The sequence below is a fragment of the Phaseolus vulgaris genome, chromosome 1, assembly GCF_000499845.2.
Source record: "Phaseolus vulgaris cultivar G19833 chromosome 1, P. vulgaris v2.0, whole genome shotgun sequence".
Classification (NCBI taxonomy): Eukaryota; Viridiplantae; Streptophyta; class Magnoliopsida; order Fabales; family Fabaceae; genus Phaseolus; species Phaseolus vulgaris.
The window spans coordinates 44,707,363-44,851,541 of NC_023759.2; the positions used below are offsets into that span (position 1 = coordinate 44,707,363).

General features: G+C 30.8%; 14 protein-coding genes across 18 annotated transcripts; 4 read left to right on the forward strand and 10 right to left on the reverse strand.

Annotated features, from left to right (window-relative positions):
- Positions 1 to 4,043: 4,043 nt before the first annotated feature.
- Positions 4,044 to 12,921, reverse strand: LOC137816214 (ABC transporter G family member 34-like). Its single transcript, XM_068619292.1, has 20 exons — positions 12,566 to 12,921; positions 12,281 to 12,401; positions 11,195 to 11,283; positions 10,920 to 11,004; positions 10,522 to 10,812; positions 9,451 to 9,541; positions 8,357 to 9,257; positions 8,055 to 8,215; positions 7,784 to 7,887; positions 7,487 to 7,652; positions 7,348 to 7,401; positions 6,975 to 7,102; positions 6,339 to 6,671; positions 5,950 to 6,240; positions 5,750 to 5,833; positions 5,479 to 5,612; positions 5,167 to 5,394; positions 4,853 to 5,024; positions 4,498 to 4,752; positions 4,044 to 4,380 (listed from the first exon to the last, which is right to left on the reverse strand). Exons 1-20 carry the CDS (start codon positions 12,919 to 12,921, stop codon positions 4,111 to 4,113), a joined length of 4,314 nt encoding a protein of 1,437 aa, XP_068475393.1. The 3' UTR covers positions 4,044 to 4,110.
- Positions 12,922 to 17,150: 4,229 nt separating this feature from the next.
- Positions 17,151 to 24,898, reverse strand: LOC137814549 (ABC transporter G family member 39-like). The gene is made up of 20 exons (XM_068617351.1): positions 24,278 to 24,898; positions 24,084 to 24,204; positions 23,823 to 23,911; positions 23,462 to 23,546; positions 23,071 to 23,361; positions 22,889 to 22,979; positions 21,699 to 22,599; positions 21,422 to 21,582; positions 21,180 to 21,283; positions 20,912 to 21,077; positions 20,742 to 20,822; positions 20,323 to 20,459; positions 19,670 to 20,002; positions 19,279 to 19,569; positions 19,107 to 19,190; positions 18,834 to 18,967; positions 18,502 to 18,729; positions 18,245 to 18,416; positions 17,780 to 18,034; positions 17,151 to 17,687 (listed from the first exon to the last, which is right to left on the reverse strand). Exons 1-20 carry the CDS (start codon positions 24,640 to 24,642, stop codon positions 17,418 to 17,420), a joined length of 4,359 nt encoding a protein of 1,452 aa, XP_068473452.1. The 5' UTR covers positions 24,643 to 24,898; the 3' UTR covers positions 17,151 to 17,417.
- A 5,645-nt stretch (positions 24,899 to 30,543) lies between these two features.
- LOC137814550 (BTB/POZ domain-containing protein FBL11) lies at positions 30,544 to 42,911 on the reverse strand. 3 transcript variants are annotated; one of them, XM_068617354.1, is made up of 19 exons: positions 42,597 to 42,911; positions 42,435 to 42,485; positions 42,199 to 42,319; positions 41,913 to 42,054; positions 41,729 to 41,778; positions 40,106 to 40,194; positions 39,921 to 40,026; positions 38,071 to 38,107; positions 37,817 to 37,968; positions 35,805 to 36,366; positions 35,429 to 35,707; positions 34,702 to 34,847; positions 33,763 to 34,110; positions 33,116 to 33,359; positions 32,689 to 32,744; positions 32,004 to 32,084; positions 31,497 to 31,541; positions 31,332 to 31,400; positions 30,544 to 30,971 (listed from the first exon to the last, which is right to left on the reverse strand). In XM_068617354.1, the coding sequence occupies exons 1-19, from the start codon at positions 42,776 to 42,778 to the stop codon at positions 30,909 to 30,911; spliced, it is 2,823 nt and encodes a 940-aa protein (XP_068473455.1). In that variant the 5' UTR covers positions 42,779 to 42,911; the 3' UTR covers positions 30,544 to 30,908. The 3 variants fall into 3 exon arrangements, with proteins under 3 accessions (XP_068473455.1, XP_068473454.1, XP_068473453.1); XM_068617353.1 differs by having other exon boundaries at positions 30,544 to 30,983; XM_068617352.1 differs by having other exon boundaries at positions 30,544 to 31,059.
- A 1,439-nt stretch (positions 42,912 to 44,350) lies between these two features.
- On the reverse strand, positions 44,351 to 49,609 carry LOC137814551 (serine/threonine-protein kinase KIPK2). 2 transcript variants are annotated; one of them, XM_068617355.1, is made up of 3 exons: positions 49,193 to 49,609; positions 46,288 to 48,296; positions 44,351 to 45,321 (listed from the first exon to the last, which is right to left on the reverse strand). In XM_068617355.1, exons 2-3 carry the CDS (start codon positions 48,060 to 48,062, stop codon positions 44,478 to 44,480), a joined length of 2,619 nt encoding a protein of 872 aa, XP_068473456.1. In that variant the 5' UTR covers positions 48,063 to 48,296; positions 49,193 to 49,609; the 3' UTR covers positions 44,351 to 44,477. The 2 variants fall into 2 exon arrangements, with proteins under 2 accessions (XP_068473456.1, XP_068473457.1); XM_068617356.1 differs by having other exon boundaries at positions 46,288 to 48,299; positions 49,193 to 49,607.
- Positions 49,610 to 58,456: 8,847 nt separating this feature from the next.
- Positions 58,457 to 59,374, reverse strand: LOC137814552 (large ribosomal subunit protein P2y-like). The gene is made up of 3 exons (XM_068617357.1): positions 59,164 to 59,374; positions 58,844 to 59,070; positions 58,457 to 58,674 (listed from the first exon to the last, which is right to left on the reverse strand). The coding sequence occupies exons 1-3, from the start codon at positions 59,249 to 59,251 to the stop codon at positions 58,648 to 58,650; spliced, it is 342 nt and encodes a 113-aa protein (XP_068473458.1). The 5' UTR covers positions 59,252 to 59,374; the 3' UTR covers positions 58,457 to 58,647.
- Positions 59,375 to 62,125: 2,751 nt separating this feature from the next.
- On the forward strand, positions 62,126 to 66,642 carry LOC137814553 (uncharacterized). Its single transcript, XM_068617358.1, has 6 exons — positions 62,126 to 62,538; positions 63,410 to 63,637; positions 63,710 to 63,787; positions 65,007 to 65,072; positions 65,277 to 65,342; positions 65,443 to 66,642. The coding sequence occupies exons 1-6, from the start codon at positions 62,266 to 62,268 to the stop codon at positions 66,241 to 66,243; spliced, it is 1,512 nt and encodes a 503-aa protein (XP_068473459.1). The 5' UTR covers positions 62,126 to 62,265; the 3' UTR covers positions 66,244 to 66,642.
- Positions 66,643 to 67,699: 1,057 nt separating this feature from the next.
- On the reverse strand, positions 67,700 to 71,707 carry LOC137814554 (subtilisin-like protease SBT4.15). The gene is made up of 11 exons (XM_068617359.1): positions 71,327 to 71,707; positions 71,145 to 71,236; positions 70,961 to 71,058; positions 70,733 to 70,876; positions 70,558 to 70,663; positions 69,727 to 70,237; positions 69,323 to 69,423; positions 68,988 to 69,215; positions 68,780 to 68,888; positions 68,492 to 68,705; positions 67,700 to 68,399 (listed from the first exon to the last, which is right to left on the reverse strand). Exons 1-11 carry the CDS (start codon positions 71,432 to 71,434, stop codon positions 67,852 to 67,854), a joined length of 2,259 nt encoding a protein of 752 aa, XP_068473460.1. The 5' UTR covers positions 71,435 to 71,707; the 3' UTR covers positions 67,700 to 67,851.
- Positions 71,708 to 83,485: 11,778 nt separating this feature from the next.
- On the reverse strand, positions 83,486 to 85,467 carry LOC137814555 (cytochrome P450 94C1-like). Its single transcript, XM_068617360.1, has one exon. It carries the CDS (start codon positions 85,273 to 85,275, stop codon positions 83,692 to 83,694), a length of 1,584 nt encoding a protein of 527 aa, XP_068473461.1. The 5' UTR covers positions 85,276 to 85,467; the 3' UTR covers positions 83,486 to 83,691.
- A 7,861-nt stretch (positions 85,468 to 93,328) lies between these two features.
- On the reverse strand, positions 93,329 to 96,606 carry LOC137814556 (GDSL esterase/lipase At5g03610-like). Its single transcript, XM_068617361.1, has 4 exons — positions 96,405 to 96,606; positions 96,102 to 96,326; positions 94,621 to 94,889; positions 93,329 to 94,090 (listed from the first exon to the last, which is right to left on the reverse strand). Exons 1-4 carry the CDS (start codon positions 96,463 to 96,465, stop codon positions 93,575 to 93,577), a joined length of 1,071 nt encoding a protein of 356 aa, XP_068473462.1. The 5' UTR covers positions 96,466 to 96,606; the 3' UTR covers positions 93,329 to 93,574.
- Positions 96,607 to 100,716: 4,110 nt separating this feature from the next.
- On the reverse strand, positions 100,717 to 103,791 carry LOC137814557 (uridine nucleosidase 1). The gene is made up of 9 exons (XM_068617362.1): positions 103,454 to 103,791; positions 103,005 to 103,120; positions 102,649 to 102,708; positions 102,321 to 102,503; positions 102,112 to 102,216; positions 101,599 to 101,695; positions 101,387 to 101,494; positions 101,153 to 101,288; positions 100,717 to 101,063 (listed from the first exon to the last, which is right to left on the reverse strand). Exons 1-9 carry the CDS (start codon positions 103,542 to 103,544, stop codon positions 100,955 to 100,957), a joined length of 1,005 nt encoding a protein of 334 aa, XP_068473463.1. The 5' UTR covers positions 103,545 to 103,791; the 3' UTR covers positions 100,717 to 100,954.
- Positions 103,792 to 118,613: 14,822 nt separating this feature from the next.
- Positions 118,614 to 119,903, forward strand: LOC137814560 (zinc finger A20 and AN1 domain-containing stress-associated protein 4-like). 2 transcript variants are annotated; one of them, XM_068617364.1, is made up of 2 exons: positions 118,614 to 118,824; positions 119,102 to 119,903. In XM_068617364.1, exon 2 carries the CDS (start codon positions 119,126 to 119,128, stop codon positions 119,612 to 119,614), a length of 489 nt encoding a protein of 162 aa, XP_068473465.1. In that variant the 5' UTR covers positions 118,614 to 118,824; positions 119,102 to 119,125; the 3' UTR covers positions 119,615 to 119,903. The 2 variants fall into 2 exon arrangements, with proteins under 2 accessions (XP_068473465.1, XP_068473466.1); XM_068617365.1 differs by having other exon boundaries at positions 118,690 to 118,824; positions 119,118 to 119,903.
- A 237-nt stretch (positions 119,904 to 120,140) lies between these two features.
- Positions 120,141 to 123,764, reverse strand: LOC137814558 (purple acid phosphatase 22-like). Its single transcript, XM_068617363.1, has 5 exons — positions 123,479 to 123,764; positions 123,096 to 123,387; positions 120,860 to 121,428; positions 120,683 to 120,771; positions 120,141 to 120,604 (listed from the first exon to the last, which is right to left on the reverse strand). Exons 1-5 carry the CDS (start codon positions 123,647 to 123,649, stop codon positions 120,394 to 120,396), a joined length of 1,332 nt encoding a protein of 443 aa, XP_068473464.1. The 5' UTR covers positions 123,650 to 123,764; the 3' UTR covers positions 120,141 to 120,393.
- Positions 123,765 to 129,704: 5,940 nt separating this feature from the next.
- LOC137814561 (probable purple acid phosphatase 20) lies at positions 129,705 to 133,550 on the forward strand. Its single transcript, XM_068617366.1, has 5 exons — positions 129,705 to 129,992; positions 132,002 to 132,296; positions 132,381 to 132,955; positions 133,042 to 133,130; positions 133,263 to 133,550. Exons 1-5 carry the CDS (start codon positions 129,846 to 129,848, stop codon positions 133,444 to 133,446), a joined length of 1,290 nt encoding a protein of 429 aa, XP_068473467.1. The 5' UTR covers positions 129,705 to 129,845; the 3' UTR covers positions 133,447 to 133,550.
- A 4,032-nt stretch (positions 133,551 to 137,582) lies between these two features.
- LOC137814562 (uncharacterized) lies at positions 137,583 to 138,634 on the forward strand. The gene has a single exon (XM_068617368.1). It carries the CDS (start codon positions 137,758 to 137,760, stop codon positions 138,502 to 138,504), a length of 747 nt encoding a protein of 248 aa, XP_068473469.1. The 5' UTR covers positions 137,583 to 137,757; the 3' UTR covers positions 138,505 to 138,634.
- The last annotated feature ends 5,545 nt before the right edge of the window (positions 138,635 to 144,179 follow it).

Sequence of the window (144,179 nt, forward strand, 5' to 3'; positions counted from 1 at the left end):
AAAACAAAAAATTATTATCTTGCTTAAAAGTGAACATGACATTCTTTAAGCATATACGAGAGTGTTTAACTTAATGCAAGATAACATAAGTATTAAGGGGATTGTGAAGCGTTGTTTGTTTGGAAAAACAAGAAAATCTCAGTGACTTGGAATTTTTTTTTTTATTCATTAGTGCAAAAAAGCTCTTAGACAACCATTTTTAAAACTCTTAATTGACGGTTTTAAACCGCATTCTATAAGCACGTCGTCTATACTTTTGACTTATAGACGACGACTCACAATCGTAGTCTATAAGACACATATAGACTACAATTATTTTGACTAATCTTAGTTTATACCCTTCTTTAGGCTCTTTATTAATTTTTCATTACTCCCATAATAGACTATGGTTGTTGTCAAAATCGTAGTTTATTTGACACTATAGACTATAATTGTTGTCAACAACCGTAGTTTATTATGATTTTTTTAATTCAATTTATTTTATATGTTTCCTCATCTTAAGTAACATGTTCATTTAACAAACCCAACCAAATACAAATTTCAGACAAATACACAATATTTCAAACAATCAAATTATATTTATTATATATATAAAGTATATACATACACCAATATATATTCCTACTCCTATCTATATTAGTTAATTTCCTATACATTAGAAGCATGCTATATTACGTAAACCAATATACTATTCATTAGTTATCTATAAAACCTAATGAAGTATGTGGTCCAAAAATTCCTCACATAGTCCATTGCTTCCGGATGTAATAGTTGAGCATCCATAAAATACTATAATACAAAAATAAGTTCAAATTAGTGTTAAAGTACATGTACTTTATTATAACGAATAATTTAAATATTATTACATGTTCCCAACTAGTGTTAATGTCAACCATGTTAACTTTTGACAATTTGCATTGTATCGACTTTTGAGTATGATATATGCACGTCATGCATTGATTAATAGAAATTACTTGTTACTAGACGTTTAAGTTTTATATGTAGGTAAGTTGATAATGTAGTTATCCTTCAACTATTTGCTTGAGATATGTGGGTAACTTCTTGTGTATGAACAAAACCACACATTAGTGGTATCATTATCACTTAATAATATACAATTCTAACTTTACAAATATAACTAATAGTCTAACTAATTAATAATTTAAACCTAACAATTCCAATTTAACATACTCATGAAAAAATAATATAAATTAATAATAACAACAAAAACATATAAAATAACATGAAAAAATAACTACAAAAACAAAAGTAAAAAATATTTAAGAATAAAAAAAACTTTATTAACCTAGTGGTGGTGGACAACGGCGGCACGGAGGAGATGGGTGGAAGAGACCAAAAACGCAATCAAGAATGCGTCCCTGAACAGTGGAGAACTTGAAAACAACAAATGTGAGCAATGGAGTATGAAAACTTAAAACCAATGAAGCAATGGAGGAAGAACTTATAAAGAGTAATGAAACAAAGACGACAACACATGCAGGGAAGGCAAGGTGCAGGGAAGCGTGAGGAGAACAAAAGTTAAAGCGTAAATTGAGGCACACCCAAAGTAAGGTAAAAAAAACATATAGACAATGATTCTTACAAATAACCGTTGTTTATGTTGAAATTTAAAAACATATACTATTGTTATCATAAAACCGCAGTCAATATCGAACTCATAGACAACTATTCATGTAAAATTGTAGTCTATGTCAAGCTCATAGGCAACTATCCTTGAAAGGAACCATAGTCTATGTTTTAGTCAAGATTATATATGTTGGTTGTATTATGGACCAACATCTATACATTCACTATAATCACAAAAATATCACCACATTTTAATATACGATGTTTTATTATGAAACAACATTGTAAGATTACTATTGGTGGGTTGCGGTTGGATCAGAGCTTGCTTCAGAGTTTTGTGGCTATTCTAAATTGTAAAGTGATGGTAACTCCTTTTGTTTATTTAGGGTTGCCGATAGGAGGGTGTCACAAACGGGGTGCGTTTTGGAGCAGGGTGATAGAGAGAGTTCAGGGTAAATTGTCAAGATGGAGAGGCAAGTGTCTGTCGTTGGTTGGGAGGATTTGCTTGTTAAAATCAGTTCTCTCCTCAATCCCGTTATTTGTTTATGTCATTGTTTAAGTTACCTTCTGTGGTGACAGAGAAGTTAGTTCGAATACAAAGGAGTTTCCTTTGGGGATGGGGTTCAGATGGTAGGAAGATCGCTTGGGCCTTTTGGAAAAAGGTTTGTGAGCCTCGTGACTATGGGGGTCTAGGTATTATTGACCTAAGGTTGTTTAATTTGGCTCTATTAGGTAAGTGGATCTGGAGATTGGGTACGGATAAAGGTGGTATGTGGAAAGAGATCCTCGCTTCTAAGTACGGTGGGTGGAGAAGCTTGAGAGAGGAAGGTAAAGTTGGTAGGGGCTCTCTTTGGTGGAAAGATTTGAAGGAGGTGTGAGCTTCAGAGGGTTGGGGAAGAAGTTTTGAAGATGGGTTTGAGTGGGAAGTTGGTGAGGGGAGGGCTATCCTTTTTTGGGAGGACAGTTGGTTGAGTTGTGGAGCGTTGAAGAGTGTTTTCCCGAGAATTTTCTCTCTTAGTGTGACAAAAGGTGCAAAGGTGGCTGAACTAGGGAATTGGATTGATGGTGTTTGGGTGTGGCACTTTGAATGGCGTAGACCATTTTTTGAATGGGAGAAACCTCTGGTGGAGCAGTTCTTTCAGTTACTACAAGGGGCGAAGTTGGAATCGGGGAAGGCAGATTGCTGGATTTGGAAGGCAGGGGGATTTCATACTTTTATGGTTAACTCAACCTATTTTTAGGTTAGGAATGATAGAGTTGGGGAGGTTTCTCCAGTTTACAGTAAGTTGTGGAGGTGCAAAGCTTTGCCTTCCGCTTTGGTCACTGCTTGGAGGGTGATGGAGAATAAGATTGCTACTAGGGTAAATTTGGAAAGGCGAGGGGTGGTGGTAGAGAATCTGGTGTGTGGTTTGTGTGGGAAGGTGGAAGAGTCGTCCAGTCATCTGTTTTCCGTCTGCGAGTTTACCTGGCGGGTGTGGTATCTTTGTTTTGAGTGGCTTGGAGTGTCGTTTGTTATTCACAAGGACCCTTTGGTAAACTTCCAACAATTCAGGTTGTGTTCGGCTTCTGATGTGGTTAATGACGTTTGGGGAGCGATTTGGGTTGGTGTTGTGAGTGGAATTTGGAGACATAGGAACTTGATGACCTTCGACAGGGGCGTGGTAGATGCGCTCGAGGTATTTGCACTGGTACAGGTAAATGTTTGGTTTTGGATTTTTGCAAAGTCCTATTGTAATTCCTTTACGTACCCCAATTGGATTTTGAACCCAGTGGATTGTATGAGGCTGGTTGTTTAATGCTTTCTTGAGTTGGTTTAGTTGTTCCTTATTTAAGTTGGAAGGTGTTTCTTGGTTGGAGGTTGGTAAAGCGCTAGCTCTTTATGTATAAGGGTTGAACCACCCCTGAAATGATTCCCATTTATTTATTTTTTATTGCTGATAAAAAAAAAGATTGACATCAAATAAAGTTTGCACTAGTGATTTCTAATAACTTCTACAATAAATAAACTATAATTGTTTGTTGTTATTGAATATCATCAGTATCAAATTACTCTTCATTTCTATTTATCTACAAACTAGATTTGATTTTCTTAACGGTCTTTTCAAACCACAATTTTTTATTTTTTATTCGAAATTTGTAAAAAATTATCAAAATGAAATGTAATCTTATATAACAATTTAAATGGTTTATTGAAAATTTAAGATATAACTTACTTATTGAAAGATGATTCCTCATTATAAATTTTAATATAATATAATTTATATATTAAAAAATATACATCTATTATCAATTTTAATTATGCAAATGTTAAATCATAAAAGAGGTACACACGTGTAGGCACATTTTAATATTTCTAACATCAAATTTTACAACTTTATTGTTTAAATATTTCAAAGATAATTATTTCTATATAATTTTTTTATGCTATACGAAAACTAGCCTAAACTTCTATACAATATAGTTTTGAATGACATAATCAAAACTAAGGGGAGATATAAGAGGATCTCATCTCATCTCATCTCATCATCGTTTTTGGAAGTTAAGGAATTTGATGCCATAGGCAAAAACAAACAAGAAAAGAAGAACCCAGCCTAGGTGAACAATAACGACCACTGGCAGAAAGTGATACTCATAACCGAAGGTTTCCTTAATCAGTTCCTTCACCATCATGTTTTTAGCTCCTGGAATTTCCACTTCTGCATTATCATCACCAAGTTGAGAGGTAACAATGCCATACAGTGTCCAAGCATTAGGAGTAAGCCAATAGTACCATCTCCACCATACAGGAATTTGCTGCAACATTTAGGAGAAACATAAGTTACCATATACGTGTTAAAAAAAAGAACAAACCTGGTTTCCAACATTATACTATACTATGAATTAATATACCAAAATAGTAACTAATCGTACCGTCCTAGGAATGATAAAGCCACAGAAGGTGTTCCAGACGGTCAAGAAGAAGGAATTGCAAATGGATGCAATTTGGAAACTCGGGGTTAGGGAAACAATCATCATCCCATATAGTGTGTAGTAGATCAAACAAATGAATATGAAGTAGTAGAATGAAAAAAATTTCGTCGCCTTCCATTCAAACCCCATCATGGAGTAGATTATGACACAGAAGACTGTTGTTTGAATAGCATTATAAATTCCCTCCACTGCCACCTACGCAATCAGTTAGCGCAATAGGATATATAAGAAATCTATGAAGGGAATCTGTGTCCCACAAAGATACATAAACTTACTAACAAAAAACAATTTCTACCTGACTAACTGCATAGGTCAATGTTGAATACATCCCTGCTGCTCTTTCACGATACAATACAGTTCTTTCTATGTCAAGAATTGGCTGTACTCCCATAGTGTTCGAGGTTCCAAGGAACATCACAGCAGCATACATGGCTCCTAGAAGATCCCATATATCTTGTTGCTTTTTGCTGCTCGTCAAATTAGTTTAGTTAGCAACATAAATAGTCAATGAATTTCAAATTCAATTTAACTTTCCAAGATCATAACAAAGCCTTCTATTTAATGATTATAGGCAAATAGAATGAGTATATAAATTATTAATTAACTTACATATTTTTGGCTTTATTCAAGAAGATTAGACCAAAGATTATCCCAATGAGTATTGTGAAGACGAATCGAGGGCCATTGTAGGAAGGATTTCTCCAATAAGACCAGTACTGTTTCCAAAAACAAGCCTTGCACTGCACAGAGAATGATTGGGAATATTTGGTCGGGAAGTGCAAGTCATTGGAATTTGGTGATGGAGTACTGAGTTCTTTGATAAGCTCTTGATTATCTCTGTAAAAAGTAAAAAGGATAAAAAGTTATTATTCGTAATGCTAGAATTATCGAAACTAGTAAAAAATCATAGGAAAAATTTACCGGTAAAGAGTCGAGTTAACGTAAATATCCGCAAAATCTATTCCAAGTTGAGCTTCATATGAGGGAGTGCTAATCTCAAGCATCCATGTTGCAGGATTATAGCCATCCTTGATTTTTGGAACCCCTGGAATAGCCTACAGCAAAATATTCATTTATATATATAAGTAAAGAAAATATTGCCACTGAAATTATAAGCTGCTCACTCAGAATAAAGCAAACAAAGTATTGATATCATAGCTCTATTAAAATGACAGACAAAAAAATTCCATACTTCAAAGTATTCAATGAGCTGCTGTGAATAGTGACCAAGAGGTCCAGCATAGATAACTTTCCCTCCTCTTTTCAACAACAGTAACTGCAGTGACGAAGAGATCAAATTTGAACATTAAATGCAGTACAAAGAAACAATAAACTAAAGAAATAATAATGCATTTTCCATATTAACTCTAGTAGTTTCCTATACCAATTTACCTCATCAAAAGCTTCAAAAATGTCTATGCTTGGTTGATGAATTGTGCACACAACGGTTCTGCCAGTGTCCACTGTGTTTCTCACAGTTCGCATAACAATAGCAGCGGCTCTAGCATCAAGGCCAGATGTTGGTTCATCCATAAAGATAATCGAAGGGTTGGCAACCAATTCTACCGCAATAGTAAGCCTCTTCCTTTGTTCAGTTGATAGACCGTTTACGCCTGGAAGCCCCACAAGTGCATCTTTGATTGATTTAAGCTCAATCAACTCCATAATTTCTTCAACAAACATCTGTATCACCATACAAAATTAAAAAAATATTAGCCTTACAATTTACTAAATTCATAATGGCCAAGAAAATATTACAATTTAAGTTTGTCCCCACACACCTTTCTCGTTTGTGCATTTACATCTGATGGAAGGCGAAGCCATGCTGAAAATAATAGTGATTCATATACAGTAACATTGGGAGAATGAATGTCATTCTGTTCACAGTAGCCACTGACACGAGCAAATGTTGCTTGGTTCTTTGGGTAACCTGAGATGCTAATACTTCCTTCGATGTATCCACCTGTTTTTCTTCCAGCTAATACGTCCATAAGGGTTGTCTTCCCAGCACCACTAACACCCATAAGGGCTGTCAATACACCTGGTCTAAAAGCACCGCTGGCATCATGCAGTAGTTGAAGTCTATCTTCATCGATTCCTTGACTTTTCATTTCCTGATAAACATAAAACAAAACCAGAAGTTCTCAATAACGTTCACAGGAGGCTTTAAGTTCTAACTTTCTACGGAAACATAGAAACCATTTTGGTAAACATATATATACAATGGCATTGAACAAAGGTATGATCCTAGTGAATTTAAAGTGATGGTAAGAAGAACACTCCATGTATGTTTAAAATCTTAAAACATAGTTCACGTACACCACATTTTCAGTTTAATTGTTTTGGGAAGTATGGGGGAAGAATTAATCACATGAAAGTGATATTACAATATTATTTGAAGGTATTCATTGACTTACAGCAGGCATGTCTACGTAGTAGTCCACATTATTGAATGCAAGTGAAAGAGGTTGAAACGGCATGACCATTCCTGTACTTCTTTCTCGGCGAGAAGCATTTCTTACTGCCATGTCTATGCCTTGACCTCCTGTTCATCAGAAGGACAGAGTATTGAATAATAGCATCAATCATAAGTTTGAATTGCCTGAGAATAACAATCCATTATTCTTTTCAAAAACGGATGCAATGTCATGAAAAAAATTATAAAACTAAAACTATTTAACTAGAATAGTGCGACTAAAAACTTGAATGAAAATGAAATACAATATGCAAGAATGAAACCCCGACAATTTTTAAGTAGCAATGAAATGCACTTGAATGAGCAAGAAATACCTTCCTTCTTCCTGTCATCTTCATCCGTGATGAATGCTTTTGAATCACCAATAGCTGAAATTTTGTTTAATTAAAATGGTTCAGTAGTGTTGAAAACTCCATTCATTTATAGTCTATTAAATCTAGAGATATATCTTACCATTCAAATAAGTCAATGCAGCAATGGCGAGAAGGTTGAAAAGAAGAACAAACCCAAACAAAGCTCCAATGCATATCCAGAACCAGTAATCTTCTGTGTAAAATCCTTTAGACTTGAGAAGTACTTTTCCAACGGTAGGTGCATCAATTCTAGAGTCTGTATTTGGCTGAAAATAAAATAAAAAATTGACAACGCTTGGAGTTAATGGAGTTTATTTAGACTCTGCATTTGTTTTGTATTTGAACGTATGCAACATGGGCAATAAAAAATAAGATTGAGAAAAAAAGCATTTCTTACTTTACTCCATCTTTCATCCAAAAATTCATTTACTACTAAGGCATTCTGACCATAACTCAGAGGAGAAACATAGTAACCCCATTTCAACCATGGTTTGATATTATCTGCAGGCATAAAAGAAATTTTGCTGAAATAAGTGCTCGTTTAAACCATGTAACAGTAAAAGATGAATATTAAACAAAACAATTCAATCTCAATGTCATTTTTTCTTTTACGTTTCCTTGAACTAGCATATATCTAAAAGATTAAGAAATGAATGATGATGTCTCACTTTTTGAGACAACAAATCCTCCAAGCGCAAAGATTATTTGATATATCAAACCACTCAGTATAGCAGCACCAACATTTGTTCTACCAATTGCACCAATGAGCCGGAATAGAGAGATGGACATTTGATGGATGCCAAACAATGCCAATAATTGTTTGAAAAATCTGGGGAAACAGAATGATTAGTGAGTTTTAGAATTTTCATTCTAGACTGAAAAATCCATAATTGTCAAAAATCCAAACATAAAAAGTAGTTTGAAAAATAATGGTGAAAGCAGGAAAAGGATGGAAGCAAAGCCACAGGACCTGCTAGCTGAGGGAGCAAATCCAATTGGATAGTATGTTAGAACAATCCATACTGCTGATTCCACAACGGAAATGGGGATCCTGAGAACCCATATAGGTAAGGCAAACGCCCATGCAGGGTAGAACATGAAATCCCTTTGTTTGTAAAAAACAGGAAGCCTGGCAACAATCATGGCTTGTTCTGTGAACCCATTGAACAACATGTTCACTAGAGAAAAAAACAGTGCTCCAAAGAACTTTCCCCCGTCTTCAACAGTGCCCACTGGCATTTTAACTCTAAGAAACACAGTAGAGCCTATAATAGATAATACAATTAACTGTATTATCCTATATACGTAGACAAACTTGTCGCGTTTCATAAGCAACCATTCTCTTGAGAAACATGCCTTCAGCAGTTCCCAACTTGATATACCATACTTGTCTTTAACTAAGGCAGCACGATGAGTTTGGTTCTTATCATAAGGAACCTTAAGCTCTGCTGCAACCTTCTCTCCTATGTGAAACGAATGGAAAGCCTCTGCAAATTGAGGAACTGAAACATATCTGTAAGGTTCATCTCTTCTACACCAATACTGCTGCTGATCGTTCTTAGATGTTACTTCTTGTAGAAAGTCAGCAACTCCCTTTCTTGGAGGACATTGGAAACCCATGTTTTGAAAGAACTCAAGCACATTTTGACGTGGACCTTGGTACACAATCTGACCTTCTGAAAGTAGAATAATGTCATCAAACAGTTCATATGTCTCTGGTGGTGGTTGAAGAAGAGATATGACCATGGTTTCATCCATTATATGAACAATTTGGCTCATGAACTTGCATATCTGAAACGTGGTGGAACTGTCCAGTCCTGTTGATATTTCATCCATAAAAAGTGCCTTTGCCGGTCCTACCAGCATCTCCCCTACACTCAGTTACAACTGGAGCAGTAAGATTCTAAGCCATTGGAAGAGAAATGTTGTTAACAACACTATTTTGTTTAACACTAATAGGACTAAATCATTTTTAACTTAATAATTTTTATGTATTTTACTCTAAGCATATGATAATGAATTGTTTTATTCTTTTGTGAAAAATAAGTATGCGATGTAATTGACCTGTTGTGACACGCTTTCTTTGTCCACCTGAGATGCCCCTGCTCATGTTATTACCAACCACGGTTTCAGCACAGATATCCAATCCAAGTATCTGTTAAAGCACCAGAGAAGTATGTGTAAATAAAAGAATTAAATATATCATTTTTGTTCTTTCAAATGACTTTTGTTATTTGTTTTAGTTCTTACAAAACTTTATTCATATTTTTTATCAATAGAAGCTAAACAAAAAAAAATTTATAAGATTAAATACAATTAAAGGTTTCGACTGATAATTATTAGTTATTTATCTGACAACCTACTTTGGATTTCAATTCTTATTATCAAATACCCATATCTGTGTGCTTGTTTTCTTTCCCTTCATTTTAATCATGTTTTTTTATGTCTAAGATGTGTGTGAACTAAAATTAATTTTTTTTAAAAATAATACTGGATCATCCTTGAAATACTACACATTTATTTATTTATTTATAAAAAAATTCAAACTAGAGAAAATTAACAAAATCGATTTTATATTAAAGAACTAGAAAATTAAGTCAAATTTAAGAAATTAAAAATATATATTTAAGTTTACTTATTAAATTTTCCTTTCTTTATTATAAAACACATTTGAGAATAAATTGTTGATTTTTTATAATAAAATATTTTAAAATTTAAATATTCTATATTTATATTACTTGTTTATTCATATTAAATATTAAAAATATTTATATTTTATTTTAATGAATAGTGAGTACAGAGAACTTTAAAGATCATTAATAATAAAGGTCAATTTGGTTCGTTAGTAACATTCTTTTTACAATATAACTAAACTAAATTAATTATTTTATTTATTTTTATGATTACGTTAGAGTACGGAATAGCTTACATAAATTTGTCGCCAATGAATTTAATATAAATATAATTTTATTCAAACTAAAGAGAGTTATTATTATATAAATATTTTTTAGTTTTAAAGAACCCATATTAAAATATTACTTTTATTAATAAGTAACTTATAAAACCACTCTCATTAAATATAGTATTTGAAGTAGTTTTTTATAATAAAGAGAAGTGGGCAACAAAATTACAAACCTTAAGAACATAATCTGTTTGCAAATTGGTTTTTTGACCAGATATGACTGTAGCCTTCATAAATGCATCAATGTCAGCATCAGGTTTGATTCCTTTTTGTTTCTCCCTTCTCAGAAGTTCTTCCAACATTTCATACCTCGTCCCTACACCTAGACAACGTCCTGTAAAATCTAATGTCTCTCTCACTGTCATTTCTCCATAGTGAACATCATTCTGACTAATGTAGGCACAAGTTTTCTTAGACACAAATTCGTTAAGTTCATGCCCACAATAACTTACTTTCCCACCAACCTGATCATCATAATATAAATTTGCAGTGAAAAAAACAATAAGAGTGAAGAAATTATTTAAGTAAATTGACTGAACCAGACAAAAAAATATGAAACCAGAGAGTGAACCTTTAAATCCTGGTCAAGTTTCCCTGCAAGTGCTAGAAGTAATGTTGTTTTTCCTGCACCTGGAGGACCTAGAAGTAGGGTCATCCTGATGTATTACCAGGTTAAATTAAATAAGAATAAGTCTTAAATATCATTAAATAAATAAATAAATGAAAGATCTACTTTGCCAATCAATGATTGTAACATTCATAAATAGAAAATATTCATCCTTCTTTAAAAACTGGGAAACTAATAATATTTCTGGTTAATATATTCTTACTAAATTATTAATGTACCTTGATGGTTTGACAATTCCACTAACATCTTTAAGAATATTAATTCTTCTCTTCTTCGAAGATGCAAGGCCAACCAATCCAAGAATCGTCTATCAATAAAATCCAAAATAAATATTATAAAAAAAATTCATAAAATCAAATTTAACCAAATCTGAAGCATGTCATAAAATATATGGTTAAAGTCATTCTAATATAAAAGATTCTATAGCAGGTCAGAAAAGGAAAAAAAAAAGAAAGTAATTTTTGTAAACAAAAATTATAGAAGGTAATTCATATAAGTATCATAACTATGATTTGGAGAGAAAAAAAAATGTTTCTTCCAATATTTTAGCTGTAGATTTTAGAGAAACAAATGGAACTAAAGGGAATCTAAAGATAAGTTAACAAATAAAGTCAATTTGGAGAGAAGAGAGATCAGTATACGAAATAACATTTGTATTTTGTGTGAGGAGAAATAGGAAACAAGGTTCTATCTTTTTTGCACTTTGTAGAGTTGCTTGACTGGTGTGGTTTATGTGTTATGAATGGATGGGGTTGGCGTCGACAGATCATTGGGAACCAAAAAGATATTTTATAAATTTTAAGTTGATTGGACTCAGTGAAATTGGTAATTAGATTTGAAGATGTGTGTGGATACCAGTGGTAAACGAAATGTGGAAGTATAATAACAAGATCATTCTTAAAAATGGTAGGATAAACCATATTGAAATTTTCACAATTGAAGGTTTGGTCATAGGAGACTTCCAAGGTTCGTCTTGCAAGTTTCTCGTATTCTGACTGATGCCTTGAGTCACTGATATGCATGAAATCTATCAAAAAAATTTAGGTGAACAAGCATAAAGTGAATTTAGATGAGTTGTAAGGTATGTTCATAGATATGTAGTTAGTTGAAATAGTTTTTCTATTAATTTTATTTTGGAAGTCTTAACTTGTCATGATTATACTACTCTCATCTGATTTAAAATTCCATCTTTAATATATTTTATATATAAAGTCATAAGATGACTTATTGTATAAGTATTGAGATATCATAAAATATCTTTATTATTTATTCGTTTTTTTAATAAAAAAATAACTATAAAGTACCTCAAAACTATTGAGAGTAACATTAAGCAGAGTAGGAAGTGATCTAGTTCCAACATGAACATTTCCCTCCACTGATACATTCTCGAATCTGATTTCAATTTTTGGAATTATAATCCCCACCCTGTATCATAAGAATTGTCAACAAAGTCAGAGAAAAAAAATTACCACTTAATGACAACATCAATAACATAATAGCAACACAGCATTAACAATGGAAGCTGCAACAACAAAAAGAATATTAACATACTAATAAATAATACGATGATAATGACAGATAAAAATCACCTGTTAATTCTATCTCTAAGTTTACGAAGAAATTTCTCATTGTCATCATCAACAAATTTGAGTACTCTCTCCAATAGGTGCTTTTTGTCTTGCAACCTAAGATCAGCCACATCAACATGGCAATGTACAACCTTTCCATTATCAAGCACTACGCTCAACATCCCTTTTCTTATGCGTTCTAGCGTAGGTAAACGCTGCATCTCCGCCCATTTCAGATCCTCCTCACTGTCTTCTTCCTTGCTCCGTCCACTCCTTAACAAAGATGGCGTCCAACCAAGTTCGAAACCCAACGAAGGCCAGCTATGGCGATATTTTTTTTCCATGACAGAATCATCACTCACAGATATGGATGCCATTGATTTCCAAGAATGATAAATGAAGGAATGATAAGAGTGCTATATATATAAATGTGAGTGTTAAATGCAAGATTGAGAAATGAGAGGTTGGTGAAGTGATGTGGAAAAGAGAAGAAACTGTGTGCTCAGTATAGCTATGCATGTGTCAGATAGGAATAGTTATGAACTTATGATGAGAAATGTTGACCGTTCTTTGAATTCTAACATTGACAGCTTCAATCTTCCTCTGGTCAAAATACCAATCCCTAATATTAAATGAAAAAGTTCTTTAAAATGTCATCTTTTTGGTATAAAACATAGTATGTAATTAACTTTGTACTTAATATATATGCCATAAACTAGAATAAAAACTCTAGAAACATTGACCATTTTTCAATGTGACTCAATCACAAATCAACATGAAAGATTTTAATTTTGTAATATGAATTTTAAAATCTTAACAAAATAATTAGTTTTTTTATTAATTGAACATGTGATTATTAAACTTTTGTAACAAAAACTAAAAGTTTTACCTTTCCACTACTTGAGAGTGTTCAAATTTGTTATTAAATATCGATTGTTGTTTTTAAATATTAAGAGTGTTAATCTGGAATTGTTCATCTGAATATATAATAATTATAATAACAAAAATTAGATGATTAACTATGTTTCGTTTGAACATAATAAAAAAAATTATCAGTAAAAAATATATTATATTAAACGGATGTCTAAGCCGTGTACAAAAATTTGTCTGTACAAAAAAGTTTAATAGAATATAGAGCTACCCAGCTACATATGCAAATAATAATAGGTTTTAATATGTTCCAAATTAGATTAAATGCTAGCATTTTTAATTTTCGAAATCAATGTTTTTTACGATCATCGACGATTTAGAAAAATACGTGATAACACAGTTAACCTTATTTAAATTCAGATTAAATAAAATTATATTCAAACAGGGAATTGGTGTAAATTACCACTCAATAAAAAAAAGTTGTCAGTAAAATATAATTAACAATATTTCAGTGGGTTTAATCTGTTCAATATTCATAATTTTAAAAATTTAGGTAAATTCCTTATAAATTAGAAGAAAGACAACATTAGAATAATTTAACAAGGTTGATAAGTTTAGATATCACCTTACAATTTATCATTTACAATCAAAAGTATAATTATTTCAAATTACATAATATATTACTATTATTATATAAAATAAATAAAGCAAAACAGTTTTTCAGCCTATTCTCTCACTCAGATTCTACATAATTATTTCCATACATTCATATCTTCTCATTTTTTTTATTTTCTTATCTATTACAGATAAAGATGTTTATTAATCTAGTTAAGTTACTTATGGTGTGATTTATAGATGAATACGTAGGATTGTGAGGATTGTTTTTTATAAGGTTTAAATTATCCTAAAGTGATTACAATAATTCTTTGTTGATAAAAGAAAAATTATATGGGTGTAATAAAAAAAAAACTTATGCATACCTCAATTAATAACATTGCCTACTTTTTTTTATCAATGTGTTGATCTATACTTTCACTTCAATTGATAACTGTCTACAATTGTTTATTAAATTCATCAATACCTTCACAATAACTTTTTATCAAACTTTTATTGTCAATTGCATATATTAAACTGCATTTAAGAAAAGATGTAAAGACTCTATTTTTTTTAATAAAATGTGATTTTTGAAACAAATAGTTTTTAGAATTTCATTAAGTATATTCAACTTGAAAACACATGTTTTTAGTTAAAATAGTATCGTTACCACTTTCTCTTCTGGTTTCTAAATTATTAATTTATACGTATACACTTATTTTTATTAATTACTTCTAATAAACTAATCATAATAAATCTTCATATTCTAATTTATTTATATTATACAATATTATGAATTAATTATTATAATTCTATTTCATTATATATAACTTCTTTTTTAAATGGCACAGTTCACCGTAAGTAAAATATAATATTAATAATTAATTCATAATTTCTTTGCACTAATTTAACTAATGTTGTCATTGATTTGTTTCATCGTTTGCATAATATATATATATATATATATATATATATATATATATATATATATATATATTTTGCATAACTTAATATTTTTTTATTAAATAATATTTTCTTAATCAGTTAGATTAAAAAATAATTTCATGATTATGTTTTCATTATATGCATTAAAATCAATCTGCTAAAAGACAAATCTTTCATTATTTTGTTATTATTGTTCAACATAAATAACTATAATAATATAACATTAAAGTTAAGTTTGAAAAAAAAAACCTTTAAAGAAATTAATCACATAACATTTAACAAAATGACATTATATATATTATTTATTTATGTTTTAGATATTATTTCGATCTTTTCATTCTTCTCATGCACATATTTTCCGTGTATTCTTTCTCTCGGTTCTCACTCTCCCTTCTCTGTACCTTCATCTATTCTAATCTTATCTTTTTCAGATCCGATTATATACCTTGCACTAGATGAGAGTTAAAAATCATTTTCAACCAAACATTTTTTCAATTAAAACCTCTAAGTGTTGAGTGATTTTCTTGAAATGAAAATCTGAGAATAAAGAGTTATAGGTAAAGAAAATTAACTTAAATTATCTTTATTGATGAATTTGGAATAAGGTCGGTTTCGTTGTGAGGATTTAGTAGAATAATGCTTGTGTTTTATGTTGATTCCTAAAATATTTTTAATTGAAGGTGCTGATAAAAAGGTGTATAATGCTTCTTTTGTTTGTTCAACTTGATAATCCATGCATTTTGTACATACTTGTATAAAAATAAATGTATACTTAACATTTGTAACTAAAAAGAATTATATGAGATGCAAACAAACTTTACAACACAATTAGAATACTTAAATTTATATAACATGTTATCAAAATATAAGATAGTCATCCAACATTACTCTTCCAAATTCTAATAAGATTGGCAAAAAAAAAAAAAAATTAGTCAAGTTTGCCTAAAATTTTCCCAATTCAATTAAAAAAAATCTTGACCAACTTTTGATGAAAAAATAACACCGTTCTTGTCTATTAAAAATAATTCCTACATTGACAAAAAAATATTAATCATAATGGACATTACAAAGAACTAATGGATATTTGTCCAAAAATAGCTTCACCCACTAACACAACTTGACTATAACATCTACTAAAAATAAACATATCTACAATATCAAAAACATAATCTTAATAATGTAAAAAAAAAATCATATTATTGTTAATAATTTTTTTTGACTTTGATCGATTGAAAAATAGTTGTATCAACATTGACATAGAGAATTAGGCAATTAACTTGACTTATGTTGACCCAAATAACTCTAAATGATTTTGACCGAAAAACAATCCTATTGACCTAACGAGAAAATAATCTCAATTGATATAACATAGTAGAAAAACAATATTGATGTTGACCAAAAAACCTAACTAACATCAGACTACATCGTTAGACAATAATATTGAATTACATTAATGATAAAATAACTTTAGTAATGTTGATAAAAAAAATTATGATTCATTTTCTTCTTAAAGAAACATTCATGAACATTATTAAAAACAATGTCGAATTGATGACACCTTAAAGTCAATTGAGTTAACAATATCTTAGTCTAAACCAAGTCAACAAAATACTAACATTATTAAAAGTTGATAACACCAATGTCAATTGAGTCAACAAAATACTAACAAAATACATCAAGAAAATAGTATGATTAGAAGATATATGAATTTGAAAGTATAAAAATAATCAAATTTTTAATTCTTAGATAAAATTTGAAATTTCTTATTTTTTAGAAATCAAGTTCCTCTCATAAAATTATAATTTATTTTAAAAAATATTAAAAATATTAAAAAAAAATTATAAAATATTTTAGATTTTAAAAAATATTTACCTCCAAGTCATTATCGTTACAAGAAAGTTTACACAAATAGGCACTTGCAAGCTACCTCATCTTGGCCAAAATACATATATGAACTTTATATCTAAAGCTTTCGAATTAAGAGTTAGTAAAATTAAATTATGAAAAAAAAACAAATAAGTAAACCTCCACAAAACAAAAGTATTTGATCCCAATTACTGAATGATTAATTAATAGTGTAAGGAAATGCAAAGATTGTGCAAGAACGAATTGTTATATTAATTGAAGGAAGCATACGTTGCTAGAGCCATGATAATTTAACTGATGTTGTTGAAACCAACAAATTGAATTATAGTCCTTTAAAGCAAAATAAAATAACTTATGTATAACAATGGCAAGGATCAAATTTACAATGATGAATAAAAGTGAAACAAATTCTCCTCGAAATCATGCATGCCTTGTAGGCTTTTCACATGTTATTTTAAAGGTTTGTGACTTCTATTCAGTATTCTCACAGGTAAAACTACTCTGATTTTAAACTACTTCAACACCTATTTTAAACTACTATACCAATAAATGTTAGAAAATTGACACTGGATCCTAAACTGATATCACTTTGCTGAGGCTACCTCTTTTGGAAATTAAGAAATTTGATGCCATAGGCAAAAACGAATAAGAAGAGGATGACCCAGCCTACATGAACAGCAGCAACAACTGGAAGGAAGTCATACTCAAAACCAAAGTTTTGTTTCAGGAATTCCTTCAGTTGCATGGTTCCATTACCTGGTATCTCCAATTCTACATTTCTGTCACCTAGTTGTGAGGTAATAAGGCCATACAGTGTCCATGAAACAGGAGAAGCCCAATAATACCATCTCCACCAAATAGGAATTTGCTGTGTAACATTTAGGAGAAACAAAATTAGCTTTGTATGGAAAAGGAGTGTCATTTACCATGAATTTCATATCAAAATGACAAATCACTTACCATCCTAGGAATGATAAAGCCAGAGAACAAGTTCCAGAAACTCAAGAAGAAGGACATACAAATGGCAGCCACTTGGTGACCCGGTGTTAGTGCTACAATCATCATCCCATACAATGTGAAGTACATGAAGCTCATGAATATGTAGTAGTAGAACCAAAAGAAGCTTGTTGCCTTCCAATCAAACCCAATCGTTGAGAAAAGCATAAGAGCGTAAATGGCTGTTTGAATTGCATTATAAATTGCCTCTATTGCCACCTGCATAATCAATGAAGTGTCTTTAGTTTGAATATATTTTCTTTCCTTTCCATTGGAAGGAAGCCCTTGCCTATGGAAATTGTCATATGAAGATTTGTCATCTCCAAAACAGCATAAGCTAGCTTCAATAACTAAAAAAAATTCGATTTACTAGTTTTTTGTGAAATTTATAAAAGGGTGTCTATATGCCGCTCTATCTTTGCTTTGTACCTGCCCAAATGCATATGGCAATGCAGAGTACATCCCTGCTGCTCTTTCACGATAGAAGATCGTTCTTTCAATGGCTACAACTGGTTGTACTGATGAAGCATTCATGGCTCCCATAAAGAATACAGCCGCGTACATGGCTCCCAAAAGATTCCCCAAATCTTGTTGTTTATGGCTGCCATCAAAATTTGTTAAAGAAGTGTCAAAATGGAATAGTAACTTGAAATGCAAATTTTAGTGTGAAAGGCTTGTTAACATACGTTTTATGGGCTTTATTCCAGAAAATGGCACCGAACATTATTCCCTCGACTATTGTCATGAGGAATCGGACAACATTATACTGAGGATATCTCCAGTAGGACCAATATTGTTTCCAGAAGTTAGCTTTGCACTGAACAAAAAACGATTGGGAGTACTTGGTTGGAAAGTATAAGTCCTTGGAATCTGGTGATGGAGTACTGAGCTCCTGAATAAGCTCCTCGTTCCTCCTGAAGAAAAGTACAGAGAAAACAAATAATTACAAAGACAGAATTATTGTAGCATAAATCAAACAGTAAAAAAGGTAAGATAACTAAAGCATGAAAAATCATACCGGTAAAGGGTAGACTTAGCATAAATCTCTGCAAAATCTACCTCAAGATTAGCCTCAACTAAAGTAGAGCTGATATCAAGCATCCACGTGGCAGGATTATAACCATTCTTGATTTTTGGAACCCCTGGGACAGCCTGAAATATATGCACAGTAGATACACTTATATGAAACTTTTTCTGATTAAAATAGAACTAGCCAGTGCTGCAAAAAGTATGAAGCTAGCTAAGTTCGATCTCAAAGACACTATACGCATAGAAATGATGCAATACTCACTTCAAAATATTCTACTAGCTTATGTGAGTGGCGACCAAGAGGTCCGGCATAGATAACCTGTCCTCCTCTTTTCATCAACAAAAGCTACAGTAACAAAATAAACAAAGCTATATGTAATAATCTTCCAAAGAAATAACATAGACACTCTATAGTCTATACAGTCCACACTCACCTCATCAAAAGCTTCAAAAATGTCTATACTTGGTTGATGAATTGTGCACACAACGGTTCTCCCTGTGTCTACTGTATTTCTCACAGTTCGCATAACAATAGCAGCAGCTCTGGCGTCAAGGCCAGATGTTGGTTCATCCATGAAGATAATTGAAGGGTTGGAAACCAGTTCTACAGCAATGGTAAGCCTTTTCCTTTGTTCTGTTGATAGACCATCCACTCCTGGAAGACCCACAAGTGCATCTCTGATTGGGTTAAGCTCAACCAATTCCATAACTTCTTCAACAAACATCTGTCACCAAACAAAATCGAACTTAAAAATATTAGCATTAAAGTTTACTAAATTCATAATGGCCGAGAAAATATAATTTTTTAGTTTATCCCCCACACACCTTTCGTGTTTGTTCATTTACATCTGAAGAGAGGCGAAGCCATGCTGAAAATATGAGTGATTCATATACAGTAACATGTGGAGAATGAATATCATTCTGTTCACAATAACCACTGACACGAGCAAATGTTGATTGGTTCTTTGGGTAACCTGAGATGCTAATATTTCCTTCGATGTATCCACCTGTTTTTCTTCCGGCTAATACATCCATAAGGGTTGTCTTCCCGGCACCACTAACACCCACAAGTGCTGTCAATATGCCTGGTCTAAAAATACCACTAACATCTTGTAGTAGTTGAAGTCGATCACTTTTGATTCCTCGACTCTTCATTTCCTGATTAATAACAGAAGATTTACTAGGAAGAAAAATGAACAGGTTTGAATTAAATTCAACTATTTCTAACAATTTTGATAAACATATAAAAGCATTCATTTTATAAGAACAATTAACATGACATAAGATTTGAAAAATAGATTTTATATTTAATCTGTCATGAATTCAAGAAAGCTAAGCTATTTATGAATTCAAAGTGTTGGTAACGTGATTGAGTGATGTTACATGACCAAAAAGATATGGACATCTACAAGATGGAAATTTTTTGTTATCATAGCATGTACGGAAGTGAAAGCACTTTCTAGAATTCGGTGACTTACTGCAGGCATATCTACGTAGTAGCTAATATGGTCGAATGCGAGTGAAAGAGGTTGGAAAGGTAGAACCATTCCTCTTCTTGGTTCTTGGTTCGAAGAAGTAGCAATTTCTGAAGAACTTTCCATTGCCATGCCTGTACCTGCTATTTCAAAAATAGAATAGCGCCGCCAAAGGAAAGGTGTCACTGAATTGCACGAGAACAACTTGCAACTACAATTTTCAAAATATGTCACAGCAAAATGAAGAAAAGAATCGTAATGAAAAACTAACATAACTATTGCAACTAAACTAGTGTGAACGTGTTTCTGAATTAAAATTAAACCTTCTCCTTATTAGTCTACAACCTACATTTTTCTAAAATAACAATAAGATGCACTTGGAATCACCAATAAATAAAGGAAAAGTAGAAAGGTTTGAGAACCTTCAATATGCTGTCTAGAGGATGACTTTGTATTCTTTTCGTCACCTTCATCCAAATTGACTCCTTTTGAATCTCTAAAAGCTGAAATTTTGGTTGGCATTAAAGGTATTTATCATAGGTGCAAAGTTTACGGAATTAAAGACTTTGGAAATCAAAAGGATATGACTTACTATCCAAATAAGTTAAAGAAAGAATGAATAAGATGTTGAAGATAATAGAAAACCCCAGCAAGGCTCCAATGCAGATCCAAAACCAATATTCTTCTGTATAGAAGCCTCTAGATTTCAGAAGCGCCTTTCCAACTGTAGGTTCATTAATTCTAGAGTCTGTATTTGGCTGTAAAAGATAAAGAAAAATGATGTTCATAGAATAGAAGTAACTAACGCCTGAAACAAATTCATCTTGATGTCTGCAAGTATGAGAAAATTGAATTCTTACTTTACTCCATCTTTCATCTAGGAATTCATTCATTACTATGGCATTCTGACCATACATCATAGGAGATAAATAATAGCCCCATATCATCCATGGCTCAATGTCATCTACAAACATCAAAAGAAACCAGGTTGCAATAGTTTGAACTAAAAAAGAATAATACAAAAAGCTTAACACATATGACCTTATTAAAGCTTCACTAAACTAGAAGATCTATCCAAAATTAAGAAGTGTCAACGACTTACTTCTGGCAATAACAAAACCTCCAAGCACAAATATCAATTGCAGGGCCAAGGTACCCAGTGTATTAGCAACAACTAGTGTTCTACCAGCTGCGGCAAGAAACCGAAATAGAGAGAGAGCCATCTGATGAATGCAAAAAAATGCCATGAATTGTCGGAAAAATCTGATGAAACAAAGGGAAAAGTGTGGATTAAGAAATTTTTATCATTCTAGTTTAGAGAAATTGAAAAATTGGTTAAGTTGCTTTCCAATGCCAAATTGCAAACTCGTGTTAATTACCTGCTAGCAGAAGGAGCAAATCCAATTGTGTAATATGTAACGATAATCCATATCCCTGATTCCAAAATGGACAGAGGGATCTTGAGAAGCCAAATAGGCAAACCAAATGCCCATGCAGGGTAGAACTTGAAATCCCTTTGTTTGTAAAAGACAGGAAGCTTAAAAACAGTCATAGATAGTTCTGCCATCCCATTAAACATCACGTTTACTAGACTAAAGAATAATGCTCCATAGAATTTTTGTCCATCTTGAACTGTTCCAACTGGCATTTCTGTTTTAAGGAACATAGTAAATGTAATAACAGCCATGATTGTTATCTGTGATGTCTTGAATATATAAACAAAAGCACTGCGCTTCATAAGTAGCCATTCTCTTGAAAAGCATGCCTTCAATAGCTCCCAGTTTGTTATACCATATTTGTCTTTCACTAAGGCAGCAGGGTGGGCTCGGCTCTTATCGTAAGGAACCCCAAGCTCAGTAGCAAGTTTCTCTCCTATGTCAAAGGAACTAAAAGCTTGTACAAATTCAGGAACGGAAACATATCTGTAAGGTTCATCTTTTCTTGACCAATATTGTTGCTGGTCTTTCTTGGATGTCACTTCTTGTAAAAAATCAGCAATTCCTTTTCGCTCAGGACACTTGAAACCCGTGTGTTCAAAGAACTCTAGCACATTGTCACGTGGACCTTGGTACACTATTTGACCTTCTGAAAGTAGGATAATGTCATCAAAGAGTTCAAAGGTCTCGGGTGCTGGTTGTAGAAGAGAAATCACCATGGTTACATCCATTATATGAACCATTTGCCTCATGAACTTGCATATCTGGAAGGTGGTGGAACTATCTAATCCTGTTGATATTTCATCCATAAATAGTGCCTTTGCTGGTCCTACCAGCATCTCCCCTGCATCCATTTACAATTAAAATAGATATTATAAACTAATAGATAGTTACAAATGCTTATTTAGAAATCATCATTTGAAAAGACTGAAGGTTGTTAAAAGAATACGTATCACAAGCAACCAGCCCCTTAGTAAGTACTTAGTTATTATTATTTGAAAAACATATATATTTTTAAGGAATGAATCTCTAGCATACAATACGAATTAGTTTTAAAATGTTAATAATATAATATGATGTGTGAGATTAAAACTTTGTTTTATTGGTTGTGCATCTACTAACAAAAAGTTAACCTGTTGTTACTCGCTTCTTCTGTCCACCAGATATGCCTCTTCTCATATCATCTCCAACCATAATGTCAGCACAAATATCCAACCCAAGTATCTGTCAGAATATAATAGATGACAGCTTACATACAAGCGGATAAAATAAAATCACATGGGTAATATTTATAATTTAAAGTGGAGACACCAACCTTGAGAACATAATCTGTTACCAAATTGGTTTTTTGACCTGATAATGCTATAGCCTTCATGAATGCGTCAATCTCAGGGTCTGGTTTTATTCCTGCTTCTCTCTCCCTTCTTGAGAGTTCCACCAACGCTTCATACCTTGTGCCAATACCTAGACAACGTCCTGAAAAATCTAATGTCTCCCTCACTGTCATTTCTCCATAGTGAATGTCGTGTTGACTAATATATGCACAGGTTTTTTGTGGAACAAATTCATTTAGCTCATGCCCACAGTAAGTGATTCTCCCAGACACCTGAAAACATCTCAACATAAAACTCACTTAGTATTAAACAAAAATACACATGATATAATGAGGAGATATAATTGAAGTAAACAGAAAAATGAGAACAAACCCTTAAATCACGATCAAGTTTCCCTGCAAGTGCCAAAAGCAATGATGTTTTTCCAGAACTTGGAGGTCCCAAAAGAAGAGTCATCCTTAGATAAGCACCAAATAAAATAAGTCAAAATGATAAAAAAAAATCATAAAATTGTCTAATGCAACTGGGAGTCAACTAATGAAAGAATTCATAAAAGAAATTTTCCCCTTTGTAGAACTTGGCTTTCCAGAGAAAAATACAGCACAATCAAGATCAATCCATCTTTGAAACTAAATTTGGATTTTTGAGTATATTCAACAAAAATCATTAGAATTCTAAGAACTTCTGAAAACATTTTTCGTTGTTATTCTGGTGAAACTTTTGATGGGACTACCTTGACGGTTTAACGATCCCACTAACATCTTTAAGAATCTGAATTTCCCTCTTCCTGGACGGTGCAAGGTGAAATAATCCCAGAACACTCTGCGGTGTATAAACAAGAAATCAGACAAAGCCTTGATTAGTACAGTAGCAGTAGCCATAGCACTCTCGAATTTAACTAAAAATCACATATATGCACTGAAATCCAATGCAGAAATCAGCTTGCTTCTGAATCTGAGAACAAAATTTTTCAATTAGAATAACAAACAAGTACCTCAAAAGCATTGAGAGTAACATTAAGCAGGGAAGGGAGAGCTCTACTCCCAACATGCACATCACCCTCCACAGATAAATTCTCGCACCGAACTTCAATCTTCGGAATTTCAATCCCCACTCTACAATAAAACAAACACAAATCAGGTCAGAAAATAATGATAGCTACATAGAATAGAAACATTAACCACGTACCTGTCGACTCTATCTCTAAGTCTGCGTAGAAATTTCTCATTATCTTCCTCAACAATCTTGAGTATGCTGTCCATCAAGAGCTTCCTGTCGGGTAAGCAAAGGTTGGAAACATCGACTTCATCAAGCACCACGTGTCCATCGTCGAGCACGTGCTTGAGCACCCCTTTTCTCATCCGTTCAAAAGTTGGCAAGCGTTCTATGGCGGCCCATTTGAGCTCTTCCTCTTCATCCTCGTGCGTGTGGCGACCACTCACGTTAAACACGTCGGGCGTCGCCGTCCACGCCTCCCTGAAGCTGGACGTCGTCCAGCTCCGGCGACTGCTGGCCGATACCGCCAAATCATCCCCCGCAAGTGCCGATGCCATTCGTTAAAACTGTATCTATCTGACTGGTTCTTGTTATGAAACGTAACAGTATAGAAATAGAAATTTAGGTGTATGTCTGTATCATCTGGAGCATGCAGTTGGTTGTTTGTGGAGTTAGGAAGAAGAAGAAAGTGGTGGAAAGTTTGAGTGTTGAGAGAAAGCTTGCGTATATATAGAAGGTGGGTGCTCAGATATTTACGTCACAGTGGAACCATTTACTCACAACTCACAACTTTGATTCGCATGCTCTGTGGACAAGTGTCTCTTTCAATCAATTACTTTCTACTTCTGTTGTTTTTGTTTGCCACTTGAGGTTCAAAACTGTTAAAAATGTTACAGTTTTCATGAAGACAATTATAAAGAAAAATTATAGTTTGACATTAAGATATTCTCACTTTACCCATATTGTTATAATAGGAAAAGATTTCTTTAACAAGTCAAACCACACTACCCACAGTAAAATAATAAGGAAAAGATTTCTTCCAAACCACTCACACACAGAAAAACCACAGCACCCATATACTTCACACCACATTATAATCATATAATGATCTTTAAAATTAAAAATAAATTAAATATTTTATTTATTTATGAAGTGAATGTATTTTTATGTTTAATATGGTTATAATATAAAAATATTATAATTAAAATAATAATATATTAAATTGTAAAATGAGAGTAATATTTTTAAAAATGTTTATTATATTTTATAAAAGAACCATAATACATTCACAATCTTTTTTTTTCTACACTAATTCTACAACTTCCAATATTATTGTTTTAATAATTTTGTATATTATTTAATTATAAACTTATTTTTTATTATATTTTCCTTTTTTTTAAACGGATACATCAAGGATGGTATATAAATCTCTGAGTTATCAAAGTATAATTTTGTATAAATTTTCTTTATAGAAAAATAATAATATATTTTCACCATTTAATACCAATAAAATTATTATTTATTATAATATAATATTTTATTTAGAAAAACTGTTGTTGAATGGCTAATAAAATTATTATTTTATTATAATAAAATATTTTATTTAAAACAAGGAAATTATTAAATAAAAGTAAAAAAAAATTATTAAATAAAAATTAAATAGAGAAAGAAACAATTAATCATTGAGTATTTATATTTAAAGTAATTTTTATTATAAATAAATAATTTATAAATTAGTATGTATTTAATTAGGTTGACCAGCTTTAAAATTTAAATAAATGATATTTAAAACTTGAATAACTAATTAAATATTAATTTAAAAATATTTATTAATAAAAATAATTATTTTAGATAAAAATAATTATTTTAGATAAAAAGAATTATTTTAGTTACTAGTATCTAATTTAATTTTAATTTTTTTTTAATTATTTTTATTTAATGATTTTTTTTTAAAAGAATATTTATTTAATAATTTATTTTATATAAAACTATTGTTCAGTGGTTTTTTTTATTAATGGAGTGGAAAATAAACTTTATTCTTTATAAATGATGTAACGCGGTATATAAATAATATTGTGACAGTTCATTCTCCTGATTTTATGTAACAAGTCTGACCTAGGGATCCTTTCTTTTTAAAGCCTCGTGGCACATCACCAATGAACCCCAAACATGTTTACATATTTAACGGTATATTAACGTAATTTGTATTTATATTTTTTTTTATAAAAAAAAAGTGTGTTGGAGATGTCACATTCATTGTATATAAATGAATAAATCTTAATTTCATTAATTTTATAGAGTTGAGTTAGATTTAAAGTTAATTTTTTTTTCTTTTATTTCTTTTATGATTTCTTCAAAAGGAAAATATATTATGTCTTTCTAATTGTTTTTTTTTTTCATTAGAACAATCAGTGCTGGATTAACTGAGTGAATTATTATAATTATTATAAGTGCTTAAAAGCTAAATTAGATTTAAATTATTAAAATTGCGTGTGTTTGCTTAACATGGCTTAATGCATGTGTCCCTGAAGAAAATATTATTGTTTTGAGAAGAGTTTGAAGTGAATTCACCTGCTCCCTCACTCACAGCCTGTATTACCTCACCATTCACCATTAACAATTAATTATTAGTTAAGATTATATTAATTATTAGTTAAGATTATATTAATTATTAGTTAAGAGGATATACGTTAGCAGTATTTAATTTATTTGTAATGTGACAATAGCAAGCATGGTATCTTCACAAGATATTCCCTCACATTGCATTATATAATACATATTTTAGATTTATAAAGATGCCAATCTCATCTTTCCCAGATTCTGCAAGCAGCTAGCGTTTGTTATACATGCAGGATGTAAGAAGATTGCCCTATTTTACGTTATCCAAACGCTGTAATATATGGTGTATATATAAATTATTTTCATATAAAGTCATCATTCAAATTGTGTACATCAGATATCTGTGTATAAAAATAAGAAATGAGATCTCATTTATATTTTGATGTTTATTAAAAATTATGGTTAAATAGGTTTTTCTTTCATCCACTTTAAAATTGATTTCTTTTTTAATCCAAACTTTAGATCTTCTAAACTTATAGTTAGCAAACTATTGAAATGAAATTATTGAAATGGAATGTATTTTTATAAATAAAAAAATCATCAATATTAAAAATATTTATGTCAGTGATAAGTTAACATGAAATATTTTAACATTTTAATCCACACTACGGAAAAAAGTTAAAAACTCGTTAAATAGTTTCTTTATTACATAAACTCAAAAGATTTAAAATTTAAACTAAGAATCAAAATTAATATATTTAACCTTAAAAATTATATCTTCTCTTTTACATTAAAATTTAAATTAAGACAAAGTTACACCCGTTAATAAAATTTAGGATTTAAAATTTAGAATTTAGATAATATTGAAATCAAAATTTGGAGTACATGAACAGAATAGTAGAAAAATATGAATTATGTTAGTGATAACCCAAACTCTTGTGTTTTCCACCTTTGATGTATCCTGGTATTATTCGATCCTTAAATCTTAAATACTTTAACTGATGTTGCTAAATTTGATAAAGATTTGGAAAATGCAAGACTTTTGATGCTTTATTTAATGCGATGTAGTTGTTGCTTTCCTTTATTTAGAAGCGTTTGTCCAAAGTTATTCCCGATGCAGACAAATGGTACATATAGAACATATATAGTGAAGCACATGGTAAGTGTTTTTCTTTTCCTTCATTTAGTTGGAACCAAATATTTAAAACGCAAAAATGTCAAAGTTCACCATCATCTATCTTCAACAAAAGATTCCATCCCCTGCATATTTTACCATATGCACAAACGTTTTCCATCAAGTCTATATAATACATTTATAAATGTCTATTGGAGAAATGAGAACTATTACTATCTATTGTGGAGATATAAAATGGACACTTCCTAATCCAAAAAATATATCCATTATTGATAATAAGATTATAATATTTGTTTTTCATATCTATTTGGGTAACATCTAATCTCTAACTATGGTGGATATCAATTTTCTCATTTACTCTATATGTTGCTCTTCTAATTTGTTTGCATTTATGTTTCTCAGAAATTCTCTTTATATAAAGAAAGAGAGAGAAACTTCTTCATAATGAGATAATTAATGTTTGTTACATTTTCAAGATACTTTAAAAAGACTATCATTAACTTTCTAGGTTGAACACACAGTCTTCAAGAAAAATATAATTTCAAGACTTTGAAATATTCATAATTAAATATATTTAATGTCATGGTCTTCCATTAATTAATCCATTAATTAATGAGAGATTCCCAACATGTGAAGTACTTTATGATAATTCCAAATTCATAATTTTCTTTCTAGAACACAAACACAATTCACTCATCGGTCAAACACTCAAATACAAAATAAGGAAAAATAATTAATTTAAAGAAAAAAGAATATAAAGAAAGATACAACAAAGTAACAAGAATTATACAAAAACAATTTAATGTTATTTGACTGAAAATCTAGTCTATCTGTACAAACAAAAAATCATTATATATGAATAAATTTAATATTATAATATTAAATTTTTCTCAAGTTTTATGATAAACCAGTAACTCTATCGTCTTATAATTTTCAACTAAAAATGTTTCTCTTAAAAACTAACCGTGTACATAGTGATTCAGTTACAATAAACATAATCACCAAAAATTACTGAAAATTTCCAAAAAAAAAATAGATAATACAAAATTAAATCTTCCAAGTTTTTTATATTAAGAAAGGTTAATTCATTAGGCAATTTTAATATTGATAAGACAATAATAAACTAATATACAATCTCAAATCAAATGGGTAGACGATCTAGAAAACAAACTTATTTTATCTAAATCAAGTTTTCAGGGTCTTTTCTAAAAAAATCTCTCGGAGAAAGATGTCTTTTATGGGAGGTTGGACTAGAGAAGTTAGGAACTGAAAATCAGGCATGCAAGTTTATTTTGGGAAGAGAAACAAATCCCGGAGCTAGATTTTATTTGCTGGTTTTGGGTTTTTGGGCTCCTTAAAGAAACATTAATTTTAAATGTCACTTGCACCTCAAAGAATTCGCGTTAATCTCTCCACGGTGGAACCTGGGATGTGGTAATAATAATGATGAGATTTCATCTTAAACTAATATTAGATGAATTAGAAGCTCTAACGTCATGTTGGATTTCATTCTAAAATTAAAATTAATTAGTAAAATTGTCTAAAAGATATATAAGTAGCATTTAATAATTGAGATAGAAGTGATAAGACTTCCCAACAATAAATAAGAGTTGTAAAATAAATAATTTTTTTTTTTAAAACCATATAAAAAATTTAAGTATTTTGTTGGCTCAACTGATAATTTAATACTTTGATTTACAATAAAATTATAGACTTAGTCAAATTATGTAAATAAAATGTTAAGTGACTTAAGATATTTATGTTACCATAAATAACTTTTATTAAACACTTACTTTTAAAATGAGTCAAATTTTACATGTTAAAATAATAATTTTAATTTTCTTTTCTCTTTTATCAAACCCGTAGGTTATGCAAAGAGACAGAAACTTACTAAATAATCGATTTGAAATACAAACTTCTTAAGTATTACATTTTGTGGACAGCCCATACACCTACATCTACTTTACTTGATGACAATTTCTTCCTGCACCATATCAATTCTAACTTGCACCCTATATTTTTTAAAATTTTCAAAATTATCCTTATTCCGAATTTTAAAATTCAGAATAGTAAATATAATTAAAAAATTAAAAATGCAGAATAAAAATTTCCAAAATTCAAAATGTGTTTCGAATATATAAATCTAGAATATTTCTGGATAAAAGGTTGTGGAAGTAATTTTTATTTACACCTTTTTTATTTAAGGTTATTTTTTTATTTTAGAGGAATATTTTTATCATTTTCAATAAGAGATTACGTGCATGTTGGAACTGATATGGTGCAGGGAGCATTTGCCCTACTTGATAATAAATAATAATGATTTTTTCTTTCAACACCTCAATAATTACTAACTGCAACCAATAATAGAAGAAGAGAGAGAGAAAAAGAGAAAGTTATTCTAAAAATTATCATTTGTACTTTGGAAAGTTTATTCTAAAAGTGATGTTCCAAATAAAAAACTTGTTCTATAACATTTTTATGTGTTTGAAGAGCTTATGTAAAATCCTATTTCAAGAATTCTGTTGTGAAAATTTTTGTTTCAGAAATAATGTTTCAGATATTCCAAAAATAATATGTTTCAGATATTCCAAAAATAATGTTATAGAAATTCCAGAAAATTGTTCTGAAATATTTCCGAAACATATAATTTAAAAGTCACTTTTTCAAAGGATAGTAAGAGGATGCAGTTAGACATCATGGGGGTTGTAGGAAGAAAATTCCAATAATAAAGGAATAAATATGAGGACAGTTCGAAGATTAAAGAAACTCACTGAAAATGTTTTTTTTTAAATTATCTTCAGATCAATAAAAAACAAACATGCAAGTAAATAATTTTGAAGACGCTTTGCTCAAAAAATTAAAACAAATGAGAGAAACATAACAAGGACAGTTATCTCTCACACAACATAACCATCGTTTTGCCTCTTGTTTTACTAATTAACTAACAAATGACGATCTTCTTTTTAGCGTCACAAGTGACCATCTTAATCACTAAGCATTTTACTTCCTGCCACCAAACCACTTGTTTAAAAACTAACTAATCATCTTCGAGAAAAGGATGATGATACCCCTCACAAATTAATGCCCAGACATGTATTTACTAAAGTCTTTCCTTCACCACTGTTCTGATTAGATCTCTGTTGTTCCACACGAGCACCAGCGTTTCGATATGCACGGATCTACTGCGAGCCCCTGAGGTAGACGCTGGGAGATTAAATGCACATTTTTTAGATTTGCATCTAGCTATGTTTAAGGTACTCAAAGAGTATCTGCCTGCATACTGCAGCACATAAAAAAAATCCCTTGGTTAAATCATATACTTCAGTCAATCGTGCCCTTGTAGATGTACCGGCCCTTATAATGACTGGCTCAAATTTACCACTCAATATAAATTGTATCACAAAATGGAACTCTGAATGGATGAGAAATGAGAGGATGAATTACAGCCACTAGACTTGCACATCTATAATAATTCTCCATAGATTATGATGACAACTCAAGAACTGGTAAAATAACTAGTTATAGCATAGGAACGGTGCTGCAATGACTTACATTTGGAATGTCAAAATCACCTTCCCTTGCATCGCATATATCCAGTGACAATTTTCGAAGCAATGGCATCTGTTAGTTATGATAGAATATACAACATCTAATATTAATTTCGTCACATTTGCAAAATACAAAATAATAAATAAACACGTAAAAGCAAAGTGCAACCTCTGAAGTAGCATAACAAACGAAGTTTCTGCATAGCCCAGGGCCCTGCATAGTAGATTACAGTTTCAATTTTCAATATATGATCTCCAGAGGGATTCATAAAGCAGATGTTAGCTTCTTCTTTTTAGAAAGCTGGGTGAAAAGCTGATAATTAAGATCTTTAACATAATTTAGTATTATCTTCAACAGTCAAAGACGCATAAGTATATTTCATACTTCAGATGCGTAATAAAAGGTGTCTCAGCAGAAAGAATGGCATGTGTGTTTCCAATTGTACTTATAATCTTATATGTGCAGTCCTTATTTGATCATCAGAAAGAATCAAGATTCACATAATCACCAATCGGAATGTTGAGGCCTTAAAAATAGAAACAGAGAATATTGCTGGAAGAATAATGTGTACACCAATCAGTAAATTGACAACAGGGCTCTCAAATACCATGTCTTGGAGTATAAAATGCCCCATTTCATTTTAGTAAAAAAAAATTTAATGTATAGAAAGCTCACATTATGTCTCAGCAGGATATCTTCAAGAGCTTTGCAGTCAAGAAGAGCAGAAGCCCCATTAGCTGTTACTTCTCCACAGTCCTAAAAATCAAGCATACTTGCAATTAAAATCTACTTACAGAAACCTAGAGGGTAGGTAGTATGTTAAAGTTTTAGAACCAAAAATCTCATTGTTGAGACATTAGCATCAGTTATCTTTATTATTATTCTGTAGATAGCTGTACTACAGTTGTACTATTATTGTTATTCTTTCCTGTCTCTGTTAAATGCAATACAAAGGTAAGGACTCTCTTTCCATGCCACTTCTCTCTTCCTCATACTCATGAACAATGTGGGAACTATGATCATATGCATCCTCTAAACAATAAGTATTTGATGTGTAAAAAAAAAAAGTAATAATTGCCATATCACAGGAATAGTACTCAGTTTCCACATCAAATTCAGCAGAACAACTTTGAGCTCCCAATAATGGGAGATCGATTTCTTCTTTCACTTCCCAGCAGAAAACTATTCATTCTTACAAAATTTCTCTAGGCCAGGAGATGACAGCTGCAAGACACACATATTGCTCGGTTTCCAGGACACTCATAAAGCCAACATATTCATATTACGTAAAAAAAGGTCTGCGTATAAAAATGTTATAGCCATGTCAGAGATAATTCTAAGTGTTTCTAAATTAACAAACCTCTAAATGGATAGAAACCAAGCCTGGCCATCCACACGAAATTATCGGTAGAGAGTCTGCAATGAGAAATAGCATTGAGTCATTGACAAACATACAAGTGATTACCAGTTAATTAAATTAGCAGTGGTCAACCACTCTGCTATAACTTAATTTGTACAAGACAAAATTCACCAAATTGTTATATTGTCCCCTCCCTCCTTTAATCTTTCTTTTTCTTTGTTTCTATTGTTACCGACCACCATAGAATTCTAAGTAGCAATTTACAACAAAACAATCAGCAGAATGGCGAACAGAGGATGTTCCTGTTTGCAATATTATATAGAGGGTTCAACTTCCTCAAATTAGAGCCATACGATAATGATACAAAATCATGTGCTATGAATTAAGCCAGGTGCCCCTAATAATCATTGCGCTATTTAATCCTAACCTGCGTCAAGAAGAGAACACCCTAGCAATGAAAGCTCAGCCAAATTTCTGCAGTTTTGAGTTAGAACAACCAAATCATCATTCGTCATCCATGGGGTTACTCTTTCAAGCCTCAGCTTTCTAAGATTTTGCATCGGGAATTTGAAGCTTGACATGGATATATCACCAAAACAATAGCACATAGCTAATACTTGCAAGTTTTTCAAGGATGCAACAAAGTTCATCACAATTATATCAGATATGACCTGTAAAAGAACCAAAAGAAAAGCAAACAAAATTTTAGAAATGTGATATACAGCATCTAAGAAATGAAAGCCCAACTATACATAGAGTAAAGTATATTAGTCAATGTAAGACACACACATCTCCTATACATTGATACAATAAGAATCAGAAAGACAACATTTTAGCTATAACCGATGAAACTAATTCAAGGTGAAAACCTTGACTCGTCGTGAAATGCTTGAAGGAGGAAATAATGATGGAACTTCATGGAGTGTAGATGCCAAATGAAAAGTTTAACCACTAAATTAGCTAAAGGAAACAGTTTCTCCGCTGTTTTTCGAAACTTTGATCAATTGAAATAATTTTTCTATATTCTTTAGGGAGCAATAAAGAACCTCAAATATCAGGAAAGATGATCATCACCTGAAAATGAAGGATTATTGTTTCTAGCAAGGGACAGATTGCAGGTAACCGTTTCAAAGCATCTTCACCTAGCATTCCACCTAAACCTATATTGATGGCCTTTAATGACATCAGTGCAGGTTCCAGAGAAATGAAAGAGAAGGAAGAAAAGCCCCACCCAAACTCAATCTCTTCCAATCTATACATTTTTCCTAACTCAGCGTGTAGTTTTTCATGCAAAGAGGGAAAATCAGATTCTCTTTTTTCAGCACAATTGTCTCCAGGAAACAAATTTCGACAGTCTCTTGCTTTCAGACACTTTAAACTTGGATTTCCTTGAATAACATAAGCTAATGCAGCCCTAGAAATCTGCAATTTCACAAAATAAAAAATTGTCACTGTAACACAATAAAAAATTGTCACAGTAACACAATAAAAAATTGTCACAGTAACACAAAATGACCCTGAATATATCAAGTAAATTTTCTTGGGGAATGTTGTATGATATAATAGTAGATTATTGTACAATGATATGCATAAAATATATCAGTTATGCACACAATATTATTTGTACACAAGGATAATTGAATGAATAACGAGAAAATTTGAAGCAAGCACAAAGGTTTATAATGTTTATGTAGTAAATGCATCCGAAACAACAGTTAGAATTCAACATGAGAAGGATATAACTTGTTTATTAGCCAATGTTTATACAATTAAAGGAGGCATATACATATGCATCATGCGTGGTTATTTTAGGTTGAAACTGGCCCAGCAAGTCTTGACTACCATCTACAGACCGAAATAAACTTGCTGTTGTACATTAGAATGGAGCAAGCAAGCATTCACCTTAAACTTCAACTAACATTAAAGTTTCAGTAAAATAATATCAGCAACTTCTATTGCCAACTGCAAAGATAAAGACAAAGCATGCAAGTTTCCATAAACTTGACAACAAACCTTTGTATTTGAAATATCAAGCATCTCCAAGGAAGAACCTACATAGTTATACAGTGCCTGGTCAATCAGGTCAGTTCCTCTCAGGCATAAACTCTTCAAAACTTGTGTTTGAGACATAAGCTCTATTAGAGATGACTTAGAAACACCTACAAAACAACGATTTATCATTTTTTTTAATGTAAAACTGAAATTTATAAAAATGTACAACACTCTTCTCACAACAACAGTACTGGGTCCTGTACAAGCTGTTTTCAATTATAAAGCATGATTTGGTCTCCTATTACATACATTTTATTTAAAGAATAAATGATTCATGAGGTCATCACTAAAGGGACTTCTTTTACCATAAAAGTTAGACAAAAGCTTGGAAATAAAGCAAAAAATTGGTGGACTGAACACCTAGCATATGAAGAGGTCATAAGGGTGATCCAAAGCAATAGTAGCATAATTGTAACCTAACTAATGTATGCCTGTATCAAAATCAAATACATACATCAAGGGAAATCTGGGTTTTTCACACAAATAAAAGGTTTAACCATTATCATTTATCACTCCATCGTTCCGTTCACATAAAACTTTATCCAAGTCACACAATGCCCTAGCTTCTTAGGAATGTCAAAAACATCTGCAGCCAGTTTTAAGTGAATTTCTTGAAATTTTATGAGTCAAGCATTTACAGATTCCTGGAAGTTGACTCAAATAAACTAAGAAAAGGAATACAACTTACCCTGGCAGCCACCAATATGCAATGTTTCAAAATTAGACACCGCTGAATTCAAACGCTTATCTCTAGAATGCAGAGAGATGTTGCCACTATCAGAAATAGCTGAGCAAAGAGCTTGAACTGAATTTACCCCAAATGAAGTATCACAAACCACAATTGAATTAAGTTTTTTACTCGTGGATATGAGATCTGATATGCCAATATCAGTGACAGAAATGCATCCTTTAATATTCAGGTGACACAATGAAACACATAATTTGGAGATGTACTGGAGGCCCAAATCTGTCAGGAAAAATAATTAACATAACTTAACATGGATAAAAACATAAACTACAAAAAAAAAATCAAAATGAATCTTTTCACCAGAAAAACCTCCTACCACTGACATCAGTTCTTCCTTCCAATGTGAGCTTTGTAACATTAGAAAGAGGAGGTCCAAATTCATTAAATAACATGATTTGCACTGCTTGATATTTAACACTCGAAGTCTTCTCTGGTATTGGTTGTATCTCAGCAGGACTAGAGGATAAAACTGTAACTGATGCTGGTATCAGTGGGGTAATATCAACAGTCAAGTCAATTTCAGAAACCAAGGGACATTTCTCCAATAATTGAAGGAAACTGATTGTCCCAATATTCAAAAGATAACCTGCTTTCAATGTTCTTAAAGAAGGAAAGGACTTGCGGAAGCAATCAACAGCATGTTCAACACACAATTTTTGACACTTAGACATATCCACCTCCTGAACTGCTTCAAAGCTCAAGGTTTCTTCTGACAGATTTTGGGGGAACACCCATTTATCTCTTACAGGATGTTCACAATTAATAAATAAATTTTCTATAATCTTCTTTTGCATGGGAACTGTTAAATATGATTGAGGGATGAGTGACAGACGAAGTATGGTAGATGTTATTTGCGGGCAACCAGAAAGGTCCATTTTCTGCATGCAATGGAAATTCATGTTACAAAAGCATGATATCATTCCTAATATAACATCACAGACTCCATGCAAACATCTATAAGACAATTTGGCTCAGATATTAAGGGCCTGTTTGGACAAGCTTCTCTATAAGAACATCTAGTCTAGGAGAGAAAAATATTAAGAAAAAAATGAAATTGACTTATCCATAAGCTAAAACTAGCTTAGGAACAAATTAAAAATAAAAATTTAGAGAAGTTATATGAGAGAGCCTCCATAAATTAGATTATACACAAGTTAATTTTTACTTATGAAGATGTCAATTTCCTTTTTTTTCTTCATATTTTTCTCTCCTAAAAATCTTTATGAAGAAATCATCCAAACGGGCCTAAGATAACATGATGCATTTGAATAGCACTTGCAAATACTGAAACCATAAATCAGAAGGAACCAATCATAACTAACAAAACATTGACTTGCAAAGTCAAAACATGAAAGTTACACAACAATAATAGTTAAATGCCTATCTGGTCAAGTAATAACTTCATCATGTTCAATTTGTACTTTTTTCCATACCATCAAAAGAAATAAATGATAGTTTCTATGAAGTATTGACTTTAACACTGACACCAAATATGTCACTAACACAGGAACGCAAATAATGCTAAAATATAGGACATTGTGATACCACACATATATACACATGTTGAGAATCAAATTAAAAAAATTATAATTCACCTTATAAAAATAAAGTTAAGATTCATAACTTTCATATGAAAATAACCTTCACAAAAAGAATACTAAGATAGGAGGGAGTGAGAAGTCATTTTTCAATGCAGTCTTTAAAAAAAAATCCTAAGACGAGAAGATGAAACATATCTCTTACAACAAGTTAGGTCCTACAATAATGAGCCTAAAAAAATGCTATAATAGGAGGCATCTTTTAGTTTTTTCAAAAGTAAAAGATCTAGTCTAGAGTTGGTGACCTTCTTCGTAATCATTGAAAAACAGTCTCATAGTTCTAGTTCAAGTGACAAATAAGCTAAATAGTTTTTTTGTTATTTAGAAATTAGACATTGCGAAGGTGTGTCCAACTCATGTCAAGAGCATGTCGTGTCAGTGAGGTGTCGGACATGCAACATGCCCCTCATTTTCTGTGTCAATGATCCTTGGTTTGTATCATCTTTGACATATATCCTTTGCACTCAAGTTGTATGGGCTATGGAGGGAAATTACCTGTTCATTCTCTAATTCTAGTTAAAAATGATCATAAAGAGGCAATCTTAATTATTAGCCAATAATTATTAAAACAAAATTCATACAAGATAGTAGGCTGTTCTCTTTACTTTTTTCTTCTTTTTTTTTTCTGGTACCATAAACGCAAAGCATTAAAAGCTCATAATCTTAAGCTAAGAAACATAATTATCAAAGCCAAAATAATTGAGTAGCTTTCAAGTATTAGAAGAAGTACCTTTGAATATTCTGTCAACCTAATCCTGAGATGATGCAAGTCACTATACTTGAAAGTATCTAGTGAACCCATAGGAACAATATTCAGTAGTCTGAAAATTGAATCAAGGCTTTCCTCAGCCAGCTGTCTAAAATAAAAAGAGTTTCTTTTTCCTGTTAAACAAATAAAAAATTACCTTACAGCATCTAGGAATTTCTGCATGAAGAATAAAGACTGTTCAGTGCTTCATGTAAAAGCTCAAGAAAATGGTATACCTAGAGCAAACCACAAAGGCAAAAGGCCCACACGAATCTGTAGGAATCAAGATCAAAATGTTATGACATTTAAGCACAGATGATATGGAAGCATATGGCTAAATTGTCATCAACGGCAAAGCAAGAATTCAGGTGCAAAAATATTAAACATATTTTTAAGACCTTGATTGATTCATAATTATTTCTCAAAATAAAGTAGATGATAAAATACTTACACTTGCATCATACTAATGAGAATATAATTACATCATACATGCGGATCAATGTACAAATTAAAGAGCACATTATCCAAAAATCAGCTCAAAAATTTATATATATATATATATATATTGTGGGATTACTATGTATAGGTGTGTGGTATTAGAAGAGGAGTATGGAGACATTAGAGCATCATTTTAGAGTAAGCATTGGAGGTGAGAGGCACAGAAAGGAGCATGTTGCAGCATTTGAAACCCCTCAGTTTCTGTAAGTGCTTGTTATTTTCTGTATGCATCGGTAAAAAAATTTACACCAACACAGTCTTCAATATTTGTTACACAATTTTTTATGAGATTAAATTACACCAATCCTCCCTTATTCAAATTACATTACAGGAACGTACAAATCACCTTCTAAAAGTCTGAGTAAATTATAGTAACCAAACACCTATTGAGATTTTGTAAATTTCTCCTAATATCCCTCATTTATGCATCCCTACACCAATTCCCCTTAATTGTTTGAAACACATTACACTGATAACCCTTAATTATTTTAAATACATTATACTGTATGAGGAATGCTATAATGAACAGTGTAAAAGTAGGGAGTTATGTGCAATCTCAAGAAACTACCGGGAGTGCTAGTGTCATTTACTCAGCCTAAATATCTTTGAAAGTTGAATTGAACAATTGTTTAACAATCATATTTTATGAGTATTCCTTCATAGTAAAATATGGTTGTTATCAAGGACAAATCAACCCACGTGATTACCACTACTATGGTCTCTCCCTTCTCCTTGTCTTCCTTTGCACTTGGTCTTCAGTCTCCATCTCAGTCTACGTCACGGTCTTTATCACAGTCACGGGGGGTTAGATTTTTCCTTAGTGTATACACCTATTTATATTACCTGAGTTGGGCTACTATGCATACGGATAGTTCAATCTAGGCCCAACATCTCCTTAATCATGATTCTAGAGTTAATTTACACCTAATTATCGCTAATGAAGTAATTATGCAATAATCCGACAAGTTGATTGACTTGAATGATTACTTGTCAATAGGTCGAGATGCCGACACGTGACATCATAATGGCGGCATGTCGGTATTTAAGACACGGATCGGCATGTCAGACAGTACAGTTATCACTCACTGTTTGACTTTGGCGGTTGTAGGTCTGGAAAATAAAAGAGAGATGGACGTAAGTGTTACTAAAGGTGTAATGATTGGAGTAGTTTCTCTTTTTCCTAAAGAGCCTAAGGGACTTGTCCATCAACTACATTGCCCTATTAGGATTCTTAATGTTTATTATGGTAATTGTGTTGTCGGTTAAGCTTGCACTATTTGTATTTTACCAGTATTTGACCTAGATTAATTAGTGACACGAGGAGAGTGAGGGTTGCATAACATCTCACAATTATTCGGAATAGTACTTTTCCATCTTCTCCTATAATATAAAAAGTAACCATGACCATGAATAGCACATTGTTGACGATATTCTGGTTGCAGCAACATAGTGAAGCAACATCCTTCTGTTTAGAAGATGCAAACAATAGGATTTGGCATGACTATATACACTGGTAATTTTTCCCAAGACTATTTCCATTATAAATTATCCAAGGCCTTTACATCTATAATGAGCCATATAACCTCACTTGTTTCAAAATTCCGTTGCAATTGTCTTCAGTTTTGCTTGGCCTCTCCAAATTTTCCAAGTTACTTTCAAGCCAGAGAAGAAGTGCATCAGAAAGATGCAGTTCACTGTCAAGATACTACAGCATTAGAATCTAAAATTTATGTAGTCTTGAATGAAATCATTTCATGTATAAATCAGTCAAACCTGTCAACAGTCAAATGAGGGTGCTTTACAGAAGATAACAGCAGGTCAAATGGAAGTTTAACAAAAAAATTGCTATGCTTTGCCCACATCTGTGAAACAAGAAAAGTAAAAATATATATATAAAAAACATCTAAGAATTAAAAAAAAATGAACAAAAAATTAAGCTTAGAAAAAGCACAGTATATATATATATATATATATATATATATATATATATATGTTTGTATCCCCTGACTACTTTTAAAGCATAACAAAGCATCTACTGTATCAGTTACAGATTCCATAACTAAGAAAAGAAGTAAACCCAACTGATATATGAAAATTGAAATTTCCAAAAGCATCAGGAGAACATGCATAAATATGTGAACTAGGGGAGCTGAAAAGTTTGTATTCGTAGTCTTGTATTTAAGTATTTTTTAGACAGGCTCGCCAAAGCCAATATTGGAGACGCTCATCCAGATTCTAGGTAGAAAGTCTTTAATTCTTCACTGTTTATCCAAGCAGAATTAATATCAATAAAATAATTTCTTGCTTCCTTATTTTAATTTTCCTTTTCTCTCCTTAACTAGCAAGGATAGAGGATCCATACAAACATCCTTTTTTATATCACTGTATGTACCTACACAATAATATAAAATTCATAGTTATAAACCATGAATAGTGGCCCAGAGCAACCAACCACAGAAATGCTACAACACGATAGCAGATAGCAGGGCGGTCACAACACCAAAGATTATTAATATAAACTAAATAATTTAGGCAAATGCTTTTAGGGCACTAGTTAAGAAATTAAGAAGGAAAGTATTTTTATTAAGATGAAGAGAAATGTGCTCCTATATGACTTTTTAATGCGCTCTCAGGTGATTTTTAATTCCTCGACTAGTGCCCCTAGGTTAGGAGACTGGTTAGCAAGACCCAATAATTTATACTACACACAAATAAACACCTAAAAGTAAAGAGTAACCCAAATTAAAGATAATAAATAACGATGAGGATGCAAATTAACTACCGACTACATGAACTTCAAATTGTATCTACCCAACAAACTAGCAAAAGAAACCAGCTCACTTGAAATATACAGAGGTAAGTGGGTTATTGCCTTTCGTATCCCCTTTTATCTTTTATCCTAATGAAAATAGTATCAATTATCAGAACTTTAGCAATCGAAGTTCACTTTTAATAACCTCACACAAATACAAGATATTGCTCTCAAGTCTGAACAGTGCAATATAAACAAATGAAACTTGATGACACCATATCATGAGGACACAAAGTAAATAACACACACAAGACAAAACACAAAGCATTATATAAAGGGTATAGATGTCACTTCAATTCTCAGTGATATCTTGCTTTTGGAATCCACATACCCTGGAAAATCAACTCTAACGAAATTGTCACCAAAGGATACAAATGTAAAAATGTATGAAGACTTGGACATGCATTTCAGCATTATCAAGAGTCCAATCAAAATCAATAGATATGTAAATGCACCTCACAAGATTTATTTTATGGGCAGGCAAAGACACAACAATGCATTATTAACAATTCAACAACCATTTCAAAGCTTGAGATAGCTGTTTATTGCACACACAAGCTCTAGCGAAAGAGTTGAGTACATACAAAATTTCTTGCTAGGTAGCCCATACATAAGTGCAGGACATAGTCGCTTGCTGCAAAAGCAAATCCGTAAAAAAAAGAAAAAAACTGTGAGAACGAACCATGTGATGATATAGCAGAAGTGAAAGAGAGAAAAAAAATCAGACGAGCAAGTTAATCATTGCCAGCAAAAAAAATAACATTTTACCGCGATCTGAACCAAATTTCCAAATTTGGATCAAGTCCTCCATTTTTATTTGAGTAGATTGAAATCCTTCGGGTGAGAGCACCTCAGAAAGCCACACCTCACACTTCAAGAGAAGTGACTCCACTCCAAAATAAAGCGCACCCTAAGACATACAACAAAAACACAAACTGCATCAGCCAACAGACTGTCAAATGGTAAATACATTAGTTACAAAACGCAAAGTTCTCAAATAAAATAAGGAGTCCGCACTGCCTGACCAACAGCTCCATTCCTACCAACAGCATACCTCATAAAGAGGGAAGAAATTATCCAACGTAATATCCAAAACGCAGTCACACATATGCTTAAGAATTTGCAAAAATTCGCTCACATTCCAATTGATAGAGATAGAGCCCAAGCATGATTCACTGCAGGAGTAACAATAAGCACGGTGTATGCATGCAGATTCCCGAGATCAATTTAAAGTAAAAACAACGAAGAGGAAGATAGAAAAACAAAGTGTAAGGTTAACATATTTTGTACCTGAAGTTCCCGCTGAGGAGGCCGCGGAAATACAAAGATTGTTCAATGAGCCTGTTAATCCGCACGCAGAATGAAAACAATTGGAAACTAATCGACACTGGAGGGATAAGCTAAGTGAAATTCAGTTCAATGAGAAAAAGTGTAGGGAGGAAAGTAACGAACCTATTGGGATGTGCCTGAACTTTAATCGTCGGAAAAGTGAGAATCGTTGGGAGATCCCAAGCGAGGATATCGGTTGTGGACACGAGAATCTCATTGTTTAGGGTTTCGGCTGCTTGGATTGAATCGGTGTTAGTACAAACAAGGAAAACGTGGCCACCGTCGTCGTCGTCTGAGACCTCCATTGTAAGAAGAAAGAGACGGCAAGTGAAGTGAAGCGAAGAAAATAAAATGGTAACGTTTTTAGACAATTCGAAGGAGAACTCAAATAATAATAAAAATGCTTTAATGAATAGACATAAAAAAATATCTCTTTATTTTTCTATAACTGATTTGTATGATTTGTTTTTTCATATAGACACTACTTAATTCATATTACTAATGGATATAACTATCACATCACATTGAAAATTATACATTTTGAGCATGAAATATGTCCTTGTATACGCTGACGTGGCTTGGTCTCCCTGATCGAGTTGACCGAGACATACAGGCGTGGTTCGATCTGAGCTGACCGACACACCATGCACGGCCAGGTCGACAAACATATATAACCATTAACGCTCAAACCAAGGTCAGTGAAGCTAAATTACCATTAAGAATTAGGTAATGTAACCATAAGTGTGATCCACTCAATGAGGTAAGCCTATTAAAATAATATAAATAGCACACATTCCAAGGAATTTACGTTATTATTACTGTACACCCACCCGGGTACCGAAGACTCTTTACTGACTTGAGCGTCGGAGCGCTTTATGCAGGTACCTCCCCATTTGACATTCACCTGAGACTGAGAGACGAAGGAGTAGCACAAAGGTGCGGGAAGGATCCCAGTGAAACCCTAACAATCTGTCCAACCGAAGGAGGAAGACGAAGACTTCAATAGATCTCTAGATCTCATCTCCCTAACAAGAACAAAATCTACCAGACTAGAGAATAAATTTTGTTAGTTTTTTCCGTAAGTATAAGATTAATAAAATGAATCAGAGAAAAGCACGTATGAATATGCGTAGTGAAAATTTCAAATCTCGTTCATTGAGTGACCATTTACATGTAAATTAGTTTTTATATCAGAGAAAGCGAAGCTAAAGAGCAGAATTTTTAATCTGCATAATGCCTAACTAACTGTAACAGATTGATTATTGTTAACGAATACTGCTGATTTTTATGTTTTCCTTCGAGAAGTAATAAAAGTTTATGTTTCTGTGACCCAATATAAAATTAAGTTTAAAGGCTGTGGAATTAGTACTAAACTATTTATTATTGTTCATTGTTAAAGGCTAAAATGCTGTTATGCGATGAACTTGTGGAAAGGAGCCTCCTTCTTAGATTTCTTGGTGTTTTCTGCGGAGAGCACAACGATCCTTATCCTACAGTGGCAAAATCAAAGATTACTTGGCTTATTTTTCATAACCATTCACCGCTAAATTGATACACGCATCTTGAAATGGAGATTTGAAGCTCTACCGCTTATCATTCTTGTAGTAGCTATGATTTGCCTTTTTCAAACCCTGAAGAAAAAACAAAAGTGGTGACTACAAATGTGGCTACGTGCTCTATTCAACGAACTTATATTTTGCTATGCAATTGCATCTCATGACTCATGTTAAAGTGGAAGTGATCCACAACATGGGAATGGGACTATTTATTTTTTGGAATATTTATTCTTCGAGAATGTGATTATTAAACGTCGAGTTGCCATATGACATGAGGCTCCTTCTAGTTCCTAATTCCTAACTTCCTAATGCAAGAAATCATGTTACAAAACATATTCGCAAAAATGCTATTTTAAGGGCTTACAAATAAATTGCATATCGACACCGACAGGGAGCCATAAATGAGAATCCATAACATGAATGCCATTCTTGATAGAAAGCAATGTCTTTAGAACAACTCGAATTCTACACGCTCTCCTACTTTACACTCTAAGTACTTAGCACCCTTAACCTGCGAGTTAATCATGTCTGAAACTCCAAAATCATAATAGTCTGGAAGTTCTGGAGGGACAGTGCAACGAATTAAGGCCCAGTTAAGGCCTTCAAAGAAGGGATGCTGTTTAATCTCAGCAGCCCCTTTCTCTGAACCCAAACGGTTTTCAGGCTCCTTAACCAACAACCCTCTAATCAGATCCTTTGCTTGGAAACTAACAAATGGGTGGTCAGGGAATCTGAGACTCTGCATCACTACGTTGGCCAATGTTTCTTCATTGTTAGAACCTTTAAAGGGTGTTCTACCATACAAAAGTTCATAGAGAAAAACACCAAATGTCCACCAGTCAACTGCAGCTCCATGTCCCTCTTCTTTGATGATCTCAGGAGCCAAGTATTCGTGTGTACCAACAAAGGAGTTTGATCTTGCATCAGTGGGCTCGGCCACCAGCTGTGGCAATGATCTAACCTGGGCAGAAGGATCAGCTTTTAATTTCCTTGTTTTTGCAGCCGCAGGTAGGAATCTTGGGCTGAAGCATGGAACTTGACAAGATGGTTCGATGCAGAATGGTTCGATGCAACTTGATTGCACACTTAGACCAGAAATTTTTGCAGGGTCAACATCAGAAGACGATTTCAGAAGTGTTGGGTTAACAGCACACCTCAGGGACAGATCAAAGTCTGTGAGCATAATGTGGCCATCTTCCCGAACAAGAATGTTTTCCGGTTTCAAATCACGGTAAACAACTCCAAGCATGTGCAAGTACTCCAACGCAAGAAGGACTTCAGCAACATAGAACCTGCACGAGACATGTACGCAAGTTTCAGAAACATTCAATTGATGTTACCACTTCATGCTATGGAAAGAAACTATTATCATAATGATCAGTAATTCAAACAATATCGCCTTTGTCAACGCTAAAGAAAGAGCAATCAAGAATCGAGGTCCGACTATTGGAATACTACCAGGTTTTAGAAACATGGCATTGAGAAGATGGATATTCAGTAGGTGGATACAAGAGGAAGATCACACTGCTGACTGAAGCATGGGCAAAGGAAATATGTGACACATTGCACAACCAATAGCAAATAGAGAAGATAACAATAAAAGCCTAGCTGGTCAGTAAACCCCAACTCATGGATACGATTTTATTAGTGGGACAATGGGTTGGTTGGTTTTTATTTTAACCATTCAAGTTAAATAAAAAACACAATAAATTATTAAAATCTATTTAACAGAACTTATCCTATTTCTTGTGAACAGGTAAGGATCCAAATCCTTTTATGATCTAACAGTTCCAAACAAAGAATGGATAATTCCCAAGTAATCATCAAGCACAATCAAAGTGAAACAAACTACTGAGTTTATTTCATAACTGTTATGATTTACGAGGGAAATAGATTATACTACTTAAACAGGCTGCAACAGTGCAGAAGCATTGTTAATTAAAGCAGCAACATAAAACGCACAGAATCATATTCAGTATAGTGCCGCAGTAAAGTATATACCATACAGAAGAAACATGTCTAAAACATATTAATACACCAGATAAGGACATATATGCATTACGTAACACGAGAATAATCACAAGAATAATTGAGAAAATTAATTATATTCGTTTATACTAGGAAATACTTGAGCAGTGAGACATCATATCATTTATTGAATGCCTAAGCTTTAGTGGGTGGGTCGTTGCATATAACATCTGACCAAATAGAAAATAAAATCCTAACATATTACTGGACACTTGCTCTTAGTATCTTACCTTGCTGCTGGCTCTGAGAAACATCTACCAAGCTGCTTCTGCCGTAGAACATGAAGATCTCCTCCTGGACAATACTCCATGACGAGACACGATAGATTATCTGATGTAAATTGTGCATACATTGTTGGAAGAAAAGGATGATCCAGGATCCTTAGAATTTCTCTTTCAGTTTGAGCCCTAGGCATTTTCTTTCTCCTTTCCAAAAATTCATTGTCCATGACCTTAATAGCAAACAAGCAGCTTGTGCCAATTAGTTCCGCAAGATATACAGTCCCAATGTCTCCACAACCAAGTTTCTTTAAGAGATTGAAGTGTGTTAAGCTCAAGACTCCATGCTGCATTTGAGCATGTCGTATGGCTTCCCATCTGACATCTTTTGACATGTGAGGCCTAGTGCTACGACTTGAGCCACTTACATTGCTCTCATCACTGGTACTTGTACTACTACTGTACTCACCTTGACTACTTTTAGAACTTTGTGAAAATTCAAGTTGCTCTTTCAACTTGGAGTTCTTGACTTTTGCAACTGTTTTGCTTTTATTACTGCCAGTAGACACCAAACCAAGTTTATTTGAACCAGAGTGCACATTATTCAAGCTTACTCCATTTCCAGGACTGGTAGAGTCCAATGCCACAGCATCTTGGTTTTTTTCTTCACTTGTATTTTCTAAAGCACATCTACATCTCTCACAAATTAGCCTAGGCGTACCAGGAACTAGCTTCTTAACTTCATTGGGCATAGGACCACATAAAGCAGAACCCGAATCCTCCTTTAGTTTCTTCTTAGTCAGAGTTTTGTTCTTGATGACCGATTTAACAGTGCGGGGGGCATGGCGTGGCAGTTTGTTAACTCTGTTGCCATTTACAGAAGTAGATGAAGATTCTATTTGCAACCTACCTTTCTTCCCGTTATTTGACACAAATGCTTTAGTGCCCAACTTTTTAGGGGAAGAAGCATTTTTGGGCACCTCTTCTAGTTTGCTTCCAATTGTATTACGAAGAGAAGATGAAGAGGCAGATGCTTGTTCTTCTGTTTCAACAGGTACCACTCGTTGTGATTGAATTCCAACTTTACTTGATGGGCATGCCAAATCACTTTGTATCAATGAAATCCCAGAATCATACTGAGTAGTAGCAACAGCAATTTCCCGAGACGAATGAATGTTTCGGCTCGACGACGATGCGATTTGGGCAGTTTGATAGGATTGAGAGGTTTTCACCAGTGGAAGGGACTTACTTTTTCCTGGCTCAAGAGCTACTTCAATTGGACGCTCTTTGCTTTCAACAGAGGAAGGCCCAGATAGACTAGTTTCAGCTACAACTGAATTGTACAATGTATGTATCTTCCCAACTTCAGATATTCTTGGAGAAGCTGATGACTTTGATAATCGCTTCATAGCGGCCATTTCCGATGCCTTAGATATGCAAAGGTCTCTCAATGCTTGCTTCAAATTGACAGGCCCAGAAGCCCCAACTCTTGGGGACCGAGGAACACCCATTGTAATTGGCTTTTTTAACGCACTTTTCAGTCTAGGACTTGTACCGTCTTGCAGAAGACCCAAATCCCTTGATGAAGACTTAACAGCAATTGATTCAAATAGCTTATTAATATCATCGTCTAGATTATCCTTGTAGCCCAGTTTCAGCGCCGAAAGTTTGTGACTTTTCTCAGACGTGCTACACTCAGAATTGTACTGATAAATCCCAGGAGCCTTCCTTGTATTTAGCTCCTCCCCTGCTTCAACTATTTCACAAGTGCCAGAGAATGAACCCATTACTAGACTAATTATTCAGCTAACGTTACTTTTCCATAATAGAGGTAGCACGTGAACGTTGATTCGCAATGCTCAAATCTCACTACTAACTAGTTCACTTCACATATATCAGACACCATAAGATCACAATTCAAGGAAAGAGAACCCGGCATCCAAACCATTCTTTAGTCAGATCAAAATTGAAGTCTGAATGGTACATCTACTCTGTTTACCAGCTACTTGACATTTGAAACCCTGCTATAAGGGCCGACATTTGGAGGCATCAGCAAACAAAAAACATAAAATGAAAAAAAATGTAATAATAAGTAAGAAAAAGGGAAGAAAACGGAATTGAAAGACAATGCAATATCACACAATGCAACATCTCAATGAGTGTAAGGAAAAATATTACTTAACTTTCCATAATCCCATTATTTTCCCTTCCCCTTCCTCCAACTCCCACAATCCTCCCACCCCACACACACCAAACAAACCCTAAGAAGCAAAAAATCAGAACCAAATAAATATACACTCAAGTAAAGATAAACATAACACTTCTAGTTGCTATTCATAATATGCCCAGGCTGCTACTCCTAACAACAGCCCTTAATGTTTCTTATTGGACCCCAGACTCGAGTAAAAACACTCAAATCGAAGCCCTATGTTGTTATTTAAACCATTAAGAAAGACAACCCCCCTCCAAAAAGAATCGCAACAGAGAAGCATGGTCTTGTTCTCTTATCTTTCTAAAAGTGTTCATGAAACTAATCAATCAACAGATCAGGAGAAATGCAGAGGCAGGCGAGGCCGTGAGGCAGTTTTTTGTTGCTTTTCACAAACACATTACCCTATTACTAAAGAAAGGGGTGGTCCTGTTAACTTAGGATCTATCTCCATCCCCAAAAAATGGTCCCAATACCAAAACTCACCAAAAGAATTAAAAACAAAAAACCAAAACCAACACACACACGCACACGCACACACACAAGTACACGAACTAGAACTAGAAATCCAGTTTTCACAGATTAAAATCCAAAGCAGCTGAAAAGTAAAACAACTCAAACAGCAAAAGAAAAAGGCCGAAATCTGTATAGATGTACGGTATATGAAGACAGTGTTCATCATAGAGGGAGGGAGAGAGAGAGTCGTACATATGCATCCATATTGGTTGGACAAGTGAGAATTCAAAAAGAAACAAATGCGATCGAAAAGAAGCAGTAGCAGCAGCAAGAAGAAGCAAAGGCGAAGATGGAATGGCACATTGACGCAGCAGCTTGAAGCAGTAGAAAGAAAGTGAGAAGCAGAAGAAAAGGAAAAACAAAAACCCTAAGCGGGGATGAAATGGTTGGGGTGGAAAGGTTATAGAGAGAGATGCAGAACAGAACAGAACAGGACGTAGTAATATGCTCTGTTCCGTTTTCAGCAATGGCACTGATTGCTTTGTGCGGACAGGACCCACCCATACATACTACAATAAAATCAAAATTCGAAAGTGTAAATAAATACTGCTACATAAATTCTTCAATTATGAAACCGAAATTGTTGAAAAGACACATGGAAGAATGTACTGTGCAATGCATGAAGGGTATGGTGGGAATTAAATAAAGGATCAAACTTTCCCATCACTCTTTATTTAAATAATATCTCAGTTCTCAGATTTGTCTTTTCCTGCATTTTTATTTCCATCTCAGACACAATAATTCTATTGCTTCAAAATTAAAACAAAACAAAATTCATAGTATCCGATGTTTAGCCCATAATAACTTTATAAAAAAAAACCTATGACTTGTAATTTAGATGTTAATTATTGATGTCGTGAAAACATTGAATACCCCATTGGAGATTGTTTAGTTGAGTTTAAAGAGGTCAACTTTTTATTATGGTCTTCTGGGGTTGAGGTTGTTTAATTCTAACTTTATAATTGTTAATTAATATGAAGTGGCTCCTGATTTGATTTCACACTGATGGAAAGCCGTAATTTGAAAGAAATGAAATTGCAGTGAAATGAAAAGCTGTAAAGAAGCAGATTTTTCCTTTTCCCAAGGAAAAACTGAATCATAGTGTTAATCATGCTGCTCCCCATCCTATTTTGAATTACTGGTGTTATTGATTACTTTTCACTCCAGATTCCAGAATCTTGAAATTACAAATCACTACTATCATAAATTCTTGAAAACTAAATCAAGTATTTAATATCACAAATACTTGTGAATTTCACTATCAATAGGACTTTCATTTGAGAGAGTTAAAAATAAAATAAAAATTTAATAATAGATATGTAAATCATATTTTTAGGGCTAAAAATACATATTAAGAAATTGAATTCAAAAACTAATATATAAAAATACAATTGAATGAATCTTTTTTTAATTTAGAAGCATAGAATTGTTTTAAAAATAATTTGAATAATAAAGTCAGGGTGACGATAACTATACTAGCTAGGTTACTCTTCGTTTTTTAAGGTTGTATTTAGATTAGTGAGGAGATTTGAGAGTTGATTCGGAGTGATTTAAAGAAAAAATGAAATTGTTTGGATTGATGTAGGTTATAGTAGATTGATGTTTATGAGTGATGTATAATTGTGTGAAAATTTGTGAGTGGTTTGATAGATATAATAAATTTAAAGTAATTATAAGTAATTTAATCTAAAAACTTTAAAAATAAAAATTAATAAATGATAATAAAAATACATATTAATAATTAAATTTTAAATTACTTTTTACTTATTATTTTAATTATTCATTTTATTATAATATAAAAATATATATTAAACATTATACTTATATTTATATTAAAATATAATTTTTATATATAATTAATTTTTAAAAATACCTACTTTCTTCACAAATTTCTTCAAATCATCAAAGAAAATTTGAAAGAACAAAAGGCATTGTTTTTTTTTTTTTTTTTTTTTTTCTTGTTTTTCCAACTTTCCTTTAATTAGCGTATTTCTTTTCTTTTCTCCTGTATACAAACGGCCCCTAAATATAAAGATAGATTTGTAACATAAAAATTAAAAACTAATTAAAAGCAGAAAATGAGATAATAAAAATTTCACGTCCTTTCTTTACAATTATGCAAAAATTTAAAGTTACTATTAAAAACATATATATAATAAAATAAATAATAATAAAGTATGTACAATCGATTATTATTACCTATTTTATTATATATATATATATGTGTTTATAATTATTATATTTTTATATTATTAATTCATTAATATTTTATATTATAATAATATAAATATAATTAATTATACAATATAATATACTAAAAATAATTATTATTATTAAAAATATTAATAAAAAAATATGTATTAATAATAAATATATAAAATAATAATAAATTAAAAAATATAAAAAAATACAATTTCAACAATTAATTCACTTTTTATCTTCTCTGTCATTATTAATTAATCAATAGGCAGACGACATCTTGTTTTTGTAAAGCCTCAACTCAAAGTGTTTTGACCTTGAAAACAATTCTAAAGTGCTTTGAACTTGCCTCTGATCTTAAGGTTAATTATTTCAATAGCAAGTTTGGTGGAGTAGGTGTGAATGTCAATCAGACGATGGTTTATGCCTATATTATTAACTATGATATTATGAAGGCACCTTTTAGTTATTTTGGGTGATGGTAGGAAGAAATCATAAGATGTATGTTTTTTGGGAAGGAGTGTTCAATAAGTTACGAAGTAGGTTGAGCTCTTGGAAAGGGAAATTCCTCTTTATGGTTGGCAGAATATGTCTTATCAAATTTGTGTTTACATTCTTACTATTATTCTACGTCTCCTTCTTTTGTATACGGGTTAGTGTGGTGAAGAAAGTGAAAAGGATACAAAAGAGTTTTTTTGTGGGAATGAGGCTCAGAGAACAGAAAAAGTGTCTGAGTGGCGTGTGACAAGGTTTGTGAGTCGAAAGATAAAGGTGGCTTAAGGGTTATTGATATAAGAAAATTTAACTTGGCTCTTCTGGAAAAATGAATTTGGAGACTTAAGTCTGAAAAGAGAAGTTTGTGGAAGGATATTCTAGATTATAAATATGGTGGGTGGAGGGGCTGAAGGTCCCAAGCTCAAAATTGTAAGGAATTATTATGGTGGAAGGACATTAAGAAAGTTTGGAATTTAGAGGAGTGCGGTAATGACTTTGATGACAGAGGTTGGTGGGAACTAGGGGATGGAAAATAAATTAGGTTATGAGAGGATAAGTGGGTGAACAATATTCCTTTAATGCAAAAACTTCCCTAGTTTATTCTCGATCTCCTTAGATATTGATCGTACTCTGTCACAAGTTGGGGTTTGGAGAAATAATAGATGGTCGTGGAATTTGAGTTGGAGAAGGGATCTCTTTGTGTGAGAATTTAGACTGACTGAACTTTTATTGTTGGTGTTGGATAACAAGAGGGTATCAAGAGAGTGTGAAGGTATGACCGATAAATGGCTTTGGAGGGATGTAGAATCTACGGACTTCTCTGTGAAAGCAACCTATGATATTCTTTGGGGGAGGAGTCTGTAGTGTATGAGGACTTATTCGCGGAGTTCTAGACATTAAATACCTTACTCTCAACGCAATTTACGACTTTGAAGGTGTTATCTAATGTGATTGTCACTAAGGACAATCTCTTGAGACATGATATTTCTATAGTGTGTGATCGGTGTCCCCTATGTGGTGTGGAAGAAGAGACGATAAGGCATCTCTTTTTTTAGTGTAGGGTCTCTTGGAGAATTTGGGGACTGCGTCTCGAGTGGTTGGAGATTTCTTTGGTTTTACATTGTCATGCACAAATGCATTTTAAGATGTTTAAACCTATAGGTTTTAAACATGCTATTGTTAAGTGTTGGAGGGATTTGGGTAGGTATTATAGGTGAAATTTGGAATCATATGAATATGGTTGTTTTTAAGAATGGACGAGTAGATCTAGTTAAGGTTTTTACTGTAGTATAAAGGAAGACTTGGTCTTGGGTTACGGTAAACGAAAGATTGATCGATTTCTCTTACTCATATTGGTTTTTGGAACCTCTATGTTGTATGACTTATTTGAGATATTGATGCTTGGTGATTCATGTTTAACATTTTGTCCAGCTTTGGAAGTTGTGGTGTGTTTTGTGCATGTTTTCTTTTCTTGGCTTCTGTTTCTTCCTGATAGGGTCAAATTGGTGTTAAAATCTTTATGTTGTATGAGTTTGAAGAGATTGATGTTTGGTGATTCATGTTAAACGATTTGTCTAGATTTGGAAGTTGTGGTGTGCTTTGTGTAGATTTTTTTTGTTTCTCTATCCTCCTCGTAGGGTCGGTTTGTTGGTTTTGGCACTTGAATGTTTGGCGTACTTCTGTTTGCGGGCAAAGATATTGTTTAGTTGTTGGACTCTTGTGCCCTGTTTTGAGAATGTGATTCATTTGGAGGATTGATATAATTGTATTTGTTGGGCTCTTGTATCTTGATCTGGTATGTTATTTTGTCTAATGTGTTGTAATGTCGGTTGGATCCCTAACTAGTTGGGTATAAGAAGCTTGATTTGAATTTTTTTAATAAAGATTGAGATACTGATAATAAAAAAACAAACAATATAATAAATTCAATAAACTTGACTAAGATAGAGTTTAATATCATAAAAAAATAAATTTAAGTTTAATTTAATTTTATAAAATGAGTAATTTAAGAAATAAATTTAAATTTAATTTAACTTTAGAAAATGAATGAGGATAAAGGATTGTAACTCTATTTTATATCATTTTAACTTCCTCTAACCTTCAAAACAGTAATCAATATACATAGATTAAATAATTAGATAAACTAATAACAAATCCAAAAACTTGAATAAAAAAGTGGAGGAGTGTTAGCTATCAATCATTGTGCTATGGAACAGTACTGAAACTCTTTGACAGAAAAGAACATGAAGATTTTAGGAGTGATGATGTGAGCCTTTTAGGAAAAGATTGCAATCAAAAAAGAGAAAAATATTTATCTTTAGTCATCACCCAATAATTGTTGAAAGTGAGAGTGGGATTATACTGAATGTTGGGATGCTCTGTTATTTCTGTCCCCAACCACACAAATGGGCGGAAAACCAAATTTTGAATTACAACATTCTTTCTTTATAAAATGGGAGAATATAAAAGGTATAAAATATTATTTATCGAACAGTAAATTATTTCATTACAAATTCACTATTTTATTCCAATAAATTTAATTTAAAATTGAAATTACAAATTTAATTTTTGTTATGTAATCGAAAGCTGGAATGAGTGATGGGCGAAGGCTAAGGAAAAGAACAGAAGAGTTAAGGTAGACATATGGAGTAATGGAAGGTGGGCCATTGAGCTTAGCACAATAATGGAGCAACCTAGCAAGTAAGATACATTGTAAGGTTTTTATACTTTGAATTCAGATGCAGTACAGTGAACATGTGTTCATGATTCATTCTTAAAAAAATATTTTTATGAAATCAAGAAGAAGAATTATTGGAATAAATTCACATAAAAACACACCCCTTATGTTTTCACAAACAATAATGTTCATATATTTATACAATACTTTCTTGTTGGTAATTTGGTCTAATATTCTCATGTTTCCGAACTCTTATTTCTGACTAATTTCCACCACAATATAAGAGAGGTACTAGAAGCAACAAAATGAGTTGATGAAATGTTCATAAATAAATAAATACTATAAATACTTGAATGGGGCAGGGATAATACTGGGAACACATAATAACCATCACAACTGAATCAATAAATTTGGTCTCGAAATAATTAGGAACCTTCCAATATTTTTCTTGGTGATTGCTATTTACACAAGTTGGAATAAATTCTTTACTGAAAGAGGAAAGAAAAAGAACATAGATATCCTTGTGTATTCTGATATTGTAGGTAAGACATTTAAAGATGTTCAATCAAGGGCCAACACTCATAACGTGTGGTCAATACTGGATTTATGGATGAGAAGACCGTTAATTCCATGAAAGTGCAGTTTGTTGGAAATTTTATTCTTAGGTGTGATTGTGATTGTGTTAGACCAGCAGTTATGTAACTGTGTAAACAGCATTCTGGTTTTACATGGATATATTTATATATCCTTTGTCTTTTTCTAGAATACACAGTTTTTAAATTCATAAATAATACTTCCTCTGTTTTCTGTAATGGCTATGTGTACATCATAATATGGAATCAAGAGAAAAAACCCTTTTTGCTGTGAGAAATTAAAATAATTTCACGTGTTATGTTTGCATGGGCTCTATGCATTAAAAAAACTCTCATCATGATTTTAATAAGTACATTGAAAAAATTGGATTAAGTGTATGATAGTCTATTTGGAGAATTGAGGTTTTGGCCAATGAAAAAGTTTCTCAAAATCAAGTAAAATAAGAACTATGAGATACATTAAGAAGTGACCAAGTTATCGATCCTATTATCACACATTTAGTCACAATAGAAACAATAGTCTAAATAAAACCTTGGTTGCACAACTTCAAAAAATAACTAAATATTTCTTGTATAGTATGTCATTTTTGTATTTTTTTATATTTAGAAAAAAAAAAGGCTAAGTGAGTTACCCACCAACCTTACTTTTCTAGTTTTGAAGAGTTGTTAAGATGCTTATGGACGTTAAAATAGTATCGGTAGATTTGAATTAATCAAGTTTTCCATAATTCTAAAAAGCTACACAAACTTACTTAAATGATGTCCGTTTACATGTTCGTGAAAGGAATTTCCAACCCTAAGAATAATATAACACTATTAGAATATGTCATAAATAATACACATAACAAGTAATGTTCGAACTAATTACGTCTCCTATATTCTGAAAACAAAAAAAACCAGTAAGGTACTTAAATGACAAACTTTTGCTATAATCCATTTTAGGCAACTTCTTCATGGACCTCTACAAATTTCTTTCTGCACCCCATCATTTTCAGAGAAATCTGTTTTGTTCCCTTCGAAAAATGACTTTCGGATTGTTCTTTCCTAAATATTTCCAGAAGATTTTTTCAGAACATGTTTTATAAATTTCGGATTTATCAATCTGGAAATAAATAAAAATGTGTTTCAGAATGATTTTTTGTCTTCTGGTTCTATTCCAGAAATACCCTTTGCTTATGGAACCACTATTCCAAAAATACCTAAAAGAGTAAAGGGTAATTTCGGTATTTTGGAAGAATGTATGGGTGCAGGAGGAAGAAAAATGTAAACGTGCAGGAAGAAATTGCCTCCATTTTATTTTAGTTTTGACACATCCTTCACATGCTCATACAAAAAAATAATTATGGACCCAAAGATGGTATAGATGGACTTAGACTAATTTTCCCTGCACCAGATCAATTGTGATATGCACCCATCATTTTTTTTTTAAATCCCAAATTGTCCTTGTCTCCTTTTCTGGATTTTAACATCCAGAATGAGAAAAAAAAGCCTCTAGATCTTAGCATCCTGAAGGCATTTCTATGTGTCCAAAGCAGATGATCATATCCAAAAGATACATCTCAATTCCAAAACTGTCTTATCTGTATTGTTGACATGGATATTCAAAAGATTAAGAGTAAAATAAATATTTTTTGTACAGGTGTTGGGTGGGGGTGGAGATCACAATTGATCTGGTGCAGGGAGAATAATAGACTTGTTGACATAAATAGTACATATAAAAAGTAAGATTTTAACTAATCAAGTCTCCCATAATTCTGAAAAAGGCCCAATAAATTACTCAAGTGACCAACTTTTCCTACAAACCTTATTAGTTTTTTGACTTATTGTTTACAATTTTCATGCTCAAGCAATCCCTCACTTCATTCAAGAGCCCAATCTTTGATAGTCCAACAAATTTATATACCATTTTCAGTTTTTGATACCACTTTCAATTCTTTAGAGACACGTGAAATTATCATAAACTAATTAAGGAAACTACAAAGAGTGCCCATTTCACTTGTTTGTGCAACAATATGTTAAAAAAAAATCTTGATGTTCACAAGATAATTTGAATCCAAAAGGAAGACTTGCATGCGGCAAAATCCAATCTCAGATGTGACCTATAATCTCATCGTATGGAAAAAGGTATGGCTTGGCTAGTTCTCTCCGTAAAAATATTATTTTTGTCATACAAAATACTTACGCAAAACCTATAAAAACCATACTTTTATGACAAAATCTTTTTTAGCTATTTTCCAATATCATCTGTCATTGTTCTTTTTAAATGATACTGTTATGATATCATTCAACTTAGTCTTACGGATTTTTTTTGTACGCAATACATATTTTTAATTTTAGACTATTTACTAAATTTATCATACTAAAATTCACATTTTACAACACATAATTTTTACTTAAACAAACAATTTAAAAAATTATAACTATCATCTTAAATTAAATTTTGATAAATAAATACTTAAAATTAACATTTTTATTAAATATTCTTTAATTTAATGCTTAGATTCAACTTTTCTACTTTGATGACAATCATTTAAATTTTAATAATAAATACATAACTGTTCAAAAATTAAAAATATAACAATTATCTAAAATTAATTTTAAATATACATACACTTTTGTTTTATTCATGTTTATAAATATCACAGTAAAAGGTCTTGTATTCTTCTATCAACTAATCCTTTCTAAAAAAACTTAAGAAAATTACTATTTTAATTTTCAAATTAAAATTCATTTCAGTTAATTAAGTTGGTTTTTACTATCCCAAAAAACAAAAACAATAAACGGATAAAAACAGACCAGAATTCAGTTCGAACAGAATTCCGAACTTTGGGATCCTTGGAGACCAAATTCTAACCTTAAAAAAATAAAGTATGCTATACGGTTAATATTTGGAAGATTCGTTAGCTTCCTAGTTTATCCGGATGTATCAAGCTACTTATAAGCTCTATCCTCGTTTCTTTATTGGAACTCCTCCTAGTGATTCCTAGTTTATCCGAATGTATCAAGCTACTTAGTAGATATATCCTCGTTTCTTTATTGAAACTCCTCCTAGTGAAAGGATCTTGCATCGAATAATGCTTACTACATTGTCACTTGTGTTAATTCATCACAAGTCTCTCTTTGTGCATTTCAAATGTCTCCAAGGCGACAATGCAGGTGAAACACAGATAGATGTAAATATTCGAGAGTCACCAAAAGCCTAAAAGTTTGTGACAAAAGGTTTCACGAGGGAGTCATAGTAGATTATAAAGATGAAGGACTTGTAGAGAGTAGATCTCCTTTGAAATATAGAATTTTGTTTTAGTAATAGTAGTGAAGGTAAAAAACACAGAAACTAGCAAACAAATACCAATCACTCCTTCCTATATAGAGAAGGAAAGAACAGAATTTGTTTTACTGATGACAGCACAAAAACTATTACTATCATCAAACACTTGCTGTATCATTATGCGCAGCAGTGTACTTAAAATCTCGCAATCTTTGATCGTATAATTCTAATAAAAGTAAATGAAGATAAAATATATCAAATTCAGGATAAAATTAAACAACATTATCAATATAGAGCCCAAATATTTCAACCACACAGTTCATTGGCTTGAATACTACTTTAAGAAATAAAATGACAAAACTACGCAACTCTAAGTCGATGATATGATCCAAACACAGGTTGAGAAGCCTACCGATTAGTCAAAGAGACTGAAGCCCATATCCTGCATCGCAAGAAAAAAAAAATAATAAAAACAGTCAAATATATCTCAAACTAACAAAATTTAATTAAAAATTACAAAAGTGGCATTTGCATATTTGTTCTCAATTTAAACCTAACAAACTACAAATGTTACACTAGGTTAAAAAAAAGCAGAAGAAAGAAAATCTTACGTCATCTGATTCCTCCTTCTCTTCCACCTTTTCCTCCTTCTTCGATTCGGCAGCTGCCGGAGCAGACGCTCCACCTCCGGGAGCGGCGCTCACGGAAACGGCGGCTCCACCGCCGGAAGGCACTGAGGCCAACTTTTCCCTACCGGCGGCGATAAGCTCGGTAATGTCTTTGCCCTTGACTTCGGACAAAAAGTTACTGATATTGTCGTCATTCGCGTCTGCTCCAACTGACAATTCAACGAAAAATCAAATCGAATGAAATTTTAAAATATATCACTTAAAATAAATCTGAAGAAAATAATAAGGAAAAAAGGGTGTACCAGATCCAAGGATGAGCCTCAAGTCATCGGCGGAAGGGGCAGCGTTGCCTCCCAAGACGGCGAGCAAATAGGCGGCGATGACCTTCATTTTGCGCCGGAATGCGGGTACAGAGCAGCAGAATGCGCGATTTGGTGTGAAGATGGAAGAAGGGTTAAGAATTAGATAATTACATAAATAGGGTTTAGGGTTCGCATATGATGGGCCCCGTATTGGAATAGATCCAACAAATGTTATTTGAGTCTTTTTCAATAAACGAAATTGGCTATTACTTTCTGCACCTGACCAAATTTGAACCTGCATCGATTTTTATATAAAATGACAAATTTACCCTTAAACAAATTGCCAACTAAATTTTGCTATAAGGTCACATTAAGTTTAGTCCAAATCACGGGAGGAGTCGTTGGATATACTCATCTGACCTACACTCAAAACAAATATTATTTACACAGATATTTAACAATATATCTGTTTCCTAAATGTTATTTTATACTTTTTTTTTTCTTCTTAAAAGTAACTTTCAAAATGTTGATTTCTTCTGATACCTTTGGATAGCAGTTTTCTAAATGTTCGAATTTTGTAACACTTTCATTGAAAGTTTTTTCTGGAAAATATATATTTTGGAAAAAAAATGTGAAAGCAGAATATTCTATAACAAATCATTAAAATTCTAATATCACTCCATCTACTGTGATTAAAAAATTGGGAAGATTGAACCACAGCAATTAAAAAAGTTAAAGATAACACGAAAATTAAAACTAATAATGCTTTTTTAAAATATCATATTTTTCTATCAAGGTATTAAAAAAGTTAAACAATTAAAATAAAGATAAATAATAAAAAATTATAGTATTTAAGTACTAAGTAGTTAATTAAAATAAAAACATCTTTTTGTGATCTTATTGCATAATAACAATACTATAGCTTAGAAACTCAAAATCATATGATTGGAATGTTTTTAATATTGACATCTAATGCATGATGGGAGTTCCTTTTTTCTAGTTGAAAGATTGTTTTTTTCAAATTGTTATTTTTTTTTTCTCACACAGTATGACAAAATGTCTTTCTCATTTTTTCTTTTTATATATTATAAGATAAAAAAAAATATCTTATTATGTAAATATTTTAAACAGAAATATCATAATATTAATTTTATAAAGCTTATATCATTTTTTTTATAATTTTAATAAAAATTAATTATAAATAATTTTTTCATAATTTTAAATACTAATTTATATGGTAATGTATACTATAATTTTGTATTTAATATATGATCTTATATGTATTTATATTTATAATTAATGTAACATACATTTAAATTGTATAACTATTATAATATTGAAACAAACTAATAATATTAAGTATTTTAAAATATTAGTTATAATTTTAAAATATCATATAAATTTTTATAATATAAAAATATTTATATAAAAAAAATATTATTATTTTTAAATTATGTTTCTTTGTATTTGATAAAAAAACAAATTAAAAGTTAATTTTAGAAAACTATATATAATTTTATACCAAAATTGTCATTTAGCATAAGATGTAGTATATTCTTATTATTGTATGTACTAAATTTGAGATAAAATTATAAATAGTATTATATTCTTATTCCATTATATTATATCACAATATTAAATAAAAATAAAATTGAATAATTTAGTTAATTAATAGAAATAATAATTTGTATTTAATATATCCACATATGTTAAGATTATATTACAGAGATATGTTAACTAAAAACATATTTAAAAACTACTGGAAAAAACATGAAAGAGAATCATACTATAAGATCTTTAAACTAATTTTATTTTCTTAAGAAAAATAATTAAAAATAATTAATTGAAGTTGTTGTAAAATTGTCTTTTATTGTTTAAAATTAAAGTATTGACTTTGATATTCATACATATTTTGAACAAACTTGATTTCATTTATTTTAAATGTTTAACTAAACTTTTCGGTAAAAGTATTTATTTAATAATTTTTTTAAAGAAAATATACTGAACACACAATTCGATTATTAAAGAATCTTATGAAATATGAATAAAAAGATTTAAAAATTTAAAAAGAATAAAATCATTCCTCATCTAAGATAGCTTTATCGTTTGACACATAAAGTGAACACGTGTAGAAAAAAACCTTTAACATAAAACAACTCATAAATTCTTTCACAGACGACGTCAAAATGCACCGCATAAGATGAGTTATTTCTTACTACGTGCTGTCACCTATTAAAGGATTTCATCGATATGCTCAAATGTAATGAAGCACATTATTGCCACATTATCAAATTCATATCTGAAATTCTGCATGGCAATGCTATTGGCTTGGAATCATGTACTGATTTTAAATGCATTTCTATAATTATTTAAAAGACAACAAATTCTAAGATTATTTTTTAATTATTAATTTATCACCCATATTTTAACATCATTCTTCAGTTCTTTGTTTAGAAGCAATTTATATTAATCTTGTTCTTATTTTGTAACTTCTGATTCATTTTGATATTTATATATTTTATTCAAATTTAAACACACAAGAGAAAAAAAAACAATTTATAACAAATATTGACATATATTTAAAAAGAGAAATGTAGGATAATTAGGAGAAATTTGAAAATTAATGATATATAGGTTCACAAAATGGTGCAGAGAAGAGGCAAATTGTGCAAATTACGTTACATATATAGAAAATTAAAAATCATTTTATAACACATTATTTTGTTTATTATGAGTTGTTTTGACCTTTGATTAGAGGCTGAAATGCGTTTAATTAATTAATTAAAATATAAAGATGATGAGATGGGAGTACTTTGCAATGCGGCAAATCGCCTACGTGGTAAAATGAGGGATACGTGGCGACACAACATACATCGCTGCTTATTATCACAGATGTTCATTTGTGAACTGGCATGACACGTGGCACCCATCTACTATATGTCTCGTTCTTCTCCTAACCAGTGAGTGATGTGATACCCTCTCTCCCCCTGTTCGGTTCCCACTCTCCACCGTTACATATTACATTACAAGACACTTACCCTTATACTAATATTCTCTCTCGTTCTCTTTCTGCCTGCTGCAACAGGCGTGAACATCGCCGCTATGGATGCGGAATCGGAGAAGCGCGCCTCCGCTGCTGTTTCTCGCTCCTCTCTTTATGAACACATGGATCGGCTTGTTGGCACGGAGGAGATGGAAGCGGCAGAGACTCTCGCGCAGTTGGCAATGCGTGACTCTCACTACACGGACAAATGGTGCACCAAACCAAGTGCCATTCCAGAACTTCATCTCTCACCCACTCTTTCCTCTTCCTCTGATCTCTCTCTTCATCTCTCACCGACGACTCTTCACTCTGATCCCTCTATTGACGCCGTGGTTCGTTTTCTTTAAATGTTTTTTTTTTAAATTAATCACACGATTTGAGTCCAGCCAATTTCAACTTCACTGTCACAAATAGTATTAGTATTTGACACTAATACTATTGAATTATTCTATATTTTTATGCGCGACCACACACAGGAGTCTACAGTTAGGTGGCGTTATCGGATTTATATATTTATTTTACATAGGTCGCGGAGTATGCGTTTGGGATTACTATTTTTAACTATCTAATTAATGTATATATAGGGGAATCGAATTGTATAAGAATTGTTTTCGATAAGTTTTCGGCATTTGAGCATTTGAAAGAACAGTATGAACCAATGTTTTTTTATTTAAGACTCGTCCAAGGTCTGGGATGGTTTTTGTATTTTGAGAGAAAGAAAGTCCCACATTGTTATCAAAGGCACTACAAGCAATTTTTTTATTAAGAAATAAAATATTTATTACATGGATATGTCTACTCTCTCTCAAGGAAAGTAAGGGATCTAATAAGATGACAATGGTTATTATAAAAAAAAAATTAATATTGTGAGCAATGCATGACAAATGTGTTGGAATATCTTCTATTGATTTTCTTATCCTGTATAACAATTTGTAATCAGGTGATATCCAGATTACCTGATCATCGAGACTTCATCCATGTCTCTAAGTATATTTTTTTCACTTTCTCTTGGTTTCCTCACTTTGCATGTTACTGATTAACATCTACATCCCTGTTTTCTCGGCATGAAAGAATTTAAACCTATTCAGTTTTATTTTTAAGTTAGATAAGTCAATTAATTAAAGATCACAGGCAATAATTAAGAGACTATCACCAAGTTGAACACTTTATGCAGGCATTTAGAAATGGTTTAATTTATGGCAGGACCAAGCTATTGCAGGTGAGCAGCTAGATGAAAAAGTACCCACTTCTGCCTCTGTAGAAGCAGAGAGGACTGAGCAGGATAAATGCTCGGAGCACATGGAGGTGGAGCAGGATGCCAATTTATTGCATAACTCAAGTAATCTGGAGGTGGAGCAGGATGCCAATTTATTCCATATCTCAAGTAATATTTTAGGTCGATTCAACAAGCCAAGGAGAATTTTAACTGAGGTATGAGAGTGAATTTGTACCGCAATTTCTGGATATAATAGATCCTTGTAATTTACTAGGCTTTCTGTCCAGGAAGAAAAAGAAGCAAGGAGGATACGCAGGGTATTGGCCAATAGAGAGTCAGCTAGGCAAACAATTCGACGTAGGCAGGTATATATACATAGACAAGTTCAAAATCTAAATCACCCAACACATACTCAATGAAGCAATGCAAAAATGAATCTACTTAGTGAGCTTTGGGAACAATTGTCCCTACCAACTTTTAAATTTTCTTAATATAGTATACAGTGTAATTATAATTATTCTTCATAAATTGAAATACAATATAAAAAATCAATCATATTATTATGATTATTGCTCCAGCAGATTTGTGTAAATAAGTATTACTATGACAACATGAAATTTTCTGATATGTAACTACATGATGCAAGTTTTGTTCCAGAAACTAATATGGTTAAGCATTGTTTTTTTTTTCTTTCATAGTGCATGAGAACTATAACAAGCCCTGTTCTGGTTGTATTAAAAATTATGGGTGAGAAAAGTTAGTTTTAAATAACTTTGCTCCTCTCTAGCCTTCCAAAATACAGAAGTAGACTAGTAATCGATAGTGTGCTATTTAGGAAAAGTGGATTAAGCATGTTTTTTTGTGCATGATAACATTAATATGTCATATTTTGATTGTGTTAAGAGTTAAACAGCTAGATCCAAAGTTTAGTTTTAAATGTCTTCATGCCTTCTCCTATTGTCCAAAATAGAAAAGTTGACAAGTAGTGATAACAACCATAGTTTGATGATGGAGACTATAGTTTGAGGGTGGAGAGGGGAGTGACTCTAGACAACTGTAGTCACTTTGAGATTGAATGGTTTTTGATAGCAGTCACAGTTGCTTTTCATGTGTTATGTGTTATTATGTGTTATAGTGACACTGTCATGATATATACTTCAAAAATTTTGTTTGTATTATAACATTTAAAATAATGTGTCTCTTTTTTTTGTCTGCTAGACCATCCTCAAAGCTAGTTGTAATTGATGACTCCCCTTGCTATAGATAGTATGCTACTCTAAATTTTTTTTTATCAAAGTAACTACATATTATGTCAAGAAGATATCAAATCTATCTTTTCTATTAACGAGATCTTTGCAGTATATTATTCTTTATAACATCACATTAACCATATTAACTGTTACTTCAATCCAGTATTGTTTGTGAATATGAAAATTTAAATAAATATGATTTTTAAAATGAACTATTATAAAAGAAAAGCTCTGATTCTTTTTGAGTTGTGTATTTATTTCTGGTTGATTGATTTGTCATTGAAATATTTAGAAGTTTCTTCTTTTTATGTATGTGTATATAAAAATGTTTCAGGCTCTGTGTGAGGAGTTAACAAATAAAGCTGCCACTTTGGTGGTGGAGAATGAAAGTCTAAAGAAGGTATGGTACTATCCCTTATTTTATATCTTTTTGTTGAGGCACTTTTAGTGTCTTCCCTTTCTCTTTCCCCTTCTTCTATATTTTGTTGTACTTATTTATATGAAGCATCTATTGAAGATATTTTATCCTAATTTATTTACCCTATTTGATGTTTTATCTGAAAATTTATATTTCTTCCTCATTTTCTGACATTTCTGACAAAAGGAGAAAGATTTGGCTTTGAAAGAGTATCAGTCTTTGGAGATTACAAATAAGTACTTAAAAGCACAAGTAAGATGTTTTGATGTGGTAGAAATCTTTAAGCTTAGTATAACTTGTTTTCCTAGGAAGTATATTAATCCATGAAATCAATGTCATCTTCCTTTTGCAGATAGCCAAGTCAATAAACACTGAAGTGGAGAAAACTCCTGTTGAGCCTGAGTCATCTGTGGCTGAGGTAACACCTTCGTCTGGTAATAGTCCATGGTTCCTTTATAACCATTTTCCAGTTCAACATGTATTTTGGCCTTCGCCCCTTCAGCCTACTTATCCAGTTCATCTACCAAATACATCATTTAATTCCGTCATCATTCCATCTATTGCTAATGTTCCATGTTCTTCCGAGTCTGAATCATATCACAAGCAAAATAGCCTTATCAATGATAAACAAACACCAAATCCATTTTACATGTTTCCATGTCCTTGGATATTCCCTTGTCCACAGTTTGCAAATGGACAATCATCACCTTCCTGTAGCCTGAAAGACAAACAAAATAATCTTTCTCTAGGAAAACCTTGTAGTTCTAGTTCATCTTTGAATACACTGGCAAATGTGGATTATCAAGCCTGGACAGAGGCCAGACTCATTAATAACCCTTCAAGATTTTCTTTGGATGGAGGTGAGAAGATAACAGGATGTCACATTATAGAAAATTATCATGGACCCGCACTTGGTTGTAATGGTCATGCTTCTGCTTTCGAACAAGAAAACGAACGTCAATTACATTCTGCTCCAAACAATAAAGCATCAGTTAATATTGCAGCATCTTCACTTGAACAGAAACAAGAACAGTTCATTTGTCAGGGGAAAAGTCTAGCAGATGCAGTTGCTGCGGCAGAAGCAAGAAAGAGGAGAAAGGAATTAACCAAGCAGAAAAGCATCCATAACCGCCACCCCCGAATGCAGTGTTGACTTTGGAATGTCTAAGGTTCAAAGGGAGCAAGTTCCTCCACACAGGTCAACTATATCTATTAAGGACCTTGGGAGGAAAAGAACTGAATAACAAATCATGTAAAGGGCTGTCTTTGTTAGGTTTAAATTTTTTTCAAAAATATTGCTTGTTTATTTTTAATTTACTTATTAGGAGTTTTCCCTCCACTGAGGAGAAAAAGAGACAGAGGCAAGTTGGTTTCTTAAGTGGAAACTGACCAAATTTTTCATTGGTAGTTATACCTGAATCTTGTACTTTCAATTTATGACTTTAAACATCAGAGATCAGAAATTTGTTACCGCTTTAAAGGACAGAACAGAGAAATTTAGGATTTGTACTTCTATAATCCTTATTTAAGATCTGAGATCATCTTTCAGCTGAAGTAGAGACATTTAATTATGCCGTGCACACACTGGCCTTCATTCCTTGTGTGTGCAACAACTAATTTCGGAGCGGGGATATCTGCATACTGTTTATTATTAGGTTCAAAATTTGGCTGGTGGGTGAAGGACATGAATGCAATAGCTTCTATATTTTTGCACATTGTGGCCAGAACAGAACTTCTGACAGTCTCTCGTACACACATACAAGATATGTATATGTTTTTTTGTTTTTTTAGTCAGTACACAGTTGTATAATAGCTATTTGTTTAGGTAAATAGTCGTGCTAACACCCTTTATAAAAAGAAAAAGTCATATCATGGTATCACTCATTACATCATGAAAACACCTTAGATTTCAAAGCATATCAAAAGTTTGAACACAGTGCTTTTTCTATCTATGTGAACTAGGTTGACTTTCCGTTGTGTATGGATTTCAACTTCATATACATAAGTCCACTTTCAACTCAATTTAGCATTTTCATTTATATTTGTATATTGGAACTTGCAATTTGTTATCCTATGTCATTCTAATGAATTTTCAAATCTATCTTTAATCTTTTATTGATTTTCTCAAATGATCATCATTGTTTTAGTGATCTAATTTTAAAACAATTCTACAACCGTCATCTCCTGCTGTCAATGATAAGTGGCGGCATTGGTTAGGTGTAGTGGTTGTTCGTGACACCTTCATATTTGGATATGCCTATAAACTTCAGAACTATGCTGATTTTGATGCAGCCGTTAATTTTAAGGGTGATTTTCTTTCACAAGATTTTGTGGCATAACCTTTCCTTAAATGGGTACTCCTTTCTCCTCAATATATAAAATATTTTATATTTTATAATTCATATCTTATATTTTACTTTTCATATTTTAAAATGGGTGCTCCCTTTTCCCCATATGCTCAAACTCGGAAGATAGACATTTGGTGATAGAGTTGAGACAATGTTTAATCCTACTACTTTATGATGGAGGGAGTATGAGTTATTAAGAGAAGAAAAGGTGGGAGATTATAAGATGCAGGTGATAATAAAATGGCCACTCGTGCAGTCAAATTCCTTTTCATTCAGCTAAAACAAATAAGGGAAAAAAAGAGAAGTCCTCAACTATCTTTTTTGGTTGTTAAATAAATTTCTGATTTTTTTTCCAAAAAACTCTAGTACCCAATTTTCTAGATTATGCAATTGTCCACTACGGTCCAATACATTCAATACACTGGCATTGGTTTATAGACAAGTATCGGACTTCTGACAGTGTGTTTAGAGTCGTCCCATTCAAGTGATGCAAATTTTACAAATGCCTCATCCAATATTGGAGGCCCCTTCAGAACAACCTTAAATGACCGTTTTTGGTGCAATTGGCTAAAATGCAATGTATCTGGGATGACCTTCACTGAAAGACCTTCAGGGACTGTAACTTTAGCCTTGTAAGTTGAACTTCCAAATCCTACATTAGTCACAGTCCGATAGAAAACTGCAGAAATTCTATCAGTGGCACTGATGAGTTGGATATGCATGCTGGGGTAGTTGATTCCGTCCGTTCCTGGCTCAGTCTTAATGGTTGTGCAGTTGAAATTTTTTACGCCAATTAGTATACCAATGTTGGTGTTGTTGAATCCTTCCTTACAAAGGAAGGAGATATAGGAGTCCACTCCAATGTCGTAGATCAGACCAGGATGTACTGCTTTTACCGGATCAATCTGTCCTGACCCAGATCCCAGTAGGGTGAAGTTATCACTGATTTTAATGGGAGTGGCTAAATAGTAAAGACAAAGATGTTAGATTTGAAGTTGAAAATTTTCTTGTCAACTAACAATTTTAGCACATTCAATATTCTAATTTTCTCACCAGTGGTCATGAGAGCAGACTTAATTGCAGCAGGACTCCAGTCAGGGTGGAAGGATTTGACATAGGCAGCTGCTGCAGTGACATGTGGACATGACATAGATGTTCCTGATAATATATTAAAAACAACATGACGATTGTCTTCACGGTACCCTGTGAATGATGCCAGATTGGAATAAGCAGCCAGTATGTCCACTCCCGGAGCAGCCAAGTCAGGCTTCACATACAACAAATAGAAATTTAGAAGCAAAGCCAAATGGAACAAAAGGGAGAGACAGAGAGAGAGATCACCTTGAGAATATTTGGGGTGACCGTTTGAGGACCTCTTGATGAAAAAGAAACAAGAAATGGAGCAGGGACGTCTTTAGTTGTTGTCTTGTAAATAACGGCTTTAGCATTCCTAAATCCCAATGCAATCAAGATGTTTCTTTAGGTTATTTCACTTTAAAGGGTTATGTCATTACCCATTTGAGTAGCATGGTGAAAGAAAAAAACGTACTTTGTGGAATTGATGTAGATTTCAATGGTTTCGTCCACACTACTGGCTTCAACAAACGTAGCTGGAATAACCGTGGAGAAGGAGGCGTCTATATCCTCTTCAAGAACTACGATAGTTCCTGCTCCCCCTAGATCTTTGATGGTTAAGTCCTGTGTTCCCGTTCCCCCAACGCAGTACACTATCCTGCCCTTCACCTTGTCCTTGCTTAGAGTCCCATAATCACAACCCCTAAACCATAATTATAATAACTGGCATTAGTATCCTCAAACCGATCATAATCTTTTAAATGAACAAAGTTTTGCAAGCAAATCAGGATCAAGTATGAAGAAGAATACCGAGGACTGCCATAGCCATCTCCAGAAAGGTTAGCAGCAAGGAGTCCACTAGTCAATGGATACATCTTTTTCTTGGGCGAAAAGATATTAATAGACATTCCCTACCATATACCAATCAAATATAAGCCATCTACATTCAAGAACTTTATACTGTCAACTATTTTATACTAGATATCAAGAATATTAGCACGAAAGGTAAGAGAGTTAAGCAGAAAAATTTCAGCTTTATGATAAACAGATTTGAAAGAAGTTAAACCACTTCCAATGTCAGTAAATATACCCGCTACGTTGTTGTCATTAAATCATGTTAATTTGTTATCAGACAATGTTGAATTATGGTTACATTGTTAGAAGTGGTATATATCAAGTTTCAACCACAAGCACGTGAATTGAAATATACTTACTGTGGCGTTCTTTCCATCACCGAAAGCAGCAACTGTAATGAACTGTCTATCAGTGGTGGAAGCAGCTACCGTCAAAATCCAGGGCGCGACATTCTCAACGGACAAGGGGCGAGGGCCGCCGTTGCCAGCGGAGCAAGAAGTGAGAATCCCTCTAGTCATGGCGTGGAATGCTCCGATGGCAATTGGGTCGGTGAGGAAGTCCTGTGCGGGCCCTCCGATGGAAACGGAAAGGAAGTTGACGCCGTCTGCGATGGCCTGGTCGAAGCCCGCGAGCATGTCCATGTCGCTGCAGCCGGAAGTCCAGCACACCTTGTACACAGCCAAGCGGGCAGATGGAACGCCACCCCTCGCCGTGCCTTTGCCAACGCCGTACAGACTAGCGCCTTCCACCACTACGCCCGCCGCGGTCGACGACGTGTGAGTGCCGTGACCCGCGTCGTCCGCCGGACTCATGCTGTCGTAGGTTGAATTGCTGTCTTCCAGATTGAAGTAGTTGGCTCCGATCACCTTGCTGCCATTCATTCATTCCACACCAAATCTAATCAACCTTGCATGAACATGTATATGGATTTTGCGACAAGTTACTTAAATTGTTTATCATTTTGTTAAAGTATTGTCAAAGTTGTTATTTTTGTTAATATTTTTTTCCCTTATTGTTATACTCTTGCTTGATAACTAAAATAGTTTTAATGGGAGGGGTTGGTTAATTATATAGTGGTGACTAATTTATAAGCGACAAATATTTAGATTTGTTAGAAAATATGATGTTAGATTAATATAATGTTGTGTTTTTGTTGATTGGAGAAATGCAAGTGATGCATAGAACAGTACTTGTTACAGCCAGTGAAGTTTGCTCCCGTTACACATTTGCCTTTCCATCTACGAGGAGGAGGTCCATAACCCGTATCGTTGAAACTGGGGCAATCAACCCAAATACCTGTTTCAATACAAGACAAATTTATTATCTGTTTTCACTGTTGCTATCACGCAAATGTTTGGTTCATACCTGTATCCAACACGCCCACAATAATATGACTTTCTATCATGGAATTTCTCTTCACTTTTAGTGGCATTCCTAGAAAATCCCACGACCTTGTCGTGTGTAGTTGGCGAACTCTATTTGGAAACACAGAAACCACACCGTCCTCCTCTGCACAAAATCAAACACCACTGCATACATAATTCTTAAAGAACATTTGTGTTTTGATTTAATGCATCACTTCGATATACCAACCTTTGAGTCTCTCTGCTTCATCTGGCAGAAGTCGTGCAACAAATCCGTTGAAGCTCTTTCCATAACTATGTATTTTGGACTGTCTGGCTAACTGCTTGCTGAAGGAAAACAAATAAAAAGAGCCATTCATCATTAAAAAAAAGTGCAATCAAATGCATTCGTATTTGATAACAGAGATCCTTACTTTCCAATCGCAGTCTCTAGCAAGTTGTGGTGGTGACTTTCCACTGCATAGGTTGTACCCGCTTGTAGTTCTCCCATGTATACAATGTATGGCTGTTTTGTTTTTTATTTTCCCACAAAAATCATGCAATTGAGAAATAGTTCCAATAAGTTGGGTAAGTGACACTAATCAATTGGGCATACCTTTCTTTCATGTTGATCTGATGCTTGAACGGCCAAATGACAGAAAAGGAGTAATAGTAGTAGTTGTGACAGTAGCAAATTTTGTAACATCTTTATTGCATTATTCATTTTCTAACACACTCTTATGTGCAAAAGAAAAAGGTATATTGATTGTGTGATGAAGAAAGGAAGTAGTTTATAAACTGATAATTTGTTATTGCGTGTGTTAGTGTAAGGGTGTTGATTATGCAGGAATGCGAGAAAAATGTTATAAGTGCAGAAGTGCAGCGAAAGAGAGTGAAAGAATCAGTATTTGGTGGCTTGGTTTTTGGATCTTAGTCAAGGAACGACCATTATTACCAAAATGCTCCCACGAATCAATGTATTCAACCGTAGCAGTTTATTACAAATGTAAGATTCTTCAGCCCAACACTCCTTTGGATAAAGACTAAATCAAAGCCCAAAACTTATTTCCCAATTCTTCTACCAGTTATTAAATCATTTTTCCTAGGTTCAACAAACACAAAATAGGCAAAACCTCTTATAAACTACTTTGTTTTTGTTTTTGTTTTTTAATTCGTCCTACTGATATATTAAATTGAAGCATAACAACAAACTATTATACCTATGAAGTTTTTGCTCCTAATTTTTTTCCAAACATTATTTTAATATAAAATATTATTCTATTTTAAGTCTTTTAACGTTAATTTTTAATACAAGTTTATCAATGAATTTATAATTTGATTAAATTAATTTTTTAAATTTTTAAATTTTCATTTTTAATTTCAAAATCTCAAACTGATTTTACTTTATTTTTCCTATTTTAAAGAATTATAAAAAAGCTGAAAAATGAAATTATTGCATTCTTTTTTAATTTCACATTTAACTAATTTCTATATAAATTGAAAAAAATGAAACTTTAATTTCCTGAAACAAACTATTCACTGATCCTATAAACTTAGATAGGATATATTTATAGAGACAAAACACAATTATTTCCTTTCTTGAAAGTATGTTGGAAGATGATTATTTTAATAGGGTTCAACTGATAACAGTAAATGTTGTTGTAGGAAATTCATTTCTCAAATAATGTTTAAGGAATACCGTCTAATGCTCCAACAATCATTTAATAATTTGAAAAAAAATGTCGGAAAACCCCCCTTTTTTGAGACTTTAATTGTTCAAACATTTAATACCATTTTATGTCATTCAAATATAAGTCTTATACCTACAAATATTGAAAATAATATACATATATATACTAATTTTAAATTAAATAAAATACTATTTATATAAATTATTGAATTGTCCAGGTAACAATAATGGACAAAATATCAAGAGTCTGAAAGGTCGTAAAAAATCTATTTGATCGACCTTTTGTCACAACGACTCTTCAATTTTAGATAACTTTAATCATAAAAAATGTAAATATTAAAATCTCATATACACTTAAAGAATAATTTGACAAGGTCCAATATGAATCTCAAAGATAAAGTCTAAGATATAATGAGTGAACTCAGTAAATAGCAATACAAATAGTAAAAATCCAACAAGACATATGAAACTCAATAGTTTATACTATAAATAGGAAGTTTGAGGAACAAGTAAGTAGAGTGTTTTTTTTAAAAATTATTTAATTAAACTAATTTTGATTTTATCATTGGTATCTTAAAAATATATATCACTTATTTAAAATATTGAAAAACCAAGAGGTAAAGAAGAAGGGAAATCTTTAGTGATGGTATAAAAAAAGGAAAACTAAGAATAATTAAATTCATGGTGAAAAGTCTAAAAACAATTATTATTATTATTATTATACAATACCATACATATTAAATTTTGCAAGTAAAAGTATCTTGTAAATCCATTCCCCACTAAATGGTTATTTGTCTTTTTTATTTACGAGTATACAGTATGTCATAATAACGAATGTGTTTACCCAATAATTTCACCATTTCTGTATGCCATAACCAGAGCTTTTAAAATTGAACACAGGAAGAATGTCACCCATAAATTAACATAGAAAATAAACCCTAAATGATGACGTACGTTAATAATGATTAGTAATAATACCAAGTATAATAATTTATTACTACAACAATGCTTCACGTTTACGATTGAAACTTCTCCTGTAGCAATATGTCATCGCTATGATTGCATGCATGCTGATAAATTTATATTTTATATTTTTCTCAAATGTGGAGAAAGACTTTTTTTTCTATTCTTTTATATTTATAATGTCTTGTCGGAATGAAGACCATTTTATCTTCAAATTTTCAAAGCCATTTTCATCCACTTAAGCTTGTCTCCTCAAATATGATATCATCATCCACAAAGTACAGCATAGGATTCGTTTTAACAATTTTAATATGCTCAGGACCATTAACTATAACCTTAATATCCACACATAAATATGAACAATGAGATTAGCAAATTTATGTCACTATTTTAAATAAATCTAGTTAATCATTATGTTTCATATTTATTTTAAAAATATTTAATGTTTTACGAATCCAACATTTATATAAATATTTTTATATCCAGTTGACGAGTGATTAAACAGTGATCGGATAGTATATAACATGTTAAAAAAATAATTATTATTAAAATAAGTTTTAAATAATTATGATACTATATTAAAAATAAATTTTAAATTTAATTCAATTTTACATTTTATTTATATACTATTAAAATTTTTTATTTTTAATTAATTTGGCCAATATATTTTTTAACTCCAAATTCACTAACATATTCTGAGTTAACCATATTCAAAATACAATTTATTTTGATGTTTAGTGACTCTTTAAGGATTTTAAAAGAAAAAAATTAAAAAATAACAAGTTAAGAGATTAATGTGTTTATAAACTCCCTTTATATATAATGTTAAATATTTTAAAATTATTCTTAAAAATAATTTATCCTTCTCTTTTTCTATCTATCAATATATATTATATTCTTTTATGATCCCAATAGTCAAGTTCATGTTCGATGCCTTTGTGATGATCGTCATGAAAATAACCTTAAATTCAAAAAGAGTTTCTCCGTCATCATCAAGCACAATTCATAGATATGAACCCCTACCACTTACCACTTAAGGATATACAACCAAAACCATTTGACAAATTAAACATGAGAAATCATACTATATTTGATTATCAAATTTTAGAACGTGTACTTCTAGAACTGGGAATTGGTCACCCAATAAATAGTAGCCCAGTGAGAATTTAAATCAATTAAAAAAATTAATTAATTAGTGTATAGTGGATTATTAGTCTATCCATCCAACTGGGTCGAGTTCATTGAAAATTTTAATCAATTATTATTTTTTTGTTTTGTTTTTATTTTTATTTTCTTTAAAGAAAATGTTCAGTAGGCTGAGATTGAGTTTTGGAGTCATATATTTTGATATTAATAAGTTCATAAAAAATAGAATAAAAAAATATAATTTGGAAAAGTTTTTATTCAATTCTTAAAAGAAATGAAAAAAAAAAATTCACTTTTTGCTATTGTCTTTAAAACTTGTGACGACAAATATAAGAGTACAATACGTGGAAACAACCATCTTCAACAAGTTTATAAATGCGAAATAACTTTCAGAATATTTTTGTAGTATTACTAATTTTAGGATTTGTTTTGGAATAGGTCTTGTGAAGTATAAATATATGACTTTTAATTCTAGAAAGTTTACGAAGAGTTAATTAATTAAATTTGTAACAACAAATTGCAACTTAATCATCTAATGGTAAAAGTGTGTGTTGTTCAGTGTGCTTCTTCAACATGGAGACAAAGTTCTAATCATATTATAGAAACCTAAAGTAATAAGGGTGGAAATTACCGTAAAAGCTTTAATTTGTTCAAAATAAATACTTTACTATTTAAAGTGTTATTTGTTTCAAGAAGAAGTTTAACTTTTTTATTTTAAATAAAATACAATATTTAAGGACGAAGTAATTTAATATATAAATATAACTTGTTTAAATAAGATAAAATATAAATATTTTATTAATTAAGTTGAAAAAATTACAAATTAAAAAACTTAATTATTCAAACTTCATTCCATTAAAATCATCATCTCTTTAAAATCATTTTTTTTTTCAAAATTTTATACTTTTTTTTAAGTTTGTGAGTGATTCATGTATCCTTTTTAAGATTTGAGTATGTCCTTAAAATGCTAGCAGAGACGAAAAGAATAATATACTTAAAAAACAATTATTTAAAGTAAACTTTTCTATTGTTTTTTTTTATTGTTGTTTGTTGGATTATTTGTATGGCTAGGAGTAGATGCTCGCATATGAGATTTGATTATCCTTAATGATCTTTTAATGATGAATTTTGAATAACTTGAACTTATTGCCATTTTTGGATTATTGGTATGATGGGAATATTTTGTTTGTTATGAAGGCTTTCTAGTTGATACATTTGGTTTAACATACCTACTTTTATTCTTTCTTTTACCGATAAAAAAAATGTATATCTGTCTTGTACGAAGTACGTTTTTAATGTTTAAATTGTGAATTTTCTACTCAATTTTGTATTCTTTGGGTTGATGTGTTCTATTATTTTTTTTATCACATTGGAAACTTTTATGTGATTGTTAGGATGATATTGTGCACTTGTAATTGCCAATTGATGTTATGCTATTTTTGCTTTTCATCACCTTTTTTTACTCTGTATTTGCTTTGTAATGCGATTAACCGCCATGGCAAAGAGATAGCAATCACCCAAGGCACCAACCAATAGAGGATGAAAAACCCTAAACAGAGGGGGAGAGAGAACAGAGAACAGAGAGAGGGAAGAAGTCTGAATTGTGAAACTTAATGGCACAGAAAAAACTAATTATTATTGGATCCATAAGAGTATATATATGTACATGTCAAACAGCAAAACACAGATTACAAAGAGAAAAACAAAAGCCCAAAAAGGAAGGCCCAAAACAAAAGTGTGCAAAGGTGTGCAGTTATTAATAAAGGGTACAATTATTTTATCAGCCCCCCTCAAGCTGGGAATATATGTTTCTCATTCCCAGCTTGGACTGGATCTCTTTGTATATTGTTGGAGCAAGGGGTTTTGTAAGGATATCCGCAATCTGCATAGAGGAAGAGATTGGAAGCAACTTGAGAAGCCCAGCGGTGATCTTGTCTCGGACGATGTGACAGTCAATGTCGATGTGCTTGGTACGCTCATGAAACACTTGATTTGAGGCAATGTGTATAGCAGATTGGTTGTCACAATAGATGGTTGCTGGTTGGATATAGGAAATACCAAGGTCTTGCAGGATATAGGTTAGCCATTGAATCTCGCAGGTGGTTGTGGCTAAGGCTCTATATTCGGCTTCAGAAGAACTTTTGGAAATGGTTTGTTGTTTCTTGGATTTCCATGAGACGAGAGAGTCACCCAAAAAGATGGAGTAACCGGTTACTGATTTTCGGGTTTCAGGACAGGTAGCCCAATCCGAGTCACTGAAACCGCGAAGTTGGAGAGTGTTGTTGTTGTGAAAGAAGATACCGTTTCCAGGGTTGCCTTTCAAGTACCGAAGAAGACGAAAAGCAGCTTGTTGATGGAGATTGGTAGGAGAGGAAATAAATTGGCTGAGGTTGTGGACAGCAAAGGCAATGTCAGGCCGTGTGTTGGTTAGGTATATGAGCTTGCCAATGAGTCTTCTATATTCAGAGGTTTCAATGTCATTGAGTCGTGTGCCAACGGAGGAGGAAAGCCGAGATGAGTGAACCATGGGTGTAGGCATAGGAGCAGAATTGATCATGCCGGTTTCATGAAGAAGGTCCAGTACGTATTTTCGTTGACAGATGTGGAGCCCTTGGCTGTTTCTGGCCACCTCCAGGCCCAGAAAATAGGTGAGGTCTCCTAGGTTTTTGATCTTGAATTGAGTATCCAGCAGAGAGGTGATATGGGCAATTTCCTCATGATCGTTTCCAGTAAGCACCAGATCATCAACATACACAAGAATAATGGTAATGTTAGGTCCGTTATGATGTAAAAATAGAGAGTGATCAGTAGAGGATAAAGTGTATTTATGTGAAAGTAAAAATTGAGACAGTTTTGCATACCATTGGCGGCCGGCCTGGCGAAGGCCATAGAGTGATCTTTGTAATTTGCAAACATGTTGAGGAGATGGGAGTTTGAGGCCTGGCGGTGGTTGCATGTAGACTTCCTCGAGGAGGTCCCCATGGAGAAAAGCGTTATTCACATCAAGTTGTTTAAGAATCCAATTTTGAGAAGTGGCAACAGCAAGTAAAAGTCTTAAAGTGGTTAGTTTTGCTACAGGAGCAAAAGTATCTAAAAAATCAAGACCTTCTAATTGTGTGTAGCCTTTTGCTACCAACCGTGCTTTGTGGCGATCAATGGTTCCATCAGCTTTGTGTTTTACCTTAAAAACCCATTTGCAGCCAATGGTTTTCTTACCTGGAGGAAGAATAGTGATCTGCCATGTGTTGTTAGCATTAAGAGCATTAAGCTCTTCGAGCATTGCTTGTTTCCAACAATGATACTTAGAAGCCTCAGTGTAAGTGCTTGGTTCAGTGTTAGAAGATATAGATAAAATAGTCTTTTTGAAAGAAGGTGAGAGAGCAGTGTAGGAAAGAAATTTATGAATGGGATACCGATTACTTACAGTGTTTGCAGCAGGTAAGCAAGTCTGGAAGTCCTCTAAGTAGGTAGGGGGTCGTCTTTGTCTGCTGGAGCGTCTAGTTGGAATAATGTTGTCGTCATTGTGAGTGATTGGAGGCTCGTGCTCATGATTGTGACAGTTATAATCAAACAAAATATCATCACAGAATGTATTATAGTTAGCAGGAATGGGTAAAGATAAAGTGTTGGGGCTCCGTTTGTCATCATGATTCAATATGTATGGAAAATGATGTTCATGAAAGATCACATGTCTTGAAACTTCAATGCGATGATACTTTAAATTTAAGATGATGTAACCTTTAGTATTGTGTGGAAAGCCGAGAAATATACCATGAACAGATCTAGGATCTAATTTCTTTCTATTAGCATGAATGGTAGTAGAATAACAGGAGCAGCCAAAAACCCGTAAGGAAGAGATATCATAAGGTTTTCCAAAAAGTTTTTCATATGGAGCAATATCTTGTAAAAGGGGAGTGGGTGTGCAATTTATGAGGAAAACAGCATGTTGGACAGCGAAGTCCCAAAAAATATTAGGTAAATTTGCTTGAAACAGTAAAGCGCGAGTGATGTTTAAAATGTGTTGGTGTTTACGTTCAGCTATACCATTTTGTTGGGGGGTTTCAATGCAAGTAGTTTGATGAACTGTGCCTTTGGAAGCAAAAAAAATTTTCATGGCAAATTCAACACCATTATCAGAACGAATGCATTTTATGGTTGTTTTAAATTGATTTTCAGCATAAGCAAAAAAATTTATGAGATGGGTGCGAACTTCAGATTTTGCATGCAACAATATAGTCCATGTATAACGAGAAAAATCATCTACAATGGTCAAAAAATAACGAAAACCTTGCATAGATGTAGCAGAACAGGGTCCCCAAATATCTACATGAATGATATCAAATATAGCAGTAGTGTGAGAGGTGCTTAGAGTAAAGGGAAGTTTTCTTTGTTTTGCACGATTACAAATATCACACATATGAGTTTTATCAGCAAAAACAAAAGGGTATTGACTTTTCAAGACATGCAACCTTTCATCAGAGGGATGCCCCATTCTATAATGCCACAAATTATTTTCCGTAACAGTGCAGGAGACAGAAGGAATAAAGTGGTGTGTGGCAGTGTGAAAAATAGAAGAGTTAAAGATGTACAAGCCAGCTTTGGCATTAGCTAAACCAATCTGCTCTTTGGAGAGGTTGTCCTGTATAAGACAGTGTGTGGGGGAAAAGATCAAGTTACATTTTAAGTGTAGAGACAATTTAGAAGCAGATATAAGGTTGCATGCAAATTGAGGGATATACAACACATCAAGAAGATAAAATTTATTTGTAAAAACGACTGTCCCTGAATAGTTTGCAAAAACATGTTGGCCATTTGGTAAGTTGATCAAAACAGGTTTGATAGTTTTATAAGAGGTGAAAGCAGACAAGACAGTACAAACGTGATCAGTGGCGCCAGAGTCAACGATCCAGGAATTATGACTATGATTTAAAGAGGAGAAGAAGTGCTTACCTGTTGAAGACTCATGTGTATTGGAGTCTGCAGAGAAGGAGCCCACTTGATTCACTTGAATAGGATTAGGCGGAGTGTCATTGCTGTTTTGCCTCAGAACATCATTGATAATTTGAATTTGATGTGCAGTGAGATGGTAATCACGTTTTTCCTGTTCTTTAAGACAAGGCTCAGAGGAAACACCATCAGTAGTAACAAGACTGTTAATCTGACTAGTCCTATTGCTGCTATAGTATTTGTACCCAGGAGGGTAGCCATGTTTCTTGTAACAGGTATCCACAGTGTGACCATTTCTATTACAGTGCGTGCATACCTTTCTAGTGTTAGGTTTGGAGTTCCTATTGTCTTGATGAGGGAACCCAACTCTTTTAAAACAAACATTTTCAGTGTGCCCATGCTTACCACAAAAAGTGCACAGAGTAGAGGAGGATGTCCTAGTGGAATCAACACTGTTAATACTAGATATGCTAACAGAAATGTGGTTTGCTAATTGTCTTTCTTGCTGAGCAACGAGAGAAAAGATCTTTGATATAGGTGGAATGGGTTCCATGAGAAGAACGTGTGATCTAACATTACTATATTGGTCATTTAACCCTCTCAAAAATTGCATGGCATAATCTTCACACTTTCTTTGACTTATGATAGAATTAACTAAACAGGAACATTTTACAGAACATGTGCACATGGGGATAGGCCTAAAGTTGTCCAACTCGTCCCAAATTATCCTTAATTTTGTAAAATACTCAGTCACAGATAAATCCCCCTGATTTAAAGAAGCTACTTCTACTTGAAGATCGGAAATTCTAGATAGGTCACCCTGAGAGTATCTAGTTTTCAAGTCATTCCAGATGTCTAGGGCACTATCCATCCAAATAATGCTTTGCCGAATAGGTAAAGAGACGGAGTGTACTAACCATGAGACTACCATATTATTGCATCTGTTCCAAACTGAGAAATTTTGATGGTCTTTTTCTGGGCAAGGATGCGTTCCGAGAACGAACTCCACTTTGTTTTTAGCGTTCAGTGCCGTCAAGATCGAGCGGCTCCAGGAGTGGTAATTGGAAGTGTCCAGCACCGGTGAGACGAGCGGAGCAGCGGGGTTCTCGCTAGGATGAAGGTAGAGGTAGCTGTTCGCCGGATCGGGTTGAGACGAAGAAGCGACGCGTTCTTCTGCCATTGCTGCAAACAGAGAAACAAGGAAAATAAATTCAAGAAGAATAAAAAGAAAAGAAAGTTTTCAGAGTGCGCAACAGAGCTCTTCAATTGAAGAGCTCTGATACCATAATGCGATTAACCGCCATGGCAAAGAGATAGCAATCACCCAAGGCACCAACCAATAGAGGATGAAAAACCCTAAACAGAGGGGGAGAGAGAACAGAGAACAGAGAGAGGGAAGAAGTCTGAATTGTGAAACTTAATGGTACAGAAAAAACTAATTATTATTGGATCCATAAGAGTATATATATGTACATGTCAAACAGCAAAACACAGATTACAAAGAGAAAAACAAAAGCCCAAAAAGGAAGGCCCAAAACAAAAGTGTGCAAAGGTGTGCAGTTATTAATAAAGGGTACAATTATTTTATCACTTTGCCTCACTGAATACAAACATGATTAAGGAGGTTGGTCATTGTAGTAGCCATGATATTTAAGAGTTATATTTTATGCTTACAAATATATATAATGGGTCTTGATATAGTAGTAGCATATGCACATGTAAGTGTATTTACTTTAGTCTTGGCTGAGGTTAATAGTCATAAATTGTGCATCTCTTTTTTCGAATTTGTTATCTAATATTTTTGTTTAAGTGATATTATTGTCACTCAAGGAAAATTAGAATTAGGAGTTTGAGTTGATCTCGAGTCAATTTTCTTCAACGATGAAACAAACTTTTGTTATAGTAATAAAATTCTCATTCTAGTGACGAAATTTTCATTTAAGAAACAAAATTTAGCAAAAAAAAATAAAGTATAAAATTATCTTATTCTCTACTTGTTTATTATATCATTAGATGATGTGGTGGGAAAAATAAGGATGTTACAACTTTTATTATTAATAAAATTTATAAATTAATTTTTAAATTGATATCTAATTGAGACTCAAAGTTAAGTCTATTGAGGAATGTCCATAGAAGCTTTAACCATTACACCAATTAAGTTTTGTTGTCATGTTATGATTATTATTATACTTATGAGTATAATGATCAATATTAATATAATTAATAAAATAAAAATTAATAACATTATTCATATATTTAATATCATTATTATTATTAATATTGTTAAATATTCTTAATATTTATAAATATTCTTAATATTATTAAATATTCTTAATATTATTAAATATTCTTAATATTATTAAATATTCTTAATATTATTAAATATTCTTAATATTATTAAATATTCTTAATATTATTAAATATTCTTAATATTAATAAATATTCTTAAATTATTATATATTCTTAGTATTATTAAATATTATTACATATTATTAAATATTATAAATATTATTAAATATTATAAATATTATTAAATATTATAAATATTATTAAATATTATAAATATTATTAAATATTATTAATGTTATTAAATATAATTAATATTATGAATTATGATTTTATAATTCTTCATATTATATTAATATTTTTAATATTATGTATATAATTATTATGATAACAAGTGGTAGGTAATAGAGATTCGTAGGTGATAGTTCGTAAGTAATAGAGATTCGTAGGTAATAGAGATCCGTAGGTAAAAGTTGGTAGGTAATAGAGATCCGTAGGTAAAAGTTGGTAGGTAATAAGATTCGTGGGTAATAGTTGGTAGGTAATAAAAATTCGTAGGTAAAAGTTGATAGGTAATAAGATCTGTGGGTAATAGTTGGTAGGTAATACTGAATTTACCTACGGATTCAGAATCTGTGGGTAATATCCGTAGGTAATGTTGTTCGTAGGTAATGTTGAATTTACCTACGGACTCAGATCCGTGGATAAAAATCTGTAGATAATACGAATTTTTTTTGCAGTGTTTTGACAACAGTTTGTGATTTACTTCATATCTTCCCTCTCTCCATATAAAGTATAAAAAGTTTTATATATTTTTAAAAATTATTTAATCCTTCATTAAACAAATTTATTTTAATGTATAATATAGTTTTAAAAAACACAAGTAAACATTGAGTAGAAGATGTGGATGTTTAACTTAGGACTTCGATATCTTGAAATCATAACTACTTACAATTAATTATATTAATATTTTAAATATTTTTTTTAACTTAAACTATATGAAAATGTTATTAAAGAGTGTAAAAAGTTTATATTTGTGCATACATTAATTAATTAAAAAAAAATATTTTGACACCAACACATTTTCATAATATAATGATATATATTAATATTTTAAATTAAAAAAATAAAATAAAATATGATCAAAATAGTATTGGTTATCAAACGAGTGTTTTTTTGTTAGAGGGTGTAATTAGTTTTTGTTATTTCCTCTTCTTGATTTCTGTTTCATCCTTACAAGTTTTATATTACTTGATCAATTTTAAAACATGAATTCTTATTACTAGTTTATTTAGAAAGCAACTAAATTAAATGCGAGATATTATGAAAGAAAATAAAACCATATACATTTTTTTTCTTATCTTATGACTGGAATTTGTGTTTTATTTCGAAAATTTGTATGACAAATATTTAAGTTAAATCTAGCGCGTAGGTTTTTAAAGTTGCATTTAATTAGAGAATGGTATTAAAATCATCTAAAAAAACTGCATTAAAGTTTGATATGATATATAGTGAATATATGCATATCAGATTTGCATTATGTTGAAAATACAATTTAAAGTATCTCCATTAATTTAATCAGAAGATGACATTATGGTGATCCAATTTTGGCAAAGATTTTAAAGACATAAATTATTTTATATATTTTTGTTATCATCAATAAAAAAAATAATAAATATAAATTATTTCAGAGATATTCCAATCCTGTAAATAATAATAGAAAACACCTAAACACCTATATTAGAAAACACCCCTGACTCAATAATATATCAAGAAACCATCTATATTAATCAGAAAAACAAAAGAATTCAAGAAACCATCTTCAAAGGTGAAGACATCAATCAGAAAAAAAAAAAATTGAGAGAGAGAAACTTGAATGTAATACAATACCAAACCTTCATTTCAACACGTAATCAATTCAAGCACCAACGTTAAACCCTAAACCAAGATCAAATTGATCTCTTGTGAAGAAGAAGAGGGTGTTGTTGTTGTTGTTGGGTACCTTGATCACGAACCTTTACGCGGAGGCCGGAACTTAAAGTGGCAGTGAGGCCAGGGGAGAAACGCGGGGTGCGATGATCTGGTGCCACTAGTTCAATGTGGAACCTCCGAAGAACCGAAATGGCCACACTCTTGAGCTCCAACAGAGCCATTTCTTTGCCCAAACACACTCTCATCCCCGCTTGAAAAACTGGGTACTTGAACGGATTCTCTGGGCAAAACACCCCATTCTTCAACCACCTCTCTGGCCTAAACTCCAAGCAATCCCTTCCCCATAGTTCCTCCAAACGACCCATTGCGTAAGGATGATAACTAACCCTAGTCCCTCTCTTCACAAAAGTCCCATCAGGCAACACATCATCTTCCAAACAAAACTTTGAATCCAATTGAATTGGAGGGTACAGTCTCATGCTCTCATACGCCGCCGCTTCTAAATAGTGCAGTTCTTGAAGCTCCTCGAAGCTCGCTATATCTTTGCTCTTCTCTCGCCCAATTACTCCCTCTGCTTCCACAACAATCTTCGACACCACTTCGGGGTGTTTTGTCAGTAGCCAGAAGAAGGTGGTGAGAGCCGAAGCCACGGTGTCACGACCAGCTAGTAAGAAACTTACGATAATGTCTTTCAAGTACGTGTCGTCGTTCACACAACTCATGAACCGTGACAGCAAGTCCTCGTGAGACCAAAACTCCATTTTTCTTCTTTGTCTTATCACCTCTTTGGCTAAGATGTTGATCGTTTTAACCGCTTCTTGTAGCTTCTTCTCCGAACCCACGTTGAGGAACCTTTTGATCTTCCAAATTAGAGGGGACACTGACATGGCTCTCTCCGCGGACAACTTTGACGCCATGTCAAAGGAACGAGCGAAGTCCGATATAGGCAAAGACTGCTCAAGGCACATAGGGTCCAACCCGAAGGAGAATTTGCAAATGCTGTCGAACGAGAATCTCTTGAAAACGTCCTGCAAATCCAGAACACCGTCGTTTTGTTTCGAGAGAGCAAGGAGAGGGATGAGTCGGTGTTGGATTTCGAATCTGACAACCTCGAAAGCAAAGGATCGTATGGAGGTCTTGCTGAGTTCTAAACTGGCTATCTTCCTCTGGAAGCACCAGGACTCTCCGTCGACGTTGAAGATTCCTCCGCCCAGGAAATCGCCGAGGATGGCGGAGAAGGTTTTCCCCTTGGGGAAGTTGTTGAACCTGGTCTTGAGAACATACTCGACGTTGTCGGGGTTGGCGGTGATGGTGTTTTGGAGGACGTGGATGTGGATGGTTTTGGTGGGAGAGTTTCGGAGGAGATGAGCGTACCAATCACAAAGATTGTGGAAGTTTTTGGACCAGCTTGAAGTGAGATAGGCTTCGCAAGTTTCGCAGTTACAGAAGAAGATGTTTATTATGGGCCAGGCAAAGGAGAGAGATGATAAAAGAGTGAGAGAGAGAAGGGTGATTATGGCGAGGGAAAGACACAGCGTGCCAAAGGACACGCTAGAGAAGAGCTGCATCAGAGAGCAGACATTAAAAGGCTGAAACTCCATTTTTCACTGATAAAGATGAAACAGCAGGGACTGAGAATATAAGTAGGAGTGTGTAAGTGTTCTTGGAAGAAAAAGAAAAATGTTTTGTTGACCACCCTCTATGCCCTCTTTGGCATGACATACGTTTCAGGCTGTGCAGTGGCCAAAGATAAGATAATGATGTGCCAAAGACAATTTTGTAACAATAATATTTTCAGAACTATGTTCGTTTCTCCGAATTCTTGTTTACTATCAACAGGACTCCTTTGCTGACGTCATTCTCTCTATATTTTGGCTTTGCCGCCTCCTCAACGAGTTCTTCTGCTACGAGTTGAAAGTTGTCGTTCTCGTTGTAACCCCAGATCGTCAAATCGCTGCTCAATAAGCTCCTCCCCTTTCGTCAACGTCGTCGCTCTCGGCTTCGACGCGGTCAAGAACCTTCAGCACCTCGTTGATATCGTCGTTGCCGTGCTCGACGTGACGGCACATTGACAAACTCTCTGGTTCAACACCATTGTCTTTGAAACAACCTTCTACTTCTTCTAAATATGGGTCATACATTACCGCGGTTAGATGGCTTAACCGATGTAATATGTTATTCTGAGTAAAAAATATATATTACACTGGTTATTTGTTATTAAGAATTAGTGTAATATAGTTCGCATTGTTCATTCGTGCACAATCTCACTTTGCTACGTCTGCAGCGTAATGTGTGTTACTGTCGGAGGATGTCAATATATGAGGACTCAATATGACATAGAGCAATGGCTAATTATTTTTGAAACAACCACATTACAACTCTCAATACTATTATTTTAATATTTTTTCATATAATTTAATTCCAAATCTACCATTTATTATATATATTTATTCTTAAACTCATCACATCAAGAATGGTATACAACTTTATAGTTTGTGAAAATATCATTTTCCTAGAACTATATATACTAACATGTGATCGTATTTTTATTATGATATAATCAAATTTTAATTATCTCAAAAATTTAAATATTTTTAATTAACTTTTAAAAAAAATTGTTTTATTAAATATTTAAAATATTTTTTATTTTAATTTAACTATTGTAATTTTTTATTTTTTGTTGTAAACGTCATCATTATTTCATATTTCCTTCTCTAGTATTATTCAATTAGTAATTACTAAACTTAACTTTACACTAGAGAACAAGAAATAAGCAATTGAAAAGAGAAAAAAGTATTACGAGTTAGAGATAAAAAAACAATAAAATGCTTATATTAAAATAAATATTTGAAGTACTTAATATAACTAAAATTTTTAAATTTAAATAAATATTCAATTAAAAATATTTATAAAATACTTAAAACTTAATTAAACTTTTTATTACTATAGCACTAGAAAAAAATTATAGATGTGTTTTCGCTCAATATACTATATATCAAATTTGTATTTATAATGCAAATTTTGACTTTTAGGTATAACACGGTAACAAAATCATTGAATAAAAGTTAATTTTAAAAATTAAAAATAATTAATTATTATATTAATTAAATTAAATATTATTTTAAAATTAAAAAAAATATTAATACCTAAAATAATTTCTAAATTTATATTTAATTAGTTATCAAAATTTTATTTATTAATTAGTTTAAATTTTAAAGTTGATACTCAAAATAACTGTATTTTTAAAATTCAAATCATATCAATAAAATTAATTTTAATTTAAATATAATGATTTTATATAAATTATAATATATTTTTTAATTAGTTTTTTTTATTTATTAAAAAAATTTAAAAATATAATTATTATTTCCTATCTAAATTTATTTAAATTGTGAATTAAATATATTAAATAATCAATTTAAACTACAAATTTATATTTAACCCGATCGATTTTCGGAAATCTTCAAGTTAGTTGATCTGACCAATTTCATTTTTATACTATAATTGAATTTACAAATTTAAAATATGTAATAATTTTTTTAGAAGGCAAAAATCATATAGTAGTTATGATTAAAATTTTCAATATCATTTATTATTTTTAATAAATTAAATTTGTGTCCCATAAAGATTGACTATATTATATGACTAATGATTATATTATAAAATAATTTATCGTGAGAAGAGCTGGCAGTCAAGTCGATAATCATTTTGTTTTAGAAATAATTTGATATATAGGTCGCATTGCATATAAATATCTTTATTTTTACTATTTTGTGTATAAGAATCTTATAAAATATAAATGCTCACTAAAGTTAAAGCCAACTATGTTGTCCACTTTTCGTACTCATAAAATATTATTGATGTTTTTTTAATAAAACATTATCGATGTATACGTGACTGAAATTATTCACGAGTATGTATATGTTACAACTTACAATTTTTACTGGTTCTAGATATTAGTGGGAAAAAATTTTCTGTAAAAAAATATTTCTTTTACTCAAGAGATTCCTTACTAAAAGAATATTTGTTTTAATCAATGTAAAAATGTTAATTTTTTATTATGATAGTGTCGATTTATTGACATTTATGTTTTTAAAGTAATTCATTGAGCTAAAGTAAGAAAATTAAATATGTGAAATAATTTTGTATTTCACACTTTTTTTTTATTTAAAATTTCGTTCTTTCTCATTTTTCATTTCTCTCTATTTCTCTTCTCTTCCAAATCTTCATGTCTCTTGCATTTTTAGTATTATTGATTATCTTTTAAGTTTAGATTATTATAAATCAAGAAGTAAGTAAAATTCAAAATTCTCAAAGTTTATATCAGTGAGTAATTGACAAATTCTAACAATTCCTACAGCATGATCATAGCAACAAAAAGAGACACCATTGTTATGTCATATTTAAAATAATGTTGGAAACTTAATTTCAACTTTAATTTTATTACTTAATGTATTATTTTGAAGGGTTGGAGAAGAAAACTTGCTAATAATGATTATTTTTTTCTGATTAAAAAGAAAAAGAAAGTTTTAGAAACAAGTAGAGTTGAAAAAAATTTCATTTTATTTTCAATTTCTCTTATGCATTCTAAAAGATGCAAAAGTTGTATGTTTTTCATCAAATATTACATATTTTTTTTTATGTGATATAGGAATATTTATTAGTTAGAGATGCTATTAGTTAAAGATGTTTTTTTATTATTTGAGAGAGTTTTTCTAGTGTTTTTTTTATATACAGGTTAAAACATCTCATAAATATTTTATTTAATTTATTAATTTTTTATCGATCAAATGAAATATTTAAATATTATTGAAACTATAAATTTGAAGTCTAAATCTTAAATATTATAGGTACTATAATCAAAATTATTTTCTGTGGTATGGAAACTTGTGAATGATAATCACATAGATGACATGTAATCCAAAACATATACAGTCATCATCACATGGATTATTGTTTGTGGTGATGATGAATGTTTAGAAAGTGATTATATTATTGTTATGAAACCTGATTTGAATTTAATTCTGTGATTAAGCCAACTTTAAACGTCTCTAAATAATTCTATGAGCATAACGTATTTATCTTCAACATCTATTGCATCTTTTATACTCAATTCAAAATCAACTATAAACTAGTTCTATTTTACTTGATATTATCAATCAAACAAGAAATCGATAATCAACATATATATATATATATATATATATATATATATATATATATATATAACATCCAATTATTTTTGTTCTCAAATTAAATTATGAGATTTTAATTTTTATCAAGAGATTCTTACATAGAGTATTACTCATAAAAAAATTATTTTGCTATTTAGCAAATGAAAGAAATTATTTAAAAAAAACTGAGATAAAAGAAAGAGGTTATGGGAAAGAATATTTCTTTTAATTTCTTTATCTTATTTAAATTTAAGCAAAAAGTATGAATATTTATCAACAGTATACACATTTTAGGTCTAATTAAAGAAAAAAATGTATTTATTAGTGAAATTAGAATAAGAAAAGACTAAACATATGTAGAAAGAGAAACAACTAAGAATTAAAAAAGATAAAAAAATAATATTAATTTTCTTATAACAACCTTTTATCCTTTCCTTATAACTTTAAATAAATTATAACATGAATATATTTATTGTGAATACATTTCAATGTAGTTTATAGATTATTTTCATACATTTAAATTATAAGATATTCCTTATGAAGTTATTAACTATAACAAAGCAGAATATTACATTAAGATCACACTAAAACTAAAACCAAAGAAAATAGGACTACCAACCAAAGAAAATAGGACTACCAAGATTACATTTTCTAGATTCAAACTAAAATTATATCAGTATCTCAATAAGACAATAAACCATGTGTATAGTGTATAAAGTAAAAGTAACATTTATCAAAAGTACATATCATTTCCTAAAATCATTATTTTTTGGATAAAATTCATCAATCTTCCAATAGTTAACTTATCAACCTATACCTATTTTGATGGCAGATCCCCAGCCACACACAACCACATAATAAGGATGATGAAAATCTAGAAGTTGTTTATTGATTTATTTGTAAAGATGGATCTAATTCGGCTTTTGTTTCTTGTTGTAGGTCCAATCAAAAGGACAACTCTAGGGTGAAAGAATGTACAAACATATCCAAGAAGACCTCCAAGTCATCAAAACATAAACTAAAGTTTTGGTCAGAAGAATATAAGAAGACTGAGTTTTTGCTGACTAGTCAACATTATTTGCGGGTCGAGCTTTAGCTTAAATAAATTGTATAAAGTTGTTTATGATTTCATGGGCCTAGTAGCATAAAATAATGGCAATTGCTTCCTGCACCCAATACTTTTGAACCTGCACCCAACACAATTCCAAAATTCCAAAAATACCCTTTATTTTGGAAATGAAAATCCAGAATTGAAAATAATGCATTCTAAAAAAGTAGATCCGGAAGAGATTATTGTGTTCCGGATATAAAAATCCTTAAAAAATCAAAATCTCATTCTAGATAAAAAAATCCGGAACTGAAAATAATACATTCTGGAAAAATTTATCCGGAAGAGATTATTGTGTTCCGAAAAAGAGAGTCCAAAATATAATTTTATATGTACCCCATTTTTTTAAGAGTATTTTTGTCTTTTTTCCTATAATTGGGTGCAGGTATATGGTGCAAGAAGCAATTGACTAAAATAATTAGACCAAATATTTGGGTCAATAGTAAAATATGAATTGTTAGGGTTAAAAGTGACTAGTTAGGGTAACAATTGGGCTTCTTTGAGCCCAATGTAACCCTAAAACGTGTAGAGTATATTGGAGAACGAAAATCCCATTGGCATGAAACACATGGACGTCCACATGGCAACATAGGAGTGGAGAGTATTTAGCATGGAAGGTGTGAGCTAAACATGGAAAGCATGACTCCACATGACACCTTCTAACTGGAGAATTTTATTTTGAATTTTCAAATTTTGGCTCCAAAATGTTCAACCCTCTCTCTTATGAATTGAGGTGCTTGACTCTCATTTTACAAGATTAATGAATGAGTGAATTGTTACCCAAGTTGCTAGCCAATCTCCCTCTCTTGTATTGCCTCCTTAGGATAAACACTTTAATCTTGTTCTTCACCTAACTAAGTGATATGGTCCAACCAATCACTATCCATACTTAGCATGCACATTCAAAAAATCCGTAAACTCCAAGTGAGTCTTCTTACACGCCTCCTCCATTGATGTTTCCACCATTCATCTATAAAAAATTCAAGAATCCAAAACGGAATGAAGACACAAATTCATCGTATGTTTTATTCAATGGTTAAAATTGAAGAAAACAAATTAATTTTACGTATCTTGATCTTCACTGTGCTTTAAGGTATACGCGTTTTTGAAGGAGGGAATGAAGTAAAAGTATTCGAAAAACTTATCGATCACCTAAAAGAAAATCTTAACTATTAACACGCATCAAATCAAGTTTTAAATTTCATATAGCCATTTTTCTCAATAACCCTGTGAATCATTCATGACGAACCTTCTATAAAAAAATATAAATAAAATTGAAGAGAGAAGAGAAGATATTACATAAGATTACAATTCAAATGAATGCTTAGACTCTTCCTCTTAGCTAGCCTCTAGTCAACAAAATCAATAAAGGAGGGGAAGATAGTTATGTTTCAGGTTTTTAGAGAGAAGAAATGAGATAGAAGAAAAATGGTGGGTGATTATTTAGAAATTTCTATTCATATTCTACTATCATTAAGCAAAATAGGATTAAAAAATTAAAATTTATAATTAATTATTTAAATAATTAATTTTGAAGATGTGAGATTAATTTGTATGCGAATCTCTTTTTATAAATTAATATTGTAATGTTAAATTAAACTCAAAATCTACTTCCTATGAAAACATAGCACATAATTATTATTTTCTTTAATATTATTTATAATATTATAAAATAAATAAACTTTTAATTATTCAAAATTATAATATAAAAATTAATGTATAGAAAATAATTTATAGGAGCAAAAATAAATTATAAATAATTTTTATTAAAAATAAAATATTAAAAAATAATTCATTCAATAAAATAATATATAATTATCTTATTTATATTAAATGAAAATATATTACTTAATTAAATTACATATTAAAAAGTAAAATTATTTTAATGTTGAAATATTTTATTATCTTAATTATATTAATCATTATTATTTATTTATATTATTATACTAGTCATAATTTATAATAAGGATAAGAAAGGATGGCTAAACAATTTAAATATTTAAAATTAATACTTTTTAGGAAAAAAAAGATAAAATTACATTTAGAGGAACTAAAAATATATTTAAACTAGCTTTTAGTTTTATATTTTGTTGTTTCCACTTTTGAGAAAGTTATTGTGGAACAAAAAGTATCTTTTGCTGCACTAATATTACTTTAATTAGCAATAGATCTAATAGGCACCAAACTTTTAAGAGCAACTAAACAATAATTTGTGTATATATTGTCGGCAGAAATTTCACTTTAATAACGGCATCTGTAAGTGTCAGTAAAAACAATAGTTGTAATTTTCTGTTTTTCTTTAAATTTTCAGTTATAATATATGGTCATACAAATACATTTCCTCGGTTATTGTCAGGAAAAATCATACCATTTTTGTTTAAAATCATTCATAATATTATTTAACAATAATAGATTACATATAAACCTATATGCTTTTACCATATATTTTCTTTACCTCCTCAGGTTTAATTATAGTCAAAATGTATATAGGTTAGTTTTGGCATTAATAATTTAAAAAAAAATAAGAAGTAAAACAAAATATTTTTTTTGTAAGATAAAACTAATTCATACATAAATTTTTCAAAAAATATATTTTTAAAAGTTTAAACAAGATAATTACTATAAATTAGTTTATATATAAACTATTTTTATACAGAAATTTATTTTCTTCTTACATTTTTGTAAAATGGTTACAAATTTTTTATTTAAACATATTTAATTTTTTAATGTTTTAGTCTCTCAATAAAAAAATATATTTTAGTACTAACTTAAATGACATAACAATACACTTTCATCTATGCATATATATAGTTAACCCCAATCAATCGTTTTTTTTAATCGATTTTGATTTAATCTCTTTTTTATATTTTTTTTAATAATTATGTGATGATCAATGATTATTGTTATTTGAAGTGTCTTGCCTTGCCGAGATGTATATGATATATGAGTAAGATTACAACTTTTTATAAAAAGAAATTGCCATAACAATAGAGTGAGGTGGGCAAAACTTGTCACTGAAAGCATCAGTTTATGTCGTAAATGGTCGAATTTGGTGGAGAAAATTATATTAAATTAGAAGGAAAACTATATTGCTGTGTATCACTTAATAGATAATTTTTTAACAATACGAATGTATGATAATTTTTCTGTAATATGTTTTTATTATTTTCATTTATCATCTTCCTTTTCTTCTATATTCGAGTCGCCTCTTTCCTACAATACCTCTGTTTTTGCTGGTTGCCATTCTTAGATCACTCAATTTCTGTTTGATCATTTTTTTTTCTGACATTTTCAAATTTGTATTAGACGTACGTTGGAAGTAAAACCGACCATTTAAACGAAATGGAAAATGCTATCTTGATAATAACACAGTTGAAAGACACCAATTTACTGTATGATTTATTCAATTTTTTTTAGTTGTAAATGATGATGCAGAGTTTTCAACCTATGATCACTTAAACGAAATATTGTTTGGAATGAAAAGAAACAACATTGTATTTGCACATTGCACCCACCCATGAACAACATTGGAATAAACAGAACACAATGAAACACAAAGAAAACAACTAACTATAGAGCTAGCCACAACATTATGAAGCCCTTCCTTTATGGGAGGAGCTAGTCAAGAATCCGATGAAGATCATCCATGGTTCGCAACTTGTTGTACACTGCATGCCATCCAGCTTGTGTAGGGTGCACAAGATCCCAAAAGAAAGCAGATTTTGGGTCATCACATACCCTATATTTCCTAACATTGTTCTCCACACTCCCACACGAGTACTTACTGCTCACACCAACACAACATGGCTTCAACCCGTCCCGAATGTTGTTTGTGGAAGGGTGGTTCAACACCGACATGAAGCTGTCAAAAAGGTTAAGAATTAGAAAGGTGGAACGGTCCTTGGTTTGCTGGTTTAATTTGGTCACTGCTTGGCTCAAGAGGGTGTTGTGGAGAAGCACGAAGGCGTTGTTGGTTTCATTGCAACGTTGGAATGAGGTTGCGGCTGTGATCTCGGGAAGGCATCCAAGGGGTTGCAGAGTACCCACCACTATTTTCTTCACTCCCACCTCTCTCATGCGAATCATATTCATCACTGTTTGATTAACCACTGAGGCCACGAAAGATGCTAAACCCTACACACATTCATGCAAATTAAGACTGCTCATTGGTTAAATAATCACAAACACTGCCAACACAGTCTTTCACAACATAGTATCTTCATAAGAAAGTGGTTATTGGAATTTCTTGTAAGATGTGTTAGAAAGAAAACACCTCTCAACAAAATAAGTAAGACGTTCATATTTCAGTCACGAATAGATCAAACGTCATTGTTGGTCTTATTCATCGAAAACAAAACTCTTCCGTGTGGCTTTGATTTCATACATTTTTGCTTTTTCCTTAGGCTGTTCTTACAATTTGACATCATTGAGCCCAAAGTAAAGGTCGTTTTCTTGTCAAAATAGTATATACCTAACCCACTTAAAGATGTATATTGGACCTAAAAGTAAGCCTAGTATATAGAAAATTTGAGTTTTCTTATTGGAAAGCAACAAACCAACTTGCCCACAATGAAATATTAGCAATCCAAATACTTCTATTATAATTTGAAAGGCACAGAAAACACTATATACAGATACAATGAAAAGTGCATGAATTTGTTTACCTGAGAGCCATTTGTTTGTGTGAAGTGACTGTAGTCATTGCCAGCGACAGAAACAAGGGCAACTGAGTTGGTGAGATCTAAGGCAGAGTAGACTTTGTCTTTGATGAGCTGTTGCAAGAAATCGATTTGGGTTGTCATGTTTGGCAATGGAATCAACGTGTTAAACACACCGGTACCTCCAAACGCAAAGTTCATCCCATATTTTACATGTTGTGGCATCAGTTTTCTATATCTGTAAGGAATTGGTGATTTCACTCTCAAATACTTAGCTGCAACACAACCACACCTACTTTTGTTATAATACGTTTTGGTTTAGCGTTATGCAAATGAATTCCAATATAAAATTATAAAGTTCAATGCATAAATTGAAAATTAAAGGTTTGTTAATGCAGTTATGACTGTGGAATCTCAATCAAGTGTATCACTGACACGAATGGCATGTTGATGCACGTTGAATAATTTAATGTTGTAAATGAATGTTTAAAGAAAATTTGTTAAAAGGCAGTAAATCTTTTTTATTAAAAATTATGATAACATGTATTAACAACACACTTATCTTTTTTAAACTCAAGATTCTTTTCTTAATTGGCTGAGCCAGCAACAACTACTGATAATTAAACAAATGAGAGAAAGTAAAGTTATTAATCAGTATTTGAGCAGCAAATACTGTTTCTAGAGTTGAGGTGTAATCCTGGTAAAGTAACACAATGCTTTTACTTTCTTGACAAAGCTGCAGAAGTCTAGATCAGAACAACTAGTGATGAAAGGCTTTGGTATTTGACCAAAGAAATGATGATGGAATATGCAACTTACACACCATAATAGAGTATCAATATTCAATTTTAGTTCTATGCTTCAAACATGAGAAAGGATCCATAAAATGAATAAAAACATGAAATTAGGAAGATATGAAGAAGGAAACACGTAATTAAAAAGACAATTACTAGGTGATTATTAGACTAGTGGAGCACTGAATGTTGAAGCAATGATTACTAATAGTAAGGATAAGGACAAAAGTGTCTGCATCCAAAGCACGGTGTCACGCGAGAGAGTAAAGAACATGCCACAAATAATTGTGAGATGAAAAAGCGGGATAAAACGCAGTTCCAACGCGACATACAAAGGGCAAAGAGAGTAAAAAAAGGAATTGAGATAAAGTGACAAGTTGCACCATAACATAAGCACAATAAACTGCAACATTTTAATGGCAAAAAAGAAGAGCAAAAGGTCAGAACCAATAGATAGACAATTAGAACGACAAAAGGAAAAGAGCGAGGCCAGCAGAGAAATGAGCCCCACCAGTTCATCTTCTATAAACAATAGTATGGTCAAGCACACTGCTGTTGCATCATACAATAGTATACAATAATTTCATATGAAACCCAACAAAGCAGGTCCAAAAGCAAAAACTTTTATAGAGAAAGAAAAGCTAAAGATAAAAAAAAAAGGTATGGGAGTTGATGAGAGTTGAGTTCACATACCAATGTAATCGGTGAGGACTCTACCGTCGGAAAATCTGCCGGCGGGCTTGCCGGGAAAGGTGATGCCATAAGGGTCTTTCCATGAGTTTGAAACAGCTTTCTGAATGTTGCCTGTGTCAGCATACGAGTCTCCGAAAACGAACAACTTTGTTGGACCATGATCATGATGATGATGATGATGATGATGGTGGTGATGGGCAGCCTCCGTTTGCAACACCCTTTCTCCTGAAATAATCAATTTTTAGTTTCTGATCAATCCTTTAAGGAAAAAAAAAACATGTTTGTTTATGCTTATGTTGTCACCTGAGAGAAATAGAACAGAGAAAAGAGTGAGAAGAAGAAAGAGTTGGTTGGTGAAGTTCATGATGAAGAAGTGTGAGAAAAATTTGAAGAGAAAAGCTTTAGTACGAGGGAAGAAGTTTTTGGTATCTACTATAACAAGAGTTGTGAGAAAAAAAGTGAAGAGAAAATCTAAGACATGCGTTTGTATTTTATAGGGAGTGAGGCCATGCCTAAGCAAGTTTTTTCTTCTTCTTTTCTTTCTTTTTCATTGTCCACATTTACTTTTATAATTATTTATTACTTTTATAATTGTTTATTACTTTTTAAAAAATTGTGCACATGTGTTTAGTTTAGTCATTTTTCATACAATTTTTTTTTCATTTATGGTTAGTGGAAAAACTTTGGAAGTCAATTAATTAAAGATATTTTAAAGTGCGATTTTTTTAAAAAATAATTATTATAAAATTAATGCATTCGTAAATTAATATATAATCATTTGCAATTGAATGACAGAATACTTACCTTTTGTAAATATTATTTCCTTGCTTTTGTTTAAGCATTTCAAAAAGTGTATAGATTTTGCAAACTTATAAATTCGTAGAAACATAAAAGGGTTGTATTTTATGGATTAGAATTTAAAAACTTTAAAATATAGTAATATGATTATTTCAAATTAATTTTTTAGAAACTAAAATATATACAAGTAAAAGTATTTTTAGATGAATTGTTCCAGTTAAATTTAATTAAAAGTTAAAAAATTAAAGTAGTTATTGACTGTAAATTTTAAATTAACTAAAAGTTTAAGGTGATCAATTTTACTTTTTAATTAGCAATAAAGAAAACGTTATTTTTTAGAGGTGGAAATTGTGTTTATACAGTGCTTTGTGGACCTTTAGAATTAGAAATACTGAGAAATAGGTATAAGAAATAAATATTTGACTGAATTAAATTTAAAAATTAACTAAAAAATAATAATTTTCGTAATTGTTTTAAATTGAGATTGTTTTCTATGAAAAAAAAAGTTTGACAAGAGAAGAATATAACTGTCCTCACGATTTTCAATATTGCTCTCTGAAAATGTGAATATATTAGCTATTTTACTGTGTCAATTTAGAAATAATTTAATCCCCAAAATGTTAACTTGTATAAACTTTTTTTTATAATAAAGACAATACATAAGTTAACATAATTAAAATTATTTACCAAATCCCCTTTTTATTGTTTGTTTGTGGCATGTAAAAAAAAACGCACGTGCCGCGTGGACCGATCCATTTGCAACGACTTTGACTTTCCTTCTTCCATAATCATTTCAAAAGTTTATTCAATTCCTTAGTGGCCATATTCAATGGTGTTAATCACTTAATCCTTAATGTGAAAAGTAATTAAAAAAATAAAGTTAGTGTTAATAAAATATGTAATTATTTCACTCCATGAAATCTTACAACACTAATCAAATAAGGTGATTTAATCACTACAATAAAAAAATTGTTTTAGAGTTGATAAAAAATATACAAATATAAAAAGTCGATGTTAAAAGTATGATTAGTGTTTGTTACATGTTTAAATTGTGAATATTCTGTCTTTGAAAGTTATTGAATATCCACTTATGAAAGAGACGTTAGTAGTGTCGGCTTATGAAGAAACGCTAATAGTGTTGACCTTTGAAGAAAATGCTAGTAACGACAACCTAATAACTTAATGAACACAAATTAAACTACTAATATTTAATAATAAAAGGATAGAATTAGTTAAGTCCGCATTACTTAAAAAAAATATAAAATATTTGTATCGATCTAGCCAACGTTATAAAAAGATAAAAAGAAATAAAGATTTAGAGTGGTCTAACTCAATCTACTTAAATTAAATATAAAAAAAAATTAAAAGATTTGTGTTTTTCTAAATCTTAATACTTAAACTATACCTATACAAATGCATCAAAGTACTTAGATTTTTAATATACAAGTTAATCATTAATACTCTGGTTCATATTGATATTTTTAATGTTCTTTTTTATTATTATTATTATAGTATTTCTTCATCATCATATTTTTTCAATTTATTGATAAGATAATTCTACCTATTCATTTAAGATACTCGGATCTAGATACTCCATCCCATTCAGAACATTTTTGGCTTAATTCTAGTAAAAACATCAATTACTAGAATTTGGCTATTACATCTTCAGCTCAATTAAGGTAAAAATATATATCCTTTCATACTAGAACATATTCTGGTTGCTCTTGACGAAAATTGGTTTAAGATTTAAAATCAATTTAAAAAATATATTTATAACTTAAAATGGATTTAAAACTAAAATAATGTTAAAAGATAAAATGGTTTTAAGGTAAATTTAAAACTTTTAAGCCAAGTTTATGCAATTAAATAAATACAGATTTGAAATCCAATGGATTTAATTGAATTTGGATTATTTTTTTAAAGATCCAACCCATGTACACTCGATGTTGGGCTTTGCCATAAACATTGGCAAATTCTTCCTGCAACCCATGCGATGGGGATGACGAAAATACCCTTTTATCTTTAATGAGAAAATAAATAAACCCTTCAACACTTCCTCTTCATCAACTTCTCAGACAAACTCCCTTCCTAGAGTCGCAGACTAGAGATTGATAAAACATATTAAAAGTTTTCAGAATCTATCGGATTACATAATTACAAATACATTTTGAAAAAATAATATATTTCATAATGTAAAATTTATAATGTAAAAAAAAATCAAAAATATTATCTTCTAGATTCTATAATTTGGATATCTCCAAATTTTATATTCCAAAACTAAAAAACCAAAAAGAATAGTTTTAATATTTAAAAAAAAATTGAAGGTGAAGAAGGAAAACATGGGTACAGGAAGAATTTGCCCTTAAATATTCTTGCGGTCCGAAAATTCCTTCGATTAGAAGGGGAACGTTTCTTTCTGCTTTAAGAAAAATTATCAAATTAAATTCCTTTAAACGTGCTATAACATATCCTAAAGTTAAGTTTATAAAATAAATAATTAAGTAAACTGTTTAGTTCAAATATAACCTTATACCAATTAGGAAACAAATTTTTCCTTTTTTATAATAAGTGATTAAATAAACAATTAGTTCAAAATCACTTCTTCCTGTACTTTTAGTATAGAACCGAATAATTAATTCATCTATAAACATTAAACAAACACACACACTCATACATATATATATATATATATATATATATATATATATATATATTAAAATCTTAACTTTAAAAATATTATAATTGTTTTTATTTATTAAAATAAATAATAAATAATAATAATTATAAGTAATTTAAATGTTTTTACAACTAATTTTGAAAATTGAACTCATATTCTATGTAGCACTATATATGTAAAATTAAAAAAAAATGCATTTTTTTTCTTTAGTTCAATAAATATGTTTTACAAACAAATGAGAAACAAACAAATAATTATTTGTATACATATTTTATTCTAATTTTAATATTTTAGTAATAATTTTTATTGTAATAATACTTATACAAAAAAATTAATTATATGAATTATATTTTATCATCGTAAAAAAAATTATACCTACAACGGTACTACACGTGTTTGCATTAGTTATAACTAAAAAATAGTTAGTTTAGTTAATATTAAATTTGTATGAAATTATATATTAAAATTACTTCTAATATTAAAGGGACGTAATCTTAATTTTTTCAAAATATTAGTTTCAAAAATTTTAATTTCCCTCATTATTGATATATTTGTTGTTTTAGTTTTAAAAAATATATAAATGATTAAATTAAAGTTTAAAATTTTTTTAAAAACATTCTATGTAATTAATTTATTCTATATATAACTCGAAAATAATTTATAATTAAACGTATTTTTAAAATTTGAGTTGGTTGAAAGTTTATAATTCTGCATGACATTTAAGTAAAAATAATATGTTAAATTGGAATTCTCGATCCAGGGAATATTATATTATCATACAATGTATTCTTTTTTTTCTTTTTCTTAGAAGAGGTATATTCGAATATTTTGTTAACTTCATAGACAAACGTAAGCAGTTGGTTAAATTCTAAAGAATCTTGCATAGCCATATGAAAACGATAGCATACGCATAGCCAAAGAAGTTACAGCACGTTTCGTGTCCTTTCATCAGAATTCAGAACTAAGATAGTAATGGAATTACGAAATTTTCTTGCCACACGAGCGAAGAAGTCTTTTGAGCGATACTCACACCGAAATTCTATAATACCAGTGTAAGAAGCAGCACGAGAGTTCAGAAGTAGGAAAAGTAAAGAATGAATGCTATCTTAAGGAAAAGGAGCGAAATTCAAACACAAATAATTTCATTTGAAGAGAACTTCATTGGTCATGAACTTTTTATATAAATGGGTTTAGAATTCATCGGCTTCAGGGTGGAAATGGAAACCATGGTGAATTCTAATATCCAAAGTTTTGATTGCACAGAATGAAAATAAAGAAAATGACCTTATACATAATTTTTTTGATTAAGAAGCTATCCCGTGCTATAACTTTCCAAAGCATTGAAAGCTATGGGAAGGGTAGTACAAAAGTCTATACTTCAGGGTTTCATCACCAGCTCCTTGATATAATCAACAACTCCCTCGACATCCACGGTCCAAACAACTGAAACAGGAGAATAACCTGTCCATGGGTTGCTCATATTCCAACTGCATAAATGAATCCAATTATGTTGAGCCCAATATGAATATTTGTAAAAGAAAATAGTGAAAAATAGTAGTTTTAAATTTGGACAAACTTTTTCAATCCTTGATCCAGAAGTGTATGCCCAACACAGATGCCTTGTGTCTCTACCCTCACAACCCCTTTCTGGTATGTAAAAAGATCTGGACGCACAAGGGCCACAAAACTGACGGGATCGTGGAGGAAAATTCCTGAAAGAAGCCAAATCATCATTCCCAAGGCAACTTCAATAGTTGACTGTATATGTAGGAACCACAACTTGCGGCATCGAAGTAGAATGAAAAATTACCATGGACACCATCAGATTTTGCATGCCAGTCCCTATAGAATTTGCATATGTCACTCAAGAAGGGAGCATACTTTCCTTGAGATTCCTTCAGTTGAATGAGATCAGCATCTGAAATCAGAAGACAATGTTCAACTTATGGTGCCTGACCTAGAATAAAAGTAAATAACTCAATATAACCCGGAAATTGGAACAATCTTCGATTACAATCCGACCTGTGAATTGGACTTGGGTTGTGATGTTTATTCCGACAACAACAATATCTGCTCCAGAGGTAAACACAACATCTGCAGCTTCTGGGTCTCCATAGATCTGCAAGTAGAATAGTCATAATTTATTGAGATGAATTACTATTACTGGAATTATACTAAAATGGAAATCCATTTATTGGCAGTTATGTCCATTAATTGCTAGCAATATTATTTAAGTAGAACAGTGGCAATCTATTTTGCTAAGTGTGTTAACTGTAAAGAAAACAATGGAAAATTAGGAAATGCACAATTTCAGTAAACGTTTACAAAGAAATTAAGGCTCAGTTTTAAACCGATAACTTGATGAGACTATTAATTAGATACATAACTGCATTGATATTGGATTTATAAGATTTCTGCTCCATATTTTTTTCAAACGTATGAAGCTTACCAAATAAAAAATGGAAATGCCCGTAGAAAATTAATTCGTTTTTTTTCTTATTCCAAGAAGCATAACAAACAGAAATCACCACTTACATTTGCTTCTGCAGCAGGGTTTACATTGCCCAAAGCAAAGAATGAACCACCGAGTATAACTATTCTCTTCACTTTGCTTGCAAAGGATGAATCTCTTTTGATTGCCTAATAATGGAAGTGACACTACTAAATCAATAAATATACACAACTACAAAATTTGAAATTATCAAAGGACAACCATAGAGTACAAGAATTAGTGAGCAACTTACCAAAGCCACGTTTGTTAGTGGCCCAAGTGCTAGCACAGATACTTCGCCAGGATTTTCAGAGACCTTCTCTACCAAAAACTCACAAGCGCTCTTCTCAATCTTCTTACCTTTAGGTAAGGGTAGGAATGTGTTCCCTAGACCATCTTCACCGTGAACAAAATCAGCAATACGAGGCGTTCCACCCTTTTATAGAAAATAAATCATAATTAATACCAGCAAAACGAGAAGCTCTAAAAAGAGATGTAGCACAAAATAAAGCCCAATTTCAATTAAAACTGAATTTGACCGAATCCACATTAAAGAAGCTCAAAAGTACATATTAAAATACCTTCAATGGCTCAGAGCTGCCCTGTGCAACTGGAACATTTTCACGGCCTGCGATCTCACACTATCCTTTTTGCATATTAAAACAACAATCAAAAACACTTTTACACAAACACTAAAGAAATGAAAAGTTTCTATAAACTAGTGCTTAAACACGTATACAGGAAAAAACAAATCAAAAGATAAAACAAATTGAGGTTCCCTAACAAGCTAAGTCAATGTGTGCATATAGCATCTATATAAATTACTTTTCTTTTAGCTTCTCCGATAATTAAATGCACAAGTTGATTACAGCTCGGAAATGTTCCCGAAAAAGTTGATCCGAACAACGCGATATTAAAATTGACAATGAACACGTACCAACAGCAAAGCATTGCGTGTGGAAACTTCCGTCATTGCATTGCCAAAGATGCTTGTCAAACCCAGAACCTCCACATCAGGACTTTGAAAAGCCATCAAAATGGCCATGCTATCATCTGCAGAATCACAAAAATGCCAGTCCTATTTTAACTAGGAAACAAGTAAATAATAAAAAAAAACACCGTTCAAATACCAATGAAAATTCACCATCCAGATACCAACACAAGGATCTCAAACACCGAATCCCACCAAAACTATCTCAAATCCAAAACACAGCAAATTAAAACTCAAATTTCACATAATTTTTTACGTGTTAATGAAGGAAAGTGCAGAAACATCAGGCTGGGGTTTTCTCAAGCGGTGACGGAGTTTTTTTAGGGAAGAAAATGAATAAATAACGAAACTATTAAAAGCAGAGTTGCGAGACGTGTGAAAAGTGAAAAACTAACCGATCCCAGGGTCGGTATCGATAATAAGCTTCTCGGCGTTTCCGAGAACGCCGTTGACGGCACCGTTAGGGCTGTTCACCTGCGAGGCCATGATCTGATCGGAGAAGAGCTAGGGCTTGAACGAATTACCGGCGACGAAGAGGAATAGGAAAAGTGGAGAGACGTAGGAATTTATATATGTACGTATGAGAATATACGTATGTGTGTATGTATGTATGTAGATACTGGAGGGAGCATACACACATACACACGAGGGGAAAATGCAGGAAGAGGATTAGGAAGATGAAGAAGCTGAAGCGAAGGTTTGAAGGGTGAATAAAAGAGATAGATTCAGGATTATAATATATAATGCCTTGGCTGGCTTCGAGTGCAACCAAGCTTTTCACCCCCTATGTAATTCTCCAATCAAATCCTGCCACGTATCATCCAAATCGCATTTTTTAGAATCCTTTTTCGCATCCTCAGACACAACTTCCAACGCTTAAAGCTACCAATCATACAAAATTTAATACTCATAATAATTTTTTTCCTTAAAAACATTACACCTTTAAATAAACTTTTTTTTTCTCATTTACTATTAATTTTTTTTCCTCTTACATATGCTATTTTTTTAAGTTAGGGTTAAGACAAATGTTCAATGATTTATCTCATTTAAAATGCATGTGTGTTTATCGGGGTGACATAATTTCAACATTATATTTAAAAGAAATAACTTATGAATATAACCTTAATACATTTATGTGGTTTACACATGGAGTCCTGTTAAAATTGATGTTATTTGAAAAAGTTATGAACTTTTCGGGTCCTTTTTTATTCTCTTTAAATGCTTTATTCTCCTTAGAGTAGAGTACACCTGGAATAATTTTTAAAAGGTTGATTTGCATGCCATGTACTTATAATGATATGATTCTATTTTCAACCTTTTCTTTAAATAACATAAATTAATATTAATAACTGAAATGATTGAATAAGTGTTAAATTAATTATAAAATTTAACCTTTAAAAATTTATTTAATTTTTAAATTATTTATTAAATAATTTGTTTATTTAAGATAAGTTAGTCATTTATAAATTGTGTAAATTATAGTTTGTTTGAATTATTAAGTGTGAAATAATTTAAAAAATGTAAATATGTTTATGGTAAATATTAACATTATAATTAGAGTAATGTTGATAATTGTAATAGTTCATAAATTAAGCTTGATGATTAGAATTTGAAGAAGATAAATTTGATGTCATTGAATTAAAATTAAGTTATAAAATTGGAAAATTTAAACAGAATGAAAAGACAGCATTAACATTAATAATTAAGACATTATTACATTATTTTAAATGTCGATACTTTCGAGAGAGTGAAAAAAAAACTTACATTTCTTGCAGCCTCGTGTAAGCCTTTTTTCTTCTAAGTGTATCTTTAATAAATACTTGTATTGATTGTTGTTGTGAACAATAAATAATGTTTAATACAAATATTTACAGTGTTGTGTTTTATTATATTGATATAACATTTGGCTAACATATGAAATGGAGCTCATAAGAGAATATCATAACTTCCATAAATATATATATATATATATTTATTTATTTATTTATTTGTATTAAACATAGAAATATGAGAATTTTGGTTCCTTTCAACCAATTCCATAACATGCACAGTTTAGAAAATAATCCAGCTGATATGTTATTTAGGTAAATAATAAATTAATTTATGTTGTATAATAAAAATCATGATCGTCCTCTACAAATTAATAAAGAAGAATATATTTTATAATTCATATTGATTTTACAATTTATTTAAAATGGCCATTAAGTTAATTTTAATATTTTTAAAAGGGTACCTGATAAAATAGTTCTTTTATTGTCTAAATAAAATGAATTTTGTATTTTTTCTATTTTAATTTAGTTTCTTATGTTTATATTCGAAATATTTTGTTTTTTGTCTTTATAAATTTATTCTATTTAATATTGAGTTTCAATGGCGCTTTATATATGTCATGACAACACAAAGTATGTTTAAGAGAAAAACAATACCGATTTATAAATTTATTGCGATAATCAAAACTTAAACGTAATGAACTATATAGAAATCAAATTTCTTAGACATATAAATAAAAAATAAAACAAATTATGGATATAAAAATATTTTACTTTATCATCCTTATGTAGAAATGTCCAAGAAAACCATCAATTATATTATTTTATTAAGAATCAAGTTTAACTTCTTTCGAAAAAGCTTTTACACAACTCACGTGTCAGAAAATTCCAATTAAAATTAACCTCTGTTTTATAACTTTATAAAGACTAATCTTTGTCAGAAAAATCAACTTTTTAATGTTGTGTTTTCAAACACGGAAATCATTATTTTAATTTGAATTTTCGTCATTTTCAACCTTTTTTCTTTTTAAAAGATAATATAACTGTCTAGAGAATGTTTTGTCCTCAAATCCAACCAAACAACACGAAAGGAACAGAAAGTGAGGTTTATGATGAACTTATTTATTAATCATAATTACTTACAAATTAAAACAACAAACACAACATTACCACGTTCCATTTTTAAGGTTAACTTATGTATTATATTCTAAAAATATTTTTTTTAAAAGTAGTTTAATTTCATATGAAACTAATAATATTTCATTCTCAGAAATTATTTTCCATGTCAAGAAAATAACATAATATTACATTATTTAGTTGGATTATTTTATAATATAAATAATATAAAGTGTAAGATTGAATTAGAATTAAAATTTATAATTAAAATATTATATTTTATTAAAAAAATACAAAATTATTGAAAAAAAAATATCCATTTTTAGAATCTTAATATGTGTTCTATAATATCTTACCAGATCTCATGTTTTATACTATCTGTTAAATTTTATTATTTTATAAATTTGTTGACCTTTTAAATAATCTGTATTTAAATTCCCTAAATTGTTTAAACAAAAAATAATTTGAGAATTTTATATACAAACGAAAAAAAAAAGAATAAAAATGTAATGAAAAGAAGCCATCCCATTACCATTTTAAGGAGTCAATAACTTTTTAACTCTTTCGAATTAAAAAATAATCGTTTTTTTTGTCTGATATTATACCAGCTAAGGATGACATGGAGGATAAGACTACGAACCAACGTGTGATCCTTCCTTGTTATGAAATTTAAGATATATTTTTTGAAATGAAAGATATATTAATAGGGTTCTCATGCCACCACGTTTATGTTACAATTCTACGATATAATAGAAAATTCATGCTCATATTACAATATATTATAATTATAACTTTTTAACATTTATAATTAATGCGTACTAATAATATATCAAAGAGTTAATTATTACTTATAAAAGCCTCACGTGACCAACGTGTGACCTAACTGATGCAATTTTAAGTCACGAATGATTGTTTTAACTATTTTTTTTCATAAATTACACTATTATGATAAAAAAAAAACCTTTAAACATCTTTATATAGTTCCATATTTCCACAACAATTGTTGCGGCTGCAAATTTCCACATGCTGCCAGGCTTATAACCAGTATGCACCAAAATGCCACTGCATAATTCCAAATAAATTGCTGTATATTTCCAATATTATAGCATGTATTGACATTAAGCATTTAAGGTGGGAGTATCCCTTAGAAAATTATGTAACTTAATTAAATAATGTGAAGTAGATTTTTAGTTTTGTGGTTAAGTACGATTTAATAATATAAAAATTTTTAAAGTTAATGTGGAAGGTTATATGCATCTTTTAAAAATGATAAAAATATAATTTTATGGAGATTGAGAAATACTAAGAAGATAGAGTTTTGTCTTTTCTTTAGGATTTCATTTCCTTCTCCAAGACTAGAAAAATAATACGTATTATCGGGAGAGTTACTCCGTTCTTTCTTCTAACGAGTAATTAAAGTAAGTTGTGCGTTTTCTTGTTATTATTTCATCTTTCTTTCTTTCTTTAAATATTGAGCTGATTTGGTTGTAAGCGGTTTCTACAAGTAAACTTCCTTTGAGCGGAAAAATCAGGTTGTTCATTGTCAAGAAAGAATATAATAAAAAAAATTTGCAAAAGATAAATTGAAAAAAGAATATTGAAGAAACTACTCATATTGGTAAATGTCAATTTTTGTTATAATTGAATGTATAATTATGCATGCTTGGTAATACTTTCAACTACTCCAAGTCTTGAATAAAATTTTGTAACCCATTAAATTGAAGTGTGACCTCAGCATGTTACAAATTAAGCTTCTATGGTGGATACAACAATGATGGATTGTTTTACACTTTTCCATGAAATCACTCGCTAAAAGATACATATAACTAAATGTAGACTTACTTGATTTAACACAAACAACAAAAACTGAATTTGTATATCCAATCACCTTAGGATAATTAGATCTCCTATAAGTAAGCATGTGGTTATTTGTCCATTGTAAGTATCTCAAGACTTTCTTTGAACCTCCATCAAACTTCCAATAATAACAAATTCGTAAGATATATTTTCCATCTGTTTTCATTCCAAATAGTTATTTAGTAATGCATAAGACTAAATTTATCTCCTTTCTATATTGAAGTTAAAAATGTAAAATCATTTTTCCATTCTATTTTTTCTAAAACTTTATTAATATATGTTTTTTTACAATCCTAATAATTCTTGTGATCTATAACATAATATTTATATTTCTATCACAAATAAAAAAAAAAACTAGGTTATCATAAATTTGAACCGTAGACATTAAACTTTGTCTGAATTTGTTTAGCGAAGCAAATGGGGTTGTCTTTTATAGTTGTGGAATCAATGATATTTCAAAAAAGATTTAGTTTTACACGTGTGCATTATCTATTCTCGATAAACTTATATGTCAATTATTTAACCTTTTGCTTAGTATTGATTAAGCTTTTCTGAGTCGTCACTGATGTTGTTTTGGGTTTGCCAGTGTTTAAGCATATATGGTTATTAAGAAGTTAAACATTTTTCTGTCTCTCAATTTTTTATGATGTTGGCTGGTCATAGAGTAAGGCACTTAGCTTATTAAGTGTTACTCGATTTGCTTCTGTTAGGTGATTAATCATTTTATTAACTTTCTATGGTTACTATATATTTTGCCTTTCTTAGATGGAAATAATAATGTTATCTGCTATTGTATTTGCTTGACGTGGGTACGATAATTTTTTTTATAATAAAACTAATGAATACGCTATTTTCATAATATTCTATTGATGTAATTACATTTTTTTTCAATTGTATTTTCTTTATATTTTTCATTACCTTTTAACTTGCTAATGAGAGTTAAAAAGAAAAAAAATAGTAAAAAACACTATTAAATAAGTGGTATTGTAAGTTCATTTCAACCTTATAAAAACATTAAACCTATTTAGCTGACCACAATAATTCCTCTAAGAGAATATTTAGCCGACCACAATAATTAAGAAATGTATGAAACACATGGAGGCATGCAGCGTGCCCTAAACCTACACAACAACACTTGTCTTTTGCATTATCAACTTAAATCCATTTCAACATGTGCAACCACATGACATATTTATCTTATTTGTACTTCTTTATTCGTGTAATCGTGAAAGCATCAACTATTTAATTTACAAAAGTTTACTAAGTAGACCGACATCACCAACTGATTAATGATTAGTATTTCTTAATTTTTTTATTAGTCCATTAATAAGAATGAACCTACAATAATTATATAAATTAGTATAAGTTCTAAAGAATTAGATACGTAATAATTTTAAATTATGAATGTCTGATTTAAGCGTCGGAGTACTTTTTTGTAGGTACTATTTAAGTTCAAAGCAAATGAGAAAGAGAAATTGAAGAACGAGTAAAACTTAAGCTCCGAAGAAATAAGACGAAAAAAATTTGTTTCCATCGTTATTTTAATTTCAACTTCATTTCAAAATATATTAATTATATTAAAACTACTTATTTAAACTGATTAAGTAATATTTTTATAGTTAATTGACCTGTATAATATATTGTATAATATATTAGTTTGTATTAAAGTGAGTGTAGTATAATACTACATCATCTGCCAGAACAAGAGATGTAATAATATCTACATATAACATTAGCTACATCTACACCTGTCGCACTCTTGAAGAAGCCACCACAAAACATTCACCTGAACCCACTACACGCACCTCCACCAGCCCCTTTCTCTGCGAGCCCCTCCATGAATCCTTTGCCCACTTTCTGCGTTGCCATTATAGCATCCACCAGTGGCATGATTTTTTTTATTTATTTAAAAAAATATTTACACTTCATTAATTTTAAAATTTGAATTTTAAAAATAAAAATTATTTTTTAGATTTTGGAAGATAAAAAAGAAATAATTGTTTTAGAAAAGTTATTTTATAATATTTTTTATTTCAAAAATTATTTTTAAAACTTATTTTTATGTTATGGAAATTAAATTTTGAAATTTATGAGGAGGTAGAGAAAGAAATTTGATAGTGGTGTTGTATACTAATAAAAAATATAAATTTGTTTTCTCTAATTTTTGTTTTTTATATATATTATAAATAATTTATTTTTTTTTAATTTTAATAAAAAAATTATTTTTTATAAAAGCTATCACTTATACAACGTTCAAGTAATTAGCGACATATATATGTCGTTCAAGTAATTAAAAACATTTAAAAATTATAAATGTTATTAAATTTAAATTTTTACTCGTTCCCAAATTATATATTTATATTGTTTTATTATGGATTTGTTATTTGGGGCCTTGTCCATATCTAATATTTCTTTTGACATTACTATTAGACTTATTTATTGATCTAATTTATAATTAAGGCTTGCAAGGTAGACTTTCAATATCAGAATTTGAAATCTTGGTGAACCAACTGTTCTGTTTAGATGATAGACCGAAATGTCTTGGCTGGTATCTCAGTCAACTTAATTCTAAATACTTGAAATGTTGACCGATTCAATAATTATAATTTAATACTTATAATATTAATTATAACTTTGAATTACATTTAGTATTTACGTTATTTTTATTACAAATAAAATAGTTTAAGCTTTAAAATTACATAATTTAAAAAAAAAACACCACGAAAAATTTGGAAATTAACTTAACTTGAAAATATCAAAATATTAGATAGAAAACTGCAAAAAAAGACTATTATAATATTATTATTTTTTGTAGTATATAAAAATCCCTATAGGATCCAATGCACATTGCGAATTGGGGAGACTTAAAACTGAAGAAAAAAAATATTTTTCTATAAGATTTTTTTGTTTTTTTAATATTAAGTACCCAGTTCATATAGTTAGAGGGTGGATTGTGATTCATCTTTGTACTTTAAAAACATAATTTTGGAAGAATTATTATCCCTACTTAAATCAATTATGATCAATAACTAAGAAAGAGTTTTTTTATGTTGTATTCAAGTGGAACATAAGATATATAACCTCAATTTTAGAAACTAACCGATGTAGTGTGTTTACTTGTTAAATTTATTGAGATCCTATATAAACACTTTCTACTCTTTTTTGTCTCAGCTGTGTTTATAATATTCTATGTAAAAGTTTCAAAAATAATAAATGTAAAAACAAAAATTAGTAATGAAAATAATTAAAAGAGAGTATTATTATTACAGTACAAAGTATATTATATATACATATACATATAAAGTTATGTTGTTTTACGCACCAACATAAATATTGATTCCAAATGTTAAAACGTATAGTCATCAAATTCAAAATGAAATTTAGTAATTGTTGAAATGATTTATTTTGCAACGAAAGATTGAGTACATCCAATGAAAGATTGAGTAAATTCAAAGGCTCAATTCACTATCTATCACCATTTACACTTTTATTTTTCTATCTAATACTCTTTTGTTTTTATTTCCCTATTTAACATCCTTTTTTTTATTTCCCTATCTAACACTATTTTATTTTTTATTTCCCTATCTAGCACCATTTCAAAAATAAATAAAAATAATAATATATTAATTTTTTTTATATAATTTTAATTTTGAATATATTAAAAAATAAGTATTTTTAATGTTTAAAATAGTTAGAAATATAATTCATGAATAAATAAATGAATTTTTACAAAATAAAAATAAAAAAGTAATAAATTAAAAATGTTTAGTTTAATTTTTTTTTAAGAATGAAAAAAATAAAAAATTAAACTCTACAACAACATAAAAGTTGAATCTATAAACATAGATTAATATTTATTTTTATTATTATTTATGATGTAATCATGTTAATTTCAAGTAAAAAATACATGACATAATTATAAAAAAATCAAAGTCAATTAGTATTAATTAATATTGAACGCACAAATAATATTGAAGTGTTTATCTACCTAAATGCAAAATCCTAAAAAAAACTAAGGCAATTGCTACACTTAATGCTTAAAAATGAAAAGAAGAAAAATGTAAAAATAAATAAATATAGAAAATAAAAACAACAACATTGCAACAGATCTTTCGTGTTACTAAAAACTATTTGATGGAACTAAAAAATGAAGAATATTGATCTGCATACACTGGTCAAATACTATGCCCAAGTCCTGACATGAAAATAACCTAAGTCAAGTCGAATAAGGACTAATATGAACATAAGAGAACAACATGATCGAACAAAAAAATGTTCATATTGTCAAACACCAGGACACACAAAAAAAACATGTCCCAACATTATTGGATTGTGCACTTCTCGTCATTAATTATGTTATGTTTCATTTCGCACACACTATTTAATGTACCATTGAAAAAAATATTAAATGAATGATCGTATTTAATTTATTTTTCTTTTTATGATCAACATCTACTTATTTAGTATCGTTTTATATCTCTTATCTTTATCTTGTTTGGATTTTTATTTATTTTTATATCTTGTATATTTATCTTATTTTGTTTTGCCTTTATTTTATATCTTATATGTTTTTAGTTATTATTTTTTCATACCATTGTTTATTTATTTTTGTTTTTTGTTTTTATTTTATTGTTGTTGTTTTTATTTTCTATACTTATTTATTTTTGAATTTTTTTCTTTTAATTTTTAAGCATTAAGTGTAGCATTTGCATTAGTTTTTTTTTTAGGATTTTGCATTTAGGGTAGACACTTCAATATTATTTATGTGTTCACTATTAATTAATACTAACTGACTTTGGTTTTTTATAATTATGTCCTGTATTTTTTACTTCAAATTAACATAATTACATCATGAATAATAATAAAAATAAATACTAATTTATGTTTATAGATTCAACTTTTATGTTGTTGTAAGGTTTAATTTCTTATTTTCTTTATTCTTAAAAAAATAATTTTAAACTAAACATTTTTTATTTTTATTTTGTAAAAACTCATTTCTTTATTCATTAATTATATTTCTAACTATTTTAAACATTAAAAATACTTATTTTTTAATGCATTCAAAATTAAAATTATCAAAAAAATTATAATTTATTATTTTATTTATTTATTTTTGAAATGGTGTTAGATAGGGAAATAAAAAATAAAATGGTGTTAGATAGGGAAATAAAAACAAAAGGGTGCTAGATAGAGAAATAAAAGCAAAAGGGTGTTAGTTAGGGAAATAAAAGTGTAAATGATGCTAGATAGGGAATTTACCCTACATTTCATAGAAAAAAAAAAGAAAAAAATGAATAAATAGATAAAAAAATGTAAAATGGGCAGAAATGAGAAATAAACTTAAAAAGTAAAAGTGTTATTCTCATTCAACCTCGCAACCAAAATAAATAATTAAAGATACTAAATACTTCTATTCTTAAACAATTAAACAGGTCTTTATAATTTATATTTAATAAAAGTAAAAAATATATATAACGTTATAAATTATATTTACATATATTTAGTTTTTAAAAACCAAATGATTTCATTATCTATACTAGCGGCTTATTTTTTCATTTATATATATATATATATATATATATATATATATATTTATGTTTAATATTAAAATTTAAATAAATAATATTATTATTTGCACATTTATCTTAACAATATAAATTTATAGTATATTATAAATAAAAAAATGACATTATCATTATTATGTAAAATTATTATACTTTGTGTGAATTGGCTTAACCAATGCAAGTAATTGATCATCATTATAAGTGTTTTATTCTTTACAAATTTTATTTCCTAAGAATGTCACACACATTAACCACTTTTGCAATTCAAAACCGTTCATCTTCTCCATTATTTCCACTAATATTTTTCTTTCTCTCAAATTTGAAGATACATTACTCTTTCTATGCAACTGTTTGAAAAGTAACCACTTTTTCAATTCAAAACCGTCTCCAACGTCTATTTCAATTTAAAATTGTTCCTCCGCATATATTACATATTTTAGAGAAAATAAGAAATGACAACAATGTCCATAATATAATCAAATATTTATATAAGGATAAAATAGGAAAAAAAATTAAGAGCGGTTAAAGAGGAGAATCCCCTTTATATATAGGTGTAGAAGTATAGATATATATATATATATATTTAATTAAATATGTTTAAAATAATTAAATAATTATATTTTTTTATCACAATAAATCAAATGTAATATTATTTTAGTAATGTGATTCTTAATGAGTAAAGAAATTGAAGTTATTAATTTATAAAATAAACTAAACATCTCTATTGGAAAAAATAAAATAAAATGTATACATTAAAGAAATAGGAAAAACAAAATAAGGTAAATAAAAGAGATGAAATATGAAGAAAATTAGCAATACACATTTAAGAATCTAAAAATTAGAGTTTTTGAAGCATTGAGGAGACGGAATACATGGTGAAGTGGCTGTGATGAAATGTGAAGAGGAACAGTTTCAGAATCTCAAAATTAGAATTTTGAGGAGACGGGAGGCATAGTGGCAGCCAAGGAAGACTATGTGCGCTTGCATTTAGATGTTGGAAGGGTCAACAATGAAGGCATTTGCTCACGCTGAGCATCACAGCTTAGAACTTCTCGATTTCTTCTTCTCTATCTCCTTCTTCCTCTTGTGCTTGAGAAATATGAAAGAAAACGCACCAAAATTGAATTTGTTGAAAGAATACCAAAATTGAATTTGCGCGCACTTGGGACTCTGAAGAAAGAACAAATAGCATCAGACAATAGTTTTTAAGATGTTTTTATATTCTTCCTCTCTCATAGTTTTCTTATATATAATTTTTTTTTGCCTAGAAAAAGTAACCGTGCATAAACCCACATTTCACCCCTCTCTTCACTCTTCTCTAATAAAACGTATCAATCTCTTCACTCTCCTGGCCATTAAGTAAGAACAAATAAAATAAAATTTTAAAATTAAAAAACGCTTATTTAATAAAGAAGAATATTAGTTTTAAAACAGAAAAGTAACCAATTTCTCCACACACCCATGAGAACAAATAAAATAAAATTTTAAAATTAAAAAACGCTTATTTAATAAAGAAGAATATTAGTTTAAAACAGAAAAGTAACTCATTAAGTGAGAACAAAAATAAATTAAAGTACCAAACTCTCCACTTTCCTGTTAGTTAAGTAGTGAAAACAAATAAAAAAATTAAAAAACTGTTTTATTAACTTCTAAAATTATAAAATGTCCAAATAACCAAAATAAATTGATAAAACAAAATATTAAGTAAGGATAAAATAGGAAAACAATTTAGAGCAGTTAAAGTGGAAAATCCAAAATGTCTAAATAACCAAAATAAATTGATAAAACAAAATATTAAGCAAGGATAAAGTAGGAAAACAATTTAGAGCAGTTAAAGTGGGGAATCCCCTTTATATATAAGTATAGATATACGTTGAATAAAAGTTTGGTTTAAATATTTCTTTTAATTATATAAAGGGTTTAATGGAAGATCCAATAACTCATAGATAAACCTTTTAATTAAAAAAAAATTATCATACTTTTTTATAACTTACACTATAAAAAAATGGTTTTAACATAAGTTTATTTTATATTATTTAGAGTTAAAATCTTTATTAAGTTATTTATCCAGAATTGTAGTTTTTTTCGCTAAATCATTCATGGGGAACGTGTTCCCCAAGATTTGTTAAACCTCAAGAAAATCCTCCTTTCAGAACTCCTGTTAAATATCATGGGTTTAAGAACTTGTGTAAAAAACTATGGTTTTCAAAATCTCTGTAAAATACAATGGATTTAAAAACATCCGATAAATTTCATGGGTTTAAAAACCTCAATAAAATACTATGAGTTTCAAAATTTTTGTAAAATTACTTGTCGTTTTAAATAACCTTCAAACTCATTTTTCACTATCTCTAATGATCCTCTTGACTTCTCCCTTCCACCGCATACACACTGTTTCTAAAGAATTATTTTCTTGTAACTTTCGTTGTACAAACTAAAATCCCCTATTAATGTTAATTTTTAAAATTTTTAAATATAATTAAGAATATGAAATATGTAAAACATATTTTTGTATATAGTTATAGGTTATTTAAGGCTAATTAATAATGTGATGTGAATAGATATGAGGTATAACAGATTAAATTATTCATTTTATATCTCTAATCTAAATTAAAAACGTATTTACAAGTTTTACATAACAATACATATGGGCAATTTAAAAGTTTACTTATCAATATTTCAATATTATTAAAATTAATAAATTTAAATAGAAGACTTGGTTTTAAATAATTTCCACATACATTTAATACAATAATAGTTATACGTTGCTATCTGCTTACATATTAAAAATATATATGTTTCTAAAACATGTCTCTATAAAAATTTATTAATGTTCTCTCTCTCTATATATATACAAATTTAAATAATGCAGGCAGGCCTAATCTTTAATTTATTAATTGTGATCTTTATTTTGTTTCAGATTATGAGAAAAGTGAGAGAACTATTTTTTTTTCATATTCATATTTTACACTTTGTGACGACTTTTTATTGACATATTTTAAAAAACAGAACATTTGAAAAAAAAAAAAATTTATTTCTAGAGATTAGAAATATGTTTAACAAAAATCATTAAATAAAAATAAATTTTAAAAATAAACAATAATTAGTTATTATATTAACAAAATTATATACCATTTTAGAAAATATATTTTTTTATCTAAATTAGTTTCTATTAGTGATAAATAATTTTTAAATTGGTATCTAATTAGATAACAAAGTTTTAGATAACAACTTTAGTATTTAAATAATTGGTAGATAAAACTTTGATAATTAATTAGATATCAATTGATCTAATTTAGATATAAAAAAATAGTTTCTAAAAATAGTATATAATTTTGTCAATACAAAAATTAATTACTTTTTGTCTATAGAATTAATTTTTATTTAATAATATTTTTTTTTTTAGATTTTGGATGGTATCCAATTATTTCTTCATCCATAAATCATGATATCAATCACTAGTTAAGCTAAATTTCCAGTACATGAGACATTTTTTTTTTGAATTTAGAAATTGAATCAAGAAATATTTTCATAATATAAAGTATTGCTAAAAAAACATTCAAATCCATTTTTCTCCTAAGAAATTGTGTTTTTTTATAATAAAAAAGTGAGATAAATTAAAGTTATTGAATTAATGCTTAAGTTTTTTATTTATTTAAGAATATGTGTAAGTGTTATATGTACTTTAGGAGGTTTATTGTAGATATATTTGGATGTTTAACTTTAGGAGTGAGGTTGAAAATAAAAAAAAAACAAAGTGTTTTAGACTTGTTTCGGCTTTCGTTTTGGGTTTAATATGAAAATAAATACAATTGAGAGTTAACTTGCTAAACACGGGGTGTAAATATAATTTACAAAACTTCATATATCTCAGAGAAAATACTTATTAGTCTTCCATTTTAATAGAATTTTTTGAATTTTTAAGTTAAGTAAATGTTTTTTTTAGAATTTGATGTTTTTTAATAAAGTTGCATTTGATCTTTTTAAATATTTAAATATGATTAAATAAATGAAAATTTGTATAAATTGTTATTTTTTAACTGGTTTCACATAATCATTTATGTTTTATGAATTATTTTTGAATTTTAAGGTAATATAATAATGTAAGAGGAGATAATATATTATATAAAAACTATGTTGATTATTATAGACTTATTTTATTTAAAGAACTTTGATATTTATAGTTTAATTTGTTGTAATAGAATTATGGTTATATTTTACCCATTTTTCTTCATACTGAACATTTTTATAACTTAACTTGTGGTTTAAAAAATAATCGAATCTTATAACTCGTAATAGTTTATCTTATCGCATGAACAAATAATGTTGATTATTTTTGTTGAATGTTGAAGAGAACAATAACGTAACAGATGCAGAATCTCTAGAGTTTAAATTCTACATTTTTGTGTCCATCAAAAGTTCTAAAGTGTTTATGTGATGAGTTGGATGAGGTAGATGTGATGTTTACAGATTTTGACATAAAAGAGTGTAATTGAGGGGTAGGATTGACAGGTTCTAGATTTTAGCATATGAGAGGGATATATACTTGATGTTATAAGTATTTATAAAAAGGATGTTTGATGAAAAAAATTGTTGTTATTAATTTTGAGATTCATCTTAAAAGTATATCTATAGCAAAAATTTATATAACTAATTTGTAAAGAAAATTAATTATCTAAGAAAGTAAATTATCCGTGGAGTGTGAATGCAGAGAATATCTATATTTTTTTTATTGAAAAATGAATTTGGCACGTTGGTTAAGAAGGTATGAGATAAGCTTATTATTTTATTATTTATTTTAAAATAGATAATCTGAGTCTAACTATAACTAAGTCTAACGCATTCTTCTCACCAAACACGCCTCCACTTAATATCCCTGGTTTTTAATTTTTTGAAGGGCGTTTTCATTATTAATCCATTTAACAACTATTTAATTAGCGACCTAATTTATATTTATGGTCTGAACATTGTGAGTTATTTTTTAGTATTTGTCTCTAAATATATGGCGAGGTTCGTTGAACTTGATGTGCCGGTTGCCTTCTTCTCCACCACAACACTGCCGTCAAAGCCAGGCTGTCTGTTTTTCATTCTCACGTTAGATAAAAGAAAATTATCAGAAATCTAATTAACCATAATGCATAATTTTCTCCTCCCAAATCTCCACGACATAACTTCCTTCACTTCCATTAATTAATAATAATCAATAACTAATATCCTTTTCCAAGGAGCACTTCAAAATGATTAACACCAATTTGTCTCCTTTCGCGGTGCCTTCCTCTTTTTCTTTCTTTAATATCCTTTCACAGTTCCGACTCTGTTAATCATTCTCCGTTAAGATTCTTTCATCTTTTCTCTTTCCTCTTTTCTCTACCCACTTTCGTTCTTATCTTCTTCTTCTTATTTTTTTTCTTCTTCTTCTTCTTTTTCTTCCCCAACCCACGATCATTCCCTATAAATCAGGTACTAACTCTCTCTCCTTCTTCTCCCATATCAATACCCCTTTATTTTTCAATCTTCTTTTCAACAATTTAAATTAAAAGAATTATTTTCTTGTAACCTTCGTTGTACAAACTAAAATCCCCTATTTTCGGCACTCCCCTGTTCAATTTCCAATCTGTGATTTCTCTATTTATACGTAATAATTCCCAACGCCTGATTCATCACTTTTTCAATTATTCCTCCAATTTTCGCCGAATCATCATCAATCCCGCCATTCAAATATTCTGCATCGTTGTAGATTTTTTTTCTCACAGATCCAGACATGGCGGAAGAACACCGGTGCCAAGCTCCCGAGGGTCACAGACTCTGCGCCAACAACTGCGGCTTCTTCGGTAGCCCCGCCACCATGAATCTCTGTTCCAAATGCTACAGAGACATCCGGCTCAAGGAAGAAGAACAAGCCAAAACCAAATCCACCATCGAAACCGCCCTGTCTTCATCCTCCGCCGCAGCAACAGCAACCGTCGCCTCCACCGCTGTGGTTTCCTTGCCTGCGCCGGTTGAATCCCTCCCTCAACCGGCGGTGGTGACCGCGCCGGACGCGTGCGCACCGCTTCAGGCGAACCGGTGCGGCGCGTGTCGGAAGCGCGTGGGGTTGACCGGGTTCAAGTGCAGGTGTGGAACGACGTTCTGTGGGAGCCACAGGTACCCCGAGAAACACGCGTGTGGGTTCGATTTCAAGGCGGTGGGGAGAGAGGAGATAGCTCGGGCGAATCCGGTGATCAAAGGCGAGAAGCTACGGAGGATTTAATCTGCGGCGTTGATTGGACGATTTGATTTGATTTGATTTGAGTGAGTTGATGCGGAGCGTCCGTGGTGGACCTGTGATAGTAGGAATGGATGGAGCGTGTGTAAAAAAATCTATCTATTATTATGACGACACTGGAAGGGTTGAATAAGTCATGTTTTGGTGGCTTTGCTTTGTGTTCATTAAAAATGGTAATGCTTAGGTCCACCCACGTTCGGAATTTGAGGGACCCTTTTCAAATTCAAATGTAAAAAGCTAGTAGCACTCTAGTTTCATATTTTTCTGTGCCAAATTATCCTCTGCATTGTATTCCATTTTCTGCTATTGCACTCTCCACCCACTCCAATATAATTTTTAAAACTCACCATCATAAATAATTTTCTAAATTTTTCATTTATAAAATACGCTAGTTTAGGGAAACATGTTAAACACAATCAATTCTTACACTGCGTGAGTTATTCTATTAATATGTTAGCAAAATAGAAAACAGTATCCTCGGTTGTTATTCGGGACCATTGCTCTAATTCAGTTCTACCCAAACAAACACTTTTTCTTATTCAAATAATAAATATTGGTACAGATGGGGTTCATGTGGCGTATATTTGAATCGTGCATTAAGTTTAAACACGATATTATAACTGCATTGAGCTTCTCACATCATATATCAAAGAGACTTAGTCACATGTTATATTAGAAAAAGTAATATAAAACCATCAAGAATTTATACTACGCGTTTCCAAACTATCATTTTCCTTAGAAAAATTACCTCTTCAACTACGATTTTATAGCTCTTCGTTGGGAGCATCTTGTTGATTCCAACATGCTTTGGAACTGCTTAAAGTCTCTATCCAAACTTCATCAGCTACAACTGCATCAGTGTCGTTGTTTCGGTGCCACGACCAATGTGCATGTGTTTCATTTAGTATTCTCAACCTTCCATGTCCGAAGCTTGGTTCTCGATACAACGAGAGCGGACTTGGAGGGTTCTTAAACCTAGTATCAACAATAAACATACATTAAAACGTAAGTATTGAAAATTATTAATAAAACGTAAGTATTAAAGTATCTCACATTAACGCAAGTCCCTCTCGATTTCCTCCATCTCCAATGGTCACGTACATGGGTCCACATGAGTCAATCTTATTATCGTAAATTCGAGTCTGCAATGGATTTAACTAGTTAGTAAAAACAAAACAAAATAAATACTGAGTTTTATTACAAGTTAAAAAAAATGGAAGTGTGACGTACGAAGCGTTCATATGCATGAACATGACCAGCAAAAACCAAGTCAACACGGGCCTTATAAAGCAACCCTTCCATGGATTGTCTCATGGATTCTCCTTCACCTTGGTGTGCCTCATTTGTGTTATACCAAGGTGCATGCAACACCACAATGACCCAAGGTGTCTTGACCCTGTCAATGTTGGCGAGATCAGATTGAAGCCATGTGTATTGCTGTGATTGGGAGTGAAAGTCGGTGTAGGAAGCTAGCATGATGACATGGGTAGCGACAAGCTGAAAGGAGTAATAGAGGTTTGAGGTGGAAGCACTTTGTTGGAAGGGCATAGGCCAACGAGCATTGTAGGGTTGGAAGGGTTGTGGGTAAATAATGGGGAAAATCTCAATCTCGTGGTTGCCTTCAGTAACCATCCATGGCCTTTTACTAGCATAGGGTTCCACTAAACGACCGAAGGAGTCCCACAGAGGTTGTTGGGAGTCTGCATAGGATAGATCTCCTGGTAACAATGCCACGTCGTACTCCCTACTTTCAACATGTTTCAAGGTTGATGCTGTCCATTCAGTTTGTCCCAAGTCCCCTACATACATACAATCATACACATATTTATGGAAAACATTATTCATAGACACATCTCTTGGTTGCACATGGTACAAATGGTAAAACAACAAATATAAGTGATTCATATGATTCATGATTCATGTTGTTTTTATGATAAAAACAACAGAGAAGTGTAAGAAAAAAGGAGCTAGGGCAACTGCACTACTAGTTCTTAAATAATTAATGCTCTACTTTTTGTTAACAATGGATTCTATTAAGACACATCTCATTAGAAACTAGTCCTACATTTGAAGCTAAAAACCATCACTTGCTTATCTAATCTCTAATGCTTAAAAAACATTATATGATAAAAAGCTCTGTTTAGGAGGTGGTGGGTTGTTTAGCTTTTTTTTAGCATTTTATGTTATGAACATTTTAATAATTTGTAGTGGCATAATCAATGAGATGTACTTTGGCATAATCAATGAGATGTAACTTTCTGTGGCACCCTCTAATAATCACTTCAACAGTACATTTAAAGGCAAGATTTTTTTTGTGTGTGTTTGGTTAACAGCAAGATAATTCGATTCATTCTGAAATGTAAAATTACATTCTAAAATATTCATTTAGGAACGAAATTACTAATCTAAGAAAATTAATTGAAAAGCAAACAAGTATGAACCATGAAAAGTATTATAATTTTTTTTGTGTTATTAAATGCTTTTGAAATACTAAATGAAAAGCAAGTATGGAATAGAGTCTGGGTGGAGCACTGCATGCAGCTTTTGAAAGAATACATACTGCAATTAGCATGCTTGATGGCAGGAATAGAATTACTGAGTATAAGAATCCTATTCTTTACAAGGATGATGAAAAGTTGAAGGCCTTGAATGGGATGAAAAATGCGAAATATGTTACTGATACAAGACCAAAATCTTTGAGAATCTAACAAGAACCACCACAAATAGGGTGCCGCGGGTGATTGAAGAGAGCAGAGAGAGAAAGGTGAAAAGTGTTTAGGGCTTTTTATTTTAAATTTTTTACTGAAGGAAAAAACAGTATTTTCCAATTTGTTATGGGATACCTAAAGAACACATGGGGGGTGCAGGAAGAAGTAGCCATGTGTCTTCCGGCCGATTTCATACTAAGGCCCAAATTTTATTTTCTATTCTTGTATATTAAAATTGAAGTCAGAGCCCAATAGAAAAAAAAGGAAAAGAAGAAAGTGAGTTCTTCTCCGCCACATCAGAATTAAAAAAATAGAAAAATAAAATATTTATAATAAAGAAGAATGTCCCTTTTACGACACCTTAATTAATATTTTATAATAGAAATATTAAAAATAAATCAAGGTCTTGTTTTTTAAAGTTTCGTAAAATGTTTAGACATATCCTAAAAAAATTGAGTGGCAACTGCCAAACAAAGTGGTGTACACTTAAGCCACTCTTGTATCCTTAAAAGATACCTTATCCCTATATTCCTGTCCCACACCATCTTTGCTTTGCCTTCAAGAACACAACAACTCACTCACATTAACGTGAAGATTAACCCAACTATAGAACTAGTTTATGCCAAAGAAGAACCCACACAGAAAAGTAAACAAAATGGTGAAGCAAAAGACTTAATACTCGCTCACAGTAAATGATTTATTATTAGTTTATTCATTTTTTGTGATAAAAAAATTAATTCCAAACGAGAATGACTTACCAACGACGACAAATTCAATAGGGAAGTTGGGTGGAGGTGTATTGAGAGAAAACTCTTGGCCTGAGCCTCCACACCTGTAGAAGTAAGTGGTGCCTGGTTTCAAAGGACCAATAACAACGTTGTGAATCTTGCCGGAATTGTACAAAAAATATCGGTACGAGGTGTGCTCCCCCGTTGATTTTGCGCTATACTTCCCTGCTTCTGTTCCGTACTCCACCACGGATTCTGCATGCTTCTCCTCCGTTATCCACGAAACCCTCATCTTCTCTTTCCCCACCAATGAAATGTGCACCTACATGACCAAATTGCAAACCTAAACATTAGCATAATTGAGCCATGCATGCATGTCTATGGGAAGTTAATAATCATAACTTGCTATGAACCTGTTGAGGATCAGAATGGGAGCCATGGTGGGGTGTGATGATGAGTTGACCAGCTGGCTGACGAACGAAATTGTTGTCTTCAGAAAGTAGGGACTGTGCGAAGAAAAGGAGGCATAGGGTGTGTATGAGTATTGGGAACTCCATAAGAGAGCTTCTGCATTTCCTCATCATGTTCTTCTGGTTTTGGGTTGCTCTTGTTGATTCATGAAGTTTGTTGATGGAAATGAAGGGAACCCTTTTGAGTTGGGAGGGCCAATCATATAATGGGGTTGCGGAATTTACACTGCATGAGATGGAAAGTACATTTTTGTTCACAACACCTTGCTTTGGAGTTCTGTTTCTGTCTATTGGAGATGCGTGCATGCCTCCATTGAGTAATAAAAAAGAATTGTGTTACCACATAATTGTATGCACATAACCTTCTTCATTTATTTTAATTTTTTTTAAAATGAGAGTTTAAAGTATTTACAAAACTTTGAGTATGGTGAGAGATTTTGAATATGTAGAATCAATTGTAGTAAATATCAACCGATTATTTGTGTTTATGAATTCACTTGACTTAATTAATCAGCTCCATAAAACTTATAAATCATATTTTCTGTTGCTTACTTTGATTGAGAGATAGTTAAAAACATATAAATATACACTATAAAAAATATGCTTATTAGAATGAGTCAAAAAGGATACTGGTATAATAAATGGACGTAAAAGTGTAGTTATCATTAAAATTTGGAAGTTAAGTGGTGTGTTTTTTTTGCGTACCTCCCCACACAAAATTATATTTTATATTATTTATTTAAAGAAGCGTGTGTTTAGCATGACCACATAATTTTTAAATAGGCTTAGGCTTAACTTATATGTTGCCCACATAAAATCATATTTTATATTGTTTATTCAAAGAAGCGTGGACTTAGTCAACGAATTTACCACACAATTTTTAAATCAGTGTTAACCTTCATAATTTTATTACATATTTAAATTTAATTTAATATATATATATATATATATTAATTATGTTTGTGAGGGTCTAACCTACAAAATTTTAAATTTTTATTATTATTTATCTATACCTATATATAAAGGGATTCCCCTCTTAACTGTTCTTAATTTTTTTTCCTGTTTTATCCTTATATTAATATTTAATTTTATTATTGTATTATGGTCATTGTGTCATTTCTTATTCCTCTCTTAACTGCTTTTAATTTTTTTCCCATTTTATCTTTATATTAATATTTAATTTTATTATTGTATTATGGTCATTGTGTCATTTCTTATTTTTTCTACAATATTTGGTATACGTAGTGGGGCGGTTTTGAATTGTAAGAGAGGTGGAAAAGAGGTTTTGAATTGAAAGAGATGTGGAGGAATTAAAAGAGAGGTGGATGAGTGGTTTTGAATTGAAAGAGATAATTTATTTTGAAAATTAATTGCATAATGAGAGGGAGTGTCTGTTTTATGAGAGATAAATAAATATTAGGAAATGTGAGTAGTGACCAAACGTGAACAATTTGATTATTACTGAGCTGTTACAACTTTCTTTAGTAGTTTTCACCGTTACCATTTACATCCACTCTCTTACGAAAGAGTAGTTTTCACCAGTTACATCCACTCCCTTATAAGGAGTAGTTGAGCGGTTACCACTTTCTTCCACTTCCTTATAAGGAGTAGTTTTCACCAGTTGCATCCAAAGAAAAAAAATGCTCATAAATTTTGACACATTTTGAACCCTTTTCCTTCACGCTCCATATTCTTCTCCTACTCTCACCCATCTTAAGCCCTCTTCAATCACCACTGTACAACAACAACCATTGTTTACTCCTTCTTGCGCTTCCCAAAGTGTTTGAAGCAGAGACATGTCTCATTGTTATAGGATTTGAACATTTTTGTTTCTATTGCTTTCTTATTTTTTTTTTTATATTTTTGTATGAATCCTAAGCCCAGCTTTGCGGACAAAGTTTTTATGTTTACTGATGCTTTGATCTATTAGATATTACATAAGTTGGAAGTTTGGTAAATTTGTATTTAGTTTATTATTTTATTTTTTTCTACTTCTTTGCCATGGAAGATGTGGATTCAATTGATATGGTGATAGATTCTACAACTTCCAACATACAACCATTTGCATTATGTTTTAACATTGTTTGCTGGTCCATTTTTTTTAAACCTTAATTTTAATCTTGATAACCTTACAAAGTTCAAGATTACACCCAAGTTAAATCAAAATTTAATATTCAAAAACAATAAAATGAAAATATAAAAAAATTAACATAAAATCTTAATAAAACTATTATCAATGGTGCATTTAGATAATTTACATAACTTCTCATATAATTTAATATTTATTAAAATTATATGAATATATAAATAGTAAAAATGAAAAATGCGAAAATACAGGCACTCACGTGCCTGTGTTCCCGCTAGTTATTTATAGTTTCAGTTGTGACCGTTCGACCTATACATTTTTTATTTTTTTTCTTAGTTTATGTCTATATAATTCATGCTTACCCATGTTTTATTTAATTTTTTTTAATAATGAAGGCTTAATGAACACAATTTAGTGTTCACAGCATCACTTTTATTTTGTTTTTCAGCTAATTTTGCTTTTTTTTTGTGATATGTTTTAGTGGACATTTATTTCTCTGTAAATTTGGTTCAGGACCTAACCTATACAATGATTGTAAGTTTCTAGTCTCTCTTCTGTTCATACCCATGTTCCCCTTTATCACTCCTTTAAGATATAATGATCTTAGAATCTAATAAGATATTAAGTTAAGTAAATATATTTGTTATTTATAATAAGAAAAGAAAAAAAAACAATTTTAACATGATTTTATAAAACAAATATTACAAATTTTCGAACAAACAATTGCAAATACTTTAGTTACAATATATAATACTTATAATTTCGTCATTGAACTGTTAAAACTATCTAATAGTTTTATAAAGAACTTTTTTTTAATTATTTGAAATAATTTATTTATCGTAAATATAAAGGGGTAAAATTGTGTTTTTAAGTTGGAAATAGTTGAATTGGAGTGGTTTGAACTTGTTAATATTATTGGAGTGTCGATGTAATGAAAACTTCTGCAGGTTAATATATTGAGTTGAAACGTGTCTTTAAGTGAGTCTTTCTTTCTCTTTTTGGTTGTATATTTTGAAAATTGGAATAATTTGTTTTGTAATTGGGTTTTAAGTTATTTAGAATAATAGGTGAATAATATGAGTGTTCAACATTAAAAAAAAAACTCAGCATTTTGATCTTTACTATAACGTGAAATTAAGACTGAGAGTTTGAATTTTTGGCCAATTTTTTGCTTTAACAACAAAATTATTTATCAAGTGACAAAATTTTCTTTTAAATGAAGATAAAGCATGAACTTTTGGGAATTACATAGTAGAAAATAATTTCTTTAGTGAAAATACACTCACAAATAAAAGTGTAACACCCTTGATTGATTTTATTTAAGATAAATCATAATTGTTTTTCTAATAAAATAATAAAAATAATGAGTAAATAAATTATAAAAATGGGAGGAATTTCAAAATTTTGATTTCCTTCATCAATTAAAAACTTTAAGTTTTATTTAATTATGACTTTTATTAGATTTCAAACATATCCAAAATATTGTAAAAATTATTTTTTACATTTATGATAATGATGATATAGTATTTTGAAATATACAAGTTGAGTTAGAATATATATGAATAAAAATATATATGAAGTTTTTTGTGATACATGAAATGTATGAGATTAATGTCCCTAATCTAAAATCATATGTGAATCGTTGGTTGAATTTGTGTATTAAATATTATAATCAATAATAAAGATCCTTATAACTTCACTAATGATCTATATAGCTAAGACATAAGGTGATATAAGAAGGTAAATAATTGATCCTCTAACATTCGAAGAGTTATAGATTTTGAATTTTTTAGACTTATCATATACATATGGAAATCATATATGCTTTTATATATATATATATGAGAAATATGTTAGAGTTTGATAGGAGTTACTTAATACACAAAACATCCATAAATATTCTAGTATATGCATCATGTATTGATGAAATGAGGAAAATTTAAGTTGACTTATGAATTTCTTATTGAGATGAATTGAAATAGAACTGTTTTATTATAATAACATGTCTTTAGATAACTTATCTTTGTATTGGTTGGTGTGGTAAAGTGGTATGATTTATGTAGACAAGCATATATAATTGTATATCTAAAAAATAACTAAAAGAATATGAAGAGATGATTTTTTTTCCTTTGAAATATATATTATTTTTATTTTTTTGGGAATTTCTAATTGTTTACAGATAAGTATTTTTATTTTTGGGTGTTAAACTTTTTTTAATGCTATTATCTTTTATAATTCTCTTTTCTTAACATGTCAAGGGTGTTTTGTGTATGAAACAAAATTAACTCATTTAATTAATTTATTTAATTAACTCATATAATTGCCAAATTATCACTTATTTTTATTTAATTATTTTAGATTTCAAGATGGTATATTTATATTGGGAAAATCAGAACTAATTATTCCTCTTTGGTGTAAATACAAAATTGGCATTTGCAGAAACAATAAGCAAATAATAGAAAATAAAACAATATGAAAGTAGTATTACAATATTTGTTTTTCTCACTCTGTGAGGATAACACTCAATCTCACCTAATAATGATGGAATACAAAGTCTCTCTAGCATCTCACTAGGATTTCTAATATCACGGTGGATATATATTCACTTATTTCTCTTTATGTTGCTCTTTTCTATTGTTTGCATTTCTTCCTCACAAATTCCCTTTATATAGAATATGAGAGGAAGACTTATTCATAAAGAAATAATGTATAATTAATGTTTTAAAGATACCTTAAAAATAGTATTTCAATTTTTTAGACTAAGCTTCAAAGTCTTAAAAAAATATATAATTTCAAGACTTTAGAATGTTATTCATTGAATATACTCAATAGATCAACTATCAATATTTATTTATCATAATCTCCGAGAAATTCCCTATAATTTATACTTCTAAATATTTTCATTTTGTCAAAACATTTACACGTAAAAGGAAAAATTAAGAAATCAAGTTATCAATGTTCTAAATTAAGGGGGAACAACTTGTTTTGACTTTTGACTGCATTCATAACGGTTAAGGCATTAACCAGGATTAACACTTAATTAGCATTTGCATGTCCTTCACGCAGTTCCAATCATAAACTTTATACTCTTCGCCCAAACTAAGGAAAACTAAATCGCAACTCCTATGAAAGCAAAACATATTGCTATCGTTGTGATAAAATTTCTTTCTCACAGAATGCTTTTTTGTAAGTTTTCATGGATCGTTCAAACTACTAATTTAGCCACTTTTGTTTTAGGATTTTACTTACGATTCAATTACTAGTTATTTCCATTTTTGGTTTGTCACAATTAAACATTTGATTTGTTACGCTCAAATGCCATTATTAAAAAAATACATTTTATAGATATTCTTTAAGAAGAGTTTCTTTAATAGCAAATCATTTTTATAATTAGAGACAGAAAAATCTGCAGTCAATGACTCAAAATCAGTAATCTTTGTTATCACCGCCTCTATTTTTTTTAAAGATAAAAAACCACATGTATTGTCAGTTTCTTTTGATATATTTTTCAAAACTGACATTTTTGTCTATAAATAAATAATTTATGTAATTTGAGAAGAAAATACTTTAGTAAATTTATCATTTAATGCATTAATTATTTTATTATATTATTAATTTCGCTCCTCCAAATACGTTAACTATTATTATTATTATTGAAATTAATTTTCCTCTGTACATATTCCTGATTTGAAGCTGTCCATTTTTTATTATTTTTTCCAATTGTTTGAATTGTTTTCTTTCCTTTTCTTAAAACTCACCAGAAATGTATAACTCAGGCTAAAACGATAAAAAAAAGGATTTTTTTTTTTAGGTTTTTAATAACTGGGTAAGGAAAAAACAAACAACAAAATCTAATTTCTCTTTTTTCATCATTGATTCTGTTCCTTAACTGCAACAAGTTATTAAATATTTTTTTCAAAATGGGAAGATTGGAATATCCATAATCCAAATTAAACTTTGGCCAGATTCATAATCCTGTGCGTACAGCTGGAGTTCGAAGACACGTACACACACGGATCAGTTACGTTATGGAAATTTTGAAGTGTGAACGCTATAAAGAACTCAACACACAACCAAATCCATAGTTGGGGGAGGTAGAATCTGCAATAAATATATAAACAGTGTTTTCTGATTTTAATCTACTACCTCCTCTTTCTTCAATTTCAACTTTTCTTTCGTTCTGGTTACAACAACATTCATTATTGGCACCGAAATTTCAAAACGATGTTGGTGCAAAGGATGTGCATGCTAGGGTTCCTGCTAATCGTCGGAATCTTCCAAATCGATGTCGTTTATGGTTACAATCGACCACCACCTCGTAAAAACCTCGTTATTCCGAACTCCGGTCAGAACTCCCAGTCGCCACAACAGGTAACAATTAAGTACAACATTTATGCAAATTCAAATTTTAATTTTCTGCATCGATAATTTATCTGCATTCCAGTGAGCAAAGTGAGAAACGAAAACGGTTCAAGACGCTCAAGTTTTTTAATGATTTGGTGGATATTCAATAGAGTAATTGCTTGCATTTTGAAATTATTCACATTCATTGGGCATTTATTGTTCCTGAACACTGGAGCCAGCGAACGTGCAGTATCAACATCTTATTGATAAACATGTTTGAGGTTCAGATTTCTCATCCGATTAATTGAGTGTGCGATTGTTTCATTATCCATGAAGCATTTTACGGTCTTATGTTTTTAACTGACAAATCATTATTGCATCATAACCTAAGAATTTGTGAAGAAGTTGTGATACTGTTTCAGGAATTCAGTTTTGTTGATTTTTTTTTTTAATTTGCATGTTTGTTTTAAATTAGAATAATTAATTAAATTATTAATTTAACAAATTTGATAAAAAGAAATTCTGTACGCAGGACATAATTTAGTGAAAATTTCATAGAATTGAAGCTTTACATGAGTATTATAATTTTTTCACAATTTTTTTTAAGTCCTGTTTTTGACTCATTAATTTTTTCATAATTTTTTTTAAGTCCTGTTTTTGACTCATGGTTTTATCTATTTTTGTAACATTTTTTTTTACCCATTTTGGATTACACCATTTATTATGTGTTTTTCCTATCTGTGTCGATGCATGTATAGTTAGGGGAAGAAAACAACATGTTTGGTTACCAGAATGAAGGAATTGGCTTAATCTGGTACCAAACCGCGATATGGTAACCAAACACTGGAATTGGTTGCGTGTGTCTTGCTGAAACGTTTCTTCCTGAACCTAATGTTTTGGTGTTCTAAAAAGTTTGTTAACATGGATACGGTCTCACCATGTTGCATCAATAGATTTTTTTTCCAAAATAATAAAGTTTTTTTTTTTTTACAGAAATAGGATATTCTTTTAAACAATTACACAGCACTGTTATTTACTTTAATAAAGAAGAGTAATTCCTTAAAAAAAAACAACCCAAATTTTGAATTGAATTTTAATTTTTTATTTAAAAAATGAAGGAAAGTGAATTTATAATTTTAGGTTTTTGAAAAGTAATTATTTTAAAAAATTTGTTTTGGAAAATATTTTTTGTACAATATAATAATTTAAAAAATAATTATATAAAGAAATAATTATTTTCAAAAATATATATTTTAAGAAATAATTATTTAGAAAATATGTAAAAAAAAATTGTTACAAAAATTAACATTTATTTTTTTAAAATAATTTTATTTTTGTAATTTTGGTTTGGAAATTTCATAGGAAAAAAAAGAAAAAAGTTAAAAATAGTGGAAAGTGTTTTATATAATTTTAGTTATTGATTTCTGAATAATAAATATAATTACTATAATATTTATAAATATAATAATTAAACTATTCATAAATGTAATAATTATTCAAATAAAAGTAATAATTTATAAAAACATTTTTTTTATAAAGAACACCATCCTCACTATTTTTTACCCCTATTGTTTTTACCATAATTATTATTATTTGTATGATTTTTTTTTTTGAAAACTGTATAAATAAAAAAATTGAAAATTGACTTAGAATATTTCTAAATATAAAATTTATTTTTATATTTACACTTACTTAATCTGTATTTTATTTATAAATAAATAGCTATTAATATTGATTTTTTTTAAATTCAATACAAAACTAAATAATTACTTCTCTAAATATTTAATTCTTATACGGAATTTTCGGTAATTTTAATAACATATACATAGATATTTATGTAATTTTATCCAGGTAGTACTTTTCCTTTTTGTAAATTCTCTTAGACAAGTATTTATAAATTAGTTTATCTAAGAGAAACTTTTTTCATGAAAGTGTTTGCATAGGTTATTCTCTTATACATTATTCTAATAAGTTGCCCCAAACAAGTGTTTCTGTAATTTATATATGTTGACAAAGGGTGGATCTTTCTCTTTCAGGTACACATATCTGCAGTTGGGCAAAACATGATGAGGATATCGTGGATCACAGATAGCCCAGCTTCAGCAAAAGTCTCGTATGGTCCATCTCCTTCAGCAAATGCATCATCTGCCACCGGGACTACCTCTTCCTACCGTTTTCTGTTGTACAACTCCGGTTCAATTCATGAAGTCGTAATCGGTCCCCTCAACCCCAACACTGTCTACAACTACAATTTGGGTGACCCACCTTTTTCTCAAACATACAACTTCAAGACTCCACCTTCTCAATTTCCCATCAAGTTTGCAGTAGTTGGTATGTCCTCATATCCTATACTGAAACCTAGTGAATGAAGATTCTCTTTACAACATGTGTATATGTTTTCAAATGATGTCGCAGGAGATCTTGGACAAACGGATTGGACGAAGTCGACATTGGACCATGTGGCTAAGTCAAACTACGACATGTTGATTCTACCCGGTGACCTAGCCTACGCAGACTTTATTCAAAATCTGTGGGACTCCTTTGGTCGATTGGTAGAACCATTAGCCAGCCAGCGTCCTTGGATGGTCACCCAAGGCAACCACGAAGTGGAGAAGCTTCCTCTCATTCACGGAACGCCATTCACAGCATACAACGCCAGATGGCACATGCCCTTCGAAGAAAGTGGATCAACCTCTAACCTTTACTATTCTTTCGATGTGGCTGGCGTTCATGTCATCATGCTTGGCTCCTACGCCCCGTTTGACTCCTCTTCTCCGCAATTCAATTGGCTTAAAACTGACTTGCAAAAGGTTAACAGGACAAACACTCCCTGGGTTGTGGTGCTCATTCACGCCCCTTGGTACAGCTCCAACACTGCTCATCAGGGTGAGTTTGAATCCACTGGAATGAAAGCTTCCATGGAAGACTTGCTCTTCCAAGCCCGGGTTGATGTTGTTTTTGCAGGCCATGTTCATGCTTATGAACGCTTTGTGAGTATAACACATCATTAATCATTGTTTCTATTTCGTCTGTTTTGTTTCTCACGTGTTACTTACCCATTTGTTTGTTTTGTCAGACAAGGGTTTATAAAGACAAAGCTGATAATTGTGGTCCAGTGCATATCACAATCGGAGACGGGGGTAACCGTGAAGGCCTTGCTTCCAAGTAATTCACGTTTGACCTTTTCTTCTTCTTCTGAGCATTGTTTCGAGCACTTGGAATGTTTCACCAAAATTTTGCAGTGTAAATTCATGATCTTACATTTACAATGAATATTAACTGTGTTTGCATGAACAGGTACATAGATCCTAAGCCAGATATATCAATGTTCAGGGAGGCTAGCTTTGGACATGGTACACTGGAAATAGTGAATGCATCTCATGCACAGTGGACCTGGCATCAGAACGATAACGATGAAGCGGTTGTTAGTGATTCTATGTGGCTTACTAGTTTCTCCTCCAATCCTTCTTGTAAACAGTGATATTTGTGAGAGAAAATTATGCTAGATGCTCTCAATGAAATGGCAAGATGGTAGTTGAAAGAATCACTTTGGTTAATAATTTTGAAGAAATATTGCCATGGATATATTTGGATCATCAACCATAACTAGGAAGGCATGACTAATACGTAATAAAAGTGATGTTGTGATCTCACTCGGTTGAAAGAAGCTTCTTAGGTTATAAAGTTAAAAAATTCTAAAAAAATTTTAAAAAAATATTAAATATTATATTTTCATATTAAAATTTACACTTTCCTTTTTTTTTTCCTACCTATTATAAATATAATCTTAAATATGTTTTAGTTGGTTCATCTAAAATGATTAAGTTTTTATTTTGGTTTTCTAAAAATGTTTTATGTTTTTGTATTTAAAATTTGAAAATTATCACTTCTCATTTTTAGTATTACAGGAATATAATTAACTGCTCTTATATTGAATAAAAAGTTAAATAACTATGAGATATACTAATGTTATAATACAATGTCCTTATTTGTTACCTGTACAAAAACTTGTCAAATAAATTAAATTTATTATTATAGACTAAAATTGTTATTTAAAATTTGAAGGGATGAAATTTTTGTAAGGACTAAAACTAAAACTGGCATATTTTATAAGAACTAAAAGGATTAATTTCAAATTTTATAGGGATAAAAAACATATTTTTTTAAAAAGACGAAATTAAAACTTACTAATTTTATATAGATGAAAAATATATTTAAATTTAGAATGTATGATTCTTTATTCTTTTTAAAATAAAGACTAAAACTAAAACTAAAACTTTTTAAGGAATAAAAAAAGGGATTTCAAACTTTATGAGACGAAAAATAAAGATGCTTTTTTTATGAGAACTAAAGTCAAAACTCGCTAATTTTACATTAGTTAAAAGCGTATTCAAGCCTAAAACAATGATATTTTATTGTTTTTACTAAAATTTCATTAACTTTTCAATAAAAAATTATCACTGAATAGTTTCATCCACACTTTTATTTTTATTAAAAATATACTCAAGTTACTTTTGAAATAATTTGATCTTTTTATCAAATTTATCATTTATTAAAGAGGTCTCCAAATAGTCTAACCAATGTTTAGTATTCACAAAAAAAGCTTATATTTAGGGTGTTCCTTTTTTTTCTTGGGATCCTAATAAACCATCCAGAATTTTATAATTTCTAAAAATAAATATAACATTAAGAATTAATATATTTATGTTTGTGGTTTGTAACCTATATCAATGAATAAATTAATTTTTCACATTCTAATAGACTATATTTTAAAATATTTTTAAAATTTATTTTTTCTTGATGCCTTCATTCTTGGTTTCTCAATGTGGCTTTGGCCAGGTAAAGTCAATGTCTACATATTTTCTTCGTTCTTCACTTTCGCTTTTCAGGGTTCAATTGGGACTCTCAATTTCTCTATACATTTGTTTTCATTCGTTTAACTCTATTTCTTCATAAGCTCGCATTCATTTCAATAGATAAAATAGTATTTTTGAAATAGCTCAAGACATATGTAAGTTTTTCACATGAACACAAACAATAATAAATTCACAAACTAATAAAATAATATTTTAATCATATTTAATTTATTTTTTAATTTAAAATATTATTATATTATTATAATATGGTGTCAAATGTATGTTTTTATTGTATATAGTGTCAAAAAAATCTTTTCCTTCTCACATTCTTTGATAGATGCTTTCTTTTCCAACGAGATTGAAGCTTTCCACAATTGCTTGATACTTGACATTTGGACTATTTCTTCCTGCACCTCCATACCTTCTTCACTCACCTCCATATATTTTCAAATTTCCAAAAATGCCCCTCTATACTATTCTGGATTACGTAATCCGGAAGTCATTTTTCAAATTTGTAATTAGCTTCCGAATTATATAATCTGAAAGTCTTTTTTCATATGCATGATTAATTTCTGAATTACATAATCCAAAAGTCTTTTTTAGCTTATGGATTATGTAATCTGGAAGTCTTTTTTCAAATGAGTTTCCGGATTACATAATCCGAAAACTACTATATGGGATGACACAAAAAGGATAAAAATGTATTTTCATGTTGTGTATAGAAGTGGCAGAAGAAGATATGGAGGTGCAGGAAGAAACAGTGTGACATTTGATGTTCCAACATTACGTAATGATATTTTCTGTAAAAAAAATTAGATAGAATGGTTTGATAATGGTGACTAATTACTATTAAAAAAATATTAAATAAAAATTTATGTTTAAAATTAAAAAAAATAGTTTTATATTTATTAAATTAAATATTATTTAAAGAGTAAAAAAATTATTGATATCTAAATTAATTTTTATTATTAAAAATATTTTTTAAATTGATATTTAATTGGTTATTAATATTTTAGTTATCAATTATTTATTGAAGTTGTTTTTTTACAGTTCATTTTTATTTTGTCTTTTATTTTTTTCGCACCCACAATCTTCTCTTACCTCTTCATTGTTGACACAAGTTATGATGTTTAGACACTCCTTTTAAATAGCGTATTTGTCGGATATACGTATCGGACACCGACACTCGTACGACCATCGTATGACACGTATCGATGAAATGTCAAATTCAAAAAGTATTTGTTGGATATTTGACAATTATAGCACAGTTCTAACACAAATTTAAACAAGATAAATACATTAATTTTTTTAAAACTTAAACTTATTATATAAATTTTTATTATGATTAGAAAAATAAGGAATAAATCTTTTTGAACCAGCCATAAAAAAAACATATTTCTGGTTCAAACAAAATTTGAAATTGTCCACATAAATCTTTATTATCAATTTATATAATTCATAATTATATAATATATAAATCCGTATTTTTGTGTCATACATTTTAAATATTATATGTATCTTTATGTTTATGTCTGTGTCGTACAAATATTCATAGTATAAGATTCGGTGTTTAAATTGAGGCGTGGATGGAAAGTAACAAAAGAAGCTTAAAACAATGAAATTTATGATTGTTTAGATTAAGAAAAACTGTTAAGATTAAGTAAAAATTGACTGAAAATGAGTAGAAAGTTTATAGAATATTTGATTAGTATGATAGAAAAAAGATAATTAGGTAATATAATAAACTAAAAATATATCCTTAGTTTAATTTGAATAAAAATGGTTAAATAAAAAGTAATTAATTTATAAAATGGAAAAAATATTAATTCTTTTATCAATAACATTTCAGGAAAATACACGAATTTAAAGCAGAATTAAACTTTTTAATATAATTTTATATTTCTCTATAACTTTAAAATATAAAAATACTTACAAGGGAAAAAAATAAAAATACTTATATCAAATTAAGCAGAGTGATTAAAAATTTAAAAATATCACTAATATCAAATTAAACAAAGTGATTAAATTTGAATCAGCAATGAAATACAATAATACTTTAGTATATGTGCTCTCATGAAATAGAATTTATTTGTATGTAATTATAAAATATAATTAATTTGTAATATAAAAAATATATTACAATCTTATAATAAAAGTTATAGTTTTGTAATTTCATTTTTAATCAAATTTTCTATTATTGTAATTATAAATTAATTACATTAAATAATAAAATTGAATTAATCATAAATATAGGTTTACAACCATGTCATGTCTAGATGTATACTGGATTATGCATCTCTCTTCTTATGTATTTATAAATATTTATGATTATATAAATAAAATTAATCACATAATCAATTATACATAATACATAGTCTACTTCGAACCTCTGTATTTATGAAAATTTATGGTTGTACACATGAAAATAATAACTTAGGAGCATATATTCATGCATGTTTAGTCTCATAAAATTATATGTTTAAAAATATATTTGTAAGTTTTACATTAAATAGGATTTAAAATTTGGTAGGTACATATTTATTTAGTTTTAACATTATTTATTATTAAGTAAAACCTACTAAAATAATAAGTTATATAATTTTCACTTGTTATTTAAAGATATCTACGGATAATTTGTAATGTTTACTTAAGTTTAACTAATGAAAAGGTTATTACCGACGCCTTTTCATACTGAAATTAAATTTAAAATAAAATAATATTTGTTAATAATTGGAACATTTTTCTTGTAAATGAAGTTAAACATTCCATTAAGTAAAGGTCACAGAATCGAACGAAGCCACGAAAAAGGTTCCAATATCGCCGTGGTCGCTTCCTGCACTCATAGAACAACGACAAACCCCAAATTCGTAGATCGAACCTTCTCAAAACCCTAATTCCACCGCGAAATTATTTTCCTTCAACCAGATCTCAATCCCATGGCCAATAAGGAGTTCAAAGTCCCGCCGGTGGCTTTCCCCTCCGCCGGAAACCCCGGCGGTGCGGCACCAAATATCCAGCAGCGCCGCATGCCCACGCCGCCGTTCCAGCCGAACTCCGGCATTCCATTCATGTCCTTCGACATAGGCTCCGCCACGACGTCCACCTCCTCGGGACCAATCTACACCGGCCCCTCCATGGGCGGCGGCGGTTCCGCCAACTTCGACGACGAGGAGCCCCTTCTCGACGAGCTCGGGATCCACCCGGACCAAATCTGGAGCAAAATCAGATCCGTGCTGAACCCCTTTCGCGTCAACCACACGGTCCACAAAGACTCGGATCTATCAGGCCCAATCCTCCTTTACATGGCCTTTTGCCTCTTCCAATTGCTCGCAGGAAAGATCCAATTCGGCGTGATCCTTGGCTGGATCGTGGTCTCTTCCATTTTCCTTTACTTCGTGTTCAACATGCTAGCCGGTCGAACCGGTAACCTCGACCTGCACACCTGCACCAGTGTCGTCGGTTACTGCATGTTGCCGGTGGTTATTTTCTCCGCTCTCTCGCTCTTCTTACCAATCGACGGGGTCATTCGCCTTTCAGTCGCTGCCATTTTCGTGCTGTGGGCCATGAAGGCTTCCACGGGTCTCGTCGTTTCGCTCGCTGATGGCGGTGATGAACATGGAGGACTGATTGCGTACGCGTCTTTCTTGATTTACACTCTGTTTTCGTTGCTTGTCATATTCTAGGGATTTCGATTGGGCTGAGATTTTTGGATCCCTGTTCTCATGGTTTTAGTTCTTCCTGCATTATGAACCTTGTAGATTTTTGGTGCAGTCGTATTATGATATAGAAAATGGAGTTATCAGTTTGATTGAATGTCTGTGTTTGAAAAGTTTTTCCTAGGTTACATGCGTGTGTGTTGTGGAGGCATATATATATATATATTTAATTTACATTTCTGTTCTGATTTGGCAAGGCTATTGGTAAATCTTCTTGCAATTATGCTGTTTGTATGTGACTTAGTGGTGCTAGAACGAAGGTCACAAGTTATTAGCAAAGCCAATTGTGTGCTTATCTAAATTAGAGGTGGGTGTTGTTTAGGTAAATGACAAACTTAGATACAATATTACTACTATTGTTCTCCGATTAGAATTAGAATTGCAGTTTCGCTTTGGTTATCCACGTAATAAAGGATATTAAATTTGAGTTTTTCCTTGGTAATCCACGAAATAAAGGATTCTGTACCGAGGTGGCACTCCAAATTTAACTGGAGAAAGACACTAACCATACTTATAGTACTACATCTAAGTTTTTTCCTTTAGGTAAATAGCTTTGTCAAGCAGATGTTGAGCTGTTTGGTGTAAACAACTTATCATGCAAGTACTTGTGTATAAGTTAATTCTGTAAAGAGGAAATAGGGTCAAATTGTTTTCATACAAGTTGTAAGCCGTTTTCTTAAGCTAATCTTGAAGAACTTATTGAAGTAAGTTGAAAAAATAGCTTATAAACATGTTATAAGCTGATTTTGTAACCTTTTTCACATACTTATACAAGTGCTTATGTTATTTTAATATAAATCTAGATAAGCAGTAAACAAACTCTTACAAGTGCATCCTAGTCAAAGAGTTTGGGCTCTTCAATTTACCTTCATTAGGGATTCAGTATGAATGCTTAGTGACGTAGCTTCTAGCAATGCTGCCGGGCCAAAGGGGATTTCAACACAGAAGTAATATGATTTTAAATGACTTTGTTTGGGAGCAGGAAGAGACTGTTATAAATGTATACGACACTAGAAGGAACAAGATAGCTATTAGTTTATTAGAATTTGAGTATAAATACGAGGAAGATATAGGACAAAGGGACAGTTGTATTGTAATAGAAAGTTGTATTTAATTGTAAGGGTAATTTTCCTTCTCAGCTGTTGTGAAGTGATACCCATTCTTTCATTCTCTACTAAGACTCACCTTCTTTGGCTTATCACCTATGAAACATCAACTTTGACACATACCACAGGACATGGCTAATGTCCAAAATGTAGGACGCTGGAGCACCTCTATATATACATACATATAATTAACATGACAAATCTTAATTAAAATTTATATTTATATAATTCATATTCTAAAATATAGTTGTCAAGCTTTATAATTTTCATATAATGACGACTCTAAGATGAAATACCGAAAACCATATCTCTTCTCTTAATAGTTACAAGAAGTAATTAAGTTCTATGAAAATGAGGTTGACTATAAAATGTTTTGAGTCTCACATTACTTATAATACAAGTTGATTTTTGTATGATAAGAGTGTCTCGAAAGTCTTTAACCCCAACAATGGGTATTAGTTTACACTTCCTCAAGCCATGTTAGAAATTTGTCCAAGTTGTATTGAAGAGGTGTTTGGGTCTAAAAGAAATAATTTTAATTGTGATATGGTTGATGGGTGTCAGACATGTGTCAAAGACGTGTCTAACAAGTGTCATGTACTGTTCTATAGGGTGTTGGTGTTTCTTAGTTTATTGCTATTTAACTGGGGTATATAATTCTTTTCTTTGATGACGATATTTGCATGTTACCTCTGATTTTTTTGACAACATTAATATAGTTATGACAACATGCCTTAACATTCACCATGATTATAAGTGGCATCATGAAAAGTTGTTGAGCGTTGTCTTTATGTTTAAGGAGCTTTAAGTAGGTCATGTTGTTTGAGGCTTGGATTGTCATAAATATTTCACTATCAAAGTTTTCCATGTTCAAAGTGACCTTTAGGTGCGAATTTCATTTTGATGTTCATTTGCCAGCTTGCTGAAACATACTGAAATCTTGTTCTCGTTGTATTGCAATTCAGTAGCAAGTTTGATTATGATGCTATAACTCAGTAGTTTGCAGCATAGATATCACATTTTTAACTCTTAGAGTTTGAGCTTAAAAACTAATTCAATTTCATGAAGCCAACTTATAAGATGAGGATTACCTAAACTTTCCAACACCTTCCTCATGTCTAGGGTTATTGGTATGTAGCGTGACAAATGTAAGTGTTGGCTCTTAATATTATGTTATAATTTAAGTTTGAAGTTTAATCCAACCTCATAAAATTGACTTTTAAGAATTAAGACGAGGACTCTCCAAACCTTATGACTTCTAGTTAAGGTATATATCTAGTCAATATGGGACTACACACCACCCTTGAGGATGCAATTGAGAGAACTCTCCTCAAGAGGTCACAATTAAGGTGCTGTAGGGATAACTGCAGTTGAGGTGGATTTCCAATACTTTTCCCCTAATTCAGAAGCACATATCTTATCTAAAGGATGGATGCCGTGTTTTGAATTCAAATTGCTAAGGGCTAATAATACCAACTGAGCTTAAATTCATGGGTCTAATTAATAATCAGAGTTGTTACAGAGTAGAATGATCTTTTTGCTGGTTTAGTTGTAACTGAATTTAGTCATTACGTATTAGTGTGCTCATTAGATACGTAGACTGAGTGTTTATATGAACTATTGATTTTGTAAGTACTGTGATTATTTGATTATTACTTAATTTCAGTTTTACCCAGTTTTGCCAATTCTTAAAAACCTCTTCACATTGGTACCTTTATTATCATGTTGAGACGCTGCAACTTTTTCTACTCTGTTGAAGTTGATGATTTCTCATTGACTATGTCGTTCTTTTGGTTAATCTGATTCAACTGTTACTCTTTCAGAATAGAGCCAACTGAGTGTTTGGTTTCGCCTACAGATTGTAGGATTAAGCTTCCTACACCCCTTAAATTTTTATAAGCACCTCCATTCATTCCTGAACATGCTTTCCCGAATGTATTTTTTACATTTCAGGAAAGTCCATTTTGAAATAAATGAAGTGTTCCAAGAATTTATAGGGTGTAGGAAGAAGTATCCCAGACTGTGATATTCTTAGGCCTATCTTTCGTTGCAGTTTAATCCAGATAAATAATAGTTTTTTCCCTTAAAAAATTCAGGGAATTGCTAATATATGTTTTTACTCTCTAAAATATACTAATTAAAACACGCATTTATTTGTATTGTGTAAGGCTTCCCTCTGGGTGCATAAAATGTTCACAGAATCGAAACGAAAAATAGGTAAGCGATGCATATGACTAATGTCAGTATACAATCCTACTGGTGTTGGATCAACTACTCGGTATTGTGATAGATAGAGTTGAGTTTCCTTAGATACGTTATCCAACCCAATTAAAATAGTTTAGGTTGCTGCTTGAATTTGTCTCCCTTTTCTACCAAATCCTGATTAATATAATCAATGGGTTGGGTGAATGTGTGCCTAGAAAGAATTTCCTTAAATTTTGAATATATTGTAGATGTATTTTTATTAAATAATATGTTTAAATAAATTAAATTAAATCTTAAATTAAAACAGAAACTGATTTAAAGGTTAGAAGGTCTAAGAGCATTTTTATCAAGTATCTGAAACTCAGTTTGTAAGCTAAACATTTGCTTTTTTATAACATTTGAGGCTGAAGGTCGATTATAGGAATTGTTTGTATGAACAAGTTCTTACTCACGATTTTTTTTCTTCTTTTTAGACAATTCATAAATTAGAAAGAAAATTGTGTTTATAATAAGTTTCATTAGAGTAAAAAATGGTTAAATTTCTTAAATATGTCATAAAAGGCTAGAATTTACAAAATGTAGTTCGTAGGTGAAATTTTCAGTAAATATATTTTTAAAGATGTTTGGGAAAGAAGACCTGGAAAATAATGTTAAACTATATGATTTTTCTCAATTCTTATTTTTTTTATAAAACATACACAAATCATAAATTGAAACAAAAAGTGTTAATAGAACAGGTGAGTTGGATTGAGTTCATTGATTTGAAACCAAAACCTAATTACCAACTTGTTTGATTGAGTTGGGTTAAATTTAACCTAAGCATTCTAAATATCTAACTCAATGTATTTTTGTTGGATTAATTTGAATTCATGAACAATTCTACGCATGTCCTATGGTTTTTACTGATCTTTATAAGATCTCAAATTCAGATTTTAGAATGATGTTCAATTATTTCAGCGTCATTCTTGATATAACAAGAATGGAATAAGGCAATTTAGGATTTGAACCTTGTAGGGGTGTTTAAGACACAACTTTTGTTCTGCACCTCTGATGAGAATTGAATGATGGGTTTTTCCCACTACAATTAAATGGGCTTATGGATTTGTAGAGGGAAAAAAAAATACAGAGATTCTGGACTTCAATTTTGATTTAAAATAATAGCGTACATATACAACAGATTATTGACAATTTGTGTTATGTCAGTATACACATATACAAAATTATATATACTACTATTGTATCTGTTAATTGCCTTTTTATATCATAAGAATCTTTATATTTATATGAAGACATAATAATAATTAAGATGATAGACTTATATATTAACTATTTAAATTAAGACTGTAATTTATTTATTAAATATATATCACCTTATAATAAGGATTGCAAGTATTTATTGAGAAGTTTGTTTGATAAAAGATGATGATATTTTTTTAATTATTCAACTCGATAATTCAATTTAGCCACGTCCAATTACAATTGAATTATGTTGATAAATAATAATAAGTAGGGTTGTTTTATCTATTTGAACCCACATAATACTGTATTGATTACAATTTTATCTATTAAAGTAATATAACTTTTATACAATTTGTGTTACTATTGATTGAATAATAAAATGAAAATAAATCACTAAAAGTGCTTATAGATTTGGAAGAAAGATGAAGACAAGAATATTTGATTAATTATTAAGATTTTAAAAATATTGATTTATTCATTTTAGGAACCAATTCAACTCATTTTTACATGTTAAAAGATTAAATGTTTATCCCATTGCGCAAGTGAGTTTTCATTCGCAATTTTTTTTACTGAATATCAAAGTTGATATATATTACTACGAGACTTTTTTGTTCTGTCACGGGTTTTCTTATGTATACTACACTAAAGACGAATTTTGTTCGTACTATTGTAATTGTGACTTACCTGTCACAAATATTTTATTATATGAATTGTCCAATAATAAAAAAAATAATTTTCAATTAAAAAACACAAAATATTTCAAAATGGTTTTTCAATTAAAAAATCATAACAAAAAAAAAACCATGAAAACGAAATAAAACGAACAACCAATTATATTTAATCAAGAAATAGAAATAAAATTTTGAGAGAAATATAAAAAAAAATATTCTCCACACTAAAAACAACAAGATCTCACTAAAAAAAAGTTTTAACAATTAATATAATTTTAGGATTTGATTTAATTAATAGAGATTTTTTTAAATTTTGTTAAGTTTTTAAGATTATTCTAAAATCTGAGTAAAATAATGGAAGTATTTTAATCTTCATTAAATTTCAAATGTTTATTTTAAAATCGCATAACAGAGTTTTTTT

Bases quoted from the DNA above. Each gene is read 5' to 3' on its own strand.
- LOC137814550 (XM_068617352.1), bottom strand. From the start codon at position 42,778: ATGGAGGTCTCAGACGACGACGACGGTGGCCACGTTTTCCTTGTTTGT. The intron at 42,320-42,434 runs GTACAAAATATG...TTACTCCTGCAG, and splicing joins CTCCTCAGCGGGAACTTCAG to TGAATCATGCTTGGGCTCTA. The intron at 33,360-33,762 runs GTGATGATCATC...GTTCTTTTACAG, and splicing joins CAATAATCCTTCATTTTCAG to GTCATATCTGATATAATTGT.
- LOC137814549 (XM_068617351.1), bottom strand. From the start codon at position 24,642: ATGGCATCGGCACTTGCGGGGGATGATTTGGCGGTATCGGCCAGCAGT. The intron at 23,547-23,822 runs GTAGTCCCATCA...TGCTTATCTAAG, and splicing joins GGGATCGTTAAACCGTCAAG to GATGACTCTTCTTTTGGGAC. The intron at 22,600-22,888 runs GTTAACTTTTTG...AAATGGATGCAG, and splicing joins GAAGAAGCGAGTAACAACAG to GGGAGATGCTGGTAGGACCA.
- LOC137814561 (XM_068617366.1), top strand. From the start codon at position 129,846: ATGTTGGTGCAAAGGATGTGCATGCTAGGGTTCCTGCTAATCGTCGGA. The intron at 132,956-133,041 runs GTGAGTATAACA...TTGTTTTGTCAG, and splicing joins TTCATGCTTATGAACGCTTT to ACAAGGGTTTATAAAGACAA. The intron at 133,131-133,262 runs GTAATTCACGTT...TTGCATGAACAG, and splicing joins CGTGAAGGCCTTGCTTCCAA to GTACATAGATCCTAAGCCAG.
- LOC137814555 (XM_068617360.1), bottom strand. From the start codon at position 85,275: ATGGAGTTTCAGCCTTTTAATGTCTGCTCTCTGATGCAGCTCTTCTCT.
- LOC137814562 (XM_068617368.1), top strand. From the start codon at position 137,758: ATGGCCAATAAGGAGTTCAAAGTCCCGCCGGTGGCTTTCCCCTCCGCC.
- LOC137814560 (XM_068617364.1), top strand. From the start codon at position 119,126: ATGGCGGAAGAACACCGGTGCCAAGCTCCCGAGGGTCACAGACTCTGC.
- LOC137816214 (XM_068619292.1), bottom strand. From the start codon at position 12,921: ATGGCATCCATATCTGTGAGTGATGATTCTGTCATGGAAAAAAAATAT. The intron at 10,813-10,919 runs GTTCACTCTCTG...TATGATGATCAG, and splicing joins AACTTGACCAGGATTTAAAG to GTTGGTGGGAAAGTAAGTTA. The intron at 8,216-8,356 runs GTCCTGTGGCTT...CTGTTTCCCCAG, and splicing joins TTTGCTCCCTCAGCTAGCAG to ATTTTTCAAACAATTATTGG.
- LOC137814553 (XM_068617358.1), top strand. From the start codon at position 62,266: ATGGATGCGGAATCGGAGAAGCGCGCCTCCGCTGCTGTTTCTCGCTCC. The intron at 62,539-63,409 runs GTTCGTTTTCTT...AATTTATGGCAG, and splicing joins ATCCCTCTATTGACGCCGTG to GACCAAGCTATTGCAGGTGA. The intron at 63,638-63,709 runs GTATGAGAGTGA...CTTTCTGTCCAG, and splicing joins CAAGGAGAATTTTAACTGAG to GAAGAAAAAGAAGCAAGGAG.
- LOC137814556 (XM_068617361.1), bottom strand. From the start codon at position 96,465: ATGAACTTCACCAACCAACTCTTTCTTCTTCTCACTCTTTTCTCTGTT. The intron at 94,890-96,101 runs GTATGTGAACTC...GTTGTGTTGCAG, and splicing joins AGTCCTCACCGATTACATTG to CTAAGTATTTGAGAGTGAAA. The intron at 94,091-94,620 runs GTAAACAAATTC...GAATGTGTGTAG, and splicing joins CACAAACAAATGGCTCTCAG to GGTTTAGCATCTTTCGTGGC.
- LOC137814557 (XM_068617362.1), bottom strand. From the start codon at position 103,544: ATGGCCTCGCAGGTGAACAGCCCTAACGGTGCCGTCAACGGCGTTCTC. The intron at 102,504-102,648 runs GTATTTTAATAT...TTTCTATAAAAG, and splicing joins GCAGCTCTGAGCCATTGAAG to GGTGGAACGCCTCGTATTGC. The intron at 101,289-101,386 runs GTAATTTTTCAT...GGCTTCTTTCAG, and splicing joins AAAATCTGATGGTGTCCATG to GAATTTTCCTCCACGATCCC.
- LOC137814554 (XM_068617359.1), bottom strand. From the start codon at position 71,434: ATGAATAATGCAATAAAGATGTTACAAAATTTGCTACTGTCACAACTA. The intron at 69,424-69,726 runs GTAAGTATATTT...GGTATATGGTAG, and splicing joins GTGATGGAAAGAACGCCACA to GGAATGTCTATTAATATCTT. The intron at 68,889-68,987 runs GTACGTTTTTTT...ATTGGGATTTAG, and splicing joins ATCTACATCAATTCCACAAA to GAATGCTAAAGCCGTTATTT.
- LOC137814552 (XM_068617357.1), bottom strand. From the start codon at position 59,251: ATGAAGGTCATCGCCGCCTATTTGCTCGCCGTCTTGGGAGGCAACGCT. The intron at 59,071-59,163 runs GTACACCCTTTT...TTGAATTGTCAG, and splicing joins GAGGCTCATCCTTGGATCTG to TTGGAGCAGACGCGAATGAC. The intron at 58,675-58,843 runs GTAAGATTTTCT...CTTGCGATGCAG, and splicing joins AGAAGGAGGAATCAGATGAC to GATATGGGCTTCAGTCTCTT.
- LOC137814558 (XM_068617363.1), bottom strand. From the start codon at position 123,649: ATGATGAGGAAATGCAGAAGCTCTCTTATGGAGTTCCCAATACTCATA. The intron at 123,388-123,478 runs GTTCATAGCAAG...TTGGTCATGTAG, and splicing joins CCCATTCTGATCCTCAACAG to GTGCACATTTCATTGGTGGG. The intron at 120,772-120,859 runs GTACGTCACACT...AATCCATTGCAG, and splicing joins TTCATGCATATGAACGCTTC to ACTCGAATTTACGATAATAA.
- LOC137814551 (XM_068617355.1), bottom strand. From the start codon at position 48,062: ATGGGTTCATTCTCTGGCACTTGTGAAATAGTTGAAGCAGGGGAGGAG. The intron at 45,322-46,287 runs GTAAGATACTAA...TGTCTCGTGCAG, and splicing joins TTCTCAGAGCCAGCAGCAAG to GTTCTATGTTGCTGAAGTCC.